General features: G+C 36.3%; 2 protein-coding genes across 5 annotated transcripts in view; one reads left to right on the forward strand and one right to left on the reverse strand.

Moving 5' to 3' along the window:
* Nucleotides 1–266: 266 nt before the first annotated feature.
* Nucleotides 267–111,022, reverse strand: CEP128 (centrosomal protein 128). Of its 2 annotated transcripts, XM_027672930.1 has the most exons (25): nucleotides 110,966–111,014; nucleotides 109,951–109,993; nucleotides 107,520–107,680; nucleotides 106,064–106,150; nucleotides 104,742–104,868; nucleotides 103,661–103,782; nucleotides 100,833–100,924; nucleotides 100,063–100,135; nucleotides 93,537–93,653; nucleotides 86,240–86,326; nucleotides 84,756–84,830; nucleotides 83,498–83,630; nucleotides 81,560–81,720; nucleotides 72,245–72,595; nucleotides 67,227–67,877; nucleotides 61,129–61,293; nucleotides 58,461–58,637; nucleotides 56,814–56,873; nucleotides 54,923–55,115; nucleotides 36,793–36,842; nucleotides 31,573–31,596; nucleotides 18,026–18,103; nucleotides 16,200–16,313; nucleotides 12,415–12,523; nucleotides 267–8,283 (listed from the first exon to the last, which is right to left on the reverse strand). In XM_027672930.1, the coding sequence occupies exons 3-25, from the start codon at nucleotides 107,664–107,666 to the stop codon at nucleotides 8,177–8,179; spliced, it is 3,300 nt and encodes a 1,099-aa protein (XP_027528731.1). In that variant the 5' UTR covers nucleotides 107,667–107,680; nucleotides 109,951–109,993; nucleotides 110,966–111,014; the 3' UTR covers nucleotides 267–8,176. The 2 variants fall into 2 exon arrangements, with proteins under 2 accessions (XP_027528731.1, XP_027528736.1); XM_027672935.1 differs by lacking the exons at nucleotides 267–8,283; nucleotides 12,415–12,523; nucleotides 16,200–16,313; ... (1 more) ...; nucleotides 31,573–31,596; nucleotides 36,793–36,842 and adding exons at nucleotides 50,803–50,842; nucleotides 109,433–109,587 and having other exon boundaries at nucleotides 110,966–111,022.
* A 10,607-nt stretch (nucleotides 111,023–121,629) lies between these two features.
* TSHR (thyroid stimulating hormone receptor) overlaps nucleotides 121,630–144,179 on the forward strand; it is a 64,455-nt gene continuing 41,905 nt past the window's right edge. Inside the window, exons 1-2 of one of the 3 annotated variants that reach the window (XM_027672981.1) lie at nucleotides 121,630–121,654; nucleotides 122,229–122,354. Coding sequence is in view for 1 of the 3 variants with exons in the window: in XM_027672974.1 (XP_027528775.1) it covers nucleotides 121,993–122,162 (170 nt within the window). In the remaining 2 variants the exon portion in view is untranslated. The other 2 variants (XM_027672974.1, XM_027672986.1) reach the window with 2 other exon arrangements.

Here is a 144,179-nt window from a genome sequence, read left to right on the forward strand (position 1 = left end):
TACAAATTGCAGACTTAGATTTACATGCATCCATGTGATTTATAGGAAGTAATAGTCAAGCAGTAGTTTGAGCAGTTGGACTTGATCTAAAGGGTCTTTTCCAACCTAAATAATTCTATGATTCTACATTTTTTTGATTCACTACATTATTCTCAAGGCAGTTAAGTTGGGTTTTTTTCTTTTTGAAGATGACAGATAATGGAAAAAATGGACTGCAAACACCTTGTGAACCTATCTTGGAACAAAAATATCTTAGGACAAAAAAGTCAAAAGTGGTTTTATTTTGTGAGTCTTTTGTTACAAAAAAGTCTATCAATAGCATTGGCATTTAGATGTAAGATATAATTAGCTTCTCCCTACACATATAAAAATTCCCATTTTGGGTACTCAATGAATTACTAGATCAGTTGAAAAACTGATACGAAACAAAACATTTATTCGTGAGTATGAAATACAATTGATACACCTTAACTCTCCTTGGAGATAGTTTCATTATTTTGAAAAAGTTGCAGTAGCCCACACTAGAGTGGAAAAAATAGCTGTAATATTTCAGAATTTTGCAAATTTCATAAGCTTGTATTGATGTAATTTAGAAGTACTTATAAAAGAATGTAAATAAACTCAAAATCCCATTTCTCAGACTTCTGAAAAAATCTAAAATAGAAAAATGAGATACTGCCAAATTATTTCAAATGTTTACAGTTTGCTACCAAATGATTTTTATAAGACAATGGATTTTTCAGCAAGTATTTGCTGCTCATGAGACCAATACATATTGTAGACTTGCAGACCTTAAAAATGCAATGAAAAGTAGTCTGAGAAAATATTTCTCTCCCTTTTTCTAAAACTCAGCATGAAATTGTAACTCCACTGATATTTGGCAGACCTTTTGCTAGCTTTACTGCAGTCAGGATTTCCAAGCATAAAAGGATTAATTTTCTTTTTGATCAGTAGAATTTTACAGTGTATGAACATGTTTATACATGTCTGTGTCTATAAGAAAGAGACATAATTATGCAAACAGGATTGTACATGATGCCTACATAGCTATTAAAAGTCTGAATACACCTTTACATTTCAGAAATCAAGTTTGAAGGAAAATGCAATAGTTTTGGTTACTACAGCAATGTCAGCCTCAACACTTATGAGGAGCTGAACTCTTTGCTTAACTTTCTAGGACTTTATGTCAAGAAATAATTCAATTTTGAGGAATTTTATTCCACTATGCCTATATCTATTACATTAACCAATACAATAAGGCTTAGAAGTATTAAACCAATTTTCTGACTTCACACCAGCACACAGACATTTTGCATCCATACAATTTGTTGAAATTCTGCAGATTCCTTATGGTCACTTTATACTGTATTGCAGTAGCAATAGTTGACTGGGAAATATAATGTTCAGTGTCACGTGTATGAGACACTCGGGCAATCTCAGTTTTAGAATTTTACAACCTAAATGCTAGTTCACAAGACTAATTTTGCTCCAGTTTCAGAATACTAAATGCAAAACCCACTGTATATTTCATTCAAATGAAGCGAAAACAAAAGATCCGGAGGAAAATGACTCATGGATCAACTAACTTAATCAGGAGTGACTGTAATGAAGTATCAGAATTAGTTGGTTTTTTTAGCTAACCCCAAATTAAATAGAAACTGGCAGCATAAAATGGTAAAACATGTTCCAGAACTCAAAAGTGAATAACATGTTTTCTTCACGCGCTCTCCAAGGTAAAAAAAAAAAAAATCAGCATTTGCTAATAAGCACAAATAGAAATTTCAGCCTTCAAAACCACAGTAATACACTCAATTGATACTCTTAACTACAGTCTAAATATTTTTCTATTTGTCACTTTCTTCTGGTAATGTAATATCACAGCTGAAATTTGAACATTTGGTCTATATGTCCCAGCCAGCACTCCTTCTGTAGCACATCAGTTGTCTCCGGTGGAATTATTTCAACTCTGTTATTCAGTGCACAGCACACTTAACAGAATTTCCCTAAGTATGGAACATAGTTAAGTCTAAATCAAAGCAAGCAAGTCTCACACATTAAGAGATGACATGAAGTGTGATTGATGTCTGTTGATTAAAATATTCAGGACCTTCATTTCAGTCTATAAAAGGCTGCTACTCTAGTAAAGTTTAAGAAATTACTCCCATTCTGGAAAAAACAGAATGGGAGTAATGTTTCTTGACTTTGATACTTCATTTTTCCATTTTCACGGAGATTTTTATGTCTATCAAATAAGAATAATTTGTCTCACTTTTAAAAAACTTTGTGGATTAGTTTTTTGTTAATTTATAGATCTCTAATCAATCAATGGATTCACCATTCTAATGGATTCACCTTCCATGGCTAGTGAGCCTCCCTGCTGATGTAGCCCACCCTGATGAAGGTTTCTGCATTTTATAGCTTTGTGACTGTGCTGGAGACTGCTCCAGTGAAGACAAAACAAACAACTCCAAGGTTTCTGATGGACTTGTTGACATTCTGTTAGTCAAAACATGTAACAAAAGTTCTGCCAGCTACATGATGTCTTCATGGTTGCAGCTGTTTGAATGAAACTGCTGTTAGTGCTGTACCCGGCAGTGAAAGCCTCAATAAAAATGGTGCACTCATTGAGCTCCATACAGAAAATAGCTTATGCCACAGATGCAAACTGTTCTTTAGGTTCTCTAGGCCAGCAGTAAAACACAGCTTATCTTCATCATTTTCCGCAAACTGTAAGTACAAAACTGTGTCACTGGTGGTTGCTGTGAAGAGCCTAATGCCAGAACATAGATCAGGCTGGCTTCCCAGTTCCATGCGTGTTTAACAATGTGAGTGACACAGAGATCCATGTTTGCAGAATGATACTTTGTGATCATTTTTAGCAAATTTCAGTATCAACTTTTCAGAAATAGTTTAGATGTCAGCAACTGTTTACAATTTAAGCCAATTTGATATTTACACACTGAAGAAATATACTTTGTAATACAAGCACTTGGGCAGATGTCCTAAATTAGTTGTAGTCTCATTTTTTGCCTGGAATCAATAATATTTCAGGGTTATTGCAGCAAAGTCTATCCTTCACCATTTCCTTCTACAAAATCATACTAGAATCAAATGGTACCATTTAGAAAATCTAGACAAATGTAGTAGCACACATTTACTTTGGCCTGTGGGATAATCTTTAACATTAGACAGCATGTGACCTGATGTTAGTCCATTTACTAAGTAGCTTTTATTTTAGTAAAAAAGTAAGAGTGAGAGAATTCATATGAAAAGAGATTATATTATAAGAAACAACTGCCTTCAAAACTGATGTAATTCCATGGGAATATCAACTACCAAAACTATTGACAATAATTCTGTAAGTCAATGTGGAATGTCTTCTGTCATAGTAGTGCACTGTAGATGGCAGATGAGAAAATCAGTCTAAGATCAAAACAGCTCTGGTCTGAAGACAGATGAAAATAACAGATAACCCTAGAACAACTGTTGTACTTCTTTAAACAAAACACCTATTAAGGAGCCATGTCCCTAAAAAAAGATAGCAAAACTAACCTAAAAGAGATATATTTATTCAGTTCTTGTAATACTTTAACAAAAATGTTAACAACCTTGTTCCAAAAATATTTAGATCCAAACAGCACCTATTAGATTCCTAAATAAAATGACTAGAAATTTAAAAATATCATCACTGCGTATTTTCACATTATAGATTTTGACATTATTAAGGCAAGAGAAAACAAAATCTCATTATTTCAGATTGAGAAATGACAGATTTGCAATTTCAGCTTTAGAAACATGAGAGCTATTGCTGTTAGCATAAATGATAAATGTTGGATGTTGCTGGATTTTAACCACAGCAATCTCTTTTGAGTTTGCTGTCAACATTCCCAGAGGCATTAGTTGAGAGATTTTTGAAAGACTTAGCTTATCCGATTCAGCTCTGCTGTACTCTTGTATACAGCACTAAAATTTTCTTCAGATTTAAATTCCAATTTAGGTCTTCACATAGAAAAGCAAATAAGTTCATACTCCCAACAGCCTAGACATGCTTACAGTAAAGAGTTGAGTTGTGCTAGAGTAGAAAGTATTTTAGCATGTAAAAAAAATATCCAAGATGGAACCTTATTTAGGGATCACTTTCATTCAGGTGTAAATACTAGCTCTAAAGCAGTTTTTAAATTAAGGCACATTAAGAATAAAAGTGTTCTGAAATTTTAATTTAATCACAAACTGCTTTCCACTCCTTCTCCTACTACTTTTCCTCTGCATCTGCTTCTAAATTCTACAATTAGATCAAAACCATAGGAATTTGTGTGATGTCCTCCTGCACATTCATTTTTGACAAGGCTGTATCCCCAGATATTGGCCTGCAGCTCACATTAACTTCAGTATCAATTGCTTCTGTGGGGTGAAGACAGGGCTTAGAGAGAGAAGAATATAGTACTAACATCCTACAAACATGATGGCTTTAACATAGTCATAGCAAAATTTGACTGTAACAAGCAGTCCCACATAAATTAATGAATAAATTTTTCTGAGTGTTGTTGATATGATAATGTATTCAGGTTGCATACTACTCATTTTTAGCAACAAAAATTATACCAGGGTAATACTGGCATTTTCATTCAAGAAAAAACATTCAGTGCTATGCAGTACAGAGACTATGCCCTGTAAGCCAGAGATTAACTGATATGCAGATCTCTTAGCACAAAAATTGATTTTAGAACAGCAGCTTCTTTGTTGCTTGGGATTTTCATGTATCTTCTTTATTGACCTTGTTGGAGAAGCTAGTAAAAACGTGGCTGAGCTTTGAATATCCAAGGAGTACCTTCACCACCACTGAAGACTGGCTTCCATCAAAAATTTGAGAAGTAAATGTAAGAAAACACTGCAAAAATTTATTTTTTATCCTGTACTAAGTTTTATTTTTATTTTGACATTTCTTCTTAGGATGACATAATTACATAATAAATAATAAATTATTTTGGCTATCGACTAAATATAATCTCAAAAGTAATGAAGTACTCTCAAGTCTGCTGTAAAACATTAAGGAACTGAATGGCATAAAATTTATAGCTTATTCAAATGACAATTATTTGATGCTGAAATAAAGGGCCAGTGCATTTCCACAAGCACAATAATGAACAACTGTATTTCAGGACAGCATTAAAAAAAAAAAGAATGCCTGATATTAGCTTGTCAGATTTGTATGTACTTAGTACATATATAAAAAGGTTCCTGATTTACCAAAGGCTAAACAGAATCAAGAAACAAACCACCATTTTTTTTGTATGATACCACATTTGTTGATTATTGAAAACCACTACTTTGGGCAAGAATTGAGGAACAGGTAATTAAAGGGTAAAGTGTAGAAAATATCTGGGTACCAGAAGGGACAGAAATTTTTATGATCTGAAATATACAAAAGGTTTTATTTAAAAATTATCTGTTTTTTTACTTTAAAAACTGAAACTGGGCAGTAGAGTACTATTTCGGGCCAATATGGAAAAAATATTATTTCTTAAACCACAAAGGGACAGTTTCACATAATGTCATGAACGGAACTTTAGCCTTCAGTAAAGAGGAAACAAAATTCACTTTGTAATACGAACCTCTATCAAAGGTGGAAGAGAGACAAATATTACATGCTATCTAGACTGCCATGCCAAGAGGGTAAATTTAAGAAAGAATTTCCTGGCTTTGGAGTCCATAAGTCTACTCAGTAAAAATTCTTTTTTTTTTTTTTTTTTTTAGTGTGGTTTGACTTCTGTTATTCCAGCTCTTTTAGAAAATTTTATAAAACTCCGCAGAAAACCCAGTCACATAGCCAATGGCAAATATACTAAGCACTGAGCATATTTAAAGTCATAATGCTAAAATTATTCACCTAGCAGTAATTTCTGTCCTGCATAGCACAAAAATCAATTCAACACTTGATGTAATAGTGAGGGAGATCAGATTACTTATCCTTAGTTTTCTAATACTCTAAAGCAGTAGTGATACTGTTTTAAGAAAACACACTTCAGATTTCTAAGTTACAGATGAGGAACAAATGTATAAAAATATAAAAGTGGAAGATTTTTACAAACTTCCTAGGAAAAAGAGAGGACAATATTTTTCTGTGTATTACTTCTCAGCTGAGAAGGTCCATTCTTAAAGGCCAATTCATTTACCAAAAGGCACTTATACCTCAAAAATCATTTGAACTTCAGTAAAATGGGTTGAGCATACATCTATCCATCAGCAATCCATGTACCAGACCCCACTACAACATAATGTGTTTTGAGAGCATGATTTACTGTTTCATAATATATTTTAAAGTGACCTTTGTATATTTTGGCCATAATTTGTAAGTACCATAAAGTCTGCAAGCTGGTGACATTTCATTTTGTAATTTTTTAATGTTTCAGCAGAAAAGCTAGATAAAATATTTTGAATACTGTATTTCCAGCTCTGCTCTGATCTAATTAAAAAAATAAATTACAAATGTTGGATCCACTAAAAGTAAGTTTAGTTTATGGTAACTGTGGCTTGAGCTAAACACTGCTTCATAACATCCACGGTCTTTGTAGAGAATAGAAGTTTATTTGTTTTTTTTTTCTTGTCCCTGTCATTGCTGTTGAGATCAGAAGAGATGGATGTGCCTGTTTTGCTTTCTTGACCTTCTGAATAAACAGATGTGCCAGAAGTCTGCAAAAAGCCAATGCCAGTGCTGCTGTGCACAGCATTATACACATACAAAAGGTAAGAAAAACTTTTTTAACCAAATCAGATTTCTTTTTTTTTTAATTTTAAGCAACTTAAATGCATAGAAAATGAAAAAACAATGAACTCAATTTTTTTCTCATTTCCATATCTGGTTTTGATGCTGTCAGCATGTTCTGTTTGAAACAGGACAAATACAAGGTGATTGTTAAGTAAGTGCACTGTCCAAAGAACCCACTGTGACTGCAAAACACTTCTTAGAAAATTTAAAAAAAAAAGAAAAAAAAAAAAAAGAAAAATAAGGCCCTGTTTTGAGGTGGCACATGGTGACCTGTGAATTATGCCTGAGACACCTACAGTGCTAATAAATGACTGTTTCAGAGAAGAAATAGGCTTCCTAAATAGAAAGAAGTCTACAAAACAAACTGGTTTCAATGGCGTTAATGTTGCTACAGTACTCTGACAGATTTGGCAAATCTTTTAAAGCACATTAGTAGTGATTGAGCCAGAAGCACTCGAGAGGAGAATAAAAAAAGGACCATCAGAAACACTTGCATTTCTTTTGACAGCAGAAAATTCTTCTGTGATATGCTATTTGAGACTCCTGTAATGCAAAATTGTATCCAATTTGTTTAGAATATAGATATCTGAACAAATAAAAATGTGCAATATCATGTTTCCATATAATTTTACAATCTATATGCCACATCTTCTCTAATAGAGAACCAAACAGAATAAATAAATGATCATTAAACTCTGATATTAAAATTTTCACAGCCACATAGCAGTGCCATTCCATACTCTTAATACAGAAGGGTGAGATTCACATGCTTTAAAGTGCCTTACCAGAGGCCATCTGATAAAACTGCTCTGTCCAGAAGAATAATTCTAGACAGCTTATAACAGATATATGCTGAACCTGAAACCAAGATATGAATTTTCAATAACTTTGAGAAAATTTTGCTTTATCACATCTTTCTTAAATGATTTTTGCAAACTGAAGAACCTACAATCACAAATGTGTCTCTACAACACTGAATAATGACTCTCATAATAACAGGTAATGTCTGGTTATTTTTTTCATTATTAATAATGTTATTAAATGTAATAAAAAAACAACTGTCAGAACAATTCCTGTATAGGGATAAATAAGCTCATAGCTAAGATTAATGTCACAGGTATTTCACTTCATAATATTTCAGGAATACAATGAATTTAGTATAAGAGTATTGGAAAAACAAATAGAAGAGAATAGCAAAATCCCAGAAAGCCTTTGGTGTACGAGTCACGTACATTTTCACAAGACTTCATCAGGATCACTCTTGGTGCTCTTTCATTTCAGTGTTTGGCAATTGATGAATCATTAAGAGTGCATCACTCCTATGGCAGATGGAACTACTACTTTTGAAAACCAAAAAAAGAGTGGAATGGAATTTACCACAGAGAAAACTGGTGTGGTTTCATAAATGTTCTACTGCTTTCCTCTTTCTGCTTGCAGCTTCATTTCACTGACAGCAACACTGGTAGAATCTTCCTTGGTGGCACTTGTATCAAAAGGAACCATTCTTTTCATAAGTGCTAGAAATAAGTCACACAAAAAGTAATTAAGCATCTTCAAAGAAACACATGCAGTCAATGACCTTAGAGGCCTTTTTGAATGTATGATTCTCCAATTTTGCTGACTGACCATTGATGTTTATTTAAAATATCAATTTCATTTTTCAATATTATAATTTGTGCAGCAAGTAAAATAGTATTAATAAATATTCTATATTCACAAGGCTCTGAATTGAGAAACTGACTTATTTTTCTAGAGAAACAGATTTTAATACTTTATAATACAGGCACAGTCAAGAGCTTTCTTATACAGAAGAAACGTAGACTACATTTTAAAATATTTTCTAATTTCACTAAGATATTTTCCATTTAGTTTTCCAGAATTTTTGTTTAAATAAGACAAAACAAACCACTCAAAAAATTTCTGAAGGACTATCTTTACCAAAAGCATGGACTAAAGTCAACAAGCGACACTGAATAGGTGTTTATATGCTGCCATACTGTGTATATACCTTCACAGCAGGTTGCATATATAATGCTTATTTCTAAATACATTATGTTGCATCAAAATCTAGACAATATAAATTGACAAAACATCTTATGCTAACAAAAAAAATGCAGATGTGGCAAAAGGCAGAAATTAAGCAAAGGAAAGCAGATATCAGTTTATACAACATACCGTAAAGTGGTACTCCTGATTGTTTGTAATAAGTTGTAGAGTGCAATTTTTAATGATCCAGTAAAATTGTAGCAGTATATAACCAAAAGTTATTTAAAAGGGAGCAAGACTTCACAGTTTGATTAGAAGGAGTGATAGGTTTTCACTTTCAGAAGGAGAATGAAATCACTCTGTTTGGGACATTTGTATAACAGTAAGTTATAAGTTTGCAGCATAAAGTTTTCAGTATTGGTCCAAAACTGTGCTACTGTATGCAATTTCAGTGGTACCTCCTGCAGACAGTATTCAAAGTAAGGTGAAAAACAATAAAGTTCATTGATAAACTAAATCAATTTGCGTTTTTCTAAGTGATGATGTCAGGTTTCCAATCATTCCAGATTCTTATGCTTAAGCAGCCTTAGAGGGTTTTGTTCTAGAATGGTGTGCCATGGTATAATGATGTTGCAGTGTCTTTTTAGTTTTAATTATGTTACTTATTTATAAATGCCAAAACAAATAGTCTTAAGAACTTATGAAAAAGTATAAAAAGAGGGATAAAGAGAAGCATCTGCAATATATTGCAGGAGTTAATTTTTATGACAATAAAATCTGCATTCAGGACAACTTGTTTTCATTCAGCCATGATATCATTCACACTATATAGCATGTTGACACAAGAGTGTTGTCTATCAGCAGAGCCTAAAGATCAGAGAAGACTGCGACCCCAGCTACAGAAGTTGGGAAAACTGCTGGCTATTTTCTTCTCTGTAAAGTCACAGCTTACGATGCCCTGGAACATAAATTCTCAACAACAACAGAAAGCTTGTAAGACATATACAGTTTCTGGGAAACCATCCAGGTTAAAAACTCGAAGTGATGAAACGTACAAAGAGAAAGGCAGGACTCAACTCACAAAGCTAATGCAAAGCATGTGTACCTATAGGGACTCCTGTAATAAAATTTTCAGGAAAATACAGTGGCCATTAAAAACAGTTTCTGAGGGTTCTTTAGATAACAACTAGTAGTGACTTTTTGGACCAACCGTTTTGGGCTGATAATAATACAGACTGCAAACCATGTCTAATGAATGCTTCCTTGAATAAATTATTTTCTCAGTTAAACTTCTTCCTGTCTAAGAAAATGGGTATAGAAATAAAAGCACATTCCCACAGCATCTTTTGAAATAGTTTGTAATGGAAAAGCTGTTATAGTTGCAGAAATTATACCAGAAACAAAACAGAATGTTAATGTTAATTACTTTTCCTTTTAACTGTTTGCTGCATTGGCAAGTTTTTAGGAAAGATATATATGGAAGGAGATTGTTGTTCCCTTATTTATTTTCTCATACTATTTGTCCTTTCTTCAATCACTTCTAAGCTTCAATCCCAGGATCCCCCTCACAGATAATTAAATTATATAAAACGTGTCTTCTCTCCTTCCTGGTGCTCTCTACAAAGAGACCCATATTGGGAAGGAAGTTTCTAGTACTATTTATTGACTCTATAGTTTGTAGGGTTTCATGAATTTAAAAAAGATGGAATGAGGAAACATAAATCACAAAGTCTTGCAAACAGCTCCAAAAGGTAAATGAAAAAACCCCCAGTCCATTCTCTCCTAAGAAGTTAGGAGATAATTAATCACAGAAAATAGATGATGACATCTATAGGTAGATTTATTAAAAGCTACAGGAGATTTGGGAGCAAACATCTCAAATTATACTTCACTGTCAAAGTCTAAAATTATAACTAATTAATATCATTACTGAAACTAAGTAATGGTTCATGGTTCACTATCATGACTGAAGTAGCTGACTTTATCATTTGCCACTCACTGGAAAATCCCCTTAGTGTTAATACCACTGCAGAATTTTCACTGTTCTCAGGAACTATAGCAACAACTTCAAAATACACATTTGACTGGTGAAGATCAGGTTCTGCATAAAGTGATAACCAGTCACTAACCAAAGTCTATGGAGTAATACACATACCTTACTGCCATAACCACTAAGCAGTGAATTGAATCACTACCGTCTTTCATTCATCACTTATTTTTCAGATCCAGAAAGCTTAGTGCTTAGTGCTGATAAAAACAGTTGAATAAGAGAATAAATACACAGAACTGTTTAATCAGATTGGTATTCAGATCACATGGATCCTATTTCTCTTACAACTGCCTAAAATTTATTAAAAAGTATTAAAGGAACAAAGTTCTAGCAAGTTCCATTGACGTTAAGCAATACAAAGACATTGTAATATTTTAGGAACATTTATTCTGTATTTTTAAATTTCAGTAAGTTTTTGCAGTGGAATCACTCTTGGAATTGTTGAGATTGGAAGGGACTGCTGGAGGTCATCTAGTCCATCATGCCTGCAAGGCATGGGTTACTTATTTTCTATACCAAAAACAGGCTGAACTGTACTTCAATTTGCAAGACTTTGATGTGGATGAGGTTTGGGAAAAAGGAAAAATCAACTCTGAGTCGGGGTAAAGTGTTCCTGAAATACAGATGGGATGGAGGCATTTGCTCTTATGCTTTATTCCCATTATTGTTATTCAGTATGCTCTGCAAAAAGATACTAACCACAACCCACAGATTGAGAAAGGAAAAGAAACTAATTACCTTTAACCTCATCAGATCAACTCAGGACTTACTAGTGAGCAGTAATGTACTGCAGCACTAATTCTAAGATGCAGCAGTTTCAAAATGCAATGAAGCCTGAAATACTTACTACATAGAATGCTACTTACTGAATAGGTTGCCAATACACAAACTGGCTATATTGAAAAGAAATGGAATGTGATACCCTTCCAAAGAAAAGTATTCTGATACTCATGTACTGATATGCTCGAAAAAAAAACAAACCTTAAAACCTTTTTTTTGTAAGTTATTTTTGACACTTATGCAAAGATGTGCCTGTACCAGATCAAGACCTATCATGTCCTATCTTTTATTGAGCAAGTTCCTGCTGTATCAGAGATCCCGTGACTTTACATGACTACAAGTTGTATATGCATGAGGGGATAGAAAGAACAGTTAACAAACATTACTGAAGTGGAAACAGTGAATTCAGCTTTTACTGTGAAAATGCTACACAAGCATGAGCCTAACTGGTACCTGTGAAAGATCTGGGAAAGAACATAGTTTAGGATGTCTCTGGTGTCTGAAAAGATAGACAGCTTACAGAGGTATGATTCATCACACAGAGATTCAGAATCCAAGTGCAGCCCTATTCTTTGGCACAGGTTTAGGTGATGAACAGAATATATTGCAGGTCCCAGGTAAAAAACCCCAAACAACTATCAGCGGGACGTAATGAAGTACTTCCTAGATGAAGGCATCTATCCAGTATCTAAAGCTAAAACACAGAAGGATGCTTAAGATGGTTCTAGCACTTCTTTTTTGAAAAGTAAAGTGCCTTACTCTTTCAAGTAAAAAAGGTGTTACAAGAGGAGAATACATTACTTGTAGAATTTTTCTGTGATATAATACTTACAACCTGAATCTGAGAGCAGTGAGCTGGACAAAAAGTTGTTTTGAGTTTGCCAACTAGAAGAGTGAGGAGCCACTTCTATATCAGAAATCTCAGCATCCATTTTCACATCCTATGGGAGCCAAATAAAAATAATTTTATCTGTCACTATCAAGTAGCTGTAAACTTTAACAAAGAACATACAGTAACACACATACAGGCATATGCTGTGATTTCACACATGCTGGAAAATACTGATTTGAATTCTCAGAATTCTCAGTATTGCAGTTAGGTTTAAACTAATTTGCATATGAATTTCATTCCCATTTCATCACTATAAAATGTCTGCAAAAAAACTACTTTGCCTTGAGAAAAGCGTTAGCCGCATTGCAAGTCTTTGCCACTCCGGTAAGTTTTAAAAATGCTCTCTTTTCGGTTCACATCACATCCAGAGTTCAGGGTAAATCATAGTGGCTGGGCAGACATCAGTGAATGATGAATACCTAATCAGTTCACTGAAGTTCCACAAGTAAGTAGTAATAAATATTAAATGCATTTTCCCTGCCACTGAAGAAACTCAAACTTCATTGATTTCTCATATAAAAATACCTGAGGACGCTTTTTAATTTTTTTGTTAAACCATTAAATAAAGTCTGAAGTACAATGCTACTGTTTATGACTAAACCTATACAGCATAGCAAAGGAAAAGGAAAGTCACTTGGTCTATAAGCTAAGAAGAAAAGATAATTTTAAAAAGGTCATTTAAACAAAATCCCTGAAAAATCTCTATTAGCTCAGCAGCAAGTAGTCTCCAGTTACAATATCATCCAAAATAAGATTAAAAGTTTGGCTTGGTATCCAAATTACTCAGTTTCTTGAAATGAGAAGAGGTAATAATGCACAAATGCATCAGTTCATAAAACACTCAATTTTGCTACTGAGTTATTATCATAAACAGGCTCAGTGAATTTTGTTAAAACATTTGCAATTTATCACTCATGCTGATACTAAGTTTTGTAAAATAAATAGAAAACAAAATAAAATTCAACATTAATTTAGAGATACAATGAACTTTTGTTCCATTACTGAAGAAGGATTTACTCCTATTAAGACTAATAGGAATTATACATATTAATCCCCTTATGTGCTGATGAGAGACTTAATACCAAAGGTGTTCATAGCACAATAACAACTTTTAAAGAATACAAAAAGTTTTTGTCGTTCCATTCTGCTTCCAGAAATGCTATCTTAGAACAGAGCTTTTAAACAAGCAAGGTGCTTCTACCAGTATCTGTGCACAAAATGGCTTTATCTTTATAGAAATTTTAACTTACAGAATGTGTCTTTTCTCATGTGCTTCTCTCATCTTCTTCATGGGCAATTACATCTGTATGCTGTGTTTGACTAGATGGTCAATTATCTGTAGCTGGGAAACTGTCCTAAAATATTTGTATCTCTCCATAATAACATTTATCTTTAGTTTTCCTCTAGCTTTCTGTTTTGATTTTGCTTCTATTGGTATTCATTTGTAGTTGTATTATTTTAATATGTTATTTTTACCTTGTTCTTTTTCCCAATTTCTTCTTTATCTGCTATCGCTTGGCCTTTTCTTAGTTGAAAAATCAAGATTGTTATACCTGATGGTATTCTACCAGCCTCTGGCCTCCTTTTATTACTGGAAATCTTACATTTTAACACATACGAATAGCAATTATGATTTTTCTGGGCTTCTAAGCAACAGGTATTTTATAGCCATCTGACAAGATTACAGAAGAGCAGAAAGACTGAGTGTGGACAAATGAAATAACAGAAAAGGAAAAAAAATAACTGCCTTTAGGGAAACATTCAACTGTGGTTTAATTTTTCCTCCTTAAAATGAAAAAAGGCTGGGACAGCGGATTAGATCGTGCCTGTCTAAGATTAATGTTGGCAAGCAAACTGAAAGAAGTGCATTATAAGAAAGGCTAGAAAGAAGACCATAACACAGGAAAAAGATTAATTCCACAAGTAATTTTATCTAAAACGGTCAGTGTAAAAATTTAACAAGAAACATGCACTATCTCATCACATACCAAATATCTGTCTACTTTGTTGCGCAGAGACACTATGTTGTGTACAGAGCATGAATCAAACATATCAGAAAGAATGAACTTTGATGCCTTCAAACCTACATTCTTCCAGCAATCAATTTTAGAAACTCCCAATTGACAAATAGTAAAATAAAAAAAATTAAACAACAATGCATTTGAGTTAGTTCCAAAGGAGGGTAAGAAAGGCAAGCATTAAAGAGCTTTTTAGTCTAAGCTAGCCCGATCACTGAAATCAGATTAGCACCCGTCTGTAACTTGGTTTTGAACATTCTGTTCTATTTGTAACTGCCGTGACAGCAAAGAGTACTCTATGTCATGCAAAAACCCAATTAGGCCTGACTAAATGGAAGCCATTAAATGCTTTTCGTTGTCTAAAGAAAGAGGAAATATTGTTTTGGAATCAGCTTTATACTGGATTCTGAATACACAGTTCAAATCACACAAGCTCAGTAAGTTCAGTCAGCTTAGTGCAACAGTATGTTCTACTATCAGCCGATGGCATTCCACTTCGCTTTTCAATGTTTTCTGAATTTCAATGGCTATTGATTTAGTAACTCTTTTGTGGAGGCAAGAGAAGTTCAAGAAAGTGAAGATTATCATCAGCAACAGACTGAAAGTGAATGTGCCCTGTTTCTTCAATTCTTTCTACAGAAGGGCAAGATGGCTTTTTCAAGTAACTTAATAGCTTTTTACAAAAGCAACTTACTAAGCTAAAACGTTCTGTATTTATCTTACCTTTTCCACTTTTACAAAGACATACTGGTAAGTATGTCCCCATTTTACAGAAGGAAGATGGCTACGGATGAGGTGGAGAACATAAACATATTAAAGTTTTGATAGAGTGCGTGTGATCCTAGATTTGAGCTCAACTGCTTAGAGACAGAGGTATGAATCATTGCCAAAGAATCCGATTTGATTGAGATAAGTAGCAGAAATACTAGCAAGATTCTCTAGTTCTGATTACTTATTTCAATCACATCCATAAGAAATTGTAGTTCTGCTGAAGCAACCTGCTGTCACAATGACATGCAGCAAAGAGTGATATGACAATGAACAAGCTAATAAGATGAGAAAGAAAGTGTGTTAAAAATTGGAAAGGTGAACTCATTACAGGCAATGTTTCTAAACAAGAGTACTGGATTTACATTGCAGGGAGGTAGTTATTCATGTTTAGCTCTGCTATCAGTCCACTAAGTGACCTTTAGCAAATCACTTCCCTACCGTTTGCCTGGATTTCATTTGTATATGAAGAGGTACCATATCTTTACATTGCAAAGATTGTAAAGATCAACTACTGAAAAATTACTATATGTGACCTACAAATTAATCATCCTTTTCATGGAGGAAACAGGTTTCTATATCTATCTTTTACTTGAAAGGATGAGAGAAAATTGAACAAAACAATTAAAAAAATTGCTGTAGACAGAAATTTGATGAAGCAGGTAAACACTTCAGAGTATTAAGACACAGTAAGACACTTTTCTGTGAAGTTTGAAAGATTTTTGCGAAGTATCCATGGCACTTTACAATGAAGGCAACACTTCTGTCATCATGTCGTGCCAATATAGCTGCCATTCCATCAGCCATGGCAGCTATATTAAATAAAACATTTACGTGTGATTTTACTCCGTGTTTGTACTAGGAGTTAATATACATCAAATAAGGTTATGTTGCTGGTTGAAAGTAATTGGGACACAAAAGTGGAGTACACACACATACCTTGACTTGCTGGTCTCTTTGCTTTGAATCTTCCAGCTGTTGCTGTAAAGAACTCACTATCTCTTTATATTTCATATACCTTTCCTCAATCATCTCCCTTCGGCAATGGGACTCCTAGAAATTATTGAAAAATCTAGATGATTTCACAATGTGAAAATTAGTAAATGTTGTCTGACTGTTGTAAACACAGGTATTGTCAAGGATTTTCAATACAGCAAGAATGAGTTACATATTAACTTTCAGAGGCTGAAATACAGAGGCCATATGAAAGCACAATGTTCTGTACAGAAAAATAACGGTAAAATATAAATAAGTTAAAATTGAAATGGTCTCATCCTTAACTGGTGAATGACTACTTGTAACTCTTTCCAAAACTCAGCAATATCATACCTTTTAACAAAGAAATTCTGTAATGGTGAAAAATTAATTACAGTACTGTAGAAACAAGCACTTGAAGAAAAAAGGGTTCTAAGGATATGGACTAAACAGTATTTTCAATAAGAAAACATAATGCTTCTCACTGAACAAGCTAATGATTCACTTGAATTAAGAGAACTCCAAGATAACCTGTGAGGTTTATCAAAGATTTACTTTCTCTTTCCTTCTCCCTTCCTATGAAAACATTAAGGGAAGAACTGGCTAGAAGTGACTGGCTTTGAAATACTTCATTCATGCATACCATTTGAGAGTGAAACATGCTATTGTACAAAAAAATCCAGTGTGTTATTTTTGAATAGAAACATTAATGAAACTCCAATCTGACATCCTTCTCACAGCAACATTAAGCAAGAAAGGGCAAGTGTGAAGGAATCTGTAGATACCCCACATTCGAGCCTTTGCTTTGCCTGTTGAGAGCAGAATTTTTCCTATAGCAGAAACAGAAGACAAACACCAACCTTTGTCAGAGCAAAAAAGCTCTTCTGGAGATATCCGCAACGTGAAATTAAAACTATACATCTCAATGATATTTTTTGTAAAAAAAACCCAAGTATTTTAACCAGCATTTCCATTCCCAACTCTGCTAATGATGACAGTAATAAAATTATTAGCAGATGACCTCAGGCAAGAACATTCAGAATAAACAGTGCTCCAAGTAATTATCTTTTGAAATTTTTATTACTACCTCAGGATGAAAAATTCGATATAGCAAATCAAATGCAAATCATTACGCATTTGTTGATCTGTGGTTTAACACTGATTTAAAATTTATATTTTCCAAGGAGGTTCCAAACCAACATCATATATGGAAAGTAATTATGGCATAGGGGTTTAGCCACTTAGCTACTGAAGATCTAATCTGAGGCTTATCGTTCTTGACAGTATGTCACAACTACTGTCAATATGTCTCACTGTGTCCAAACACACCTTGATTTGATAGTGGAACTGAGAAAACAAATGATAATTATTGTCATTATGTCAAAACAAACAAAAAGCTGTAAAGGTCATCTATCTTCACTCATTATGTTAAATATTGAAATAATTTATGTAATTACAAAAGTTTCATTTTTTAACATGTAATATCAGAATTTACCACTCAACATAAATATTCTGAACCAGTAACTAGCACATGACCCATTATGCCCTGTTATCAACGTTTGCCTACATTTTGGAGCACCTCACCAATGTTACTATTTAGAACTAAATTTATAGCCTCAAATAAATCTGTATAAACATGAAAATTAATTTCTGTATGTTTTTGTCTATATAATATGTACATATATGATTGTAAATACCTTATTAAACAATTTATCTGTACATTTAGAGAGAAAATTAATTAACTAAAATATTTTACAACTACTGAAAGAGTCAAATAAAGTCCTTCTCACGCCAGTATCTTTCAAATCTTGTAACAGGCTCAGTTTCTCAGGAACAGACTCCAGATGGTCTAAAGCTGCTCGAGTGCTCTAGAGAACAGAACACAAGTTAAAACACAAAAAAATAATAAATTCTTTCCTCCGTATCAAACATTAAAGCCCTATTGCATAGGTACGTATGTGTCTGTAAATTGAACAGGTCAACAGTAAACAGGTTGTTAAGGAAAATAGTCACATTAAAACACATAGCACAGCTTCCTTAACTTGAATCTCCATGATCAGTTATCAGTTTTTTGAGTAGAACAATACTTATTTACCATTTTGGAGTTTATGTAGCCTTCAGAATGAAATTTTCTTTTATTGCACTTCAGGGAGTAAAGTACATTTAAAATAGTAAAAACATCCTTCTATTTCTTTTCAAATAAAAATATATGCAATGAGCACTTAGCTAGATAGAACAATCAAATTTCCTATTTTTGGTTTAGACATGGTAGGTACTGCTGAAAAATGAATTATCACTCTAGGGAGAGTTAGGGTTGGACTCAAGATTTCACATCCACACCCAAAACACAAAAAATCTAGTCTATTGCAAGCTGCAAAGAACTGAAAAAAGTAAGTATCATGGTTTTGGTTTTGGACACAGACGAAGTTGGTTGGTCATGCATAAAGAGTAGTGTCCCATAGGCCAGATGGCTCTGCAGCTTCTCAAAGGTTGTCCTTCCATTATTTGCTGAAGAACCAGTAAAACCAGTACTGCTTGCACTTTCTGAACAACTGGTATTTCCTCCAGAATTCTATAGATCACATCTCTTTGGATAAGGCTCTGTTAACCTGGTATTCAATCTACCAATATTGGGCTTCATTAACCATATTACTGCCTTGATACTTTAAAGGAAAAATCCATAAAACAAATAAAATTCATCAATCCTGAATGGTGTAAAGTCTATGCAAACTGAGTTAATTTGCCCTTAATTACAAAAGCTCTGTTACTAGTCTTGGAAAGTCTCAATCTGACCAACATGAAAAACATTCCATTTAGATCCCAGATTTAAGATCTGAAGAGACTAAATATTTCAGTCACAACAGGATAAGAAAAATCAATGGGAACCTCTCAGCACAAGTGCAATCTACTCAAAAAGATGGGAGATGACAAGTGGAGAACTAGAATGGAACAGAGTAACCTCAATGCAGACACACCATCAACTTAGAAGCAATGATGTCTGCTTTGTTGTCAGTTCCAAACATTCAGTTTTTAAGATTGTAAAAAATATTTTTCCCATAACAAACAAAGGTCAAGTTTCATAAGCAATGGGGTTCATTTTTTATGTAGAGAGTAATCAAACACTGGAATGGGTTGCCCAGGGAGGTGGCGGACTCACTGTCCCTGGAGGTTTTTAAAATGAGACTTGGATGTGGCACTTAGTGCCATGGTCTAGTAACCACGGCGGTGTTGGATCAAGGGTTGGACTCGATTATCTCAGAGGTCTTTTCAAACCCCGTTGACTCGATGATTCTATGATTTGCAGCTCACAGGAATGAAATTGTAGCCAATATTCAGTCCCAATAAACTCAACATTTGAAGTTCACGTCCACAAAGTTTTTTTACTTTGAACACCTGCAACTCCCTTACCCTGTCAGAAATACAATGCTTTCTCACAGGAAATAACCCCGAAATTGTAACACCCTGCAATCTCTCTTCTTGGTCCAGCACCAAATTAAACTATAAATATTTTAAACTTATGGTATGTATTACCTAACACATTTTGCTAAAGTCTTTTACTTACGAACTGCAGAAAAATATAAATTTGAGATGTCACATAGTTGAAATAAAGTTTTCTGGGACACAGGACAGACTTAATGGAGTGGGTCCTCATCATGATATACTGTATATTCAATTTATAGCACTCTTTTTTCAACTACAAAGATTTTTCCTTTTCCCCCCACCATGCCTCATTTTAATAAAGATGACCTGTGATCTATTCTGAGCAAAAAAGGAACTTAGGCCCTAGGTATAAGCCCATGCCTTAAGCCATCCCATTTTTCAATTCTTTCTCTAAATTCCAATGCCAAGACCTCATGTCTGCAAATAAATTTAAGGAAGATGTTAATCATCTCTTCTTCCAAAGTCTCTCTTAAATATATTCCCTTTATTTCATGCACTTGTTGTAGAAGAAAAAATAAATTAGCTAAATTTCCACTAGTCCTCATTAGTTACATTATTAAATGTAATCTTGGAAGCAGAATATCAGCCTTTGCGTTATATGCATACTCGGCCCTTAGTTTTTCGGTTTTGTTGAGAATCATGTGGATAAAGGATGACATAGGCTACTTGGATTTCTGAAAGGTGTTTTAGATTCCTAAAATTTAAACCTAACTTCACACTCAAAATGATGGGCTCTAAGCTAACCGTTACTACTCAGGAAGTAAACCATGGCGAAATGATACATATTACCAAGAACCTGCTAACTCAGTGCTCAGTATCAATCAGAAAAGCAAAATCAACACTCAATTTAATCAGGAAAGGAAAAAAAAGCCAGAGAAACTAACTATTACTGAGTATGAATCCACTTGCATCTTGACTACTGAGTGCAGAGATGGACTTCTATCTCAGAAGAGAAACAGGGAAAGGTCAGAGAAGTACAAGAAGAATGATCAAAGTACTGTTTCCAAGTGAGGAATTATTAAATACACTTACTCTAAAGAACAGGACTCTTCAGCCAGGAAGCAAGATGCATGAGGGGAATAATGACCAATTTGCACAAAACCAAAAGTCACATAAAGATAAAAAATTTTATATGGCTTTAAGCAGAAAACTGTGCAAGTTAATGAATGAGGAAGACCATGGAGCAGTTCCAAATTCATAGAAACTTCATTTCAGTCTGTATGTGAGCTTTGAACAGCTGGAGCCAGAATGAATGAGTGGGAAACAAAATATATGTCAGTCTTGATCATACAGTCTTCCCTAAGCATTTTATTTTGACTATTGTTGCAATGTCTATAGCTGGGTTAGAATGACCTTTGCTCTTAACCAGAATGGTTCCTTTTATATTCTAAAATTCTCACAGTCTTCTGAGCAGTTTGTGGAGTGACTTGAATAACTCATATGCGAACATTTTCAGGGAGAGAAATGTGTGCCTTTTCCATAAAACTGATGAAAAGAAAGGTAGTGATGTGCAAATAAAAACAGAAAATGAAAAAAGCCAAGTTTGTTAGGGGGAATGCAATAAAGAAGGTGAGAATAAAACACACTGTTGAAAGGGAGGGAAAAGCAATGAAAGAGCTTCTCGCTGGCCTACAGAATTAAGGGTAATTCTGGTAATTAATGAAATGCACAGCAACCTCCTCAACATGGTTCAAATGCCATACTTGTATCATTAATGACTGCACTCTATTCTATTAAAAGAGATGGATTTAGCCACAAAGATAAAATGTGAAAAAGGATGTTAGAAGCACCTGACATAGGGGGCAATTGAGTACTGTTAAGTTTTTTCCCAGAAATTGGAAAGCCCTATGTCATAATGCATACAAATAATCCTAAAGACAGCAATCACATCTGTCTGCTTATGTTTAACAGGGAACAGCAGGTACTGACTGACCCAGTGCACTGATGGTACTGATAAGAGGAAAAAGCACCGGTTGTACTGACTGAGGAAGTATAAAAGGTATTTTACTTAACAGCAGTCTCTTCCATAGACTGAGTGCTATTAATCTTTCTGTTTTTAAAATAAAGACTATTTACTTTAAAAAGGGGCGTTCTATGTTTTCACAGAGAATGATAAAACAAATTACTTATTTTCCATGACTTCATACAAACACTTTGATGTTTAAACTGCATGTGAACAGTTAATCCTCCTATATTGATGTGTTCTTGGTGATAGACGGTTTCACACTGTCTCAAGGGACAGATCCAAATCAAAATCAGACACATTTTATTTTTAGTCTCAAAGCTGCAATGCTAAATGCAAATAAATCAAAGCAGGTTTGTATATAGTACTCTTGAAGTTTGCCTTTATAGTAGATATATTGAAAACACATAAATATAAACCAAACTTCATTTACTTTCAAGTACAGTGCTCCTTTCTTTTCTGAGGTGGGTAAAAACAAATGGCTATCTGTATTGCACAGATATTTTTTTTAAATTAGAGTTGACTAAAGTACCAGTTACCTAATCCCCAAAGATTAGCCATACAAAGACTAAATGCGATGTAATTTTAACTGACTGCAATGCATGTCAGCAGGCACTTACTCACAAATCAGATGAAAGATATAATGTTAGAGGTGACCTACAATGACTTATTTTTAAATGACCTTAGCATGTTGGATACTTAAATAGCAAGAACAGGATGCACCCAGCATGTATAAAGGTATCCTTTGCTTTCCCTGTTAAGATCTGTAAAACTGTCGACTTTGCTCTCCAGCTCTAGACTGAGACATCATTTGCTCTTCTTCTACACAGTGTAGGTCTGCTTAGGAAGCCTGAGGTGCTCTGCTGACTTTCATATGCCAGGCAAACTCCATGATAGCTGGGACATTCTGTGCATAGTACATCATATATTGAGAGGGAACATAGAAAACAAAAAAAATGTATTTTGTATCTTTATATTCCAGGTATACCATTACTCCAATTGTACCACTGTTTTGATGATTTCAGCACATCAAGAATCAATTTATCTATACAAAGGCAACACATATAACTTTATCAAGTTACAAAACAGGCATGTTCAATTAGCTTTTTTTCGATACTATACATTGTTTCATGAAAGTTTTAACAAGTAAAATTTTTTTAAGCAAAAACCACACTTAAACTAATGAAAAACAAATGACCTTTGCTAACAAAAGCATTGCAAAAGTCAAACTAATTGAACATTTAATTTAGACTCCAGATGTTTTTGAATGAGTTGGACCACATTTTAATTAAAGGAGCTTCATAGATGCTTCCTTTCCTGTTTGCAAAGGCATGGACTGTCTCTTTTCTCATTCATGAGCACGTGACTTCCCTGTGCTAACTAGGGGAACTGTTTACATGAGGAAATATTAGGAAAGGGGTTTATGAATTTTCAGTTGTTTGATGCATACTAGCAGCTGAAAACAGGGAGGAAACAGTGTGGTCTTTTGGCAAGACAGGTTTTTGTGAATCATCAGCTAGTGCTCCAAGTACTACTGGGCATCTGTAAGACTAGTTTTTGAGAATCTATTCTTTATCGTTTACTAAGATTTTGATCAGAGACATCCAGATATAATTCCTGGAAATTAAAAGAAATATAACACAAGAGAAGAGTGTGTAAAGTAAAGCAATATTAGGGGGAACACATTCTTAAAAGGCATGACTTCCCTGTTGCTTATTCTTGAATGCCATCTTCAACATCATGGAGCATTGCAGGATAAAAATCTTTACATGTAATTTATGTTAAAAGTTTTGTCTGCTAACAGTATTTCATCAAGCCTTCCAGAAAGCACTACAAAAATTCAATTAACACAGCCCTCAGGGGAAAGAAGAAATACTGTTCAATTTTTCAAGTCAGAAAAACTGAAATACAAGGAGAATTCTGACGGTGGTGTTCCTAAGGTTATAATTAGATCAAATATAAAACATTTAAATCTAAAATTAAGGACATCGCAGCACATTAGAAACATTTAGTCAGTAGTCTGCTGTCAAACAAAATTAAACTTATTTTGTGATATATAAACTAAACCAATAAAAATAAAGCAAGCACGCTATACCACATATATCTATGCCTTCGCGAGTTATAAACCTCCTATTCTGTGGAAGAACTCATGACACATATTCCCCAGATGAAAGGGCAACATAATTCATATGAGGAGCAGCTGAAGGAGTTGGGGTTGTTTAGTCTGAAGAAAAAGAGGCTCAGGGGAGATGTTATTGCCCACTACAGCTACCTGAAAGAAGCTTGTAGTGAGGTTGGGATCTGCCTCTTCCCCAGGCAACTAGAGACAGGACAAGGGGAAATGGCCTCACTCTGCTCCAGTGAAGGTTCAGTTGGTCATTAAGAACTTCTTCACTGAAAGGGTTATCAGGCATTGGAACGGACTGCCCAGGGAGATTGGTAGATTCACCATCCCTGGAAGTGTTCAAGAAACTATGGGATGTGCCATTTAGTGCTGTGGTTTAGTTGACATGGTGGTGTTTGGTCAAAGGTTGGACTCGATGATCTTGGAGGCCTTTTCCAACCTTAATGATTCTATGATTTCTAAAGTGAATCCTGTGGATGGAACCCATAGGATCACTCTTTAAAATTACATTTACAAACATATATCCATTCTGTTAAAAAAAATAAAAGTGAAGAACACTGTATACTACTACACCTAGTTCAACTAACATAAGTAACTTTAGATAAGTCTTAATGTAAGTCTTTTGTAATGAAGATTTGTCTTGAGATTTTGACTTTCTCTAATTAAAAACTGAAGGACTTTGGTTCACTAAACCGTGGAAAAAATGTTCAGTATTTGCAACATGTGGAACACATTTTCACAATTTTGAAAGGAGCATAGTTAGAGAATGCAGGGGTTGCACTAGTAGAAGTGTTGCCAGCAGGTCAAAGGAAGTGATCCTTTTCTAGTCAGCCCTGGTGAGACACATTTGGAGTGCTGGGTCCAGTTCTGAGTTCTCCAGTACAAGAGAGACATACTGGAGACAGTCCAGCAAAGGGCAACTAATTTTTTGAGGGACTGGGCATCTCTCCTGTGAGGAAAGGCTGAGAGAGCTGGGATTGTTTAGTGTGGAGAGGAGAAGGCTCTGGGAGATCTCATCAATGAGTACAAGTACCTGAAGGGAGGGTATAAAGAAGAGGGAGCCAGGCTCTTTTCAGTGTTGCCCAGTGACAGGCAGTGGGCACAAACTGAAACACATGAGGTTCTTTATGAACACAGGAAACGGTTTTTCACTGTGAGGGCAACACAGCACTGGCACAGGTTGTCCAGGGAGGTTGTGGAATCTCCATCCTTATATGGAGATACTCAAAAGTCAGCTGGACGCAGTCCTGGGCAACTGGTTCAGGGTGACCCTGCTTGAGCAGGGGGACTGGACTAGATGACTGGTAGAAGTCTCTTTCAACCTCAATCAGTTTGTGATTCTGTAATATATTATATTTCTGATATCACTGTTAGAGAAACTATGAAGTTATTCGACCAAGTTGTTAGACATGCATGGTGATTTTCTGTCAATAAACAAATACAAAACTGTCATCCTGACCATCAAAGAGTAGCTTAATAAAATTTACAGTTACCTACATTTTGTAACCTGCCTCTTACAAGCAATTTAGCACTTGATTCCTAGCTCAAAATTTTAAATATTCTTTAACAAATAGACAGACAGATATTCTTGATTATGCTTATCTGTAAATTGGTATCATATTGATGGAAGCCTATTCAACCTAAGGCGACTGAAGGTCCATACTAAGACCTTAAACCATCTTGTCTGGCAGCTGCTTTATGCTGATGACGCTGCCCTTGTCGCCCACACAGAAGCAGCTCTGCAGCATTTAACATCCTGCTTTGCAGACGCTGCTGAGCTCTTTGGGGTGGAAGTCAGCTTAAAGAAGACTGAAGTTCTCTATCAACCTGCACCTCAGGAAGTCTTCCATCATCCCCATATCACCATTGGCGAATCAGAGCTCAAATCAGTCCAGCAGTTTAATTACCTAGGTAGCCTCATCTCCTAGATTGACGTAAGATTGACGGAGAGATAGACAACAGGTTAGCAAAGGCATATAGAGCTTTTGGAAAGCTTCATAAGAGAGTCTGGCGAAATAAACATTTGAAGAAAAGTACAAAGATCAGTGTTTACAGAGCCATAGTGCTGTCTACTCTCTTATATGGGTCGGAATCACGGGTCATCTACCACCACCACCTGTGACTCCTAGAACGCTTCCATCAACGCTGCCTCTGTACAATCCTAAACATCCACTGGTCAGATTATGTGACTAAAACCATCTGTTCTAGAACAAGCAGCACTCACACATATTGAGGCCATGTTGCTGAGAACACAGCTGCGTTGGGCAAGGCACATCTCAAGGATGAAGGACCACCGCCTCCCTAAGATCTTGCTTTATGGTGAACTTGCCACTGGTTGCCGCAAGAGAGGAGCCCCGAAGAAAAGATACCAAGGACTCCCTGAAACAACATCTCAGTCTTGGCCATATTGGTCAACATAACTGGTCTACTCTGGCCTCCAATCGTGAGGTCTGGAGACACACCATCTATAACGCTGCTGATGCTTTGGAGAAAGCATGCAGGATCACTCTTGAGGAGAAGACACAATGCAGAAAGAATCGTGTCTTGCAGAATATACCACCTGAGGAGTCTTTCTGCTGTGCCTTTTGCAACTGCATGTGCCTATCTCGTATTGGCCTTTTTAGCCACCAGCGCGCTTGTAACAAACGTGGGTAAAGCCCTTCCCAAATCCTCGCTCTCGAAGCCTAGCCATGATGAACTTTAGTAGTCAAAGTCTCAATGCAATTATATAAATATTTTCAAAAATACATAATTTTATTTCTTGCATTATTTAGTAATTATTTTTCACAAAATAGTGAAGAACATTTCTAATAGAGCATAATTTAAAAATCATGTTATATATCAGTTTTTTGAGGAAAGGAGGATTAGAAAGGCAATATTAGAAATATACATATATGTTTAGCTTGTGGACTTTGTGCAAGTACACAGCCTTAAATGAAATCCATAAATCAGAAAATCTTATAAATCTATTTATTCCGCATTTTTGGTTTCCAATCTGAATCCCTGAATTAAGCAGAAAGTGAGAAGTAAGTATGAATGGGAGAGAAAAGCAATTGTTGAAAAGCACATACCCTTAGCAACAAAAGAAATTCTTTTACAGTAAAGAAAGTCAAAACGTTGGCAGAACAGAACTAGAGGTACTGTATTAGCAAAAAACTGAAAGAACAAGCAAAGCACCAAGTGGCAGAGGGCAGAGGATGGACAAGTATTTGGGTATTAAATAAGAGCAATAGATTTGTAGGGTAAGAAGACAACATCTAGGAAGAAGGAAAGAGAAAGGTGAGCATCATGAGAAAAGAAACAGCTGGCTGCAAGCACCATCAGGAGGCAGAAGTTACTTGGTGGGAGTGAGCAGAGGAAGGACTCTGTGAAGCCCCGCAAAGGGAAGTGGCACACTGGCTCGCGGATGAAAGAAAAGGAAAAGGCGAGGCAGGCAGGACAGAGGATCTCAAACTGCTGCTCCTCTCCTGGTCATTTTTATAAGATCAAAGAATGAGTGCATTCTGGGAGGACCTGAAGGCCTTTGATGTAATGGTAGTTTTGGCAAGACACTACAGAAGCAAAACAAGGGGAAAAGAAAGTATTAACCCTCAGATTCAAGATTTCCTAAACATTCATACATACAAAGTATGAAAATAATGAATTAATCTCAAGAGCTAACAGCAAGATTTACTTATTGATGGAAGGCACATTGAGAGAGAGAGTGAGCACGTTAAAATGGATGATGTCAGGCACTTGCATAATCTCTCTGTGAAATGCATTGGGTATTGTCATCCTTCCAATTCTTCTTTTAAATTGGATGATAAACCAGAAAACTGATGCAAATTTGAGCCTGCTACTACAGAGAATAATCTAATAGCTGAGTGCATGCAGACAGAAATTTGTTTTACTGGTATTCATAACCTTACTTTCTTTAACATAAAAATGAGTTACAACAAGACACAGAAATCTTCATTCTGAAAAGGAAACTCATATTTAATAACAATTTTGCCAGATACTTACAGCATTACTGGAGCTAACCTAGATTTATGGACATTGTAACAAAAATTTGAATTGTGTCCAGAAAAGTCAGATCCAAATATTCTAAGAAAGTTGTAACCTCACTTCTGGGTTCTCTACAGAAAGCAGTAAGCTGTTTTATTGATCAAAGGATATAGAACGCATATGTTCACTGGAATAACTTCAGGATGTGGCTGATTTCAAATTAAATTTTGCAGTCCTTTATGTCAGACTAGTACTACTAAGGCAGAGGAATACGACTTGCAGAGTATGCTCACAAAGAACAGTATGTAGTTTATAGAAACCCACTGAAGTCACAAGCACAGCATAGTAGCAGTGTACATCTACAAAATGCATCCTGACCTCTTTATGAGAAATACATACACTTCCCATTGTAGCCACATCTCAGAATACAAAACAGATTTTCCCCAAAAAAAGTCATCCATCTTTTTCTGTAAATAACATAGATCCAAATCCTGTATGTCAGAACTAAACTACACTCAAGAATAAAGTAAATCACCTTATTTAAAGATAAAATCATACTCATTCTCATAAAATGTCAGACTACATAACTGATTACTAAAGTAATAAAGCAAATTACTTGTTAATAATTATGAAATAATTAAATTCACTTTATTAAACAGCATTAAACTAAAAAAAGAGCCAAACACATAACCTCTAGGTACTCAAAACCTCAGTTTTGCCTGTACTTGTTACCCTGGCACTTCTCAAGAGTTGAAGGATTATTCCAGAAAAGACCTTGATTCTTCAGCTCCTTTTAGATTCACTAGTGAGTCTGTCTAATTAACCCTGTTCTTCCTTCTTACCTTCCAGCTTCTGTTCCTGTCCTGCACTACCTGCTGAAGCAAGAAGCTGTGTACCTACCTATTGAATCATATTGCAAAATTGATTTGATCGAAGAAAAAGAGACAAAAAATCCAAAAGCTTCTTTGATGAATCCAAAAGTTTATTTGTTCTCAGGTTCCTTAAGGGAGTGATCAGATCATGTGTCATATCTTGAAAGAGGGTGGTAATACAGTACTTTTTTTGGGAACCAGGAGTTGGCTAAGGAAATAGAAGACCCAAGAAACTGTCTGGCACAGTAAACAGGAGATGGAGCTTCCAGCTCAAACAGACTGCTGAGAGGAGAAGGAGCTGACAGGGCTCAGAGATGAGGCAATGGACCTCATAGTTTGCAGCAACTCACAAAATCACTGAGTTAGATTAAGCTAGGCCTGGAAGGCTTATTCACCCAGAGCTCTAAAATGAATCTGAAAGGTTCAGGTTACATTTCCTTCCCAAGTTTTTTTATTAGCTAAGTTGGCAAGTTCATCACATGGCCGCTACAACAATTTTACTGGCAAGTGCAGGAGTTAGAAGTGAGCAGATGGTAGAGAAAGGGAGGAGAGTAGGAGAATAGTTCTGGAGAGTTGATGTTTTCCTATGCATTTTGTATAGTGTATTCCCACATGTGTGCGCATGTCTCTTCCCTTCTTTTTCACCTTTTCGTATCTTGCATCTTGTGAATCTCATGAACCATCACTGTCAAAATTCTAAGAAAATGCTTTTTGTACACAATTTAAACATTTTTTTCACTAAGGATTCTGTTTGAATTTAATACCTTACGTCTCTATTCTATTTCCATTTTCTATAACCTGAATCATCACAAAATACTTAACTGGTACTTTTTTAATGTCATGCTCTGAGCATTCAAACAACAGTTGATTTGAAAATTATACAAATATATAAGTACCATAACTATTATGTACTCATAAATGCTACACAGATATACAGCTATGCAGACATACACACTAGAAATCTAAAGATTCTTAAGGATCCCTTAAACAGCAAGCCTTATTCATTCTTTTACTCAAGGGCTTTTCTATCATAGCTCATCCTGGCACATTCAGACTGTGTAAGCATTACTCCTCTTTTCTAGATCAGTGAAGGGGGGAGAGGAAAGAGAGAATGCTGCCATCCTCAGAACTAAAACAGAGATATAAAGGTTAAACCCACTTATTATTTCAAAGCATTCACATCAGCAATCTAACATCTGACTTTTGAATATACTTAGCAACTATGGATAGCCAAAGCTCCCACCGAATTTAGCTATTAGTAAATTGCAGTTCTGTAAATCAGGCCTCAAAAATCACAAAATCAGACACCCAGAAAATGTGAAAAACAAAGTAATTAAACATATTTGAAAAATTCAGTTTAAGTTATTTGCCTGACATCACAGAGGAAGTTTATGGCAAAAGTAAAATGAGTGCCTTGAGAGTATTCAACAACCTCAGTGATGACCATACTTGTCATGTTAGCAATCTCAGGGCTTAACATTACATATCTTCTTAAGTCAGCAATAACAAAAGCTCTAGGATTTAGCATCACAAATTTGTATTCATGTGTTACCTACCAACTTGCATTAAGAAAGAAAATTATGTTTTACTGATAATAATCCTTTTCTTCTATCTGAGCAGCAACTTACAAATCTTCCTTTTAAAAGTAGGAGAGATTGGAAGCACAAAAATGAAAAAGGCTCCATAAAAAATAGAAACAAACATTGTCACAAAATATGGACTGAATTTGCATGACATTTTGCTATTTGCAAGCAACTGTCCTCTGCCTGTGTCAAAATGGCTGTGGGAGCAGCAAGGACAAGGAATTTGCAGGCAGTGTAACTCATGGTTTGTGAGAAATGGTTGACAGTGGATACATGCCTGACTGGTTGTCATGTAAGCAAACCATGAATAAGAGATGACCCTGAACAGAATTAATGTCCTGTTGACACTCTTGACACTCACAAGCACTATGTGAAGTGCCAGGACATTGAATGCAAGCATCGGCTTCCTACTTCCATAAGACAGGATGTCCAGCACGGCACTTTGAATTCCAAAGGGCCTTTTATGAGTGAATGCATGCATTTTAAGATATTGAATATATTTTAAATATATTTTTGAAATCAAAAGCTGTTTTCAGAGATGTACAAACCATTAGAGAGAATAAAATTATAATTTGCACTGGTAAATTTTAAAAGTTTATATTTGCAGCATTGATATTGTCTCAGTAGTGGTTTCTTTAGATGAAATTTTCTGGATTGCTCATGAAAAGAAACTATGAGCCTGATACAATTCGTGATGTATTACTGGGCATTCTTACATAAGAGGAAAGCCTTGTTCAGAAATTATAGGACAAGCTGAGCGCCATTCCAGCTATTCCACCTGATGGACTTACTAGCTTGGGACATCTGGATAATCCAGCTCCATTCATGGCATGTAAAGGCATGAAGTTTTGTCCTTCAAACTTAGGATCTTATTAAATTATATTAATTAATTATTAAAATTATATTCCTTTATGGTTCTAGTTGCAATATGGGCAGATGAACTGCTTCTGTTTGCACCTCCCAGTCCAAAGAAGTAAGTACATTTAACGGTCACTGAAATAATTAGATCTATCTAATATATATGGACCTCAACCATTAGAAGTGTTAGAAAAATAACATCTTTTGTATGGATCAAATCTACAACATTTCGCTCCCCAGGGATGGGATGAGGACTGAACTGCACAGAAAAATGACAACACTGAAATACACTGTATCTCATATAATGAATGCAAAAATACTGTAGTAAAAACCTACACAGAAAGATGAAGTGTAAAATTATCGCATCTTCTCTTAAAAGTAAAATGACAGTTGAAAACCCAGAACTGCAACCTTTTTTTTAAAAATTATATAAATCAATATTTTTCATAATTTAGACAAATTATCAGCAATGTCATTGTGATAGGTTTGGAAATTAATTTAAGAAACTTACCATTTCTAAGGCCATAATACGTTCCTAAAAATAAAGTAGAAGATGTCATTAGAAACCAAAGAATATAAACACAATGTAAGTCAAACAATGATGAATAGGATTAATTTTGGTTTTTTGGTGGTCATATGTATAGGTTTTTTGTAATAATCTCAATGAATAGGAACTGTTGTACTTAACTGGATGTCTAATCTATTTATCATACTTACTTAGAAATTTGTTCCAAAAAAAAGAAACTCCCTAGAAACAAGGAAAGGATTTGAAAAAAATTACTCCAAAATATATTTTTTTCAACTAGTACATTAGATTTTCAATATTGCTGATTTTACTCTCATGCATACAAAAGAATTATTTCTTTTTTTGATCATCTCTGATTTTAAATCTAGCATGTTTTGGAGTTCATGTCATGTTAGCATCTGGTTTAGTTTTCTTTTAGGCATTTCCTTAGAAAACTAAAAAGTAAATTCCATATCGTTATTCTTTTATCCAGAAATAGCCCTGAATAATGTTTTATTAATAACAGGATGACGTTAGTCATAGTCTCATGTCAGACAAAAATAAACTACAAATAAAATAAACTCGTGTCAGTTTTAATCCAGCACAGGATACAGAGAAACCAGAATTTGCAAATTTACTGTATATATTTTAATATTCTTTTTCCATTTAAAAGTTGTCCTGGTTAGAACGGCTGGGACCAATTCATCCCTGGATGGGTGTAACCCAAAACTGTGTATTCTATAGCCTCCATGCCATTTCCCAAAAACTGCTGTCAGTAGAGGCCTGCAAGGTGGGAAGATGTTCCTGTACCCTTTTATGGAATTCCCTGCTCTGATATCCTTATATGGAAGAGGGACTGAGCATCCGCATGCCCTTTTATGGAATTCCCTACTCTGAGGGAGGGACTGAGCACTCCCGCCTGAACTGGAGAGTATATAACTGGGAGTTTCAGAGCCTTGAGGCTCTCTCGTGGGATCCAGAGGAAGACTCCAGACCACTGCCTTCAACTAGACTGAGACCACCACCCTCGACTGGACTGCAATCACCACTTCTGACCAGACTGCAGCAGCTCTCCCACCAGCAGGTTTATTCCCTCTCCCTTTGCTTTGGACTCGGGGGTGGGCCAAGGTACACTACTCTTGTTCATACCCTAGGGTGCTGGTTTATACATTTGGGTTTTGTGGGTTAAAACCAATTGTCTGTCTGTATAATTGTACTTATTGCATTATTTTAATAAATTGTTATTCTGACTTATAAATCTCTCTTTTGAATTGAGTTCATTTTCCCTTGCTGGTTAACTTTTAAACCAGCACAAAAGTATCTTTAAGAAAAATATTAAGCTAGCAAAATCAAGTGTACTCTGGCACTGTATACTAACTAGGTATGGTATTTTAAGCAACCCAACAAAACACACATTCAAGTGTTTAGGTGATCTCACATTTAGAGTGCATAACCATTACAGGAACTCTTACCTTGCTCAAATATTACTCAAATTTTTCTCATGAAATGTAGTGTATGAAATGCTAGAGTCTTTATTCTTTCACAGAAGCAGATCTGAGAAACAGACTGAGTATTTCTGTACATCAGAACAAACTTCTGACAAAAAATGTTATGTAAAAAACTCAAAAATATTTGAGATGTTCATTCTTCCACAAAATTGCATTGGCTGTTACAGACACTCGTATTTATTTAAAGATTCTGAAACAAAACCCAAACTCATTACTATAAAAAGATGTTATTCACAGATCTCATAAATTTGTGGTGATAATGAACAGCAAGTCAGATATAACTTTCTTCAGCTAAAGAGGACTACTTTGAAAATAAAGTCTTAGAGTGAGTGTATCAGTAGGATGATTTCAGTGGTAGAATAAATAGTGTTTTCAAAATGACTCATGCATTAAATAAAGTGCCTGATCTAGTTGCCAAATTCTAAAAATATAATAAATTCTTACAACCTCAGTAGACAATTCTATGAAGACCAATCTAATCTAATGTATTAGGAAATTTACCATGGATCATTTATACACTATCAATATATTTTCCAATTAAGACTCTATTTTTCAAATTCCTATTACCATGTCACTAATTCGAAAGCAAAAGAAAACAGCTTGCAAATGATTTGCAGAGAGTATAATTCAGCTGAATATTGCAATTACCATGTCATGCATAGCATATTATTTTCATGAATCCAACCTTTTGTACCACGGAACAGCTTTGACAAAAAGAAAGGTGAAAACCTTAAGTGTTTTTTCTTCCACCAAAGCAAGAAAATAAGAGAGGTTATATTCTTGGAGTGGTGAAACTCTAGTCAAAAGTATGTAATAAGTTCAAAATGAAAATCCAAGAATACAGTAAAGTCACACAAAGAGTCAGCCTCCTACCTCCCAAATATCCTGTACCAAAGAACAGCAGTGTCCACCCTGACACATAAGGCAAGTCAGGTTCTTTTAGAAATATGTAGTTATAAAAATTCTCACTGTCTACTTAATGAGGTATTATTTTGTCTTGTCATGCTAGTTGCAGTCCAATATATTCCCTGACTAGAGGAACACAAGAAAAAAGTACTAGCCCAATATTTCCAGGAACAAGCCTCATAGAACTGCTTTTTTCTTTCAGTCCTTTGCAGATTTCAGCTGATGGCATTATAGCACTAATTGTACTTAATTCCAACTATTTTTAACAAAAGGTGCTTTTTGTCCCCCCTCAAAAAATAAGCAAACTGAAAGACATAAATAAAACATACAACCTTAGTTCTAGGGAATATGATGCTGAGACATGGCAGAGAACATCATGGTATCCCCAGTCATAATTTGCCCACAGCAATACATTGATTTCTGACTGATTTCCTCATGTCTCTAGGTTTTCTAAGACTATGGTCAATGTTCATGGCTCAAGTAACAAGAAAAAACTTCCTAAGCCGCGATAGCCTGCTTTGAATTGTCTGTCCATAATGTCTAAAATGTACAATCTTTCTATCTGCCAGTTTCCCAAACATGCTTTACACATATGGTCTATTTGGACTGCAAACAGAACAGAGCAAGGATTGACTTTCTTCATATACTTCTCTGTATTTATAAGGTAATTATCAAACCAGAATTCCTGGAATTGTACATGAAAAAAACCCAACAACAATCAATATGACCAATTGTCTACTGAACCAAGAACTCTAACTGAGTAGGACCTCATATTAAGGGAATTCTATCAATGGACTGGAGGTTTTGGGGGAAGGAGTAATATTTTATTTGCTAGTAGCCCTTAATTTGACAAACAAGTACCTTCTAGCAACCTACTTCAATGAAAGCATTCATACATCAACCAACTATACACATGCTTTGCTTAAGTGGGGCTCAGAGAATAAAATTATTCCACGTCATCTGGATTAACAAAAGGATAAGAAGTTTCAGCTCCCAGAAATGTCATATTTTAAAAAAACTCTCACTTTCCTCTTCGTTCCTATCCTTTATATATGAAGATGCAACAGTTTGGGGAGATTCAGTCTTGATGACACAAGTTGGTTTTTACAACCATTTGCTAGCAAAGTTGTATATCACTGCAAGTTTAGAATACAACATTACAAGAACAGAGGGGAATATTTTGACACACATTGACTAAGCTGGATGCAATACCATCTAGAAAAATAATAAATGTTTTTGCCGAGTACTTTGTGAATGCATGGATAACTGAAGGAAGAAAACACTGCTATCAAGCATTTGAATACAAAAGTAGCAGCCAGAGCACTACAGTTCACACACTTAACCAGAACTGCCAGTTAGGGAAGGGCATAATTCAGTTTTACATACCATCAGAAATACAGGCAGGCACATATATCCATACAAGACACTATTATGATGCAACTTCCTGCAGTATAAAATTACTCCTCATTCAATCAGAACTCATATCATTAGAACAATTTGTCAACCATAAAGGTTCACATGAAAGCAGATGCAAATTGCTTCACATGAAAGGAGATCTTTTTACATTGATGTAAGTAGATATGCACCTGTGTAAACTGCTTGCGCAGACAAGCTCTCAGCCTTGTTGAACTTGAGCTGCCAGAAAGCCAGGCCAAGATTTTTGTTTGAACAGGAAACAGCTGGATTGGTGTGTTGTGTAACTTTTGGGCCTTGCAACTTGTCTCTTCTTACCGGATCAAACTATTTGTTCACTCTTTGATACCTCTAGCCCTCAAAATGCCCTCTATTTATTATATGAGAAGGGTTATCTTCAAACAAATTCCTATGATCAAAACTCAGGCAATACATAACTTCATTTTCCTTATGAGCCTTATCTTCATCAATTCCCTCACAAATGTCCTGCTTTCAGTACACTTGCAGAATGCTGCCTCATGGATACACTCTTCATATTGTATATAAACTTTTTTTTATATCCGTGTTGGGTATTGTTTGTAATTTGTTGTTAAAAATTTCTTTTTTTCCTTCTGTATTCTGAAGAATACATACACTACCCTCCCTAATGGTCTCCTGAGCCTCGCAACTCAGACATTCCAGCCCAGTTTTGCTTTCTTAGCCACTTCAATTTGAAAGGAGTATGTTTTCTTTGACTGTAATGCTTAAATACTATTCCAAAGCTGAGCTTAGGGTAAATCTGACTTTCTAAGCGTAAATTTAAAGTGCTTAGCACAAACAGCTTTACTGCTAGATGACATACAATGAGAATTTATTATACTGTATCAAGTCCTAGCATAAATTGACTGGTCTCTTCTTCCTCAGGAAGGTGATTATGGACATACAGTGTTTTAGAGACTTTAAATACTTACTTAAAGCATTTTACTTTCAGTTTTATTCAGAGATACAAAAGAAAGTAACATGGCTCAGAGAATTTAACTCAAGCAGTGAAGTAGACTATGCAATGCAGATTAGCACTGCCTGCCCCCATTCAGATACAGTTTCAATGAAGCCAGCAGTATAACATAACAATTTCAGTATATAGTGTGATTTAAAAGCAGCATTACATTCACTGAAAGACTAGATTGACAGACTCATAAGAGAATGCTAACTACTTCAATCTTCACTAACGTGCAACTTAATTGGCGGGCAGAAACTCAGCAGTGAGTATAACTAGCTGTTGTGTCTCTATTTGTCCGCGTATATTTCCAAATCTGAATTTAAGCTACAAGGGAGTTCAGAAAATCGTAATGCTGTAATATAATTTGGTAATTTTAAGGGTGAACAAAGAGGTAGCTAGTTAATTGAGCAGAAAATATACCTGGAGAGCTCCCATTTCTTCCTCTCTTCTGTGTGTCTTCTCTAGTAACTCTGCAAAATGAAAAAAAGTTGTAAATTCAACTTCCTGTCTCATGGCCTGATAGAAAAAGTACTGCACAAAATAGTCATTGAGGTTTTTATTTTACACCCTTCACAACACTCCTTTTCAGTGGAATAAACTATTAGATTAAATGTATCAGTGATACGACTGTTTCCAGGCATGGGTTGTTGAGGTGGCTGAAAATAGCCACAAGGACACAAAGAAGACAGCCTAACTGGGGGGACAAACGCCATTTAAATTCACAAAGAAACTTTTCTATGCTTAAATCAATCTTCTGGTGTATTTTTAGAATTGAATGAAAAAAATCAGATTCACTCTGAAAATTGATTAAAGCAGATCATCAAAGCTATGCAATTATATATGAAAAGTTACTGTATGTTACTGCAGACAATTTTGACTGTTATGACAATAATTACCTTTTCTCACTAAAATGGAATAGTTTTGATAAGGGAAACAGTTCACTATGACAAAATAGTAGAAAAGCTTTTTATAGTTTTTACACTATAAAATCCTAACACCTTGTATTGCCACTAGTGTGACAATTACAGACATTGGCACATACATGCACACATGTAACATTTCACATTATAAATTAATTTTGTTTGAGTTCTGCAGGATATGTCACGAGTTGCTTTTCTACTTATTTTATGCACATATTTTTATGATTAAAATCATGTTTTTGATAAATTGCAACATGTTTAGAATTCTGGGAAACCTTGAAGTTATAACTTTCTGAAGAGCAGAAAAAACAAAAAAACATGTTGCAGGCTTATTAATGTTTCAACTATCAGAAGTTTGCTCATGAGCTTTGCACGTAAAGAGCATTGCTTTATCTAACCCAGAGACTGACTCTGAATTCAGATAAGTTCCAGATTGTTAGCAATTAGGAGAGTTATGAGATTATGAAACTGCCTGGACAACCTCACAGGACTGAATTCTGACTGTCAAGTCCCTCAGCATCCAAGTACCTGTGTTTACTTCCTTAAGAAATAAAGATTACCAATACTTGCATAGTTCAGTCATAAAGAAGCTTCAATGACTTACAATACAAATGACAAAATATTCCACTGACATTAGAGATATAAAGGAAAGGAGACAAATTAATCTACTTTTCTTTCTCTCATTCTGAAGCCTCACTGTGAGCACCCCAACCTGTTAGCTCTTTTCTCATAGTTCATTATTCATTTCTGACTGCATGCAGATTATTTGATACTTGTTTCCAGACACCAGTCCTTTAAAAGCAATGTAGATAACATGTAAAAAAATTTAGGTAATTCTTTCACAAGCAGAGATTGACTTGCTGTTCTTTTTTCCTAGATTCCACGCATTTTTTTTCAAATCCTTTCTTAAAATTAATAAAATTGTTGATTTTCACTTTGTTTTGGTAAACTTATGTTTTTCTGGACTATTCTTTGGTATGCTTTTCAGTCCAGTCATTCAACTGCCATATAAATTACCACAGCCAAATGTGCCATCATCAACATTAGTTAGTGTGAGAATTTTGGGTTGAAAAGTCTCTAGATCTGAAAGTTTTGCGTCTGACATTAGGGTTATCTAGAATCCGTTTACTCAATTATACAACTGCCTAAATTGGTTGTCCCGCAGGATGCTTCAAAAAACTCTGTCCCCAGAACGGTAGGTAGCTATTGAAGTAGTGTTATTTAACTGACAAAACATACACCTACTGTACAGTCACCATTTATGAACATATATTTAATAATCAAGTTCCGCATTTAAACTGATGCTTCCATTTAGTACTCCATCTAAAATAATAGCATGATTTCTCCAAACCTAAAGCAAAAAAATAAATATTAAAGCAATATATATTAAACAGCTATACAAAAAATCCCGTAAAAATACAGTATATTACATCATTCTTTTGGACACTGTTATTTAATGACAGAACAACTTTGCTTACTTGATCTGAAAAGCTCTGTTGATTTGTTTTAAAATTACAAAAACACTTCCCATATTTAATTTCTTGTGCAAGCATGTTTTATGTCATCAGTGCCAGAAAATAATGTTGCAATAAATTTGAGACAGAGAATGCATTGTGTCTGCAATAGAGCAAAGATGGTCACTAGCTCTAGTGGAGGCTATGAACAGCCTCTAAGTTTCTCTAATTATAACTTTTTTCCTAAAGGAGGTTACACAGTGGCATGGCTCGCTAAAACAATCCTGCTATCGTCATCTTTCAAGGCCTAATGTAGCCACAGGATTCTTGTTGGTTTTTTTCTAAGCAATATATCCTTATTCTCATGGGGGGCAGAACACATCAATTTATAAATTGTTTAGAAAAATGAGCATTAATGAAAAAGCATTATAGAGGCATTGATGGCTCTTCCCAAAAGATGAATAATACATGGAAAAAGATAACAAGAGAAATGAGATGTAGAAATAAAGATACTCCCTTTTTTTATTTCTAACTAAATATGAAGCTTGCAACCCTATAATGAACTATAAGCTAAAACTATTAAAAAATCAAATGTTTTACATGTTTAATACCACTCAAAATCACCAGCAAGTTCAGGATATTGCCTGCCAAATTAGGGATCATACTTTTGTGCAGTTTTACAAAAACAACTTATTTACAGTGGTTAAATTCCAGATCCAGATGTAAAGATTATATCTCATTAAGCTATGTGTCAGTGAACACCAACTAAGTGTCTTTTAAGCTAAACTACAGTGGCTTAGATTTAACGGATCAAACTTCCAGGAAAAATACAGATTAAAAACATTCTGAAAGAATCATTATCTTTTGCAGTTTGCCTCACACTGGACCAACACAGTATGTGGCAAAATACCGCAAATATTAACCTGGAGACGAAGATTTTATATTCCATCATAACATTCAGATAAGTGAGGAAAAAAGGTTATGCAGTTATTCAGACAGACTTTTTTCCACACACGCATACTGCAGTTGTAATTTTTACTGCTGGTGAAAAGTATCAAAAAATAGATTTAGGAGCAGATATTTGTTGATTGGAATGAATAAAATACAATAGTAGTATCTTATTTATTTTAGTTGATCCATTAATGTGCCAATGACTAACTAGAATGGTTAAACTCCTTCATGAACTGGAACGTTCGACTTCTTTACCTCTGTGCTGGGTGTAACAAGAGTGGGAAACAGGACATGGGCTTTAATCTACCTGGAGCAGCAACTTCTTGATTTCATACACTGCATGACCTCCCATTTTAAGCAACTGAAGATAATGATAGACAACATTCTGCTTCACATTCTCAGAGAACACTGATGTGACAGAGAAAAGTCTACAAATTGGATCAATACCACGTTTTTATATTCACATTGTTCTTGCAAAGGGGAATGCACAAATACAGAAATGTACACAGAATCAGTTCTTATAGTCACAAATATCTACTCATATAGTGAAAAATGCTACAACATGATTCAGAGTATTCTGAAGTTGACATTCGCACTTCAATTCAGTTTTGCTTACATAGATAAATTGCCGTAAACTACCCCGATATCTGCAGGCTGCATGTAGATCTGATTCAAGACTCTCACCTCCTGAAGCAGTTGCAGATCATGCAGGAAAATATAAAACAATTCCTATACCACAGAAAATACTGCTACTATGTGGCATTAAAGCAAGAAATCCAGGTTATTATCAGGAAAAAAATGGTAGTTTGCAGAAAATTGTCAACACACTTTTTGCATAATCAAGCTAAGAACAGCTCTTCTCCAAAACACAAGTCAGGGCTTTCAGTTATACATTAAAACTATTTTGGATTTCCAAAACTTTGTAACCCTAGATATTGAGGTTTTAAGTTATATAAGTGTATAGCAAATCCCTGAGAAATAATTTTGTTAGACACTCTGATCATATTATCTTTAAATTTGCTTTGATTCAAAATCATAATTTTTTTTATTTCAAGTATTTCCTATCAATATCACTTCCAATACACATCCCATGGGTTTCAGTCATCATTTGGATGTTTCCCACAAAGCTACTGAACAGATATTGCAGCATTCCTGGAGATGCACAAGGCAGCCAGGCAGTTTCTCTCAGCTAGAAATTACTTATCTTGCACACATGTACACAGCCAAGTTTAATCACATATTATACCACTTACAAGTTTGTCCCTTCACACAATGAATCTCACATGAAGGCCCTGTTTTGGGGGGTGAATCAAGATGTTTCTAACTCAACCAGTTTAAACAAAGTGTTTCAGAATGGATATATTCATGGCTAGTAGAGGCAGAACAACTGCAATTTTGCCCAGTACCTGTGTTAGGTTGTGATGAATGGGAACTGTCACAGTTCAAAAACATTCAATACTAAAAGATGTTTCATTGCGGCTGGACCCTCATACTGTCAGGCCAGACACCAGAAATCACCCTGGGACTAAAATAACGGAGATGTAAAACAGTCCTGGCACATGCTTCAAACTATTTTAATTGAAACAGTACTTGCCATGCAGGCAAACCATTAAGGGAATTTCTACATAACCATATTATTATTTTAAAGAGCTCTAGAGAAATAGGTATTTCTTGGAACCTTAATTCTTGTTAGTGTAAAACAAGGTCAATAAATTATGAGCATTTCAGAATGCATTTATGTAATCCCAAGCAAGATTTAAAAAAAAGAACCCAAACCTATACGTCTCAAGGGATTTTAATACTGATTAGAGCTTTCTAGTCCATTAGCAAATTATTACATTTATATTCACATTGAGCATATTCCACTGTCTTTAAAGATTTTAATTCAGTTTCCATCACTGCAGTCAATGCAGTACTCATGACCACCAAGATGAAACAGCTGCTTATATGTATCTAAATTAATAGTTTTCTCTTCCACGTGTACAAAAAAAAAAAAAAAAAACAACAAAAAAGAGCTCCAAACTCAAAAGAATACCATTTTTAAATGGTCTTGGGAATCTGAAGAGGTCCCAGTTGAGTGAAAGCTGGCTAACATTGTCCCAGATTTCAAGAAGGGCAAGGATGACCATGGCACAATGGAAAGGGACATGGGGGTCCTTGTCTATGGCAAGTTGAATATGAGTCAGCAGTGCCCTGGCAGCCAGGAGGGCCAACCGTGTCCTGGGGGGCATCAGGCAAAGCATCACCAGCTGGGTGAGGGAGGGGATTGTCCTTGCTCTGTACTAGTGCAGCCTCACCTTGAATATTGAGTGCAGCTTTGGCCACCACAATATAAAAAAGATATAAAGCTATTAGAGAGTGTCTGAAGGAGGGCTACAAAGGTGGTGAAGGGCCTTGAGGGGAAGCCATACAAGGAGCAGCTAAGATCACTTCATCTGTTTAGACTGAGGGGAGACCTCATTGCACTCTACAACTTCCTCACAAAGGGAAGTGGAGGGGCAGGCACTGATTTCTTCTCTGTGGTGACCAGTGACAGAACACAAGGGAATGGCCTGAAGCTGTGTCAGGGAAGGTTTAGGTTGGATGTTAGGAAAAGGTTCTTCCCCCAGAGGGTGGTTGGGCATTGGAACAGGCTCCCCAGGGAAGTGGTCACAGCACCAAGCCTGACAGAGTTCAAGAAAGATTTGGAGAATACTCTCAGGTACATGGTGCGATTCTCAGGGCTGTCCTGCACATGACAAGGACTTTGATGATCCTTGTGGGTCCCTTACAACTCAGGATATTCTACAATTCATTTAACCTCTTTGTTGTTTTGGATGCTAGAAATTTTGGGACAATGTGGGAAAAAAAAAGTTTCCTTTTGTTTCTGACATGATGTCTGGACTGTCAAAAACTTCTTTACACGTATAAATCTTGCTTCTAATTTACTTTCTTTGATAATTCTTCATTATGTTTCATCCTGCTATTTCTCTTTATTATTTTCTTTTCACTTTGATTTGTATTTGATATAAATATTGATAAGTGAGCTATCTCTGACACTTCATTTAGAAAATGACTCCCAACATTTCTCTTGTCCCAAGAAACTGTCCTAAATTCTCCTCATCAGTTCTATAACCCAGTTCTATAACTCTCTATCAGTTCTATGTCCTAAATTCTCCTCATCGGTTCTATATAAATATCAGTGTCTGCCTTATAGTGAATTCAAAAGTTCAAGCATTGATATATTCACATATGCAGTTTAAGTACACAAGATACTAGGCTGAGTTGTTGTAACCTCTTCTACAGTCCAAATATGACTGCACTGGAACAGTTTGTCTGAATATGAGATTAAATTTATTAAAAAACTATACTACAACGTTACCAAACAAAAAATTATAGGTTCTAATGTGCTGCTTATATATTTTTAAGAGGCCTTTGTCAAAAGAATGAGCATTTTTTTTCTCCTGATTCTTACATGAAACTTTTGAGTTCTATTTCTAGCTCCCCACTCTTCCTGGGGAATTTTCTGTGCTTCATTTAAACATGGCTTAAGAAAATATTTCCCTATCTTCACAGAGCTGACGTCAAGCTTAAGTGAAGTGCACTGAAATCCATGCAAAATATTCCTATTAACATTCTTATGAATACAAAAGGTAATGACAGCACAAAATTTCATTATGTCCTAGCAACCGCCTAACTTATTACCTGGGAGAGAGACACTAAACTATGTCTACCGTATCTATTTTGGACCATATTGATTCTCAATTGAAAGCTACTGTAGGAGGAGTAAGAGGGAGGGTTGTGAATATATACGTATTTAACATATCTTGAAGAACATCTATAAGCATTCTGTTGTTTTCCTTTGAATGACTTTTACATACCAGCAGACATGCTGTAGAGGATTCCAAAAACTCCTGAGGGACTTTAAGGTGTCTAGTAAAAAAAAAAAAATCACCGAAGAACAGCTTCCCAAGCAAGCATCACTTCCTAGATGCTTTAGTACGTTTCATCAAGAAACAGTTAGTGACATGGACAAATCAGAAGACTAACCTTGAAGTGATAAAACAAAAACACCTCATTCTGAATCAAAGACGGTTCCACTATGAAAACGTGATCAAGGCACAGAATAATGGTTTTCTAGCTCAGTAGGTTGCACTTACAAAGGTGGGTATATTTATGTATTATGTATTTTATATTTGTGTGTATATATTTTCAATAACTAAATATACATATATTAAGGAGGTGTGCTCAAAAATTTTTTACTGATGGGGCATGCAATCAATAAAGTCTGTAGACTAGTGCTCAATATTTAGAGCCTTGAAACAATCTCACTTCTAACATTCTTTGTGTTCCGTGTAAAGTTGTATCAACAATCATCACAGCCATCTTAATAAAGACGCCAGTGGTCAAACAAACTAGAAGGTTCAAGTGTCAATATCACTTTTTTTTTTTTTTCATTTAACATGCTCAAGTTAGGGATAAAAACCCTGATAGAATATAGCAGGAAAATCCACCATTTTTACTGTCTATGCCCTCCTCTTACATGAGTTAGGGAACAATGCCCTGTAAATAAACGTTAACATGTTCAACACAAAATCCAAACCTCAAACAATCAAAACAGTGAAATCCTTCCAGTCATTGTAGCTTCTGGGTTATGCCTTCTACTTGCAGGTAAAAAAACAGAAATTTTTTAAAGTGCAATACGAACTTTCCTCATTTTTAGTACCACTAAATGTAGCAATAAAATATTATTTTAATTTCAGTACCAGGGAAAGCAGTTTCAAAGTTCATCTTGCTTATTATCAAAGATACATATGGCAAAGAGAATTCATTAACATACATACACATGGTATTTGAACAGAAACACTTGATTTGGAGTACGCTGTAATGCTTTTCTTTTGGCTCCTATTTACTGAAATATCTATAAAAAGACTCCAACTCTTCTTTCAGACTATCATGAGCCTGGCACGACTTGACTACAATCACAGAAGTCTCTTTTCAGTTATAACTATGCAGTTTCTTACAAGGAAAAAAATAGGATTTAAAACCCTAAAAATAAAGATAATTGAGGAAATAATTGAGATTTACTGAATTTAGAAACTATTTTGATACTCTAGAAACTCAAACAAAACACAAGTCACAGTGACATGCTGAATTTCTGTCACTAAGCATTCTGTGATGATTATTAATGCTTAGAAGGCCTTAAATGACAATGTTTCAAAAATTACTTGATTCTACTTCAAGATGAAACAGTAATCCAATGTATAGGTGTTGATTACTCATGCAGCAGTAACATTACCAATCAGTGCTGGAAAGGAGGCAAAAATGTTTCTATTAGGAATAAATCTTGAGAACAGACTTTTTTTAGAAAATCTAACGAATGACGCTAGTGAATAAACACTTCAAATTTTACTTTACAAATTTGCTGAGGAGCCAGCAAACTTTAAGCCTAACAGTCTAAAAGTTCTTTACTTAAAGGAGATAGCTTCAAATAAGCTAATTTGGGTACTAATGACTACGTAACTACTCCTACTTCATGTCCCACAGAAGCCAGTGCAACCCCAACTGACATGGTGCCAGCACTATATGTTCCAGTTCCTCTAGATGTGGTCAGATCACATCAGAGATGGCATTTGCAGATTGCATTTTCCAAAAAGCACAGAGGTCTCTTTGCTCCCTGACTCTAGTTGTGCATTGCTCTTGCTTACTCTGTCCTGGTTTGACAAAATGGACAAACGTGGACCACCACGAGGGTCTTAGTTCATTACAACAAGATCAGAGCATAATGGCAGAAACCAGACAGTCTTATGTGGCTAATATTGAGTCAAATATGATTATAAAGGGGTCCAAAGAGGGGGAGACATGGAACAAGGGAAGGAGAAAGTACAACAGAAGGTAGTGAGAGAAACAGAAGTATGAAATCAGCCTTTTGTCTGCAGTGATATTTAATGCCTCTGTGAATGGGAAACTGCAATTTGACCCACTAACTCACGATTATTTTGGATTTGTATGTGTGAGCTCTCATCACACCTCTGTCTGTAGCAGACCTATGCAAGATAACTGAACAATGGTTTTTTTGTCCCACAGTTTTGATTAGAAACCCTACTGAATAACCTGGAAAGATAAACAACAAAAACAAATCATCACTATATAAAGGAAAATATAGTGAGAAATGTTCTCAAAGTGAGGCCTTAAAATAGTTGACATTTTAAAGAGAAAATACAGTTGAACATTCTGTTTTGTCACTGCATATAATACATAATTGTTACAATTCTCTCCCGAATGGAGAAACATTTCCTTTCTGATAATGAATAAAATTTTCCAGGAGTACACAGAAAGAAATTGAAACTTAATTTGTTTTCATTTACCAAGTGCAAGCTTGAAAAGATAATTTGTCATTTCTTGTTTTAGAAAATTATGTCGATACGTTTATGGGCATAGCAGCTACATAAAAATTATGTTATGGTATTTATAAATGACAAAACAGGAAATTGAATGCCACTTTCTTCAGCAAGTTCTCTCTCTTAATATCCTAGGCTTTTCTTTTTTTGATGTTTATCATCCCAACCATATTTATGCATAGCAGCAAATTTCCTTTTGGCTACATCTGAAAGGCAGCTGCATATCTTAATGGAAATATACAGAGAACTGATCTTGGACCTATTAGCTAAGGAACAGTCTAAGGGTATCAAGGTTTTTGCAGCAGCTAGTACAACTCATTTGAATTGAAGTAACTGGGCAAACCGAAGGAGGCAAAACAGAAAGCTTTTCTAGCCAAGGTCACTTGTTACTTGAGATGAGTAATTCTTTGGAACCTATAAGTGCATTTCTTAATTGGGCTGTTTGAAGATCAGAGCTAAACAATCCATTTTCAATGTTTGCAGAATAGGAGAGCAGATAACATAGGAAGCTGAAAGATACTGGTCTTGAAATTAAGTTTCCCTTCCAATCTCAGGAAAAAAGGGGATCTTTTAGCAGCTTGGACATTTTAATAAATCAGAGGAGTAAAGCACACAAAAGAGTTATAGCTCCACAGATTCTCTCCTTGATAAATGCTGTAAGAAAGCTTAATTCTACTACATGGCCCTATGTATCACTAAGACCCAAACAGCTTCTAAGAAAACATTTACTTCAACAAAGTACATACACACACAGGTCAGTATGGTTCATTGAAATCAAACATAATGCAACTAGCAGTTACAAAACACCCCATCTACCACATCTGTTTTAGAGGAAGATGTAAGAAACTAAGCTGGCAATTATGAAGAAAGTTATAATAGCAATGCTTATTTCTAATTTTCTCAGCTGTAGTTAGGTTTTGAGTTATTCCTTGGTGGGACAATCTTGTTGTTGTACTTGCAAGAAATGGTGTCCTGTCTGGTCATTTGACTTTGTAAATGGAAGCATTTTTCCATACAGATAACATTCAAACATTCTTTGCAGAAAATGCTGCTCCTAGAGCTTCAAACTAATCAAGAAAGTAATGTTTTATGGTCAAGTCATCAACTGTAATTAAAATCAGGAAGACAAAATGTCTGTCCTGACAGTTGAAGTATGTACAACATTTATTGATGTAGTATGTACATATGCATGAAGTACATACATATTTCAATGAATGTTTTCTTGGTTTTGCAATTTGTTTCTTTCTCTAGTGGTAGGTATCTCAATTTACCAGATATACTAAAACAAACAAAAAATCCACAACAAAATCTTACTTAAAATGTTGGAATTTTGAAACAAGAATTAAGGTGACAAATTTTACATTTAAATATTTTCGATTGAACAGAGATTTACATACTGGCAGTATATAATGTTGCACAAAGGTGCTGATCAAATACTGGAAAATAAATACTGCAATATGAACATTTGTATTTTTAAAAATAATTTTCAGAGTAGAAAGGTGGTGTAGAATTAAGAAATTAGACTGAAGAATAGGGGACCAAGCTTCATTCTTAGTTCTTTTTATATTTTTTTACATAACCAGGAGCTAGCATGTTATCTCTATGACTCAGATACTGTATCTGTTTCAGCAAGAAAATGATTCTTTACAGCAACAGTGTTTAGTTACAGTGCTTAATAATCTGAAAACCCGCAACTGGAGTCCTTCAAAGTAGGCAGAAGAATGCAAATCTTGCATGACCTTATCCTAAAGACATAATAGAGGCAAACAAGAAAAATTACTCTCTCTGACCACAATAAAGAAGATTCAAATATGTGCCCATTATTACAAGTGGATTTTTAATAAATTACAGAGAAGAATTTGTTAATTCATAAAAACACTTTGTAGCTTATTGCTCTAATCACTGGTACTGTATGAACTATACAGTTAATTTGATTCTCTTGTGTGACTTTAAAACATTTTTAGGGATTTTGCCTTTTAATTACAAAATACATAAAGCATTTGAAAGTACCAATCACAGTTCCCATTTTGTTAAACCAAAACCAAGAAGGAAACAAAAGATAATTTCAGTTACAGACAGTTGGTACCTTGAACATGCTGATCAGAGTAAATATTCAACCTAAAAATTTGTCATATTTAAACCACTAGAAGGAAAAATATGCTAGGAGATTAAATATCACTTATTTAACTTAATCTTTATATAGTAAAACCAAAACCAGCCAGTTTTCATTTTTTCAAGGATTCACTTATAAAGTATATTCTGTAATTAAAATTATTTTCTTGTGTACAGCCAACATTAAGAATTGGTATTAGTGAGCACTGAAGCTCTTCTTAAAATGAGAATTTTTTTAGTAGTGATATAGGACTTAAACTTCTATTCTCCAAATGGGCAATATCATTAGCACTCACTTTAGGAAAAAAAGGGTTTTAAACAGCATGTCAGCTAAATATAAAGGATATTAAAACTGTTAACACAGCAATAAACTACACTGAAAAACATATTCTAATAGAGCCTGACAAAACCATTACACAAACTCTAATTTTGAAAGATATTGAATCTATAATATAGCAATATATAAGATTTCAAATACTTTTTTAATTTCAAGAGCTTTAGTACATTAAAATCTTGGGCAGCAATTTTTTTTTTATTTCTGTTCAAATTTCCAACTTGATTCATCTGTATTTTTTACTAAAATGACTTTGACTATGGCAGTAGATGAGAGGACCACAGAGCCCTTGGTTCAGAATCATTTAATATAAAACATCAACTTATTTAATTAAACAGGCATCTTATCAGATACTAAAGAGTTCCTTGGGGATGTTATTTCTACCTAAAGAAGACTGAGTGACAAAGAGTATGTTTCTGTTATATACTTCTCAGGAAAGTATTAAATTCAAGACAAGTGAAGGTACCTGTGCTAGGATGGTTTTTTTTTGGTTGGGTTTTTTTCTTTAGTACCTGTAAATCAGTGATATCAATTTGGTATAGAAACACTACATAACCTGAAATTATGACAACACTTTTCATACTAATTTCAAGCAGTCCTGATAAAGTTTTACAGTTGATTACAAGATTCTCTTTATTATGTAGTGTTAAACCATGGTTAAGTTATAACTGTGATTATAAACAGTCCTATGCCATCATTTCAACACCTGTAAAAAAACCAAAACCCCAGTAGTTCATAGAACACCAGCTCTTTTAGCTTGGTTTAAAGAAGAAAGTCATTAATTCACAAAAGGAAGAAAAGATTAAATAATAAATTCTAACTATTTAATATACACTAAATCCCCATCTCCCAGGTTACTTTTGTTACTATTGATTTAGTTTCCAGTATGTACAGGTAAACCAAGAGGTGAAACTAATAAACTTAGTCTCTTACTGCTAGTGAGCACCACAAAACTCAGCAACTTAATGTTTAAAGGACACATCATGCTTTCCAAACTATAAATCATACATAAGTTTCAGATAAACACCTAGAGCATGTGATTCAGAAAGAAAAAAGAAACCAAAGGAAGTCTTAAAAACATCTTAGCTACAGTTTGATCCCATCTCTTACCTTCTCTTTTTCACAATGGCAGCCATATTTTTATGAGTGTATAAAAAGATAATGGCAAAAGAAAACAGTTGCAGAAAAATACTAGATAATTACAGCAATCCATGTCCAGACTGATCTTTCCAGTTTTCCAGTACAAAAAAAACCCCTACAGGGCAAGATTTCCAAATTATTTGGGCTTATTTCCATTCTTCTAAGACTCTGAACGCAGGTTCATTTTGGCAAAGTTTAAAATAACTTAGAAGTCCTCCCTCCTCCTTCCCCCATCACATTAAAAAAACCAAACATTACTTAAAGGGCAAGAGCACTATTAAGAAGAAATCAATTATTTTAATAGTAATAATATTTCAACTTTATGCATTTTGAAGTTCACCATGAAAACCAAGTATTATGGAGAGTTTCTCTGAAATCCTTCAGATTCCTTCCTGTATGTATGCATGCTTAAAAATTTTCTCTACTTGATGTTCCCATTCACTGTTCAATAAGAGATCACCTGAAAATATCTTGTGATGTTTCTTGTTGCCACAGAAAGGACTGTGTTGTCATACAGGGGCAAAATGATGCAATATACGGGAAAAAGAAAACGAATGGGAAAGAAACAAACAAAGCTGAAAGGGCAGAAGCAGTCTTAAAGGTATCTTTAGAACAGCATATGTACTTTACTACTAAATTAAACATAATATGTCATAATAGAAAGATTTTATAATGTTTTGATTGTCACTGGTTTCCAATTTCATACTTTGCCTCAGTGTAAGCAACAGAAACTGCTCATTGTCAGTGTATTTGCACTTAATATACTACACTGTTTCTGTATTTTAAATTTTTACACTTTCTGCTTTAGTGTTCCTGGCTCAAACAAAAACTGGATTTACTGACTATAAAATAGAAAAAAAGGAATATAATTTGATAGATTAGGTTTTGTCAAAGTAATGTTTTACCTACATTTTGAATCAACTTTAATATAACAGGTTCTTTAGAGTCTACATTTTCCACAGCAGTTATATAACAAATAATCCTTATGGAGCCTAGCAGAAAAAGAAAATTAAAATAAATTGATGTCTTGCTTCAGAGATCCCTTATCAAAACCTTTGTACTTATTTTCATCAAAAGTGATGAAAATAGCAGGTATCTGTATGATTCACAGAGATGACACCATCAGTAAAACCAGTTAAAATGTAAGTCTTCCAATATTTGATTTTTATATCCTCAAATCTAAGACAATACACAATGATAAATGCATGAATGATAAACTTAACGCATAAACAAAACACAACTGACTTGCCCTGTATAGATTTGCGCTTGTAACAAAACCATCTAACATTAGTCTGTCATACCCCAGGACTAGTATTGTTACCTTCTTAAGCCTTACTTAGCAGTATAATCCACATCAGAGAAATTCTAAATATGTAACAATTTGTGTGATTATAGAGTATTACCTCAGTAGACACTGAGAATTGGTACAGAATATGTCTTGCATCACCTGGGACTTTATGTAAAACAGTATTTGCAGAATATTATATCTTCAAATTACATTAAATCAGTGTAATGTCTGCATACGAGAGAAATGCACCTGCTCTTCTTACATCACTACAGCCTTACTAACATTGCTTTATAAAAAAAAAGAACAGATACGGCCTTGCCAAATACATCAGGTCTTATTTTGCAAAACATTTCTTTGTTGACTATCCATGATAGTACTGCTATTCTGAAGTAGCAGTATATTATCCTGAAACAAAACAACTGTGCAGACTCCATGTCTCACCACTATATACCACATTCTGTCTACCTTCTATATATGTCAATATATAACAAGAAGATTTCCTTGGAAAGGCAACTAAAGTAAATCTAAATCTCTAAGACCAATGGGTGCTCCTAGGATCAAATACAGACTTTCACTGATTTGAATGATAAGCTTTTCAGACTACCCAGAGTGGCTAGACCATATAAAAGGCAATAAATGAAAGAAATTTGGGCCAGGTCTTGGGTGCAATTTGTGAGTATGGTATTAAAAAGATAAGAAAAATAAAATCCTTGTTACCTAAATTAATTTTTATACAGATCTGTAAGAACACTGGCATGCTCAATGATCCCAGAATGCAAATGAAACTTAGTTAAAAACTGGAATTTATACTTTTTATTTCAGACTTCTGTTCATTTTGTTAAAATATTGAATATCTAATGCAATGAATGCTATTGAAATAAATTTGATTGTAAGAACAAAATCACTTTAGAAGGAAAAATATAATAAATTTTTATTTTTATCCAAGTTGTTACTTAATGAAGTATACCATTGTGTAGCATGCTAGACAAGTACCTTATTAAATAGTGAACTGTATCCAAAGTAAAAATCTGCAAACCAGAAATCAGAACTCACATCCTCTTCAGTTCTTCTCAATTTATAAATATTGCTAGACTTCTGAATTTCTATACTCTCCAGCATGGTACACTTACCAAGAAGGGAAGAAAACTGTAGCTGACCTTGTAGCATCACCAGATAACTACGAAACTTCTGCTACTCTGTAAACAATCCTGAAATTCTATGCTACAGGACTTTATTTTTCTTCATTCTCTATTCCCTCACTCATGAATCTTTATTCTATCTTACTTGTATTTGTCAGGATTATACCACATGGACAGCCAGTTTATACCATCATAGGTAGGACTGTGATAATGTTAACACTTCTACAGAAACTCATAAGGAGGATGCAAAAGCCTACAGTATCCTAGATGTTTACAAACGCTTTGGTGAAGGGGAAAGACAAAAACCTACATAGTTAAAAGTTTTAGTAGATCTATTTGAGCTTATAAAAATTCCTTAAATGTATTCATCAATAAAGCAATTTAAATATTCATCCTACTTACTTTGGGTATGTCCACCAAAAATCTCTATTTTTATTCTTTCTCCCTAAAAAGCATGAATAAACTATAATATCAGAACTCTAATTGAAAGGAAATTAACAAATTAATTTCTTAAGAATACAATTTCTCTGTCTCATTTTCATAAGTTTTGATTTATGTAAACTTTAATTAATTGAGTATTTTCAGACTATTTTCCTATAAAAGAGTAAATTGCATTACCATTATTTAAATTAGAAATAAAATTCAAAACAAAAATTAATCTTTTATGAATATTTTTAAGTGAAGACAGTAAGGAGGATATTTTGGGAAAATCCACCAGCAGCAGTCAAAGTTACCTATCTTCTTCCTCTGTTGCTATCTTCGTACCCATGTGGCTCTGGATCCTTAGCATGTGCGTGTACCCTCACCCTAGGCTTTAAACCTAACACTGGCCTGTATTGTTGGCAACCTGTCCTCCTTTTTAAAGTCCTATTTCTCATCCTGTATTGGGTTGAATTTTAAAGAATGTTTACTGGTTTCGGTTACATAGAAAACTTTACCAACTATGTAACTTATTTCCTTTTTATTATCTACTTTTAACCAGCATCCACCTCTAGAAGTAGACAGAGCAGAACTTAAAATTGCAAAAGTTGTAGTATGTGAAGTAAGAAATGGAACTGAGCATACTTGTAGGGGAAAAAGGCATGGCCCTTATAAATAGAAGGTATGAGACTACATACTATTTATTGTGCTCAGTGAATAGTATTATTTCTTACCACTCTTTTCAGTTTAATAATTTCCCATGATAATTTCACCTATAGGTTGAAATTTAAATGCAGGCTGTGAATTGTTCCACAAAGCCTAAACCAAATAAGGTTCAATAGAATTGAGAACTAAATAACGTTTGCTTTATTTATTAAAAAAGGCAAATAAGGCCTCAGGGATATCATCTTAGCAGATAATTATTCCAATATAAGAACACTAAAGCACTATTACTGTCATATAAGGGTTTGGGTGTCATCTTTTTAAACAAATGAAGGATAATAATAGAAACATTCAAACTTGAAAGATCAAAACGTTCTCTTTCTAACTTTTTTGTAATTGGAGGAAGAAAATCTTGACAGAATTTTCTTATTCTTTTAAAACAAATAACCTGCATTGTTCTATAAAATATTTACAAGAATGTTTTTATTTGTTACTACTGTTGTAGTGGTGGTTTAACCCCAGATGGCAACTAAGTACCATGCAGCCAACTGCTCACACACATATACACTTGGTGGGATAGGGAAGAGGATAAGAAAGAAGCTAAAACCCCCGGGATGAGATAAGAACAGTTTAAGAATTGAAATAAAATAAATAATAAATAAAACCCTAATAAAAATAAAATAATAAAACAAAATAAAATAAAAATAATACAATTGTAATGAAAAGGGAGACAACAAAAAAGCTAGAAATAAAAACAGAAACACCCCAAGTGATGCACTATACCACTGCTCACCGCTGAGTGATGCTCAGCCCATTCGTCAGTAGTGATTGGCTCCTCCTGGACAACTCTCCTGAGTTTATATACTGGGAATGATGTTCTGTGGTATGGAATATCCCTTTGGCCAGTTTGGGTCAGCTGTCCTGGCCATGCTCCCTCCCAGGTGCTTGTGAACCTGCTCACTGGCAGAGCTTGGGAAACTGAAAAGTCCTTGACTTAGGGTGCAACAACTAAACCATCAGTGTGCTAACAACATTATTCTAAATCCAAAACACTGCATGTTCCAGTTACTAGGAAGAGAATCAACTCTGTTCCAGTCCAAACCAGGTAGCTGTTTTATTTTCGTTACATTTCATAAAACATTTTGAATAATAAGTCAGCTACTAGAAGCTGTAACTACCCTTACTAAAAGTTTACTCTCATCTGAGAGTCAACATAAAATGGCAACTACCAAAATTATTAAAGAGAGTACTTATTCTGTCCCATCATATCAGTATGGAGCCCTGAATAAAGGCCAGAACAAGCCTTTTAAAGAAAACACAAGAAGAAAACCTGAGAGGTAACACCTTCCTTTGGAAACTGAGGTAATAGAATACAATCAAAGATTGTACCATGACACAGGGAGCTATGTAAACAGCAGTCTAATTCACACTGCCTCAGACTCTTGTGTAATTCCTCTTTGCCCAGGTCATGGAATGTCTCAGATGGTACCGTTGAAAAATAATTTTTATATCCACTGCGCATGATGCGAACTCTTGTGTTATTCAGCCATTGTACTGGTTTGCATTTTTTTGTCAGCAAGGGAAAACAAAAACCCCTCACTTTTTTCTTGGTTACCACTAGCAGATTATAAAATTACAGTTTGCAATAACTAATTGATTAAATATATCTGAATGTCCCATAGGAATTACAATTTTTAAATTCTTTCTCCCTTTTTTTAACAAAAATGAAAAATGGAACTAGCAACATACCTCTTTTTTCTCTGTGAACTTCTTCCAAAAGTTTTTCTTGGTTTTTTATCTGCTTAAAGAGAGACTGATGTTCAGTCTCCTTCATCTGTGTAAAGTGCTGGAGCTGTTCCCGGCTTTGCAGTAAGTAGCATCGCAGCTTTTTTTCCTTACTTTCTCTCTCCTTTGCCTCCTCACACAGCCATTGAAGCTTAGTCTACATTAAAAAAGAGACAATAAAAAGTAAAGAATTCTAATGAAAATAAGAGGACACAACTGTTCACTGATCAAATTATCTTTGGAGTCAAAGATTAGTAATTTGTACCTATTACTGAATAATAATAACAATAGAAGGGGACATTCAGAGATATTAAGAGAACATATGTTGACCTTCAATAGTCTCAAATGACATATTTTGGTTGATAATTGTATATGAAAAAACCAATACACTGATTTTCTTTTATATGATTTTATTTCTTTTTAAATCAGAAGCATGAATTTCCTAGTGTAGGTATGGAAATTCCAGTTGAACTAGTGCACACACAGACACCAAGAGATACTGCTTCCTTTCAGAATACCTTTCTCTCTCCATTTCATGTTGGCAGAATTTAAAGCATTTATCCATTCTAAAAAAGTGACATCAATCCTTTCTGGTCAGCAGAAGTTAATATTTAAGGTTCACACAGAGGAGAAAAATAAGAGCTCATCGATAAAGTCATGATCAATATAGTAAATCTAGAAGTGATCAAATGGAATACTTTTACACTGCCTATTTAAAACCAAAAGAAAATAAAAGTGGAATTTTAAGTAGTCATTCATTCTAGACTTCCCTCTGGCAGCTAAAGGAACTTAGGTGAGAAACATACGCAAATGATTCTAGGTGCTCTTTGAAAGTTCTTTTTAATAATATGTCTGTCACTTTTTCAAATGAAGAAAATACTTCTTGCATAACCTTTCACCTTCAAATCTAATTTTATCTATTCTATCTAGTGGTAGTCTTCCTTGGTCTACAAGTCTGACACAATAACCTTAAATTCTCTTACATGCAAACATTTACAATTTTTTTTCCTTAGGTCAATTCTCCTGTGGCTTTGACCTTTTCATATGAAGGAAAAAAAAAAGTTGAAGCTGTCTTCCACAGTTTCTTGTGATCTCCCTTGATCATGAGAAACTTATTTCTTTTAAAAGATATTGGATAAGAAATGTGTTTATATGTGTGAGTTGGGGGAGCTAAAGGAAAGCTGCAAACTGAAAGGCAAGATTTATGAGTTACCAGTCATCACCTTGAAGATGTTTTCAAGCATGTTTGCACAGACATTATAGGATTCAAAAGATTCAAACAAAGAGGAAAGGAAAATAGTTCATTTCCCAAGAATCCAATCTAATATCTTTTAGATTTAATTAATAACAGCCTTATTTTAAATAATTTCTCGCCTTGTGATAATGTTGCAAGAGAAACTTAACCTGACAACTACATTCTCATGTTTTCATTGTCTGAAAATAATTGAAACAGATCTAAAGGCTATCACTGCAGCTACTTCAATGCATTTTTTTCTGAAAACAACATTGTTATTTATTTTGCTATAGAGACAGCTATTTCTTGTTGATAGAAAAATTTGGAAAATTATTCCATCAGTTGAAATAACAGTCTGGGAATATCAGAATTATTGCCAAAAGAATGTTTTTGTATTTTTCCTTTTACCCTTTAAGTGCCTTTTCAAACACACTTTCAACTGATTCAGACCCATCCATTCACAGACTCATCCACTCACTCAATTGTTAGGGTTGAAAAGAACCTTAACGATCATCTAGTTCAAACTCCTTGACATGTGCAGGGATGCCTCCCACTACTTCAGGCTGCACAACTGTTGGATATTAGCTTATTCAGTAAAATTTCAGGAGGTTTGACTATTACCTTTGTTTCTGCTAACCAGCGATGAGGATCATTCAGAACTGTTGGTGTAAGTGATATTGCCTATGGAAAAGAATGAGAGAAAGAAATAGTCATAAAAGTGGGAATGAGACACAGAAAGGAGAAAGTGTTTTCTGCTTACTGGATATTAATCAAACAAATCATTTTTTGTCAGGGAAGATTAAGCCTAGTATTTAACTTCTCTTAATACAAGTATTTATCCATCAAATTCCTCATTGCTCACCTCAGTTGCAGTGGCAACTTCTTGAAGCAAAGAACTTGTATGAAACCTTTTAGAAACCTTGCCAATATCTAAAGTATTGGGCAGAGGAAAATACAGTAAAGGAAGCTTCTTACCTTCTTTAAAAAAAAAAAATCATACCAGGCACCACAAAACTGTTTAACATTTGTTTTCACATTAGCTGTCTAGTCAAAAATTCAGATTCAAAACCGGTTTAAGTTTGCCAGTGGTCAAAACTTAAAGGGGATAAATAAGAAGAATTGTATCAACAGAGATCTGCAAAACTTTATCCAGAAGCCAAAGACTCAGCAGGAGGTGGGAAGCAAGTCCAAAAAGGCATGGTTCAATGATCAAGCATCTGGCAACTACAGCAGATAACAAAGATTTAATTAAAAAAAAAAAACTTTTATGTAAGGATACAGAGCAGAAAGCTTGTTTATCAAATACATTTTCTTAGAATTCTCATCTGTTTTTGTGGTGCAACATCCCAGCTCCATAGGTAAGTGGAGAAATGGTGTCAATGGTGAAAAATTCCTATTTGAAAAGCAGCCCAGCCCAGTCAAGTGACCAGCAACTACAAAGTATCCTCTGTTTAAACAGCAAAATAGAAAAAGATGTAATCTGAGTGTACTCTGGAAAAAGCCACCAGGTCAAGCATTTGTGAATGTCCAAAATGCTACTTAGTATGGCAACAAGCTGAGTCAGACTCTGCTTTCTTTATTCTCAGCAATGTACACTGTTGATTTAAGAGGATTAGTCTTGTAGAATTATGTGCAGGGAGGAAGAGTGGTTTCTGTACCTGGGGAGCAAACCAGAATGGTCAGGAGAAAAGTTAGAGGAAGACAGGGGTTGCAGAAGAAGTAATAAAATAGTGAAGAAAAAATTACAGCAAGCTACCAGTTTCCTGAAAATTTGAGTCAGAGTTTTCTGGATCCAAGGACCTGCTCCCCAGAAGAGGAGATTATAAATTCTTTTCATTTCCAGCATTTACTTCTCTACTTAAAAAACAAAGCATCTAAATGAATTTTAACAACACTTTTCTTTCATTTTCCCCCAACTTTAAATGCATTTTAGGTCTTCCTTGGGGACTTCCCAACTCTAGGAACATGGCCTAGGAAAACCTGCCTCAAAACTCTGTCTGATGTAAGGTCCTTTCACAAAAGCAAAAGCAGAACTATTAAAAAAGAAATTGCAAAAGAAAGCAGTACTGGTAATATATGAACAGATCTTCCTAGAATCCCATTCTAATACCTAGCAATGTCACTCCAAACCACCTAAATATCTGTAATTCCATTGTCCATAATTATCTATACAGTTAAATGACAGGTGACAACAATGAATACAAGTTCTACTACAAATTTCATTAAGAAAATAACAAAGCCTGCAGCCTACTTAAAACTTAGAATTACTTTGAATTTTTCCACAGAGTCCCGAGAAAAAATTTCACAAGCAGAATCAATTTCACTTCCTATCATGGAGAGAATGGATTGCTGTTCCATTTCTAAGTGACGCAGCTGATCCTTAAACTGCAGTCTGGCCTCACTCATCTTTCTCAAATGATCTTCCTCATTGCTGATCTGTTTTTCCTGGAGTGAAAGAGGAAAAACAAAACAAAGAGAAATTACTGCATTAGTAATATAACATACATCATTAGCAATATATCTTTCAATCTTATAATCACAATATACTCATTCATGCAAAATTCAATTCCTTGCCACAGAAAAACAATACCTTCTAGTAGCACTCATAAGTTCTTCTCTTGATTCTCCCTATTCTCTTGTAAATCAGTTATGAAGAAACTGCTACCAAATCCAAACTCAACAATCAAAAAACTTATTTTCAAAGTCAAAAATAGACATTCTATTACAAATCTCCTTCTCACAGTAGAAAGAGAGCCCATAACAAATACTTATTATCTTTTGCCATGAACCAGTTACAAGCATCTAATCTCTATCATCAGAAAAAAGATCCCTAAAGGTAAATTTTATTGCCAGTCAGTGTGCTCTCAAAGGAAAACTACTCAAAGAATATCTTATAGGACAGTGAGTAGCACTAAGGAAAGCATTTTAAGTTATCTAATGTCAGAACGTTCATTAAATATGTTACATATGTTTCTAAAATTCAGATTCACTTCTTTTATATCTGTGATAGAGCCACCATGTAAAACTGAACAAAGCTTCTGCCAGATTATACAAAACATTGAATAATGCATTGTAATTAATATTAAAAAAACCCTCATCTTGGGAGAAAAAGTGATATTGAAACACACCTGTCTGCTGCAGAGATCAGGAGGATGCAGTGAAGGGCAAACACTTTAACAGGAATATTTTAGTGTATGCAAGTGCACTGAGAATGGTGAGAAGAGCAAGAATAATAATTATGAAACTTTATTAATTGTGGACCTTCACAATGACAAGGTACAACTGTTTAAAGTGTATTTGTTGGAAATCTTCACACACTGCTCTTAGGAGACACCAACATGGAGCTAGGTATGTCTAACATACAGGTTCTGTGAATGGGATACATATGGGATCATGGAATCATTTAGGTTGGAAAAGAACTCTAAGATCATTAGATTCACTGCAAATCCTGCACTGCCAAGTCAACCACATCTGAGTACCACATCTACATCTTTTGAATACCTCCGGGGATGGTGACTCAACCACTTCCCTGGGAATCCTCTTCCAATGTGTGAATAAATTTTTCCTAATATCCAATCTAAACTTCCCCTGGCACATCTTGAGGCTATTTCCTCTTGTCCTATCACTTGCTGCTAGGGAGAAGAGATCAACACCTTCCTTGCTACCTCCTTTCATGAGGTTGTATACATATTTATGCATAGGTGTTACTTCTACTAGGAAAATAGGTGTTTTTAATACAGGTGACCTACAAATGTGAAAACACATACCTGATAAACAGTCTGATTTTTTCATTTAATTAACACAAAAATACTTGAATTAGTAGTTTTTTCAAACTGAAGATTTTTAAGATGCACAGATTTCAGTATTTCTGTACTATGAAAATGACAGCTGAAATAGCAGTTCTGACCTACATCAGTACTCTGAAAGTTAGAGGATCATATTATATATGTTTCCAGTGTCAGTATTCTATGTTATCTCATTATTCACTGAACAGAGTCCATCACATGTCAATGCCACTATGCTAGTTTGAGATTTCTCAAGAGGTGATATTATTTACCCCATCCTAACACTCCTTCTGACAATCCACAACAAAACCACAACAGTAAATATTTTCTTAAGTTAACCAATTAATGTAATCAAGTAGAACTCTCCTTTTGCGTTTACCTTCAAAGGTTGAGATAAGAGGATTGTGTTCTCAAAAGCTTCTCCATTCTTTTTCAGTTCAGAGATAAAAACTTGGTCTACAAACTGTATCTTCCCAACATTAGGTAAGGTTGGAGCTAGTTCACAACCGACTAAAGAAGCCTATGCACACTTCTACAAACATATTTCCTGAATAATAGATATTCTAGCACTAAAATGCCAACCTAGAAAATACATATTTTGAATTTTCATTTGAGGTACCTTTTCTTAGTCTGACAAGTTGAGCTTTTAAACCACTTCCTATTAGTTTAACAAGCTAAAGAAATGCCAGGTTTAAGATTTTTCTATCTCCATACTTCAAAAAACAAAAATCCTCCACCCCAACATTAGTTAGAATTTCTTTTACTGCACTTACATTGCTTACCTACTTCAAATTAGCTCTAAATTATTCATAAGTGCACTGCATCTTTAAGAAAAATGTGAAGAAAACAAGAAGTGGTTGGTTAAACAGTTGTTAGTAACCTATATTAGATATCAGGCAGGAACAGGATTTATATTTTAAGTACTAAATAACATTAGTGAATCTTTCGAGGATACAGCTCATAACTCAGCCATAGCAGTTTTGTCTTCTTTCACTTATACTGAAATTGTGTACTACAGTATGATTGGGTATATTCTTTAATACATACATGTATTTTTTTAAATTTAAATTTACCATCTATTTATATAATCCATCACTTATTTTAGGTATTTATTAGCAGAGAGACCAAAGGTTAAAACCAGTTAACTTTACCTTTTTCTCCAGTTCTTGTTTTACAAACTCACATTTCCGTTTTAGTTTTATATTTTCTTCTTCATTTTGGGTTAATTCTTCTGTCAATTTATCACACTCAACTTTAATCTTCTCCAGTTGTCGACACTGAGTCTTAACTATGTTTTTCTCTTCTAAAAGTTCCATCTGATAGTAAAGGGAAAACAGATTACAAAGTCACTCTATGGGTTATTTTAAAACATACCCAGACTCTAAAGTTTTAAATCAGTGGAAGACGATTACTGAATGATAACTCAATTTAATTTTTTACATTTAAGTTATATTAAGTGCAATCACTTATCTGAACATGGAAAATATGTATCATAGAGTTGTAGAACCATATAGTGTCTTAAAAGCAGTAAACAGAAGTCTCAGATTCTGCATTTCAACTCTGCTACACTCATCAGCTTACATCACTTTGAGAAGCCTAGTATTTATGCAACTTTTCCATTACTGAAGTAATTTGGAATCAGAAAGTCTAAAACTATCATTTTATTTCAGGAACTAATATTGAATTTGTATCTGCAAGAAAACAACTGCAAAGATTTAGTATTTTTAATTTCTAAAATTGTGTCAGTTTAATGCTATTATTGTGCAGGTTTAATGACGTTCATGAAAACACTGCAGAGAAAAATGAAGAAAACATTTAAGGGCCTTGAAAGCCCTAAGGGTGAGTGAATAAAGTATATTTGTTTCTAGTGCAAAAGATAACTGACTGAAAATTACAGGCTTGAAAAATTCTCTAGAATATCTAGAAAATAAATTAAAAAAAAAAAAAAAACACCAAACAAACAAAAAACCCCAACCACAAAACAAAGAAGCAAATTAACATACATATTACTCAAAACCAGTTTCATATTAGATAAGTTGTGGGATGCAGTTACACACAAATAAACCTGCGAAGTAAATTCCCTTCTGAGGAAAAACAAAAATTCTATTTCCCAATTACACTATAAATATAACTCCTCTGAGGAAGAAGGGTAAGGAGAGAGGTTTTATGAGTTAATTTAGATGCTGAAGCTAACAGAGTACAAAAACTGTTTCGAAGGAAAATTCGAGAAAGAACTTTGGCATCCAAGGTCTACAAAGACTTATGACCACAAAGACAAGCCTGCAGTGCCCAAAACATTTTCTGTGAATATGCTTACAAAATCAACTTTTCAATTCCTACCAAAGGTAATTGCATTATAATGTCTATGCAGACGGAGACAATCCAAGAACAAAATTCCTCACTTGTATTACCTTTGAGACACAATGGACAAAGTTAAATTTTATTAATTTTCAGCATGGACAAGGCAGATGTGACATAATTTAATTAATCTTTATTGAATCCAACTTCCACATCTGACAATCTTCAGGAAAATAAGAACTAGACACTTAGAAAATGTATAGAAAACAATTGAAAAAGAAATATATGTACAGAATTTTATGTGTATAGATACACATCTCTATATAACCTTAAAGATTAATACTTCAGATACTTCAACACTGTCAGGCATAAGGACATTTTGCATGTCATCATTCTAAGAAAACAAGGGTATTTTTAAAGCATATGTTGTAAAATTAGGGGATAGATTCAGAGCTTCTGAGCACATAGCCAAATGGGGATCACTAAGCAAACAACTTTCCTATGCCTAGTGTACCTATCATTTTAAATAATAAATAAGACATCACAGGGGTATTGGTTGAGAATCATTTGGGATGTTCTAACAGAAGCTGAATTAAAAGCTAAAGTCCCAGAACCTCAGTAATGAAACACTAAGATCCTTCTTAACACTGACATCTCATACAAAATTTTATTTTCTTCTCCAGTTCTATTGCATCATATATTATTCTTATGGTACCTTCCCTACTACCCCAAAAATACTTAACTACGTAATATTTTTTCAATCCAGTGCAGCACTACAGAGAACCAAGTAAAAGGAGGCAGAAACTACCATACAGAGGAGGCAAGAACTGCAAGGATCAAAAGTCACCTCTTTTTACAACCTATGCAGCAGTTAGTCCTCTAAACACAGGGCTCTATACTTTGATTTCCTGAAGGTAATTCATAAATGCATCTTTTTTTAAGTTTAAGGCTTTGGGTCCTACAAATATTTTCAATTTCCATTTATTCCTCAAGTGTCTCCCAAATGACCTTTTTTTTTAAAGCTATAACTATCTTTGGATAGGATAATGTATGTTCCTTTCCAAAAACAGTAACAAAGGTTGCGTGAGGCTGAGGCATAAGGGCAAGATTATTACTGTAAAACACAATTGGTTGCTGGGTAAAAAAATTTACACCAGCCCCAAAAAAACCCCAGGATAATAGGTTAAAAAAAATCCAACCTTTTCTGCTGGATTTCCCTAAATTCTACCCTAACCACACAATATTTAAATACGAAGAAAAAAAGAGATAAAATGCATTTAAGTTTACCTTAATTTGGAAGAAAAGTATGTCCATAAAATTGGAATCCAATTGCCATGTAATGATGAGTTCAGACAAAAAGTAACAAAATCACCTGCAGGATGATATGTTCTCATCAGATCATATCATCAGATCTTCCTACAGATGGATATAATGTTCTTTTTTGTTTTACTTACAATCTTGATTCTCTCAATCAAGAGAATCTTGTGCATTATCATTTTGTATACTTCAAAAAAAGTTGCCTACTCTAATATCTTAGAAAATTCATCTCCCTCAAACCCTCTGCTCTTAAAAAAATGTATGTAGATTTAGGATTCTGGGAAAGTCATGGCACTGTAAATGAAATAAGGAAGTTAATTTTTTTCATATTCTGTTTAGGTTCGACAATCAGTAAAATATCAAGGTCCTTACTGTAAGACTTGCCATTTCATAAAAGAATACAGTCACAATCAACCAATTTTTTTTCTACCACCCAAAATACACTTTCCTTCTCTCCCCTGTCAAATGTACGCTCTTAATTTCAGAGTCATTGTCAAAGACAAAACACATATTTCGACAGACCATTTAAATAACGCTATACACATGAAAAATTAAGTTCCTCTGTGTTAAACACTGTTGTCAAAATATTTGGTTTTAATGACCCTTCCACTAACAATCATCTAGTTTTCTTTTTATTGCTATCTTCATTAAATGGTTTCTGTGTTACCAGCTGCTTAAGAATTACTGTCAATTCTTACATCCATATACAGTATATTATATCTTATATCTTTAATGGTATATTAAATAACTAAATATCCTAAGTTATGTTAATTCATAGCTGCAAAATATGTAGGAAAGATGCATTTTTAACAAGTATATTTGTGGGAATATAAAGGAAAAATATGCTTGCACTACTTATGATGAAGTAGATCATGAATTACTTAAGCTTTGATTAAGGATTTTATAGCTTTTTTATGATTAAATTGATAGAATTTTGACATGAGCAAATTTGTAATTTAATGGGACTAAGGTGAAAACTATATATATATACAGTGCTTCAGAAGTGCACTCATAACATGTTGGTAATTTACAATTTATGTGGAAAACTAACACCTCCATTAAAATAACTATAAAATTTAATATTATTATTATAAACATCTACATATATATTTAACCATGTAATCAAAATTGCTTCAATAGAAGTGCAATGTAAACTTACACAGCTGTTGACAGTTAACTGTGCAGTTTAGATCACTTCAACTTAACTTTTCAATTTTATTCAGAGCACTTAAAGCCACTAAAATGCTTGTTTTCTTTCCAAAGCAATAGCTTTATATCAGAAGTAAATGATACAAACTAAAGACATTAATTTGCTTTCTCATTAATAAAATGCTATATTTCATCATTTACTATATAAACACTTCTCTGAGAAATTGTACAGATATGGGTAATTCTAAAACTTTTTGAAATAAAAACAACTCTCAAAATTAAACTTAACCAGAGTTACACATCATTTCTATTCACATTCTGAAAGTATTTCCAGATACAATGACAGTACTTCTGCATTATGCAATTTAAACATCACAGACTCATAGAATGGTTTGGGTTGGAAGGGACATTAACAATCATTTCCTTCCAACTCCCCTGCCATGGGCAGGGACATTTTCCACCAGACCATGTTGCTCAGAGCCCCATCAAACCTGGACTTGAACAATTCCAGAGATAGGGCATCCACAACTTCTCTGGGCTACCTGTTCCAATGCCTCACCACACTCACAGTAAAGCATTTTTTCCTAATATCTAATCTAAACCTACTCTCTTTCAGTTTGAAGCCATTTCCCCTTGTCCTTTTACTACATGCCCTTGTAAAAAGTCTCTCTCCATCTTTCTTGTAGGCTCCTTTCAGATACCGGAAGGAGGGCACCCCAAAGCCTTCTCTTTCCTAGGCCCAATTCTCTGAGCCTTCATTACAAGAGAGGTGTTCCATCCCTCTAATCTACTTGGTGACCCTCCTCTGGACTTGTGCCAACAGGTCCTTGTCCTTCCTGTGCTGGGGACCCACAGCTGTATGCAGCACTCCAAGGTGGGTCTCATAAGATCAGAGTAGAGGGGCAGAATCACTTTCCTCGACCTGCTGGCCACATTTCTTTTGATGCAGCACAGGATACAATCGGCTTTCTGGGCTGCAAGTGCATATTGCTGGGTCATGTCCAGCTTCTCATCCACCAGCACCCCCAAGTCCTTCTCACCAGGGCCACTCTCGATCTGTTCCTCCCCCAGCCTGCATTGATACCAGGGGCTGCCCTGACCCAGGTGCAGCACCTTGCACTTGGTCTAGTTAAACCTCATGAGGTTCCCATGGGCCCACATCTTGAGCTTGTCCCTAGGTCCCTCTAGATGGCATCCCATCCTTCAGGTGTGTCAACTGCACCACTCAGCTTGGTGACATCCGCAAATTTGTTGAGGATCCATTTGGTCCCTTCGCGTATGTCATTAACGAAGATATTTAACAGCACTGGTCCAAATACAGAAAAGACACCACTTGTCACTGATGTCCATTGGGACTCTGAGCCTGCTCTGAGCTGCTCTCTGGACTCAACCAATTCCTTACCCACCTAACAGTCCACCCACCAAATCCATCTCTCCCCAATTTAAAGAGAAGGATGTGGCTATAGGAGCAGAAGACCTTCGGGAGAAATATCAAGGAGGGAGAGCTTAGCACCCATTCAAGGAAATCTTTGCTCCCAGGGAAAAGCTTTTACGTGGGAAGAAATTAATTCTCATGCAGGGTGCTATGATGTTCTCATTATCTGTCTGCTGAGAGGTAACTCCCTTGCTACAAGTGATAAAATTCTCACAGACATGCCTGGAGGCCCCTGCAGGGTTGCCAGGCAGGCCATAAAGCCCAGGGGAAGAATTCAGCCTGGGCTTTTATTGCGCATGCAAAAGGTGTTGTTATAAAAGCACCGAAATGGGTTTCCACCTTTGCCTTCTAGGCCAGCTGTATTGCAGTGTTCTCGACGGTAAAAATAAATTTTCTTTAAAACAGGTGCCTGGGGTTACCTGTGTGCATATCAAGCCTTACAGCGGGGGACCATATCAAAGGCTTTACTGAAGTCCAGATAAATGGCATCTGCAGCCCTTCCGTTGTGCACTGATGAAGTCACTCCATCACAGAAGGCCACTGAGTTGGTCCGGCAGGACTTGCCCCTGATGAAACCATGCTGGCTGTCCCAAATCATCACCCTATCTTCCATGTGTCTTAGCATAGGTTCTAGAAGGACCTGTTCCATGATTTTACCAGACACAGAGGTGAGAGTGACAGGTCAGTAGTTCCCAGGGTCCCCCTTTCTACCCTTTCTAAAAATGGGTACAATGTTTCCTTTTTTTTTCAGTCACCTGAGACTTCACTCAATTACCGTATTAAAACATTACAGCCTCATATATTTCCTTCCATTGTGATCACAGACATACCTATTTCACTACTGTTGAACTAAGATTTTGACCTAAAACTGATACTGTTACATTTTTTATCCTGAACTTTAAGCTTTTATGATAGCCTGGAATAAAATGTGTGTTAAGTGTATTAAAGCCCATACTTTATTATCTTCATCATTCACTGGTAGGGGGCATGTGGGGGGTGTGTACGAAGGTGGGGGGGAAGTCTGACATTGGAATTCTTCACAATAAGTACCTTTAGGATTCCAATTTGAGCCTCTGAATTCTCCTTTTCCTGTTTAAGGAGTTTCATGAGTTCTTGAACCTTTTGTTCATGTTTGATTTTGACATTTTGTAACTCTGATCTAAGATCTGCCAACTCCCGTAGGTGAACTTCTCTTTCCATCTTCAGCTGCCTGTTAGCTGAAGTCATCTCTTCATGCTTAGATTCCTGCTGTTTCTGGAGATCTGAGAGGCTCTTAAGTAATTCCTTTTTGACTTTCTCCTCTTCTGCTATTTTGTTTGTTAGTTCCACACGTACAGAGCTTAAATTTTTTACATCTGCTTGCATTTCTAAGAGTCGTTCTTGGTCTTTTTTATGGATCAAGTTAATAGTTGCAAGTTCTGTCTTCAAGTGTTCCTTCTCAGTTTGCATTTGATTTTGTAGAAAGACTTGCTTTTTCAACTCATTCTCCAATTTTTTTACAGTACCTTGAACTTCTTTGATCTCTTCTTCAAGAGATACCTCGTGTGACTTCATTTCATTCAGTTTTACCTCTTTACAGTGGAGGAGTTCTTCCTGCTGGGCTCTCTTTGTAAGCACATCATTCAGCTCTTTCCGGAGGTTTTCTATTTGGTGTATAGCTGAGAGAAGCTGACTTCTGAGATCATCCTTTTCTTTGAGGGCCTAAGAAATAAGAAAAAGAAATCCATTGTGACCTTAAGTCCTTAAAGATAATTGTTCAACAGATGTCCTTAGACATTAGGAATGTCTAAGGAACAATTAACATACTTTGTTCTGTGAAAATACAAAAATTGTCTTGTCATGAACTCAGTTCAAATTTATTCAGTGTTTCTTTAAATTTAGACACAGAACATGTGTGATCTCAAATTTGTAGTTGGCCAGTCTTCGCGAACGAAGATTTTTGGGAAAGGTCTTTTTACCTTTCCAGCCTGCGCAATGGATTTTTTAGGTGAGACACAGCCTGCGCTGAACTGAGCCCACCCTTTAATCCTAAGGTTCATCTGCCGGGGCCAAGCAAGCTTGGACAATGGCAGTGAGGTCCTCAGGACGTAGGTTTGTTTAGAGTGACCTTCTCATAGATGGATGGCCTCACAGGGCTAACGGGCTCCATCTACCCGGGGGACTGGGAATCGAACCTGGGTCGCTGCGGTGAGAGTGCCGCATGCTAACCACTAGGCCACCAGGGGTCCCCAACTCAAATTTGTACTTGTCCTTAAATTATCTAGCCTCACAAACAGGGATAGTTTTCATTAATTCCCTGCTTCTCACACACTCTCTTTGCAGACTGAGAAGAGTTTTGTTTTTTTTTTTACCGGTTCCTCTAATTAGCAAGACGGAGGAAATGAGGTATTACAGCAGAATACAGGGAGGACTATTGGTCACACACATCTTACCTATAGGTCCATTCCATATACTGATTTATTTTGTTTACTTTCTAAAATATCATACATGAAGTATATCCACTTTAACTTTTTTTGAAACTACAGTTGATGAATTAATCAGTAGATGAATTCATAGCAGTTAAAAGCTTGGTTCGCTCATGCATCAAAGCCAAGAAATGAAGATGTCATCTTCAAAATAAAAATCAGACAAATGTAATACAAATCCTACTGTTTTCCTAAGGAGCTTAAAGGTTTGGGTATTCTTTCCAATATTGATATATTTTATATTACAAATGCCACAAAATCACAGAATGGGTAAGGTTGGAAAGGACCACAGTGGGTCATTAGGTCCAACCTGCTCAAGCAGGGTCATCCTAGAGCACATTGTACAGGATTGAGTCCAGACAGTTCTTGAATATCTCCCGTGAGGGAAACTCTGCAACCTGTTTGGGCAATCTGTTCTGATGTATCACAAACTACTGGATTCTTCAAACTGGTTTAATAAATTTTATACTGACTTATTACTAAGTATTTCCGCTACATCTACAAACAGTGCCCATTTCTTATGGATATAGCAAAATTACTTGAAATAATCCAGAATAAAAAGGCAATTCGGGTTAAAAAGTATGCAGGTTAAAAATAATAAGACGATTTGCAATTACACGAAAAATAAGAAATGCAAAGCAAAATGCAAAAATAATAAATTGAGGACATGGGGTCATGACCATCATGCCTTTTTTCGGGAAAAAAACCCAACCAAACAAAAAGACTTTCCTAAAACTGTAATTCTAATTGAAAGATTTGGCTAAAAAAAAACACAACAAAACCAAACAAAAACAAAACCAAACAAAAACAAAACCCAGTAACATTTCAAAATAAAACCTGTAAGTGACTTGCTTTGAGTGTAAGTCTGTTTTCTACATCCCATACTTAAAAGAAAAGTTCATTCCAAAAGACACAAGATGTTGTGTCAACCAACATCAAGGACAACCACATGGGCAAAACTTTATCCAAATTATCCCAGTATCTCCAAAAGAATGAAACCTAACCCATCTTTCTATAGCCCACCCATTGTCTGCAAATATTTGGAATATCTCATAAAATTGCAAGCTATGATTGCAACCCAATTTTGAAAATTTGCCATCAACCCTTTGGTGTCCTCTTACAGAAATCAAAGACAACAGACTGCCATTTCTTCTTTTTCTTTATGACTTATTTTTACAGAATTTTGTCTCAGCTGCTAGTTGTCTGTATATTTCAAAGCTCCCTAAATTATGTTCATCTAGTTCCCCAAATCTTATAATAAATGCTGCATCTAGATTGATTATATCCTCATACGGAAACTGTTTACAACTTCGTATTGAGAACATGAAATATTGTTTGTAACCTCCACAATGGCACACAGTTCATTTGATATTACATATCCTCAAATAAAGAAACTTTCTTAACCACTGACACCTCAAATTTGTTGGCAAGATGGTGACGACTTTAAAAATAAGAACTAATACAGACAGCATTTCTTCAAAGGGGTTTAAAACAAAGTGACTGCATTTAGCATTTGAATGTATTTGTTTTATAAGAAAGAAGTGGTAAAATCCACAGCAAGGAGTCATGTAACAAAGAAAATTTCAATGTGGACAGCACTATCAAGTGCCACTACAAAGACCTGTCCATGCATTTACATGAACAGTGATTTCAGAACCTTTTGGAGATCTACTGCTACTGATTAATAACTTGCCTCTACTTTTTGCTTCTTATTTGTCCATTTGATAGACACATATGATTTCTAAATGATTCAGGTTTTCCTCCTTTCCTTAAAAACTCCATTTTCCTAGGCAACAGATGACCATCTTCTTAAATGCTTGCAAACCTTATTTCCCCAGACAAGCGCTCAGGCTAACCAATACAACAAGATTACTATGGAATGAATTGTTGGAGCATGGATAGAGTAAATAATAATAAAAAGTAAGGAATATGATAGGCAATTCAGGAGAGAAACAGCAACCCCAGGAATCACAGTTAAGTTCTGCTAGAGTTTATTAATTTCAACTCAGTAGTAGCCCCATCGTGGCTTCTCCTGTGCGTTGACCATGCTCATACATTCATGTACAAGCCTCCAAACAGGTTACTGGATCAGAAACAACAGAGGATTAATACAGAAATCCAATACTGCACTCCACGTACTCCTTGAAAACATCAATCTTGGAGCAGGACAAAGCAGAGGATGAAGACATCTCAAGCCCATCAGATTTAGTAACCTAAATTGTATGAATGCTATGAGAAAATACACGAAAAGAGGTGAGGGAAGTGTTATAAAAACAAAAGCCATACAATATGATAGACTGCACCAGCAGAGCATGTGAGTTAAGATTAAAGCTCACATCATGGAGCTTAGCACTGTACTAGCCACTATAGCAGCAAGCAACTTTTGACCCAGCCACTGAAAAATACAGACCCACAGACTCACTGCCAACAGAATGATGGTTTCTACTACTATTCCAAGACAGAATGATCAGCATTAGCATTGATGTGAGTGTTTGTCTTTAAAGCAGTGTCAGAAGCTGAAGAAATCAGGAAATTCTTCTAAGTCAAAACCCAAAAAGCCCCTTATTTTTTGCCTGAGAAACTTCATAGGAGGAAAAAGAGATGAATAAGTGGTTTACCATACTGAACAAAGGTAAATTAAAGGCCCAGAAATGTGACATGATCAATTTTAACAAACTGACTTTTCAAATATCAAGTTCTGAAAAATACAGAGGCTGAAACCAAATACACATGAAGAGCAATTTAAAAAAAAAGAAAAGAGAAGTTACAAAAATATAAGGAACATAGACTCTCTAACTAGATCAATGGAAAAACCTTGGAACTGCATGGTAGGTGTTAGCAGCATGCTAATCCCAAATGCAGGTTAGGTGCCTTTTTTGGCTAAAATCTCCATTTTGCTAAAAAATCTCTGCACATTCTCAAACAAAAAAATATCTATTTTTCTGCCTCCAAATATCAAATTCAAACTGAGTTGCAGTCCTTATAATATTTCAGAACCTGTAGTCTTTACTGGCAACAAAAGATGTCATTACTAAGCCTAGAGTCTGAGAGGAGCTTAAATACAGAACAGAACTAAAAGTACTCTAGTTGTGCAAAAGGTCACATAGCAGCATTAAGGTCTGTTAGCAATCTGACACACATGGTGAAAGTAAACACCTTCTTTCAAAGATCTTACCACTGTCCATTACATGAGATAAAGCATAGGCTGAATGAGGGTTATTATGCAGTGGGATTCCAAGCTTTAAAAAAAAAAATCACATTATATCCTCAAAAATTAACTAAAAAATAAGCTAAACTATGTTAATCAATACCTGAAAAGTAAGAGCAGCATTCATAGAGAAATTTTCTTCTTTACAAGAAGAAAGCTTTGATTAAGTGAAGAAACTGGAATAAATACCAGAAAAAGAAGAGAATGTGGAACTCCATAATAGCTAAAAAATATTGCCACCTATTAGTTGTCTTCCAGTTTACCAGAAAATTTGGTCCAGAACTTAAGGCAGAAAGCAATTTAAGTCACAGTTTGCATAAATAAACTCCTTATCTTCATTTCTAAAGCAAATGGAAAGAGTACCAAAAAAAAAAAAAAAAATCAACCAACCTTACCTGACTATTCTTTTCCATCAGGTCATTGATAGTTTCATTTTGTTTTTCCATCTCACGACTCAGTTTCTTACATTTCAACTTCCACTGGCGGATGGCTTCCTGTGCTCTCACCTTCAAATCTTCTCTTTTTTTCTCAGTCTCCAGCCTGAGTGCCTCTGAGTGCTTGAATTCAGAGAGATACCGTTCTGCTTCTTTGGTACTTTCTTCAACCTGTTGAGTTAACTCAGAAGACTGGAGTTCAGTTTGTCTACATCTATTCTCACAAGCCTTGTAGCAATTCTGTATCTCCTTTAGCTGGTCCAGCATTTTTTCCTGCTGCTTCTCCTTGTTTTCCAGGTCAGACGTTAACACCTGGAATCATCATAAAAAAATACAAACATTCTGACTCCAAAGATAAGCAGTATGAAACCTTATCAAACAACATACAGCAATGTTAAATCACATTTCTATCTAAAATATGAATAGCATAAAAGATCTGCTTGACTATGGAGGAAAGCCCTGTTAGCCCAGAGAATCTCCCCCTTTGCAATGGTGAAGAATTAATTTCAAGATGAGGTAAAATACATAGTTACTCTATCCTTCCTGCATTTGTTTTTCTTCTGGTTGTTCTTGTTATTTTTCTGTATTACAGGTTTTAGATGGAGTCATTGACCATATGTTACACACTACACAAATAAGATAAACCAAAGATTAAAATGTAAGGAGACGAATGTAAGCAGACAAGAAGAAAAAAGAAAATTGGCAAGGAAACAATAGTATTCATCACACCTAAAGTAATCTACAGTATATGAGCTAGTTGTTACCCAGTTTTATGCTGGTTGCTTTCATGAAAGCAACATGTTGAATAAGGGTATATTTGAAAGCACTGAATACAAAGAGAATCCAGCTGCTGGTGGATGTTTCTAGAACAAAGTGCAAAGATGTTTGAACCATTAATTTAAAAAATAACAAGTGCTGCCTTTCTCAAATTACATTTTTCAGGACTCATAATCAACTCAGGAAAAATATTCTTCATAAATCTTCTGCAAGGACATTTTCAGAAATCAGCTATTGAAGCTACACTAGCAAAACTGTATTTTACTAAGATCATCATGTAGAAATTCATATTAGTATTCTGTATTTTGGGTCTATTTAGACTGTTTTCATACCATTCAGTATTTTCACTAATGACATAGATGAATTTGATGGACCTGATCTATAGTGGAAAATATTATCAAGCTTCAAGGGACTGAATACTTGAGAAGACGATTAGATTTCAGAATGACTGAATAAAATTGCACATATGGACTAAAATAAACAGGTTGTAATTCAGAAGAGACAAGGGAAAAGTACTTTGCCTAGAAAAGAATAAGCAACTTTAGAGATGCATAGAGAATAACTATTTAGACAAAGATCCTTCCACAAGGTTGGGGGAGGGAGGACTTGGGTTTGTTGGTTGGGGCTCCATCTTAGTTGGTTTGTTGGATTTGTTTTATTTATTTCCAAACCAGGCCATCACCTCCTGGGAAGCAGTAAATTGTACCAATCTTTTCAGGACAGTATTCGCTGTACTGAAAAGACAACTGCATGTGCACTCTTGCATGTGACAGGTCGTGGTCAGAAAATACAGACAGGAAGGGACTGATGCTATAACCAAGAACAATTCATCCATCTTCCTACTTGTACCCATGATGCAAAGCAGGAGTAGGATTATCCACTGGAGAATCACTTGCTTATCTGTAGGATGAACATTCCTGCTCTAAGACACAAATTAGATACAGATAACAAAACAACAGATAAACAGTTTATGGAATAGTTGGGAGGAAATGTTACACAGGTGGCAAAATAAAAAAAGAGTCTTTTTAGATTTACAGTTCTATACATTAGAAAAAAACCCACATGTATTCTTCTTCACTGTTATTTTAAACTCCATTTTTGAGCTCATCAGGCAAAATTACCTGGTCTAACCTTGTAAAAAGTCTTGATTCATAAGACAAAAAAACCAACCAAAAAAAAAAGCTCACAAGCTACAATTTTAATCAAAACAAGCTTAATTTCCAATGAAAATAGAGATTATAACACTTCTTTAAAGATAAAGATATAAACCGAGTATAGCAGAAGTTAGAAACAGCCTGATAAAATACAGTCAGACATTACATTTACCCTGCAACAGATTTTCTAAAATGGGGCATCATTTCTTCAGTCATGATTATAAATAACATTATCAATTCCCATTTCATGTGTTTCTGGAGGCACCATAGAGGATATCAGCCTAAATTGATGTACTGCTCAGCTCTGCATCATTAAAAAATAGTTATTTATATATAATTTCCCCAGAGAATACAGTTCATTAGTAGAAGTACAGCCCCCAGAGACTTTTTACTGAAATGAGTCTAAGCTTAAACACAGAAAACAATGTTCAATTAACTATAAACATTCATGTCATTGTGTAGAAGCAAATCAATCTCCAATTTATTGATTTACAGCATAATAAAAAAGAGGAACATTTGTTTTAGTTATTTACTTTGAAGCACAACTAATTTATCAATATGAGCTACTTGCATGAGGAGGAAAAATTAATTTTGACACAGATGTACCAATATAAATGTGAATTTTAATATTTTATTTTTACAATGCATGTAAATATGATAGATCTTAGTGAATAGTTCGCACTTTCCTTAGAAAAGTTAAGCCAGTACAGACCCAATAGCTGAAATCAGCACCAAAGCAAGTCAAAATTTCCTGCAGCCTTCTCTGCAAAGCAAGAGGATAGAGAAACAGAGGGCCTCCACATTCTTATCCTTAAGAGCATACTTCAAACCTCACTGGCTATGTACAGAGTTTAGGTGTCTACAAAACCTGAAGATTATGGTCATGCCTTTTGGTTCCTGAAAAAATCTCAACACACAATCCCAATTTCTAGGCATTTTGTGGAAAAAAAAAAAAAGGCAGGATGACTGTTTACAATTTTCAAAGTAACATTTCTAACAGAACATTTATAGACAAGTGATCGCCTCACTATTTGTCATTACCTGCCTACACATATCAACCTTGTGGTTGATTTGAAGCAACCCTTTACAACAATGAAAGTCATTAGAACCATTTTAAAGCATGTTGTTTTCATTTAATGATTGGGTCAGTAGAGCATACCTTGCTAAATATGATATCCCTTTCAGGCAAACACTACTCAGAAAATGATTGATCACTGGTTTTTGTGGAATTGTACTATCAGCAAACAGTAAGTAGTTAATACAACACATAAAACTCCATTAAGCATACTACATATTTTTAGTCCCTAATTTTGACCTTATGAGAATTAAGATTGATTTGTTAGCAAGAAATAGTTAAGCAAATTGCTGTTGTCATTGGGACAACATCATACTTGGCAGTGGTGTGCTGTGAAAGTATGACTTTGCAGCTTCATTTCATAATGATGATCTTACAAACTTCAGCTTTTAATTTCTTTCTAAACAATCTTTACAACTAAAAAAACCTGTTAATTAAGCTAACGCATAGCATCACATTTTTCAATTTTAGCGTCTTTTCAAAAAACATTAGATTTAATATATAAAATTTTAATGAAGTACATGTTATGTGCCTACTTTCAAGTTTGTCAAGACCTTCAGTCTTGAAAGGTACCCCTTTTCTCTTAAAATAACAAAGTATCTTGCACAAAATGTTTATATCTGCATCCTACTATGGATGCACATATGGTCATTCTTGAATATTGGAATAACACCTGGAGTAAGGAGGTAACTGTTTCCCCATCACGTATTATATCATTTGTATACAGACATCTGCCAGAGTTCCAATTCTCAGTTTCCCTTCAACCTTTTTGTCCTCATTTTCCTTTCAGGAACTCAGACTCTCAGTTGTAAAGTGAATTAAAAATGCATGCACACAATACATCATAAAATTTTATCATTAATGTAAGACACATAGTTTGACTGCTTCCTTTGCCAAGCTGTTTGTATGCACATTGCAGCCGTGGCCAGAGCAGTACTGAATACAAGTTCAGCACAGGCTGAAACTCAGATAGACACTGGGTCAGGGACTGTGAGGAACCCACTCTGGTATTATAGTAAAATGTTGCACCACAGGGTTCTCATTATTTTTTTGCTGGTTTGTTTGGGAGGTTGCATCTGTGTCATCTGTCAGAAAGGAGTTGCCCTTCATTAGGATGACATAGCAGAGAGAAGAGAAAGTACATAGCACTAAATGACAAATAAATTAAACACCTAACTCAACAAACATAAGTTTGCTCTGAGCCTCCAGAGTTGTGGGATTTGAGGGAACTGGTCAAAGAGAAACATCAGTCCTTATCACAGACTACACCTTAACTCAGATCCCAGGTCTCTTCAGATTTACAGTGCCTAGAGCTGTGTTAGTGCTAAAGAAATTAGAATTATTAAAGATCTCAGTCTCCATCTTTGTTTTGAGAACATTTTTAAACTTTGTGCTGGAAGTTGTAAGCAGGCCTATGTCCAGTGGAATGAGTCTGAAGATATCCTGTTCAGTTCTGTATTACTAAAGTTTGGACAATCAGCTCAGTGTCACAACCGTGTCTGTGCACATATTGACGGTGGTTCCCCTCAATACAGCTGCGCCCTGAGCCTTGCAGGCTGCCCTTTTACTATGGCAAGAGAATTTGGCAGAGTGATGCTTACTTTAGACCCTGCAGAATATACCCTAATTTTCACACTTTTATCTTGGAATCAGAATGTAAATATTTTAAGGATTTCTCCATGACAAGAATACAGAGATGTAGGGTGTTTCGGAGTTGTTTGCTGGAGGTTTTTTTTGTTTGTTTTAATATTAATCCAATTTTCTCTTTCTCAATTGTTACTGTAGTTAACAAGACTGAGATAATCTAAGAGAAAGGACAAGCAATTTCAGGTGATTGCACTCATTAGAAAAAAAGAGAAAAAACTACATTCCTTGGACACTTGAGTTTCCCTTCCAAGTGGCAAATTACTAAGCACCTGTGATTCAAAAAAAATTCTATACAGATGACAAATGCTGCCCTTATAGATTAAACACTTCAGATTCCAAGGAGTATCCAGTGTCTTCTGTGGCTCAAGGTCAGTCACACAGAGAACTCAGTGAGCTTCTCTAGATGCAATAGAAGTATGACAATATTACGTAACATACATTATAACAGTATGGATGGAGGTTCTCCTGACAGAAGCAACCAAGGATATTCAGGACATTTTGTTGGTAAAATATATTGCGTATATATACAGCAACTTTGCATTACGATTACTACAGAAAAAAAACTGATTGTGGTATATTATCTCTTCTCAATCTTTACACAAGATGATTCTGGGCCTCAGTTTTTCTAACCTGATTATTTTCATAGTTCCACTGCTAACAGAACCAAGGGAAGGTATTAGAATATTCATGTCAACTAATTCACCCCCAATATAACATCAAATACTCTCCTCCTGGCTTTAATATCTGGAGATCTTTATAAGAGATAATTATTTTTGTGGAAGTTAAAAAATGTCATTAAGATTAGCTACTAAATCCTGGGGGTACAGCATATTAACACTCCAGAGATCTAAATGCAAGTACCGACTACAAAGTTTGTAAGAGCCCTCAGACTACAACACTGCCACAGACGTTTCAATTGAGAGGCTCTGGCTAGGGTTGACACAGAACAGAAGTGATTAACAAACTCAGAAATAGATGCAACATTTGCCCCAAGTAAAACAGTTGTGCATCTAGTTTTCTACAGATCCAATATCCCAGCATGTAATCTAGCTTTCAACTTCATAAGAAACTGGAGGCAAAGAAAGAGGACAACATTTTCCACTTATAGACTAGTTATTTACCTGAAGTGTAAACTAATCACTACAGGCACAAAACATGTGATTACTACCATTCCAGAAACTCCTGCAGTTTGGACTTCTAGTCCCTAGTTTGACTACTCATATCATACTCTAGCCCTGTTTTTGACACCCAATTTAAAAATAAAATCACCACGAACTACAAAACAAAATTCATCCTAGGTATAGAAAACACTACATATAGAGTATTCAGTATAAAATTCCTTAAAACTCATGTGAACATTTAAAATGCAAGTGAGGACTACTCATTTGCTACAGTTTACAGAACAAGTGCCTTATATCACAGCTATGTGCAAACATTCTACACCAGTAGGAATACAGAAAGTCACATTTCACCCCACCATACTAATTGCATCAGTCACCTAAAGTGGATCTAAATGTCTTTTTCTCCCTCATTTCTTTTTGGTGCCCTGTACCTCAGCAGTACAGCCACCAGATTCTAATGCTATGCAATCATACTATTGTCATCAGGAATGCTTTCAACAATTAATTATTGAACCTAATTATTCTCTAACTAATTTTTCCCAAATACAGACCCCAGATACTAATTTATTATCACAATCTGATCTGCATCTCTTGCCAAACAATGTATCTAACCACTATGAACCACTAATCCAGAAGATTTAGATTTTTCGCGCAAGCATAACTTCTGTGAATTCAATAATCAAAGGCAGATACATTCAATCAGTCAAAAAGTACATTCATTCAGTAAAAAGTATGTTGCACAAAATCATTTTCTTTAAGTGATGGCTTCTCTATATTTTTCCAAAGCTTGAACTGCTAATCTTTCTGAAAGATAACATCATATGTAAATACAAGATACACCAAAACCATCCGCCCCCCCAGGTTGATATGTGATTTTAGAGAGAAAGTTTATCAAAGCAAATAGCATCTGTTCATTTTAGATCTATCTGGAGCACTACTGCAGTATTTGAACATTGACATGGCAATACAGGCTGGTGTGCAGAAGTACTGATTTCTTCTATTTTGTAAGATATCTTTAAATTTAGAAAATAGTTACTTATTGATTTTCAGAAACCTTAATTGGCTCCTATAATGACAATAATTGGCTAACAGTTCCATTTGTAGAAGAAAAAAGTCATAAAATGAATTTTAATGAGAATACAAATCAATATTCATAAGACTGAAAGACTTATATTACTGAAGAATTCTAATATTATATAAACGCATCAATAATTTTCCCTCAGAAAATCTGAAATATTTTAACAAACTGACTGTATGATGTTATGCTGTACTGGACAATACTATAAGACTACTAAGACCTTATTAGAATGAAGAGATAGTAAATCAAACAATTTCACAGGCATAAGAGTCTAAAACCACTTATGGATAAAGTAGGGTATTGCATCTTTATAATTTGTGCACTTCATTTATTTCTTAGTCATAATAATTAGATCATAATAGTCAACCATAACAGCCAATATCTATACAGTTTCATGCAGAAAAGTGTATTTAAGATAGTTGTATACGTTGCAAGATCTCACAGTAGCATGTTCACATAAACAACAATAACTGAAATAAAATGTTTCTCTATTAAATTTAAAAATTAATTTAAGATTAAACTCACTTCTAAACAAGAGTTTAAGAATACGTTTTAACCTTTTCATCCTCTCTATTTTACATCACACTGTGATTTTATGGCAACTGTTGGGGACTAAGTGAACAACACATAACTCAAATTGTTGAAAACAATGACATTTAAATAAATCAAAAGAAATTTCTAGTATCACATCTACATCAGAGGCAAGTGCAGTTAGATCCTCCCCATTAAACAAAGATAAATTACACCCAAGTCAAACATGACTGGTCACTTCCAACTGGGAATCAGACTATCTGAGAGGAGCAGCTGTCAGAAAAGCTTGACAAAATGCTTTGTTAGAACACAAGTTTAGAAATTCACATCCTTGCACTCCTTGATGTCTCATTAAAAGAAAAACACACTAACTATTTTCCTGTTGCTGCCTCTGTAGGAGAAAGGCAGTGGGAAGCAGATAAGAAGAACAAAGTATTTTCTGTTGAGAAAATGAGGGAAGTCAAAGATTTCTAACTCAGAGCAATGACAATGACCCCGACTGAGCACTCTCACATGAGTATTTTCAGAGCAGGAAATTAGTATTGGAAAATCATTCTGACTCTTAAGAAAGCATGTTCTACAAGTATAATTTTAAAGTAATTGGTTTTCTGTGGGTTTTTATCCCACAATTCCTGCCTCCAAAGTAATTGGAACTTCTCAGGCCCCACAAAACAAAAAACCAGAATGTTTTGGGTTAGTCTGGAGTTTATAGGCCAGCTATAATACCAATGCTGATGAGCATCAGGAAATGAGTTCTGCTTGTTTTACCCTCTATAGAAGCACTTGAGGTCTTTTTAAACCTATTCAGTGACCAAATTTCATAGAGCATGTAGGAACTTAATTTTGAGATTGCAACTTTTTCCAAAGGTAATTTGATGTATTAGTTTCATTCAAATCAGCACAGGAGTTGACAAGTTAAAAGAGCAGTAGAACTAAACTGTTTTTTGAACAGTATAGTCCTATAAATCTATGAAAACACCAAAAAATAAAATCCTACATTTGAAATTGCAAAGTGATATGACATCATTTCAAAGTATCCTTACTAGAAAGATAAATACTAATTACAAACCCCCTTGCTTACAGAATGCCCCAATACAAGCACAATAAAATGTTAAGTCCTTGAATACTGAAATAATACACACACTTTTGAAAACAACCTTATTTCTCTGACAGTCATGAGAGAGAAGAAAATAGTTACTGTTCAGGTATCTTACTACCAATGACAAATCTAGACAAGATCAAAAAACACAGAAATCTCCCATCTTAAAAAGAAGGCTACTGCCTACTTAGATCTAAATTTGTGGTAAAAGTCTTCTAACTAAAATTCCAGTACCAAAGACTGCTTTTATTCTTTTCACAGAGAATCATGTTAAATAGTATTGCTTATCATAAATAAGAACACTAATACTTATAATAATAATTACATTACTATATTGCATTTAATTGATTAAAAAAGAGAAATTGTAATCTGCTTTTGTTACTCTACTGCACTATTTTGTAGAACAAGGTATCTGAGTTTTTGAAGTTAAACTTGAGTTCTGAAGCATGATGGTATGGGGAGTAAGGAAATAAGTACTGCCTTATAAAAGTAATTCCAAACCCCATTATTAACGATAACTGCTGATAAAAATCAGATCACCTTTTCTTTGCACATGGGAAAGAAGTAATCCAAACCATGAAATCATGGGCAAAAGCTTTTTTGGTATTAAGATGGAAGAGAATAAAACTCTGCCAACTCAAATAACTTTTCAAAGTTATTTACACAATAAAGAAGACCATGACAGTAACTCCTAGTTTGAAAGATTAATCCCTAATCTATCATCTAATGTTAAACAGATGAAAAATTATTTCAGAAAAAAAAACCCACCACCAAACAAAAAGCAACAAACTTACCTGTATGTGCATTACAAGCTGCGCTTTCTCCTTGTCTTTACGCTCTATGCATCTCTTCAGTTCTTCTACCTCTGACATTACAGCATTACAACTCAGCTTTGCTTTAAGTTCCAAAATATGTTTCTCCAGATCTTGCTTCTCTCTCTCATATCTTTCAGCTACTGTAAAACAGCAAGAACAGAGCAACAGACTCAGTAGAAACACTGACTTGTGGTAAATTAATTTTATCTCATTTCTCTTTTGGTAATTTTCTTCTCTACTTGAGACTATTCTATAACTATTGATTTTGACCAAAATATCTGAAAAATGGCTATACCTGTATCATAACCTCATAACCTTTTACTGGATGAGACTATTTTTCAGTCATTTTATAGGAGTATTCCACTCTTACACACACCCCCCCCCACACACACACACACACCTTACCCCCCCTGCAAAAAACAAAACCACCCAAAACCCCAACAAAACTGAATAGAATAAAATAAAATAGCACAGAAAAAACAATGGAGAAGTTCTGATGTAAATGAAATTTGGCCATAAGCTTCAAGGTCAAGATGTTATCCCACCAGAGTAATACCTCCTGATTTGGAAGTCACATTATCTGTGAATTTTATGTCTGAATCCTACAAGTAAAACCAAAGTTTTTGATAAGACTAAGCTATAAATTCCTTCAACCAGAAATTCAAAGGTCTTTATTCATAGACAACTACTAGAGGCATAAAAGAAATAAGTGTCCATTTGTCTTCATCCCATGTATCTTTGAAAAAACAAAAATAACACAGCAAGGTAACACATAATTGCAAAAATTATATAAATATATGCAGACATCTTAATAGCTCCAGTACATTTTTATTTTCTTCATATTTTTACAACCACCTTGATTTATTATTATATAATTAATGGGAAAATTAAAACATGCTCTCATTAACCTGAAAGGCATATTCATATTCATATATATGAAACATAAACATATGTTTCAAGTAAATTGACTTTTCAGTAGAACATTAACTTGATTGGAGAAAAACGATTGAAATTATTATTTTGTGTTACATTTCTGAAACTCAGCCACGTACATGATCTAGCCAATTTCCAGTGGTCTGTATAAGAGTTGTGAAACAGGGAGTCAGAGTGCTATTTTAAAAACCAAGATGATTCAGTAGCTGAAGCATTAAAATACAAAAATAAGTCATTAGCCAAACCAATTAAACATTCACATAAACATTGGACTTGGACACTATTCCTGTATTATCTTGAGTAATACATTTCCATGCTAATAAGGAGAAAGATAAAGACTTTCTCTAATGCCTTTTTGATTATGTTTGAAAAGTTTAAATACAGATAGATAACTAACAATTAAGTTAAGACCTTGCTAAAGTGGTAATTTAAGATGCAATTATATCTTGAAATTGTTTAAAGTATTTTTCTTCTAAATAAAATTATTCCAACTCTAAAACTCCAACATACTAGAAACAGAAGCCCTGACTGCACCATACAGGAAAATTTTCTTAACCACTCAGGAACATATTGTTCCTTGGAAATTCTACCAGAAAGTCCTCGGCCTTATTAACTACCTAGAAAATGACTCGTGCTATGATTTTCAAGATGGCAGAATTCAAACTACAAAAGGACTGAAATGCAAGGTTTCTGAAAAATTATTAGTTAAAAATAATACAAACGTTTTTCTTCTGTAAAAACACTATCCAGTTTGCTGAAATTGTCTCATCTGTTTTAACCATGCAAATCAAGATATTTTATCCTAAATTAACCATCATTGCTATTTGTCTGTTAATATTCAAGTGCCAATACTTATTAATTTAAATCTGAGGAATTAAGTGGCTGCTTTTGCTGAAACAACAGAAGAATTAGACTGCATTTCTAAGACAGTTAATGCCCGGTCTTACTAATTTATAGACTTCAAGTGCAAAATATGAGTTGTACCTGCTCTAACTCTCCTGTCATCATCTTGTGCATCCTGGTAGCTTTGGCGATGCATAGCAGCTTGTGAAACTTGATGTTGCAATTCTACACGGTCTTCTTCTGCTCTCAGAAGTTGGGAACGAAGATCCTCAATCTAAAATGTATGTACAAGTATCAAACGTTTAATAAAAAACAGAATGAAGGAGCAAACAGCATACTTTTATCAAGCACTAAATGAAATAATACTACACACAAATAATATTTATAAGTGAATCTTGAGAGTACTGCAGATCGTAAACAAAAAGACAAATTACTTCCTAATTACAGGCCACAAAGTGATTTTTCAAAATGAAAGGAAACATTTTAATTTGTTATGTTTACCACAGTTGCACATTAATTTCTCTAAACCAAACAAAATGTTATCATAGTATATGTTACAACTGTCTTTTTATATAGCTAGTGAATATATCTATACACATTTAATAAACAACGTATTTTATTTAAATTGTGCTCCTTAAAAATACAATGTATTTATTAAGATGCACTGAGCCTTTTAACATTTTTCTTTCTACCATATACAGGATAGCACTTACAAAGATGATGTCATGATACAGGAAAATAAAGAAAATAAGACATGCTAAAATTGAATTGGAGAAAAATACCTCTAATTCTTATTACCCTATATTCCATGCACAGTGAGTTAAATTCAAAGCAGTAATACAGCCAACTCAAACTTCTGTTACATACACAAGTCAAACAACTAATGCTAAAAGATAAGCATACCAATTGCCCTCTTCCTATTCTAAGTTTAATCATATGAGCATCAATAGCCACTGTTTAGAGGACACTTTAGTTTTTCAGATATTTGCTTATAAAGTTTTATCACAACATATAATACAGCAATACAGTAAATACTTCTAGGTCATTGATTTATCTGAATTCACCAATTATAGCATGCACTTTGCATAACAATAATTACTAATATAGAAGTTTTTCTAAAACACACTATGAAAATAAGTTACAAATAATGTGTTTCTGTACTGAAACATACCATTGCTACCACTACTATAATTACTATATATGAACATATATACATAAAAGTTTGGAAAGCAGAAAAAGTATAACAAGAGCTCAGTCCACACATTTTAGACACTTAAACCTGTATCTTCTTTTTTCCCCTCACAAAACAATGTTAGCAGAAATAGGAAGATTAAGCAAAAAAACTCAGACACAACCTAATATGAAAACTTTAAGATTTTTACCACACCAAAGCAGTTACCTGATGCAAAAGAATTTCTCTACTGCCTTCAGATTCATTCAACTTTTTCCGATACTGCTCCAATTCCTGCTCAAGCTTTCATTTCAGAGGGTGATGAAGATAGAAAAGCAATGTATGCATCATAGCATAAAAAGGTATTTTAAATATTTAATTCTGACACAAATTAATCTATATAAGCATCTATTTAAAATGAGGCATAATATACACAATATTTTTATTTGTCCAAAATCTTAAAGCAAACTTTCATTTCTACAAAATCCCTGCTACATTTATTTAAATTACATGAAGAGAATTTAACGTGTAGTCTATAATTTTTGCACAATATTCTGTATCACATGAAGATACAAAGTCATTTGTATTATCCAGAACAAAAAAAGCACAAAAGCAAATTTTTACTGGGTTAAAAGTAAAATTAGGGAAGATCAATTTTAACAAAGTTTCAAAAACATTGTCTCTGGACTTGAAACATACTTTCAAACTCAAAATGAACATTTAGTATTTGAAGACACCTTTGTTACATAGTTTATTCATAGAAGTGTTAAAGATGGCATGCATTGGTAGAACAGGTAATTAGTAAAATCTGTGTTTTTTCTCTGTTGTACAAGATGATATATTTGAATTATTCTGGAAACAAGATGACTGAAAAATTGAAGTGCCCTGAATTTCATAAAATTAGTAGTTTTCCTAAAAACATAATATTAAAACTGTGATAATCAGATATAGTCAAACTTAGGATCATTTGGAAAAAAAAACAGACGGCAAAATCTACAAAATATTTTCTGACTTCTACTATAAATAGTTCAAAGATCCACATGGAAATAAATATAGATTTTGACAGCAGAAATTGTTATTGTTGAGATAGGAATCTCAAAGAGGATGTTGAGAGGCTGGCAAATCGGCAAAGTAAACAAGACCAGCATTAAGGGCATGAAGAGAGCAACATAACATAAAATATTCCATAAAGGTTTAGCATAAAAGGGTATAACGACAGCCCTAGTATCCTGCTAGAAATATAAGAAATCTTGTTTTCTATGAACAGGAAGAGAGCAATATGGCAACATATTCAGTAAGAGCAATTAATAATAACTATGGTGCAAAATAACCAGAATAAGTTAGTTGCAGAGACGAAGAAAAGATGCACCTTTGAGCTGCTGCAAATAAGCAACAGCAGACTATGTATAAATTTAGAGGCAAATCAGAGAAAGAAATCAAGGATAATCCCCAAGTTATAAATCTGCCGGGCAGGATGGAAGAGTCATTAGAAGTAACACACTATAACTAAAGAGCTTTGAAAGAGAGACAGAAGTTCAGCGTAGCTATATTCACAGTGCCTCTGATGCAGAGAAAAAACCCAAACCTTATATTCTTAAAGAGTAAAGTAAGTTTTGTCCTGCTGGTTTTTCTGAAAAAGGAAGCATATACTGTAACAGATGACACCACACACTCATTTAAAACCAAACAAAAAGGAAAAAATTAAGTCTTACTTGTTTTTTTTCACTTTCATATTTCACAAGTTTGTTTTTCATGAGTTCTTCTGTTTCAGCTGCTTTAGCATCTTGCTTCCTTAAAGCCTTTAGAGGAGAAACATACATTGTAAACTTCATTACAAAGGTTACAGAAGCTGCCTTTCTAAGGCTGTTAAAATTAAAGAATCTGCTGACACATTTAAGAAAGAAGATCTAGACAAATGCTTTCTGTCTGCTTCTAGTATTTCCATGTAGAGCCAATGTATATTGTTATGAAAAAATAAATATAAGTCCATGCATACATAAACACACCCATGCAGAGAACAGGGACAAAGAAAAAGTCTAAACTAGCACTAACATCCTTCCGATGTATAGAGCTCCAGATGCTTAAGGTTGACCCCAAACACCTTGAGATGGTCTAAAAGGCAGATCCTCCACAGATTAGTTGTGCACATATCAGAGAAGATGGATATATTTTCTAATATAAGGTATGCATGTTATGAAATACAATGATACAGCGCACTGTAGTAAAGAAAACACTACCACAAGTTGTGTTGGAACTCAAAAAAAAAAAAGAAAAGGTTATTTTTATCTGAATCTGGACAGATGCTTAAAATCGCAGTATTACAACTGAATCAACTGAAATGTTCCTGATCAAAAGTTATTGACATTGATGTGCTCTACTTTGACAACAACAACAAAAAGCAAACAAAACAAATCCATGGGGACTTTTCCTGTTCCCTCTCAGACTGAGGTATCTAAAACCACATATGTACATTTTGTAAAGTATCTTACAAAAATAATATTGCCTTGAATATCAATTTCAAAATCTTTTCCCTCTGCAAACCAACATTATTTGCAGAACACAGACAACCACTAGCAAAGGAAGCATTAGACATGACAGACATTAATGACATGTACAATTTGCAACATACATGACACAAGTTCGGATATCTTAAGCCATAACAATGTCATTGGCTCATTTTAAATATCAGTTGAGAGAGATCAGTAGCCATATACTGATACTTTACCATGAATTTGATCAACTGTTAATAAATCATGTTCTTTATCTGCGCAACATGACCACCTGTCTTTCACACTAGTCATGAAACAATTAATTAGAGACCTTAGCACAAATCTTTTACTTTCATCTCGTATCCTGACGCATAAGTACACCTATTCCTTTCACAATTCCTTGCTAAAACTACAACAGAATAACAAAAAACATAGCCTGTAGAGAAAGAAATGTCTTTTTCCCAGTCTGCTCTTCCCAAGCAGCATTTTCATTTTACATTTTAAAGGAATATCTCTTTTAACAAATATCCCTGAAATTTGCCTCTATTAATAGTGCAATATCATTCAATTTTTGAACATTTTCTCTCCACTGTATACTGGAGAACAATCTCACACTATGAAAACAGAGTGCAAGATATTAATCAACTTCAGCGAAGTCAGGCTTTCAGCTTTAGAAGTTTTGCTTTTATAAGTAGCTTTTTAGAGAAAATAAATGTATTTATATATTTATCTCACTCTTACATCCTCACCTCAGGAAACATAAGGGTTTCAGTATAGTTTGGGTTACTCTCCTGCTTGAACAGCTTACATTAAAAACTGAGACTGTGGAAGATATTAATCATAACTATGTCACTGAAAATATTATGCTACATAAAGTTACACTTTTAGTCATACTGATCCCTAATCAGATACTAGAAGACTGTAACATATTTAAGATATTTCCCTAAGTATTCAGTAGAGATTTAAATCAATCATTCCAGTCAACTATAAAACTCAACACTGCACATATTTTACTCAAAAAGACTCTTGGCAGAAGTCCCAAAAAGCTACATGAACGAAAGTCAAAGAGCACCACTTCAACTAATGCCATCATTGCACAAGTTGGTTGGGTTTTGGGTTGGGGTTTTTCTTTAGGTTTCTTTTTGTTTCTTTGAGTGGTTTGTTTTGTTTTGTTTATTTTAATGACCAGAAGTACCAGTTCAGAACAGTCTACTTTGAATATATGATGTGTACTACCTCAATGGAGCTCCATTCTTACTATCAAAATTGGAAGTTCTGTTATATACACTCAATTTTATGCCAACCACATTTTGGCACTAAATTAAGAATTAACATAGTATCAAAAATGCATGTTTTCATGTGCAGATTTGCCTAGAGATGTGAGCATCATAAGAAAAATATTAAAGCTGGGCTGAAATTAGAAATACTAGTAAAATTTTCAAAGATTTTCCTGATGAAGGCAAAAAGTATGTCTCTGCATCTGTAGTACATCCCAATTCCAAGAAGAAAGCACAGAAATAAATATGCCATTTCAAGTTATCAGGATCACTGACTGATATTTAGGCTATTAAATAGCAATAATTTCAAATAAAAAGGCAGTATTTCCTGTAACTGATACTACAAATATAACATTCAGTTTTGTTTTCTGCATGTTGTAAAAATAGCCCATAGATACTTCATTTTAAGGAAAAAACCAGCTCATATATATATACCAGAGTTAAAATACTACAAAAAGAATGTGATGTTATAAGTTAAACATACTACATATGCACTGATTTAACTGAGAAACATGCATCATTCCAGTAGGTGTTAGGTAGGCAATCAATTAATCAGTCAAAATGTCATTGAGAAATGGAAACATCTAGTCATCACAGCCCGACAAACATCAGCTGTTACTGACAATTCAGAAATTGCATAGGTAATAGTTAATTCCATGTTCTGCCTCCTTCCTGTACTCCTTTTTAAATAATTCTCTTTCTGGTTTGTGCCATTCTTGTTTTTATCCACTAAAGATATCTCTATGTAAGCTTTCTCTTGGTAAAAAAGAAAGAAACAAACAAAACATGTAAAGACCCCATTGGTTCTTTGATTTCATTTGTTGTCTCCAAAGAAGGGTTTGGGGGAGTCAAATGCCAAATATGGGAACTAGGAAGGGGATGCTAAGGACAACAGTCCCAGCACACACTCCTCCTTGATGGCTCCCAAGCAGCAGGCAGATATTGCACAGAAGAGCTGAAGCACCAAGGAATGGTAACAGGCCTACAGTGAACAGGATTTACCCACCAAGATCCTTCTTTTGAAAGCATTAGTAGCCAGGTTGGTCAGGAGGAGGCTGACAAGGAGGTCGATGAGGCCTTGGAGGGGGCAGGTATAGAGGAGAAAACAAGAAAACTGAGAACTTCCATGTAAAAAGTTCTTCATAGTATGGTTTTGGGATGAACCAGCTAGATATTCCACTGCCTGCCTAGGTGGTCAGGCTAGATGAACTTTTGATTTGACCAAAGAGAAAACTTCTTACAGGTCTTTATAAAGAGCTCACTAGCATAATACAGTATTAGAATACAAACCTAACTGGTATACCTCAACTCAGTATACCTCATCCATATGAATACAGAATATATCAAACCCCAAAACTTCAAAAAGATAAATTAATTTACTCTCTGCTAGACAGATGAATTTTTCCTACACTTGAGGAAAACTATGTGGAGGATTCTGTAACAAAAATTCTCTATCTTTCCAACTTATGAAAATCTTTCAAGAGCAAATCATAACTTTCACTGCAATTGAAGTCTGCTGACTTTTCTAAGGGTTTGGGGTTTGGTCTTAGTTTGGTTTTGCTGTGTTGCTATTTTTTTTTAAATAAAACCAGATTATTTGGAAGCAATGCACAGACCACAAACTGCAATTTGCTCTTTCAAAGCGCAACAGATCAGTGAGTTATTCACACTATCAGAAATACACAAGCAGACCAGCCTCACACTATATTTTAAAATAAGGCAAAAATGTACCACATCCTAATTTGAATGAAAATCCTTTCCCTAACCTGCTACATTAGTGACTAGCATGGGTCTAACTGTGCTACCTAGAAGTATCAGCCAGGCATCTAAAGACAGACTACCTAGCTATTTCAGTGACAGATAGGTATGAGACTTGCTCACGTTCCAAGAAAGAGTCAGATTCAAACTACAATCAAAACAGAAACCATTATCCACAGGTGGCATAGCACAGAGCCAAAGAGCAAGTATCAATGATGCACTAAAATATCCAGATGGCTCAGAGCACAGATCAAGTTTATGTTTGTCTAAAAAGACCAGAGATAAAGATATGCAAAAAAGAATTTTCAATATCACTTTTGACCATCAGTTTACCCCACTCTGTCTACCAGCTTCTTGCACTTCACAGTATTTGCAGTGGGGGGAAACCAGAACCTAAGCATATAGATGCATAAAGCAAAAAATGCTTCCTGGCCTATCCAGTTGCTACCTTAAGACTAACTATAGTCATTGCCTTACCACAGTCAGTGGGTTCAAACTATTCTATAAAGATGATTCTGTTTGCCTGAAGCTTGCAAAGCATGAACACATGGACACATTTCACCAAAATCCAGGAAGCCAAGCACAGGATTTTGTAAAGCTATCCAGGATACCCAATGTATATAAAAGCTCTTTAAAGCCTGTTTTTCAGAATGATGCTTGATCTTTTTTTAGAACATAGATGCATAAATGCAAACAAACAGGAAGAGGTGATGGTATCTTTACGTTAAAAAAAAAAAAGCACTGAGGAATCTCAAAATAGTTTTAATTTACACAACTAATAAGGTTGTTAAAGCAATCCATGTATACATGTTATAGCACTGGCAAGATGTGCATGCTTGTTCTCCTTTCTAATCAGAAATATGTTTGTATCATGAATTTAGAAATAATTGAATATATAAGATTTGCATGGATTTTTTTGCTAATTGCTATTTTCTAATTTGTAGTAATTGCTGTTTAAATGCATCAATACACATTAAGTTAAAAGATACATGAAAATGTAGAGAAAATTTTTATCCACCTACACACAGCATAGACAGACAACAAATTCAAAATAAAAATGCATATTTAGAAATGAAACATGTAAAATGTTATATGTAAAGCTGTCCTTATGGTCAGTATAGAGATATCATCAGTATAGATGATATCACTAGATATCATCTTGGTTAATAATCAGTCTATAATTATAATAATACTACAATACAAATAAGAAGTTTGCACATTATACAAAAGACTGACAGAAAGAAAAGACAGACAAGGGAAAGACCAAAACAAATATATCGTTATATTCAGTTAGACCCTGAAAATATATAATTTAATAACTGCAATTTAGGAAGATGATTCTCTTAAGATGGTAAAACACTGACAAGTAGTGGTCAGTTACGGGCACTGCACTTTCTTTAAAAATAATAACACTTAAACCTCACATAAACTTCACAAGATTTCTTAATTAAAGCAACTACTGGTCACATCCAAAAGTTATATTTGATTTTGTTTGGTTTGAAATGTGTAACAGGCAAACTAACAAAAAAATTGTATTATTAAATAGCCACAAATGCTTTAAATAGCATTTATCTGTAAATCATCTGGGCTATGTTAAATGACAGGATTTCAAAACTCAGTCCAAACACTACCCTCCTTTCCACTAATATTACTTGGGAAGCATCTTGAAGAAATAAAACAGAAATAGACTTCAATAGAACATCACACCTACGCAATGATCACCACAAGACTGAGGCCACTGACAGAGCTGAGTCCATCTAACTCACAATTCAAACTACAAAGGACAAGAAACAGAATAACAAAGCAATAAACTCTTAAAATTATGCAGAAACACATTTCATTCAAAAAACAATTGTAGCAAAACATTTACTTTATTGTAACTAGGCTATGCAAAAGTACACAAAGCAATTCAAGTACATTCTTTCTAAAATACAGTAACTTAAGCTGTATTTTAGAATGGGGTTCCTCAGGAAAAATAACTCACAAAAAAATGTACAGAATAAAATAGAATTTGCAGGAGAAAGGATTAAACCATCTTAATTCTCAGCTGGACAGTTTAGGGGAATGGAAGGTCTGGGATGTACTTAGTATTTCATATTCATTTTGCATAAAATTCAAAAGATGAGCAACTAAAAAAAAGGTACCTAGCCTGAAGGCTTATGATCACATAGACCATGATCATTCATATGATCTATGAAAGACCATATGAAAATTCTTTGAACTACATTTGAACTCATTCACTTGAAGTCAAATTTTCCTTCTAAGAAAACCACGGCAGTGTCAATGTATCTTTAGAGATACAAGTCATCATCCCTTTAAAAGGATAAAAAAAGGTTGTTCCAATCTGTAGATAACACTATCAAATCACACCAATTCATTTCACTAAGCATTCCTTTACCAGACTGAAGGCACAACCGAAGAATCTAGAAATGGATGTGGGCATATTAAAGAGCAATGAAAACTGAAATTAAGCACTCTAGTTCTTTTCACCCAGTAGGACACCAATTGGGGGAAAAATGAAACAGTAAGTCTTTCTGAAATACTAGCAAAAGGACTATAAGCCTTTTGATAACTTTTTGATTACTTTTTATCTACATCAACAAAGCATCTTACCTTCTAAAATATGAACTCTTCGAACAGTGTCTAGTTTTACATGAAATACATAGCATCATTCTAAATTAAAGTTCCTCACTATCACTGTACAGTATAATGCCTTCCAAAAAGCACATATACTGTTGCTAATACTAAAAGTGAAAAACAAGAAATTGCATGTTTATTCTCAACTATAATATTCTATTGCATAGTTAGAGATAACATCACAAATAATATCTTAAGCAAAGTGAAATAAAAAGTTACACCATACTTAGACATAGATTTTTCAAAATAGGAGTAAAATCAGAAAAAGTATTTTTCATACATTTCCTAAAACAAGCAGAAAAAAAAAGCTAGCAGCTGTCTCAAATTTTAATTTATTTTATAAACATTTCTATTTGTCTCTTAAACGATATTTTATATTTCATCAAATACTGTTGAATGAAACTGAAAAGCAATGAAAAGCTGTCTGGCCATTACAGTGCACTTGATTAATTGTTGAAATCATTTTAAGATAAACTATTCACTGCAAGCAATGATTGATTCACTGCAAGCAATTGATTCACTGCAAGCAAACATTTTAGAAAACAAAATGTTTTAAATGAGAAAACCCAGCTTTTGTTTGCTTGGGGTTTCAGGAAGGGCATGGGGATAGGTTCTTAGAACATTTGTGGAAGTTACCAAAAAGGTCTAAACATAGTCAGGACAGTATAATGAAGAACTGAAACTGTACTTGGTATCATCTAGTCATAAAAACAAGCTGAGTTGGACTGATACAGTTAAAAAATGTGCCATAGATACAAGCACTTTTGCCAGTTTGACAGGTACAGGCTCACAAATGCAACACATCCCTAATTAAATCCTAAATATAGGGGAAGTTTTTATTTGCATACCTCTTGTACTTGAAGAGACATATGTCCCAATTGGTCCTGGCGCCTTTCTACAAGCTGTCTTTCAGCACGCATCTCTTGTTCTATCTCCTGAAGTCTTCTCTCTACACGTTCTGATACCTTCAAGAGGAAAAAACCCATGCTGTAGGAAATTTGTGTGCCTTTTACTATATCTGAAAGTAACAACGGCAAAAAGGTAAATAGAGTATGGGGCACAAGGAAAAAAGAACAGAATTTGTATTTTATTAAAAAAAGATTTAGAATGATAGAGAAAATAACTAGTTACAGCAGTGAGTACTCCAGAAGCAGGGAACCAAATAATTATCTTGCCAGCAATATCCTCCTTTAGGTATATGCATATTTTCCTCTACAGTGGCGGTTCTATTCCAGTGTTAAATATCTCAGTATCAAGTTTAGTACAGCCTAACATGAAGCAGCAACATAAAAATCTTAACTTCTCTGTCACAAGCCTGATTAACCTCTCAAGGGATATTTCTTTCACACATCCAGTCTGCAAAACAGACCAATGTTCGCCTCTTTCATGCTCTGAAATCTGTGAGTGAAAAGTAGTAAAGAGCCAAGTATAAGAGAATGACTGTAACAATACAAAATAATTACATCACTTTAAGCCTTTTTCCCAATATTTTGTGAATCCATGTACAAACCAATACAAATAATAGTAGTTATTTATTAAAGCAATTGGGATTATGAACACAATAGCTCAATCTTAAACTACAATACCAGAATTACTTCACTTTTGCAATTCAAGCTGCTAGCAGACAGCACCCTCTTGAGGCAGCAAATTAAATTTATTTTGTTAAAGATTAGCAAGAAAAATATTTAAGTATCATTTCCCCCCTACCTTAAAACTAACTTTTAAACAACCGCTAGAAAGCAATGTATCTATTACCAAATGGTATTTAGATAAAAAGAGAAAGACATAAAACACCATTCAACTACTAGTTTCTGATGCACATGGCGGGGAACAAGTTCTCATCCTGCTCTATTAAGGACACTTCTACTAGCTCTAGGCATATGCACACATAGAAAACTTTAACATGAGCAACACACGTGCAGCAGAAACATATTAAAGGTTACACATATTTTGGGCTTCACAAGGTTTAAAGAATGAAACAGTCTTTTTCTTTACAACAGAATACATCCTTTGGAAAACATTTCTTGTTTGCACAGTCAGATAAATAGTAAGCTTACAGTTTGGAATGTGGTATTTTTCCTAAAACCATCAGGAGATGCACTAGAAATGTACTGTGTCAAACCACGCTCCTTCATGTACGTTATGAAAGCTCTACAGTCATAATCCAGAATAAAAACTAAGGTATAAAAAATAAAGACCACATGATGTTTGTTTTGACAAGTACTACTTAGGGTTACTTTTAATAAGTCACAAAATACTCCAGCTGACAGAAAAAATGATACTATGTATCAGGAACAGAAAACAACACTGTCCGTAAACTTGTATCCTTACTGAAAACCAGGAAATAAGCTGTCATCCTTTTCCCCATGTACACCTAAAATAAAAAAATGAAACTGTAATGTTTCTACAATTTTTGTAAATTTTGGCTACGTGTTTTGGAAGGCAGGAGCTTTCTCAGCTCTCTCATGCATCTTTTTCAAGTGAAGTTAAACAAGTAAACACTAAAGATATCAAGAAAGAAAACGTATAATTTTGACTTGACAAAAAATTCAAAAGTAACATCACCCCCAAAGATGACACTTAAAAGGAGAGTTCAGTACCTTCCTCACTGTCATGGGTCTAGCTCACAGCATGCACAGATAACATGACGCAAGGCAGCACTAGACAAGCTTTAGATTCCTGCAAACTTCAGATTTCATTGCAAATTCTCACTAATTCAGAGCAAGTAAGAAAGCAACTTTGTCAAGTCATTTGTCTTGCCTTTGACTTCCTTCAATTTATTCCAGAATAAAATTGTTGTATTATTTCTAACAAGATACTGAAAAAGATGCATTATATATTATATTTGTCAGGTGCATGGAAATTTCAGCATTACAGCTATAATGCTCTCTAACAAAAAAAAACCAAAAACAAACCCCACAACCAAAACAAACCACCAAACATCCTGATGCCACTTATCGGAAAAAAAACCCTTCTATCAAGAAACTATAGTTAGTATACCTAGCATATTGTTAGCTCATATTCTCTGTGCAGAGAGCCCAGAAAGAAGAGGCTGGGAGGGACTTCAAAGGCTAGCAAACTTGCTGCCTGATTAAACACATGACTTTTTATATCTATATCATTTTTCTATAAGTCTATTTACCTGCTTAAAAACATTCACAGAAAACTTAACAACTTTGATTCCCTTGCCTCTAAAATTACCTGTTTTTCTTAAAGCACAATTTTAGTCTTCCTTGTTGAATTTTACAGCTATTAAGCTTTATCCTGTAAGCCACATCCAAGACTGGATTCTGGATTTAAGTTCTGTTTCCCAACACACCTGAAGTTCATCTGCAAATATAACAAAAATCTTACACCCCCATTGCTGGTCATTAACTTGCAGTTTAACTTGCTGGCAAATATCATTGTAAAAAAAGGTGTTAAACAAGAACCTACTTTCTCGGCACACTGTGTCAGTAGTTTTTCCCTCTTCTGCAGGGATCAGACCAATTGCTTTGGTCTTCCTAAGAAATATCATGGGAGACAGTGTCAAAAGCCTTGCTGAAGTCCAGGGTAGACAATATCCACTGCTCTCCCCTCATCCACTGCAGATTGTCCCATTGGGTTGTCCCACTGTAGAAGGCAAACATGTTTGCTAAGCATGATTTCCTTTTGGTGAATCCATGTTGACTACACTGAACCCCTTCCCGTCTTCCACATGCTTAGAGTTGGCCTCCAGGATGAGCTGTTCCATGACCTTTCCAGAGACTGAGGTGAAGCTGTAGTTCCCTGGGTCCTCCTTTTTGCCCTTTGTGAAGACTGAAGTGTGACTTTTACCCAGTCCTCAGGCACCAACTCCTGATTGCCATGATCTTCCAAAGACGACTGAGAGTGGCCCAGTAATGATGTCAGCCAGTTCCCTCTGCACTCACAGCAGTGCAGAGTGTACATGGGAGCGCATGGACATGTATCCCATGAGGGTCCACAGATTTGCAGAGGTCAAGTTTGACTGATTCTCATTGACCAAGGGAAGTCTTCCTTTCTCTGGACGTTCTCCCTCATCTCCTGGGTCAAGGATTCCCAAGGGCTAGCCTTGGCAGTGAGGACTGAACTTCACAATCTCATAGTAGCCAAGGCTGCCCCCAACCTTCACATCTCCAACCAGACCTTCTTTGTTAGTTAGCATAATGTCCAACAGCACACCTTTCCACGCTGGTTCTTCCATCACCTGCATCAGAAAGTTATCATCAATGTCTTCCAAGAACATCCTGGATTGTTTGTGCCTTGCTGTGCTGTTCCTCTAGCACATGTCAGTATGGTTGAAGTTTCCTATAAGAACCAGGACCTGTGATTCTGAGGTTACTTCCAGCTGATTCTGAGGCCCAATCTACCATCTCCTCCTGATCAGGCAGTCTGTAACAAACACCCACAACAGTATCATTCCTTGCTAGTCTGCCCTTTTGTAATAACCCATACACCCTCAACTCACTCATCATCCTCCCTGAGGCAGAGCTCCACAAATTCCATCTGTTCTCTTGCATAATGGGCTACTCCACCACCCTGCCTTTCTGGTCCATCTTTCCTAGAAAGCACTTAGCTATTCATGACAACGGTCCAATCATGTAGCTCTGTAACTTCGAAAACATTCAAGACTTGCAACTGCACATAAATTTCTATATCTTCCTAATTGTTTCCCACACCATACACGGGTACACTGGCACTTTAGCAAGGTGTTATCTCCCACAAGAATTATGTTCCCTGTTTTTGTAGCCTCTCTGACCTTCCTCAGTTTGTCACAGAGCCTGTAACATACAACAACAGGGATTAAAAAGAGAAAAATTAGAAACAGTTAAGTGTTAACTCATTAATTACTACATGCAGAACAAACTCTAAAACTCACTTGTCTTTCTTTGTCCCAAATGACCTTGACTTAGGACAAGATTTGTACTATGAAAGTATGTATCTTGACCTCTGAATCTAATAAAAAATCTTAGTGTAGACAAGTGATTCGCTGAAGAATAGTACAAAGAATATGAAGGCTCTACACAATGACATGAAATACTAGCACTAAATTACTGCATTCAGAACATATTAGAATGTGATTTCAAGTATGCATTTTTAGCAATACAGACCATCTGAATGATGATGATGACACTAGAGCTATGTCACCACATAAAGCTTTCAGGTAGCAGCAAAATCTATGAAAATGGATTAGGCTATCAAAAATTTCCCCCCCTCCTCTGCAATTAAACACAAAGAATAGAGTGTCCTTTTTTTAAAACAAGGGTGACGTTTAAGTCATGCAGCTAAATATAATCTTGTGGAAGATGCTGGATGCTTACTATTCAACAAGGAGCATCCTACTTCTTGAATTTCTCTCCTGTTTTTCAGCTTTGCACTGTTATTTCTAGTGCACAAGTCCTGCTAATTGAAATCTATTTCAAGAGATATTTGCTGCCTTTCTCGTATGACCCAGTTTATCACCAATGCATACTTAAAATAGGAGTATTAAAATCACAAAAACAGCAAATTTTTTTCATTGATGTCACTTTAAATATTGTTAAACTTTTCCCTCATGGTAAATGCTAATCTGTGTTACACCTTTTACAAGTCACCTGTGCAGTACCAAAAATCCTTATATCAGATCTTCTGAAGGGCAGTTCCTTATCTGACAATAAGCCTTGCTCTTGAGATATCGTAAACATAGTAACTCCATGTAAGTCCCATTTCACTTGACGTTGCCGTCTTTTTCCAGAGACACAGCCTACAACCACTTACTAATGGCACCACCTCAAGTAAGCATCTACTTAATTTTATGTATAAAGATCAGCATCTTGTGTTATTTGGGATGTACTTCTATCCAAGAGTTTGCAACAAAATATCCAAGAGGGCTATCTTATATAACCATAAATTAAGTATTTGTCTCATTGCTTATGGACGTTCCTCAAGCAAACTTCCAAACACTTTTAAGAAAGAGATTTAAATATAGAGAGAGCTATAGGACCTGTAAGTCTTTATACCAAAACTACACATAGATTCCCAAGTACAAGGCCATGGAGAGTGCTTGACATGAAACTATGCCTGTGTCATCACCCTAGATGCCGTCTGGTTTTTATATTGGGTGGAAAAGCTCTCTTTACAGGTAAAATTAATGTGCATTCATTGTGTTGCGTGGGTCTTAAAGTATTCAAATTCAGCATCAAAAAGGCTCTAAGAATCATAAACTCTAATAAATTCTGAACTAGTGACTCAGAAGAACTGTAGTGACTAGACCTTTATCATCACACATCTAACTACACACAGGCAATTTTCAAACAGCACCGAATATACCAACCAGTAAAGCTGTAAGAATTTAGATATATGTCTCTACAAAAGTAAAGATTTAAGGACACTAAACTGAATGTTTCTACCATGAGCTCATCCTATGAAATTATCAAGATTTCAAGTTGACAATTTATTGCCAAGAATCATACAGTAGAATATAAATACAAGAATAGCAATGCTGGAGGTGATAAACACTCCAAAGCGCAGTTATAAAGGCACTAAAGACAAAAGTTCCTGAACAACTTTGCATAAGGAAATTTTGAGGAAAAAAGTGTTTACTCTTACCCAACCCACTTTCACCAAGGACATATCAATTCGGAATTAAACAATCTCATTAGAAGAATTCTTAAACACAAACACATACTAAAGGATCTAAAACACCTACAATAACAGCCCATGGTTTCTACATGCACTCTAATCTCATGCTTTGCTATGCACACCATTAGAGTTATTTTTATTCCTAATGTCCATACTAAATTCCCCTCTTTTGCATTTACTTCATCTCGCTCATTCTGCCAGCCTCATTGGGTAATAGATCCATAGGCTTTGAACAAGGGCAAAGGATTTGCACCTTGTATCGGAGAGCACTGGTAAAGCAGCAGAACAGAAAGAGTGCAGCCCAAACAGACTCCTCCCATTTTGCTACACAGATGGTAAGGATTGAAAAGGATGGGGAGGGAGGCGGGGAGGCAGAAGAAACAATAGTATTTATCAACATAACATGGGAAAACTTGTATCTTTCCAAAGGTAGTTTCAACAAGTATAACAGCATTCAAAGGGATGTTCAAAGTTAAAAAGCAGCTCTCTCCAAGGCTGTGAATTTTGAAACAGAAAAATCTACAACATACACCCACTTTTACTTGAAACAAGTACCTGAAATATAAAACTTGTCTTGCTGATTTCACTATGGAAAGGTAATATCACAACAACCTATAGTAGCCTTAATAAGATCATGTTCAGACATACATACCAATATGTGGTACCGATTACCAACACACACATTAAACTAGAAGTCCACATCCTGCTTAGAATACTAAATAGAAATAATCTTTTCATGTTAGTCACACTCACCGTTTCTTGCCTTTGGGACTCAGTGAGTTTTTCAGACAATTCTTCTAGAGTCTTTCTTAATTCAGCATCAGTCCTTCATAGAAAAATATAAGTAAAACAATATTCTACAGGGCAAAAACTAAATAACCATAATAATTTTAAGTGGCAACAGCCTCCTGGAATTTTATGCTACTTCAGTTTTTTCTACAGCCTCTAAATTCCTAGCAAAATTAGAGAAAAGCCTCAAGTGGAAAATTCATAATAAAAAGCATTTCCATTCCTCAAGTAAAGCAACAGAGCATCTAGGTATCAGCTAGGTATCAGGTCAACAAGTACAAAATTATGGACACATCTACACAGTCCTTCTGAACAGTAGTTTCCTACTAGGAATTAACAGTCTAATTCCTGTTATACCTATTCAATAAAGCACCATATGTTGAGAAAGTATGCACTTTATGGGCTGCATGAGAGCTTGCCCTCAAGGGACTCCAGTACCAAGAACAAATAAGGAGTAAAGTTGTAATAAAAGAAATTCCCAAGTCCTAGTTGATTTCTCCATATATTAAAAAAGGTGAGGAAAGCAACATATACTATGCAAACTGGAATTGACGGGTGATATTTACACTTATAAATACTGCAAAAAATGACATAAATTAAGCAGTTGATAATACTGCTTTCATCTACACATTGTGCAATCCCTCACTCTCCCCAAAGTTATTTTTTGAAATAAAGAAGAGTTTAAGAATTGTTTTCCACACTATCCTTCACACGGAGTTATATTCTGTTTATACCGATTTCTCCTTGAAAGCTCCCGACTGATGTCATCTCCTAGGCGAACTTGTTCACTGCTGAGATCTCGAAGAGACTGATGGAAAGAATGCAGCTGTAAATTAAAATACACAAGTTAATCCAAGGCTTAGAAACCCTTTTTTGCTGTGATATTCCAAAATATCTACATATATGTACATTCATAATATAAATATACAGACTTTCTAAAATAAAGCAGATAAAAATAAACTACAAAATAATAAAATTCCATTAATTGTAGCTGAGCCTGGATGAGGTTTGCACACATCTATTTCAGCCCTTCACAACACATTCTCATCGAAGTTTAACTTTCAGTAACTTATTTGCTAAACCAAGTTTCCCAACTATGTTTTTTTTCTGTGGTTCAAAGCTTGGACACTGCACCTACTTTTAAACCTAATGCAAAGCAAGTAGAAAGATCTGAACAGGTGAAGTCAGGAGAGACACCTTTCATGCTAACAAATGCTAGTATAGGTGAAACAAAGATCTGCCCAGCTATATATGTTACTACAAATAGATTACATAACTTGAAAGTGAACAAGCAGAACACTGTGATGTTTCAGGAACTATCGAAACACCAAGAATAGGTATTTTACCTTGCCCAAGACTTTACATACCCTTTTTTTCAGAGCTTGAAAAAAAACAAAAACAAAAACACACGCCTATTTTCCTCTGTAAAACCTCCCATTTCCCTCATTCAGCAGGCTCCCAATTTATAGTCAAAGTTTTAAGGGAACAAATAAAAAAAGTAACAGGTCATCCATTCTTCATAGGATAAAAAGTGACAATTAATCCATCATAAACCAACCTATTGCTGTCAACAGTTCCATGGCCAGGACCATTGTTATGCGAAACCGTGATTTATAATATCCATTTGTACTATGCCTAAGATTTAAACCTGGATCTTCCACAACCCAGCTGCCTACCCTGAACATTTAGACATAGGCTCTACCACGTCCCCTGTGTGATTAATCAGAAATTTCAACCTGACCTAGGAGACTTTGAAAAAACACAGCACATTTTCAAAATTACCTTAGCTAGAAGGAGTCAGAATGGGAATAAAAGGGGACCATAGTTACAGAAAAAAGAAAAAGCCACAACTTTAGTTAAGCAGTAATACTTCATCTGTGCCCTAATTTCTACCTATGATCATGATCAATGACTACCTCTAGTTCATAATTCCTCACAACACTATACACTTCTTACAAAACAGTTAATGATGGGATAAAGCCATATTCACTCACTGAAAAGAATAAGGAATAAACCAGCAGTTATCATCAAAATGGGGATAAAAAACTATTTGCCTACATAGTGACTTCATATAAATGAGGAATTTTGCATGCATTGCAGGAATTCACTTGAATAAAATTTCTAAGATATTTATAGAATATATAGAAATAATCTAAAAGAGTACTAAGGTTTTTAGAAGATTAAGAGGAAAAATTTCCATATAACTTTATTTCCTTCCAAGGATTAGGTTACACACTAACCTCGGAGGAAGAAGGAATAGGGGGAAAACTAGACTGAAAGGACAACGAAACAGTGTGAAATAAAGGTCTAGGAATTACTGTAGCTTCCCAAAAAAATTAATTGAGAAAACGTATTGTAGTCAAGTCAAAATTATTTGGAAGTTGATACTGATTTAATAAAGTCAATCCGAACACCTTACAATCAGCTTCTTTAGTATTAGTCATAATCGATTTCTCCTGGACAAATTAGTCTACACAGCGGGAATTCACTCAAGAAAGCCTAGCCACCCTGTCTGAAAGAGTAAAAACAGGTAGTGAAATCTCCTCTCTACCTGTAGGATATAGAAAGACCATAATCTTAGCCATTAAAGTAATTGATTTATTTTTTCTGAAGTCTGCAAGCAGTCACAAGTTGAAGTATGTATGAAGTATGAAAATTACCAGTGGGCGTACACATCCTCTCCTCCATCATCTGCCTGAAGTACAGGGTCAAATTATCCCACTCACAGGTCAGACCTAGAACTAAGATGAAGAACTACCTGGCTCAAAATCAATCCAAGCTACACTGAAGTAAACAGCAAAAGCACTAAGACCCTGTGCCATTAACTAAAGCAGAACGATCCCCTTTGCAGCCACACCAAACTCCAGCATGTAGGTGAACGTCAATCACAGAATTGTTACCATTGGAAGGGACCTTTGGAGATCATCCTGTCCAACACTCCTGCCAAGGCAGGGTCACCTGGAGCAGGTGACACAGGAATGCATCCAGGTGGGTTTTGAATGTCTCTTAGAGAGGAAATTTTCATGATCTCCCTGGGCAGCCTGTTCCAGTGCTCTGCAACCCTCAATGTAAAGAAGTTCTTCCTCATTTTTGGGTGAAACTTCTTGTGTTTTAGTTTATGGCCATTGCTCCCTGTGCTGTCACTGAACACCACTGAAAATAGACTGGCACCACCCTCTTGGCACCGGACTTCAAGATATTTGCATGCATTAATGAGATCTCTTCTCAGTCTTCTCTTCTCCAGACTAAACAGGCTACTCAGAGATGATTTTTCTTTCTCACAGATGGCCTAAAAAGTACAGACATTATTGTCACATTCTACTTTTGATATTACTACCATCTACATGTTTTTCTCTATAATAATTTCCATGAAACTTCATGACACTGACAGATACAAGAGGTGACTGCCTAATGAAAAGTGGCATGTAACACTGAAAGCACTCTTCATAGCTGAAACATTCTTAGTTGCATCATCAGAATCATGTCATTTGATGTAAAACCAGAGAACCTGGTGACCACAGATTGCCTATTTGGGGAAACAATTCCCATTAGTGCTCTGTACCTGGTCCCAGTTATCTGCCTCATTGACAAATCGCACACTTGCAGATCTAGACCTTCGATGTTTATTGCCCTGTGAGCCTCCGTAATCCCTGAGAGGAGAAGTAGGCAGGAAGTGGCGGTTCCCTTTATGAGATAAGAGATTAAAAAAAATAAGTAGGAAAACAAAACTTTGTACTGGAAATTTTTCATTTTGCTTCAAGAAAAATGCATGTTTCCTCTTGCCAATATCTTTATAGGTCACATTACAGAAAAAAAACTATTAAATTAAATAATATGCACAAGTATATGACTCTTAGCTCTTCTCAGGATTCTTCTTCAATTTAAACATTTCTTACCTATGACATACATGTATTCCAGAAAGAGGTTTTCTTTGTTTCTCCAAGGAGTAAGTAGTTTTTTCCCCAAATTTTATTTGCGCTAGCAACAACTTTTCCTCCACGTGAATCTATTAGAGCTTCAAACTACTGTACTTCACAGCTTTTACATAGCAATGAAAGTTATAGAGCTTTCTACTAAAATACATTAAACACTAGTTCTGGGAGGAATACTCCTCCCAAACACACCTTTTCTTAAAATATAATGAATTTTCAGAGGCAAACAAGAAAAAACCCTACTTTTCTGTAGGTGATAAATTGGTTCTGTTTTTTCCTTTTTCACTGAGCCTTACATAATTTCATCTACACATCCATAATCTCATGTATTTAAAATTTAAATTCCCATTTTTGCTGTGAAGCAAGCTTCAGAAGCTGCCATATCTTTTGGATTTAGGTTTAATTTGTATGTACCTAAAACTCATGCAGTGGACAATGAATTTTCTCAGCTGAAAGAATCAATGTTTCATTTAGATATCTCGGGATGTCAGCACAAAATACTGTGTAACAGAAAGCTGAAAGAATTTACCAAATAAACAACTGTGTAACTTAATGCAGGTCTCCCAAATTTCTAAACTGAATTTCTTTAAAGCAGTCAATGATGACTTTTCATGCCCCTATCTCTTACACATTTTTCTTCTTAATTTCTTCTTTCTATACCACAGCTATATTACATAATTTAAGTATATTCAAGCAGTTTAAGTATTTTACCTGATGGTCCTTCTCCATCCAGATCACTAGGATATAAGCTTGAGAGAGATGCACTTCTCATTCCAGAGTTTCGTGTTAGTCGCTGGCTCCTTAATTGACCTATAGATTGTTCCAGTGTTTCTTTTAACTGCAGAAAAGTTATAATTTATTGAAATATGAACACAGAGTCATTTCTTACAAAAACTGGAAAATAGCATTTATTTTAAAAGTCATTCAGATAATCAAAATTATTTTTAAGCCAAGTACAGCTATGAATTAATAATAACTTTTTTTCAACATCTCATATATCATATTCCTGTATCATAATTACAGCAAAACGTGCTTCCAACATTGGTAGCTTCAAATATCAAGTTTCTTAAACCTGATGGTGCACATGGTGCACCATAATGAAAACTCAAAAGAAAAGTTTGTCTCCTGCAACCAAAATAAGACCTATTTGCCAGCAATGCTCAATAAGAGCCCTGCAAAAGCCAGAAAATAACCTCAAAGAAATTATTTTTTACTGGAATTGTTCTACCAGCCCTACACTTGGAATCAATTTTACATATGGCTATCAAATTTCCCTAAGCAGCTTTACAGCAATCCCTACTTTTAGTAGTTTTACTTCCAGGAAAAGGCAGCCATTGCCAACTTAAGAATACAGAAGTAACTATAGTTGTAAATAAGTTCTTCATTTTTCAAACTTGCATCTCATTTTCTACAATTGTATTTCTGACTTTAGTTCTTAGCCACGTGCTTTGTCGCACCTTTATTTGACAATCCCTAAAACATCAATTTCTGAAGGTTCTCTTTCTAAGAGAAGCTTATACGCAATGGTTAAATTGATGCTTTACTCTTGTAGAATTATACACACCACGTTGGATCTCTTTCTCTGAGGAAATCAAGCCTTCTTTTCTACACATTTGCTTCTTCACTCTTTCTCTCTACCTCCATATGTAAAATATTCCTACATTTCATATGTGTCTGTTTCAAGGAAGCACCAGCTACAGTTTGTTTGCAATCAAGTTTTAAACCTCTCTTGCTCCACCAATACTCTATTTTAGCTATCCATCTTGTGCTTAGCATAGTACCATAACATAACAAAACAATCTATTGGGTGCTCATAAACCAGAAAAATACTGAAGCTACAAAACCTGTTAACAAGTTTCATTATATAATACATCACTATATTTTTTATTTAGATTGCTCAAATAAATATGAAAAGGTTCTGTTTACAGCTGCTTAACTCCTTATATATTCTGTCCATTACTACTGCGTTTTCAGCTATGAGTTTTATTAATGGAAAAGACTGAAGAAGTTGAGATAAATTAAAAGTTGCTCACCGTTGTTATTGCTTCAGTTTGTTCCTTGTTGTATTCTCTGTACTGTCCTAGCAAATGGTCAACATGTCTCAGATTTCTGTTGGTATCCTTAAATAAAAAAGTTTTAGAAAAAAGTCAAACCAGAAACCTCCTTTAATCAAACATTACTGTTGCCTTTATTATTCTTGGTTTCTAAGATTAAATTGATAAGACAAGTGCTTTTTAAATAGTCTATGCATTCAAAATCCTATTCAAGTAACCACAATCTGAAGCGGTACAGCATGGCTAAAGGGAAGAAGAAAAAAAAAAACCACCCACAGTATAATTTCAGTACAACAGTAAGGCCTCAGCTTCAAACTAAAACTTTTTCAAGTTTCAGCAACTCTGTAGAAAAACCTTTTTAATCCAAAGATCTTAATTTTACTTGCCTACAGAATAAAATTAGTTAACTAAGAAATAACAAGTTTTTTAAGATGAACACACTAGGTAAGGTGTCTGCATGAGCACTTTCTGATCAGATGAACAGCTGGATCAGATGGCAGATCTGCTGAAAAGCAGTCAACAAAAAGCAATTAGCTTAAAATCAGAATTTCAGAAGAGCATCTAGAAAGAGGTTAGACAGAATCAGGAGAATACCAAAGAATGCCTTTTAAAAATAGTCAGATTACATTCATATTAACTCATTTCTTTTTCTAGATTGATGTTTATTTTCCATCTAAGTTTTGAGGTTTATTGATTTTTCTCTTCCCGCATATTAAAGGGAAAAAATATTCCTGGCCAAGCAATAAGTGATAAAACATATGCCCACCCACTTTGGGTATTCAGAACTGTCAGCAAGAGAAGAATGGGAATGACTTCTCCAGCAATAATGCTGTCAGGATAGCTAAGTGTCTCCTCCCACTTGCAAAACAGATTCAGATATTCCCTCCACTGTGTCCACTGAAGCAGCAGGAATTAGATGAACACTCTTTCTTGCTCAGGTATGTATCTCTTACAAGTTTAGAAATAATGCTTCTCACTGTTCCACATCTAGAAAATATTTGAAATGTAAGCTTTATGATGAAGGAATTGACTGCCTACATATTTACTTTATCGGGAATTTGGAAATTTTACACAGTACAAGGCAACCAAGACAGGGCTGGAAATTTCTGCTAAAAATTTATTGCCTTTTGTGAGAATCTGAAAAGGCTTATTCGGCCTTATTCACTTTGCTAACGTTATAAAGGTATTACCCAAAATGTAATTGTTTCTAACAACATTCTATTACTGTCTGAAATAACAGCTGTATACAAGTGTAACAAGCTACACACTTTCAGCTCAAAAGTACAATCAGTGTTCCAAAACCTTTTTGGTTTGCATGGAAAGCAGTGTTTCTCATCTCTACAGCATGCTCCACCACTTTAGAAATGAAAATTTGACCCTATGATACAGAAATGCCGACTCTATAAATACTTTAAAACTGTGTTTTGTAAACAACCTGTAAAGTGCTTGCTAAAGTATGGATCTTCTCTGTAACTGCTTCAGCACCATAGTTCTGAGCTCTGTTGTAGGATGCTCTCAAAGGCAGCCGTCTTCCTGTTCGACCCGTAAGAAAGTTGTCTGAATCACTGGATGAATTTGCCATTAGTATCTTGCAATCTAGGTAGGAAGACCAGAAAAAGTAACGTATGTTAAATCCTGATTGTAACTGAACAGTCTTGCACAATAATTCCAAAGCAACTTCATAGACTCAGACTACATTTCCATTAGCCTTTCTAATTTGGGTCAGTAGGATGCGTTTTTGAAGCAGATCTTCCAACTGCTCCTTAATTATTATCTTTGTTCACATCACAAAACAAAACACAGAGCCTCTTAGGAGCAAATTAAATCAAAAGATGCACTCTCAATACTTCCAAGTGTTCAGTACCCATGGCAAGATCATGGCCCCAAGCAAATTCTCCCCCCAGAACATACAGTGGAGATATCAATGTTTTATCAATTGTTCGAGTCTGCAGAACCATTCCCCTTTACCTCATACTATTACTAAGCTCTATTCAGGTTGCCCAGGGCCAGCTAAGACAAATAACCCCAAGTAACTGTCTTAAGCAAGTCTAGGAATCAGTATCTTAATGACTCAATGAGAATCGGAGATAAGGGAGAAGGGAGTGTTTTAAATAGAAGGGAAAAGAAAGAAAGCTGTGGCCAGGAAGTTATAGATTAATCAATTTAAATATGTGGAAAAAATTAAAATGGGCTATTTTACACTTCCAACAAAAGATCTGTCCTCAAAAAACCCACAATAACAGTGTATGTATTCATATCAAATAGATCAATCTGGTAATGCGTAAATTTGTTAAACAGCAGAAGAGGTCTTTTTTTTTTTCTTTAAGTCTTGAACATACATGACAATCACAAAAGTAAGCTAAAGTAAAACGAACCAAAGCAAGCTTTCCTAAAACTGGATAAGTATCAGAACTCATAGAGCAGTTAAGAGAAATTAAGTGTCAAATCGCAGAGGTATCAAGCAAGAACCTAGAGTGAATCCACTGTATCTTTTCATTAAGTGACCTGATAAAGTAATTTGTCTAGTACAGCTGCACTGGACAAATACAGCTAGAAAAACTGAAGTTGGTAGAAGAAAGAGGTATGGAGGGGAAAGCTTCTAGTTGAATACGCATCAACAGTGTCATCTTCTAGAAAGAAAAAGCTAACATGACACAAGTTGTAAAAATAAGGGTAATGTTGTGAATTGTGAAATATTATTTCTGTTCTCCGATGTTAATTTGACATAACCCAGATTACTATATTGATGCTGAGGCACTTCACTTGACTTCAAAACTTACTTGAGGCAGTAGAAATACAGCTTGTAAGGAAAGAATGGGGATTGATAAGTCTCAAGTATGGCAAGATAGAGGAGGGAAATGCAGTTACGCCTAGCATAGTAAAGTCACATAGTAACTGATTAAACTAATAACCCTCAAAAGGTAGGTTAGATAGAAATATTTTCTTAGACTACTACACACTGCAGCAGCTTGCCTAAAGGTCATGGAATCACATTCACAAAATCCGTGTTAATATCCTGTGTTGGGAGACAGTCTGAGGCTACTTAAGGGAAGAGGAAACAGATTGTCATACCCTTGAAACCCCTTTAGTCCTGTAGTCAACAACACCACCAAAAAGAATGTAGTCATTCTTCTAGCCATTAGAGTTGAAATTTCCAAAAGAAACCATGGATGGATTCAAAGTTTATATTGTATTTTATATGGAGGCAACTTTTTCCAGATCCTGATATTTAGTTTTTAAAAGGTTGTATATTTCTGTCCCCCCAGACTTGGATAGAAACCTTTCAAACATAAAGGAAGAGTAAATCAACGTGCTCAGTCTATGCTCAAGTACACCAGTATTCCTTACATTTTCTGAAGTGGTGCATTTATCTCATCTTCCATCTTCTTATGTCACTAAAGCACATTTTTCTGACAGTATCAGAACTCACTATTCCAGTGCCTCTCACTCTAGTCAACTGCAATAAAGCCTTAATGATGCTGAGTAAGCATAAATACTAAACACTGGGAAACGGGAAATATGGGATATTTTCAAAGACAAAAAAAAATAAATAAAACACTGGTAGAAATAACAACATGGAATAATACTGATTTTTAACATAATTTGGTTTAAAAAAAATTTCAAAAACCGACAAACAAGTTGACTCAACCATAAGAGCCCCAACTACTGAAAAGAAAAGACACTAGAGAAAAAAAAAAGGAAATGAAGATTTACAACAGGAAAGATTAACTGGTTGATTTTCATCTGACCAAAAATAGGTTCATTAAGATACTTACTAGGTAAAGCACTGAAGAAAGGCCAGTAAGCAAGGTAAACATAAAAGAAAGCACTGAACAAGGAGGACACTTTGTCTCAAGAAAACTTACTATTTGTGATTAAGTAGCATTCCTTTTTATTCTCATGAGCAACCTAAAAGGAACCACAAGTACTTTTAAGTTGATGAAATTCTGTTTCATATAAAGCAACATCCTCATTTTTAAAGGAAATACAGAAGTTTCATTTTAGATTTAAAAAAAAAAAACATAAAGGAATAGAAATTTGTACAAATGTTCCATATGCACATTTGCCTATTAGTTTAAACAAAAAAAAAAGCTTATCACTTTTTCCAAAAACCTTGACTAATTTTAGCACATAATCATACAACTTACTGGGTTTTAGTTCTACCCAAACAGATCATAACTTTTCTTGAACCGATGAAAAGCATCAATACTTGATACTTTTCTTTCCTGTAGAAAATTGGGCATTTCATTTTCACTGAAGACTCTCTTGTTAAGAGATCTACAGGGTAAAACAAACACGAAGCAGACCTGACGGTTCAACAGCAAGTTCTCCAGCTCAGGTAAAACCACAGATAAAGTCACCTGATTACTCCTCAAGTGTTTTTATTTGTTCAGCTCTACACCGACTAACATATCACTAGGTAACTAACTTACTGTTAAAGGTATGTTTGAAGCCTTATAGCTAAGACTTATAGCTAACACCTGAAAGGCCCTTTCCTTCAATTTGAGCCAGGAGGAGTTTTCAAAAAGCCAGGAAGATGATCCCACATGGTGACAGTTCGCCATCGTACTTTCAGGCATCTGTACCACATTTTATTATCAGTTTGTGACACCGCGCTCCACTCCTCAGCACCACGGCCTTGGGGCCGTGGGGCACCCCAGCACCGCTCCGGGCACGCCGGCGGCCGGGGCCCCACCAGGCCCGCGGGCTGTCCCGGGCTGTCCTGAGGAGCCCCCGCGGCCCCGCTCCCCGCCGCTCCCGCCCGGCGCCGCTCCAACCTGCGCCTGCCCTCCCGCGGCGCTCCGCACCCGCACAGCCTCGTCCCGCACAGCCGCCTGGCCGCAGCCCCGACTCTGCCCGTCCCGCGCCCCCCGCCCTCACCGCATAGCGCCCCGAGGCGAGACCACCCCACTTCCCAGGCACCTCCCGCCCGTCTCACCTCGCCGCTATGGCAACTTGAACTAGCCGCCCTGCAGCCCGCTGCCGCAGCCGCCGTGCGGGCGCCGGGTTCCTCGCAAGGCTCCGTGGGACAGGGAGTCCACAAGGCGCAGCCCCACCGTGGGACAGGCGGGGTGCGGGACTCCAGCGCCCGAGAGGCTTTGCGGCGGCAGCGCCGACAGCGCGGAGAGGGAAGGGTGGATCCCGCCCTGCGGGGAGACCGGAGGGCCTGCGCGAGGGATGAGTGGCCGTGGTAGGGGGCCTCCAGTGGCGTTTATTAAAGTTGTTAAACTCTAAACCTTTACCAAACACGCGCTGGTGTTTACAAACACGTCAGATAAACGATGGCGGAGAGCAGAAACAAAAGTTGCCCTGGCAAAGCAGGCGAGGCTGTTCCACTTCCGAGGAGACGGCACCTGGCTGATCAGCTGGGAAAAGGCGTGTGAGCTACGGAGAGCAGATGGTTCTTAGTTGGGAGGCGTCTCCGTTCCTGCCACTTGACTTTTTCTTGTTTCTTTAGGCCACGCATCTCCCTATTCCCAAATGTTGTATCCATTTCCCTTCTGTGCAATAAAAACGGCCAAATATTGGAGTGCTGGCCTTGAAGAGAGAAAAGGGGTAAAGAGTTCTGTGAGTGATCACAGGTAATGTCACCCAGGCCTCTGAAACCTGGGCAGAACTTGCAGTTGTCCCAGAATCACTGGGATGTTTGACTGCAATTCACCTGTAGGTGAGCACTGAAGCCCAAGGTAAACGCAGTGAGTTGGGTTTTTTAATACATGTGTGTGTGTATTGCCTCTGGGATCCATTCCAGGCAGTGACCATTGGCCTTTGAGCACAGTAATAAGGCATGGATGACAATCCATACTATCCACCTTCATTCTTGTCTTGCAGGACTGTTTCATTTGCTCACAATTAATCAGGCATGCTTGAATGGCATATGATTACAACACACTTCAGGCGTAAGCCAGGCCCTCCACACTGGCACCATCCACCAGCAGCCCAGGCAATGGCTGCTGGCCTTTGTGTCTTTCTGGTCATGCTTAAGAGGCATTATCCTCAACTGAAGAGAGATGAGATACAGAACAGGAATTTGATGATATACTTTACTTCACTGTGAACTGAAGCATTAGTGAATAATTAGCAAAGAATTAAGTCTTCTCTGGCTTCCAGTGCCTGGCCATTGTCCTGGCCTTTCCTCTGCAAACTGCAGCATGATCAGTTTGTGTTGACAGGTCTAACTGCAGGGTGAGAATCAGAGCTTCTATTCAGTCTTATGCTTAAGTCTCCTGCTTATGGTGGTCTCTGGGAGACAGGCCCTGAATTTTCCTGAGCTCTCTGAGGGATTTTTTCTCTCAAGTTTTGCACCTGGCAGTGGGCTTGGTGCTCCACAGGCTCAATAGAATTCATCCATGAGCAAATTTCTTTTCCTGCCCTAGTAGCCTCCCTAAGGTCATCACAGAGCAGATGAGGGGGTAAGGAGTAGGTCCTGGATGTGACTGGTACATATATGAGAAGTGTATTTGCATCTATGCTGAGTGTGAGCACATCTGGGTTGCTACAAACAAGTGGAAACTGATGCCAACACCGGAGATGGACATACTGCGCACATCCACTGGTTCTAAAGACCATGCTAACCACACATATACCAACTGAGAAAGTAGCTAGGCAGCAAACAGCACATGCTATCTATGTCTATATAGTTTTAATGTTGTTACAGAAGGAACCAGATGCTTCCAGTGCTTCAGACAGCTGTATGCACACAGCTCTATTGTCAGCTGTAGCATTACACAAATATTGTAACTCTTTCACATAAGCATATGAAAAAGGCTTATGCCGATGATTAATACGCAGCTTTCTCATCCTCATCAAGCTGAGACTTGCTTGGTACAAAAAGTGAGATACTAAAGACTGTTACAGAAAACATGTAAGCAGGCATGTATGCCAAGATTCCTGTGCTGTGTAAGTCTTTGCTGAAAAAGATCCAAACCATCAAAATCCCACCACTCCCAACAGAGAAGGTTACTAATTTACTGGTGCAATGAACTGTCAGCTCAGTAAAGTCTGTTCCCTGTGCTTTTTGATTTCCAGGCTAGATGGGTGCATTAGGGTTTTTTTTTGCTACAACTTGCTTTAGAGTAGGGACAACCCTAAGATTTGTGTGCACATATTTGTCGTGATGTCCAAATAGGAACATAAAAAAACCACCCTGATGGTCCATTTGGCCCAGCATACTGTGTTCATCAGTGAGAACAGAAGATGATATTTAGAGAGAGCACATGAACCTCACTACCTTCCGTGGTCTAACCCTCTCTGTAGTTTCCTCTGGTACTTTTGTCATGTCAGAGGACGTCTGTAAGAGGACTGTTTCCTTTGATATATGTTTACAGGCATTTAGCCTCTAAATTTGTATAATCCTGTGTGCCTCCCCAACCTCCTGGCAATGATTTTTGGAAGTTTCCTTCTAGATATGTGAAAACCTGCTTTCTTTCTACTCTATGGTTTTGCATAACAAGGTTGTGCTAAAGGCTGGTTTGAAAATCCAAGTAAACTATATCTAAAATTCTGTTGACAGCTTCAGAAGACTTCAAAAACATATGAGGAATATCTGTCTTTCAAAAAAGCAGTTTTGATTCTTCCTCCAAAGAGAATACATTCATTAATTTTATTCTTTATAGTAGTTTCTATTAATGTACCTGCTACAGTTATCAGAGCCGAAACTGCAGTCTTTTATTTTGGATTCTGTAATCTGTAATATCTGAAATTCCTTATTTTTTTCCCTAGAATCTCTGTTAAATATTAGCATAATATTAATTACTCTGATACAAAAGGGTGTTAATTGAGAAGTACACAACAGTCACCAGTTCTGCTATAGCAATCAATAAGTGAGTAAGATTTTGACTGGTTATTTTTCTCAAGTTGAATTTATGTGTCCATGAAGAATATAAACCTGAGAACCTCTCCAAGCTCGTCTACAATAGAGCATAGAAACAGAACATCATTCAGTCTGGGGTTATGGCTTTATCTCCTCTACATGCTCCTTGTATATGCTGATTTATCTACTAGTCTTATAGACTCTGGCAGCATTCCTTGTTTTGTTGCATTTGGAATGGGATTGTTAGTTTCTGTTTTTCGCAAGTTGTTCCTCTGCTGCTTTTGAGCTTGTTTTACAGTATTTTACATTTAGCCTACTAGCATTTGAAAGAAAACTTTGTGTTCTCGTCTAAAACATGGCATTAACTTTTTGAAATATGATTCTTTGATTTTGCTAACTGACCTTATCCCAGTGTTAACAACACTGGCTTTCTTATGTCCTTCCTGAAGCATTATTTATTAGATATGCACTTGCAGTTTGGTGACCTTAAAGATTCACCATGGGACATATAAGGTAGATCCCTTGTCTGCCCCCTTTAGCATTTTAACAAGTATCTTCATATTTCTCTAATTCTCTTTTTTGAAGCTGAACAGTACCACAATTATTTTTTGTTTGTTTACTTTTGTCATAAGGATGTTAAATATAAGTGCATAAAATTACTACAGAACTTCTTTTCAGTTTGGAATGAGTATGCCTGAGAAATTATTTAACTGTGCATGACAAACTACTATACTAGACAGGCTTATAAAGAAGTTTTTTAATTTTACAAGAACAGAAAACTCTCTTTTTATTATATGAATTCAAAAACATAGAAATGCCAGCATTCTGTTATCTGAAGTGCTGTGTTGAGACAGTAACTTGACAGTGCTTGCATTTAGAGAGACTAGCATGGTTTTACTACTTAAGGTTAGTACTGCTTGATTAACGCTGTTGTGCCCCCTTGATTAATACAAGTCTAGATCTTGACTAAGACCTTTTTTTTTAAAAAAAAAGGCAAGATCATTATGAGCCATTACGTTACTGCATATATTTAAATAAATGTGTAGTGAGTCTGAGAACACAGGCCTTAAGGGTGGAAAACCCAAAAGTACTATAACTTTTTCTAAAACAATTTCATTGTTCTAGGCTTAAATTTAAATGTTTTAGTTCTTCTATTTGTTACTAGTGGTATCTTTTCATGCTACGCTACTTGTTATCCATGACAAGTCATTATTCATGTAGCTTTCAGGAGATTGTTTAGCTATTTCTTTCACAAGACTTACAGATTCATCATTTAGTGGGCTCAGAAAATGAGTTCTTTTATGAACAGGTAGCATAGGTGCACAAAAGGAGAAGCACTCTGTGATAGATGAATTGTCTGCTAAGTCAGTGAGCTTAAAATCCAGTTTTGATTCATGATTGTTGTAATAAACAGTCAAACTCTTCTATTAAACGTGCTGTTCTCCATATCAAAGCAGGTATGTGCCTAGACCCAAGTCAAAAAAAGTGCAAGATCAGTCTGAAGTCTGAATTATAAGGGCAAATAAATTTTTGATGGAAGTAATTTCTGAGCATGGATGCCAATGCAAGAGATGCAGGCAGAGCAGAATGAAGTCAAAGATGACTAGAAACCAGACTTTAGATGAAGAAGCACAGGCAATGTAAGCCTGAAGGAAAAAAAAAAAGAGATGTAAGTCCGTAGGCTCTGGTGCGTTCGCACCCACAGATGCTGAGGTAGCTACGAATATGCTGAGGGCCACTAAGATAATTAAGAGCTTTATCTCCCATGAGAAAAAGCTGAGACAGCTGGGGCCATCTAGCCTGGAGAAGAGAAGGCTTGAAGGATCTCATCAATGTGTATAAATACCTGAAGGGAGGGTTTAAATAAAATGATGCCCAGTGACAAAGCAAGCGGCAGCGAGCACAAATTGTACAGGAATTTCCATCTGAATATCAAGAAACACTTTTCAATTGTGAGGGTGACCAAACAATGGCACAGGTTGCACAAAGAGGTTGTGAAATCTACATCTTTGGAAATAGCGAAAAGTTGTCTGGACACAGTTCTGGGCCACCAGCTCTAGATGACCCTGCTAGAGCAGGGGCTTGGGCCAGCTGACCTTCAAGGGCCCTTCCAAACTCAGTGATTCTGTGACTCTGTGACTTTGTGATTCTGTAGACAAATATACCTTCCTGAAAACAGCTGTCATAGTTCTTACCTTACCTAGTTGCTTAAGAGAGTTTCATCTTGCTCTTCTCTCTGGACACTCTTACAATTGGCAACCTCAGGCTTTATAAGGCTTTACACAGCAGTACCTCCTATTTAGCCTTCAGCCAACTGAGTATCCCAATTTTTGCAGTTTTTCATGGCTTTTTCATGAAATAAAGCAAAAGGAAAAGCACAAGAATTCCTCAATATCCCACAACCATAAAACTCCATACCTTCCTGTTTTTCACATTGAAGACAATTTTTATATTCTTGAAGACATGAATCATCAAGAACCTAGAATAAAATTCTTTCCTATAGCTATTCAAACACTTGATCTGATGAATGATGCTATGTCAAAGCAGTGTGTCTAATGTATTTTTTTCTGACAGGCCAGAAATTATTTGAGATTCTGAAATAGAAAGAGGTAGGCGCGGGCATATCTTGCAAGTGTCTAGAATGGCAAAACATGTTGATTAATCAGGAAAAGAAACCCACCAAGTCTTTTATTCTACTCTTTACTGATTTATTTTCCCACTTTGAACATTTTTTCATGCAGATATTACAAGATGTAGCTGTTGATATCTGGTAATCTGTGTGGAACACCAATTAGAGCTAATTGCTTCTTTGTTAGAACCTGTTGTGTTTTATCTGATTTGTGTATAAACCATATAAACAGTGCAAAGATAACCGAGATACCTTATCAAATCTGGCAGATGATAATAAAGTTACTTTTTCAGAAAGCACCACAAAAACAATGGAATTCTGAGCCTCACAGTGCTTGAGATGATAGGTGTTAATTGAGCAACCATGGCTGTCACTAGAGGGAGTGTCTGTAACAGTGGAAAAAGATGCTTGTCAATTTTTGCCGTGTTTAAATTACTAGGAACCTACAGGGGTCTTTGAAAAAGCACACGGAAAAATAAATCTGCAATGTACTGCATATGTAAGAGTCATTTTTCTTTCCTATTTGTTTATTAGAATCAGAGCATAAGGCATTTTAATGGCTTAAAACCACTTAATTTCTCTAGCCTCAGGGCATACAGGATTTTGAATGTCTGTTCTTAGGTTTATGTTTATAATTGTGGATGTACACGTCGGTGATACTTTTAATACATTAACTGGTTTTAGTATGTGAAAAAGCAACATTCATTAATTATCTCCAGGGGGTGAAAATTTGCCAGTTGCTCTAAGCTGCTAGATGCCATCACTTTTCAATACTGATGTGGTCAGAACTATTGATTGTTGTTCTTTTTTACATCTTAAACCACTTGTGGTTTTAACTAAGATAAGCAACTGTGTTCCATCATTCTTTCAATACAGGTCATGTTTCTAAACCTTGCGTTTTCCTTACTATCCTGTGAATAATTGTGTTTGTCTATTTCTTTCTTGACAGATAGAATATTCCAGGCAACTCTATAAATGCAAAGTAAAGTGGAATAATTGCACAATATCCCCATTTTTCTGCCATATAGGGTGTGTCTTATTTCTGTAGCTACCTGTGTTTTTCTCTTCTGAATTTAAATTCTGATCTAGAGTTCACAGACCTCCCTAGCCTGGGGCTATCTGTAGATTTATAAATATACTCTTAGCTCCCCCATCTGCAGGCCTGTTCTTGAAAAAGGTGAACAGAAGGGCCAGAAGCTGTCTAGGAGAAGCCAGAGCATGGCACTGCAAGGCTGATGGTCCCTCAGGCACCAGGAACCACAGGGAATCCCCCTGGAGCAGCAGGCAGGGCCTGGCAGCCCATTCCATTCCATCCCACCAGCCCAGCCATGGGCCAGGCAGCTGATGGCTTCTGGAGTAGCCACAACCCCAGGCACTGGTCACCTCCTTGGGCATGGGGACAGGCCAAGGCAGGGCCAGAGTGTCAGCCTGGGTGTCAGGACTGGCATAGCAGGGCCCATGGCCAGGTAGGACAGCTGGAGACCAGCCCCAGTGTGGTGGCACTGGGGCAGGGACTGATGGCCCTGGAGGCTGATGTGGCAAACCCCTGTGGGCTTTGGGCAAGGTGAGGGAAGGTCCTAGAGGAAGCCAGGCAGGGGCAATCAGATCCATCAATGTCCTCATCCCTGACAGGCTGCTCTAGGAGGGGACTGCAGGCTGGGAGCCAAGCATGACCACAACACAGAGAGTGACCTTGCCAACAGGACACAGTCCTGCAGCATCTTAGCAGGACTGGGCCAGTGATATTGACAGTCACAGCAAGGCAAGGAATGAAAACAGGTCCAGGGTCTAGACAGGAAGAGCAAGAAATACCTGGAGACAAGACTCCAATGCAGGTCTAAGGTCTATCAATAAGACAGGACTGGAGAGAAGACCAGAGACAATGCTACCTTCCACACAGATCCACATTATACACAGGAAAAACGGGCAGCAAGACAGGGCTGCAGGAAAGAGGCTGGGAATGGGTTCAGCTTTTAAATAGCTCGGGTCAGGTTTGGGTGCCCAGGCCTGAGCTGACCCAAAGCCCCAGAGCTATCACAGAGGGTGCATACTGCTGGGGTGGGCAGGTTGGCCAGGGAAGAGCCCTGATAGAGGGAAACAACTCAAGTGTGATTGCAGACTTCTAGCCAGCAAACTGGTTAAACATGCTAGAATCTACAATGTAAACATCATCTTGCTTATAACTTTTCAGAGTAAAGCCAGTGCCCATGGAAACACCATGTGGTTAGCAACAGTCCTTTTTTCTCCTCAAGCTCTGTTCATGTTCCTGGCTCAGAATGTGCAAGCCAAGTCATGGAGCCCAGGAGGAGGTGCATCCAGACCTGGAGCTCTTCCCAGGCTGAAGTTCTGTCCTGTTTCCTTCAAGGCTATTGAGCCTTGAATGAGAGGAGTCCCTTACTTCTCTCATTTATGATCCAAGCCCAGAAACTATATATTAAGCAGTCCTTATTTATTTTAGAATCTGCTCAGAACACCTTCCATCAGCTTTGCCGCTTCTTTGGTATGCAATCCTTTATAGTTTCCATTTTTGATCCCTTAGAAATAGCTGCACTTCCGTTAACACTTTCTGGACTATCACCACTGCCACAGAGCAGTTGCCATGCCAAAGCTTCTAATGCTAATATCTATGTGCATGCTCTTTTTCCTAATAAATAAAAGGTAATTCAAAATACTTTCTCCCAGTGAAAGAGCAATGAAACAAATTACCCTTCTTCTAGTTTAAGAGTCTGAAACACAGTTATGATCGAGTAGCTAATGCAGGATAACCCGTTAGTAAGGGTAAGTAGCACAAGGATGAATTATTATGAATTATTAAGATTTGGTTTGTGAAAACCTACTGAAATTACTCAAATCTTGGGATTACTTATCTACCCACCAAGAAAACTATTTTTTGTTTCCTTAGTCCATATGCAGTGATACATAAAAAAGTTACACTGAAGCTGAAATAAAAGTGGGGGAGAGAGGGGTTTTAAGAGAGTGCACACAAGACATCACAACAAATCACTCCAGAGGTACTGTCATTAGAGAGGGGATACACATCCCTACTCTCTTCCTGCAAGCTAGGTCATGTCATGAGAAGTAAGGACTCCTCTGTTGTGCTCCTAGTCATACTAGGTCATCAAGATTGATTGTGAGAAGAGAGAGATTAAACTGGAAGAGAATTTTAATGCTGCTGCTTTGAATTTTTAAAAAGTATGGCCTTGTGACTACAGCAGTATAAATCATGGAAACCTCAACACCATAAGGGAAAAAAAAGAAGGCAAGTTCTGCAGATCCTGGCAAAAGCCTCCCTGCAGCATGGGTGGGCATTGAGGTGTTGTTTCCAGATCTGGGAAGGATCAGTGGGATTGAATGGAGCACACAGTAAGGAACCCTGAGTTTGCACCACAACCCTGTTCTTGTGACTTGCCCTCAGAGATCAGTAAGAATGTGTATCTTGTGTATGGTCCCCAAAACAAGAAGACATGCCATACCTCATAAATGCCAGGTAATATTACCCTGGGTGTGTTGGACAACAATGAGGGGGTAGACTAATGAGTAGCTTGCTTTGTGGCTTGTAGCAACTGTGGTAATGTTGCACTTGCTGTCTCCAAATTACTGTGCCAAATGGAATATGGTGTATCTCGTTTCCACAGAGGACAGGATGGGATGGGACAGGACAGGATGGAATTGCAGCCCAGAAGTAGGTGTACTTCCACACTCAGAACCTGTACTGCTTTGTGGCTTTCTTCTTCATGAAATTTGCCATTAGCCCTTGGCTGGGAAAGAATATGATCCCACTGCTGAAACATGGCAACACTGAACACGTTGCAGCTTCCAGCAACTTGGTCTGTCTTACACTGTACCAGAGTCTCCCTTAGCACTGACCAAAGTAGGGAACAGTTACAGAGCTCCATGTCTGACTTGGCAAGACAGAGTCACATCTTTTCTCTCCTCTATGCCTCAGTGGAGTGTGTAGCTCTCTTGTTCATTTGCCTTGAAATTCAGTGATCTGCCTATGGCTTTACTGTTATTTAGTCAAGTTAGTAGGGACACCAAAAAATGGTGGTGGCTGGTGGCTCTTAGGGCTGCAGGTGAGTTACAGATATGAGCAGTGTGCCAGAAGGACATGACTGAGCAGGGCATGAGACAGCCAGCATTCCCAAAGGAATTCCATGCAATGCAGATTGAAGTTGTCTGCACTCTATTGTGGGTGCTTCAGCTTGTCCCCTCGCTGGATACCCGATCCGAAACAGGATAAATATATCTGATGGGATTCCTCACTTACACAAGATCTAAATGCTAATATATGCCCATATGATCAGAATTTATACTGTATTTCTTTGTGGGCATAATATAATTTTCTCACCCTAAAAAGGTGTGTTGAGGGGATTAATTACATATCTGATCTGTTGAACTCAAAACGTTTGAGTAACTCTAATCTAGCTGGAGGAGAAGTATTTATCCAAGAAGATTGTGGTCTAATTTTTTACTATGCATAGGTTACATTTTCAAGTTTCCTTCTCCCAAGGCTACAAACATATATGCTGACATTTTTCTTGTTGTGCACCTACTTCAGGTGACGATAATTCCACCTTACGTCTCTCAGGGTTAGATTTATTTGTTTTTCTTTTTTTTCCTTTGGTGAATGGATTTTATCTTTTCTGATCATGTGGAAAATGCTAGTCTCTCCTTTTCATTTTGATCTGTCGTGTGAATTTGGAATCACTCTTCCAAATTTTCAGTGGTTTTTTTACTGCTTTACATTTAGTGCGTGTCTAAGTTGCAGACAGTGAATTTTTGCTCTTTTTAAAGATCTGTTTTAACTTCACTGCTTTCACAGGTGACTTAGCATGGCTCTTACTCAGTCCCCTCCCTCCTCCCTTCTGCAAAGATGCTGGGAGAGACGTTCGGGGACAGGCGTCGCTCCGCTACCTTTGAGAACGGCTCTGCGGGCTTGTCCCTTTGCCGGCGCGGAACCGGGGCCCGTGTCGCCTCGGCAGGGCTGTGCTGGGCAGGGCAGGGCGCCCGCTCGCCCCCCGCAGTCCCGGCCGCCCGCAGCAGGTGGCCCCGGCGCTCCGGGGCTGCGCTGGACTCGCCGGCGGCGGGCGGAGCGCGGGGAGCGGCGGGTCCGGGCGGCGCGGCCCCGGTGAGAGCCGGGGCGCTGCCGGGGCACGGGCCCTGCGGGAGGGGTGCAGAGGAGCGGGGAGGTCAGGCCGGTGTGGGGCAGCAGCGGCAGGGACGGATGGCCGGCGGAGTGGGCGCGGGGCCGGGGCGAGGAAAGGGAGCCTGCCCGATGGCGAGGGCGCGAAGGGTTCGCTGAAACCTCTCCTGACCCGCTCAGGGAGGAGGCGGCGTTGTCCTGCAAAGGTGCCGCCTTTCACCAGCAGCTTTTCGCGGCGGGGCAGCGTTGTCTGCCCCTGCAGCTCTGGGGTGTCCTCGTCCCCCCGGAGAAGCGAGGGGCAGAGCGGGAGCGGGCAGCAGAAGATGCTGTGCCTCCCGATAGCCTTCCAGTTGCTGCTGGTGCTGGTGCTGTGCAGCCAGGGCACAGAGAGGTGCCCTTCAGCCTTCTGCGAGTGCTCCGACTGGGAGGACTACAAAATCACTTGCAGGGACATCCACTTTATTCCCAGCCTTCCGGAGGACACCCAGACCCTGTGAGTACCTTGGGATGGTTTAGGGGAGGCACTACCCACTTTTGAGCATTCTTACTTTGCAGGCAGGAGAAGCTCTGAGCTAATGCCCTGTGAGAGATGAGGAAGTTGTGAGCGGGGGAGTGCCGCAATTTACTTGAGCACTACAGCATAGCGGCAGCGGCAGTGAGCGGACTCTGTGTGTGACAGGAGGAGGTAGGAAACTCAACCTTATAGAGCTGTGAAGAGATGACTGTCCACTGGGTCTTAAGAGTTCTGTGTAAAATGCGGGAAAATTAGTAACTGGGCTTTTTATGGGCAAACTGAGTGGAAGGCTGGATTCTGTGTGGGAAGTGCCTAGAGGGTGAGGTAAAGGAGGGGTAGATCAAGCACAATTTTGTAATTAAAAAAATAATAGCAATTGGATATGCCACCTCACAAAGAGTTCCACAAATTCTTCTATGCATTTTCAGCTTCTTTGTCAAAGCTGGAAAAAAAAAAAGAATCCATGGGATTTGAGAATCCTAATACACTGTCTGGGAGATGAAGTACTTCAGATAAACAAAAGTGTGGAGTGTGGGATAAAGCAGCAAATTTGGAGCTTGCCAAAGTCATAAAATAATTCAGGTACCTAAGCCTAAGTGGTACCATTGCAGGCACAGTAAAACATTTTGTCTGGGTTCCTGCTGCCAGTCCAGATGGGCAGCTTGTGTCGAATCTGTCAGATAAATACTGTAGGGAAACTGAAATGGCACCAATCATCTAAAACTAAGATGAATCACTCCTGGATTTTACTTTGCCTCATGAAGTACAAACTGTTTCTAGTCTCCAAGGGAAGGTTCAATTGTGTATATAGATTACTTTCTGATAAAGTAAACAAGCTCAAACTCAGTTGATTTAGTTGCAAGATAAAACAATAACAGGTTGATTGGTTTATGTCCTGATAATGATTCTCAGGACTTTATTTGAAAATGTGAACCATTAAGTAATTTGAACTTCTCAAGATTCTTTAACACTTGAAAGTAAAGGTTTAGCAAATTGATCACTAACCTGAAAAGACAGAAAAAATTATTTATGTTATTTCCGTTATTTTTATATGCCTTTAATTTTTTGGATGATTAGACTGCAGTATTTCAGTTAATAAGGTTTTAAACTACAGAGTTTTTCATTTGGTTATTAAACTTTTATATACGCAGTTTATTTAAGTTGAAATTGCTGTAACATTACCGTATGTACCAAGTAGCGTGTTCTTTGAAATCTACCATGAGAAATTAGAAAATAAAGCAGTTTCAGTTTATAGGAGAAATATGCCTTTGTACGGGCATTTAAAATAGTTAATAGAAACAATGAGATGACATAATGAAATTGGATACTTTCCTTGAAAAAATGCTGATGGCTGAGAAGTACCTCTCTACGTACAGCTTCACAAATAAGCACTTCGGCCACTGAAGTTCTAGTGTTTTAAACACCTGTAGTAATGAGGACTTTAAGATCATAAACCACTGTTTTTAAAGGATAAAAACAATCAATGACGATCTTATTTCCATGGGAAAATAATTAAGAAAAACAACTGAGAAATATTTTTCTGTTTATATTGGGTGGAATTTAATCATCTGTACCAACTACAGTGACCATTACAAACTTCTCAACACAGGTACTCCCTCCCATAGACAAGAAAATATTCCAGGTAATGACAATTGTGATTTTATAGCGTATGGTTGAAAAGGTAGAACATGCACTGTATAGTCTTTTATTTGAAAATAAATGGGAAAGTTATTTGAGGAAATAAGGAAACTGAATACTTCAGTTTGCAGTTTTCTCCCTTGGTAAAGTGTGTATTTTCCTTCTGTATTATTACTTGAATTGCTGAAGTCTGGGGGACTATATCTGATTCTGTAGTCCCTCAGCAATTGACCTAATCTTTCTTTCACTCCATATGTTAGATGGGAGTCATAACAGTTACTTATATGCATCTGTTATTGAGGGTGCTTTCAGGTGCTTCAAACGGGATTACTTGCACGTAGCAGATAACACACAGAGTTTTCCTAATAGATTGTAAACATGTGCCCCTGATTCTGTCATGCTTTTCATCCTTCTGCCTTACAAGTGGCAACAGTTCTGAATTAAAGACAAAAGATTCAGAAATAAGTTTCTGCTGACCTTAGAACAAATGAACGCTTCTTTGAGGTGAAGTTTGTAGCTGTACATGTCTGCACATTGTATGTTGAAACTCTACAATTTTCCCCAAATCCAGCAACTTTGTTACATTAGGCAAAGTAATTCTGCTTGGTGGTGGTAATGTGTGAACCTCAAGATTGCCAATTTTAAAACTTTCTTATGTGGCTATTCAGTTTTGTAGGATTGTACAACTAAGAGGCTGGTGAGACTAAGAACACTTTGCCAGCTTTTGGAGATGATGAGCTCTTTTCAGTCCACGGGATCTTGAAACTCCAATTAAAATTTCATTCTGATGAACAGTCAGGACTGTTCTTATTTCTTTACCCTACTTTAAGAGAATGGGCTAAGCCTTTATTTTAACAAGCCATGCTTATAAGAAGTTCCAATAAATGTTTATTTCCAACTCTTTTAGTGGAAAAGTGACATGAACTTAAGCCAGGAGAGTGTGCTTGTTTTAAACTGTTTTTGATGTATTATCCAAATATAGTTAATGCACGTGATTATCCAGAATGCCTGAATGCACAGATATTGATCTTGGAGATGTTTTTTTTTCAATACAAGTTTGTTGGGTTTTTTTTAGTTCCTTTCCTGGGGAATAAACAAAATAAGTAGAAAGAAAAAGGTTTTGTGTATTATAGGTAATTCTTGTCTTGTTGCCTGAAGTTAAGGGTTATATAATCTCTATATAACATACTGATACCATACTATGGCAGGAAAGCAGTTCTAAGTGGTATTGAAAAAAATATGAAATTATATATCAATAATTTTGTTGCATCTACAGTATATTTTATACCTCTCTCTGCACAGCTGACACCTTGACTTCATCTGTTGCTATTTTACACCTGCAAGGTCCTCCTTTGCTTCTGCCTTTGCCTATCCTTGACTCCAGCACTCCTTCATGCTGTGGCAGGGGCACTACATGCAATGGTACTGCGATCTCTGTCCCAACCCCTTGGCTGGCAGCACTTTTCTCTTTCACCAGCAAAGTGCTGGAGCAGGGCAGCAATTGGTGCTCTAACCTCCTCTGTGTTTGATGGAATATGCCAGGGGAGTTTTTGGTCTTTCAGTTCAAGCAGATCCACTAGGAAGGGAGGGTTAATGACTGCGAAAAATTACTTACACTTAGATCACCAAAACCTCACTGAACATCTGTCCAAAGATACAATCATCATAATGCTTGAGTTGTTGTAATACCCTTTTTGGCATCATTATGATGACATATTCAGATGGTATCATTATCCCAAATTCATCTCAATGCAGTTCCCAATGCTTTTCATTTTATGAGGCTATTATTAGTAATTTTTAATTATTTTTCTTTTGGCAATAAAACTAACGAAGTTTTGCTTCTTGTTCATTTGTGCAGTACATCTCCTGCATTCACTTACTAAAATAACTTCTGCTCTTTTCCCTTCCCTTTCCCTCTCCCTTTCCTTTTCAGAAGTGATGCTAGTAAGCTTTCTATCCTGTACCCAGGTGCTCTTTTCACATCAACTTAATTGAATTTGCTTGAAATTGAAAAAGAGAGAATTTGGAGGGGACAGTGGAACTGGCATATAAATAGATACAAAACCAGTGCAGTCTTTAAGAATATGCTCTTTACATTAGGTATTAAGCTACAGTTCTCCATCTACTCCAGGATATTGGCCATAGGTAGGATACTGCTTTTCGAGCTCAGCCTTCAGGCTGACATGTGTCATGTTTACTATGCTGGTAGGGGTCAGCACGTGGATACCAGCATAACAAGATGTAGTGAAACAGCTGTCCTGTTTAGTTCCCCCTATTGTCAGCTTCTGATAAAGGACATATGGAAACTTTGTAATATCTTTTACATATTTACAGTGGGATATTTAGAAGTAGCAATTATATGTCAAATATTCATAAATACTTACTGATAAAAATGTTTTTTTTTTAACTGGAGAGCAAAATACTTAGGGACTTAACTGTTTTATCTGTAATAACTGCATCCCTGGCATCCACATTTTTTGTATGTGTGATGAGGAATTTAAAGCATTTTTATTCACAGAAGCTGTAAGTAGAACTGAAGGAGATAGTGTCTCTAATTTATATTCAAAATAATTGTGCTGATTTAAAATATTTCCCCCCAAACCTAGGTCCTAGGAATCTTCTGAAATTCAGAGATATTCTGACTTCAGGTAATTCTAATGATTATCTCTTTTTAGACTTCATTACTTCAGAATTAAGTATAGATCCTCATAAATACATCTTCATAAACAACCTTGCAACATAAGCACATAATTATTATCCCTATTTTAATGACGAAGTACTGAGAGTCTAAAAGAACAGGAAAAACACTGACATGGTTAGAAAACTGAAGGAAGCTAATAGAGCATCCTTCAGAAAATGCAAGTCATGCCCAGAAATGGAAATTTTTGGAAACTTGAAGTAATACAGTAAAAAAATGTTTTGAAGAGAATCTTGTAATATCATGAAACTTGTAATATCATTACATCAAATGGTAAACCCGAAAAACTTTGACCAAATTAAAGTGTCAGTATGAAGTTTGTTTGAAACAAACTGAAAAATTGAATAGGTTTAAATAGCCTGAGCCAGATAATACTTGTGTAAGAGTTCCAAAGGCAAAAAATTGCTGCATTGCCTACTGTAGTATGTAATTTACCATTTAAATCAACCATGGTGACAAAAGAATGGAAGGTCACAGGTATAGCATACTTCTTTTTTAAAAGTGCTTTAGAAAATACCTTGGGAACTAAATGCTTGTAGGTCTCTCTTCTTTGGAAGACTGAAAAATAGGAAGGAATCCATGTGATTGGATGAGGTGTACTGTTTGCTGGGTCAGTGATGGTCAAACGATTGGGTGGCTGGGCCCAGAGAGTGATGGTGAATGGAGTTACATCCAGTAATGTTCCCGAGGACTCAGTGTTGGGGTCCATCCTGTTTGATGTCTTTATTGATGATCTGGATGAGGGGATTGAGTGCACTCTCAGCAAGTTCACAGATGACAGCAAGCTGGATGAGAGTGTTGATCTGCTAAAGGGTATGTAGGCTCTGCAGAAGGATCTCAACACAGCTGATGACAAGTCCATGCAGAGCTACAGGCCGGGGGAAGAGTGGCTGGAAAGCTGCCTGAATGAAAAGGACTATATATTCTGCATATTCTGGAAGTAATATAAAATGGCTACATTTTAAGAAATAATGTTTTAGTTGCAATTAGTACATTTTCCAAACAATATTGAGTTGTTTTCATTTATAGAAGTAAATAACTGTTTCTAAAGACAAAATCAGGTTTGAGCTTTCTTAAAATTATTAATTTTTTTTTGTTTTCCAAACACCATTATATTTACCAAATCCATGAAATCATTTTATCAATTGTTTTTCAGGTAGTGATTTAAATAATTCTATGTATATGCTGCAACATAAAATGTTTCCTAAATACTGCATTTTACAAAAACCTATGCTTTCTTGCCAAATCCAACACGTGTTATTATAATTACCTACACATTTCAGTTGGAAAGACATAATATTACTTCTATAATCCTGCTGTTGACATACAAAAATCCTGCATGTTGACATACAGTAGGTCCAATACACTAAGTCTAAAAAATTAGTATATATTATCCTCAGTTAAAGTGAAATGTTAAAGTGAAAGAATTTGTTCATAATCACAATGGTAAGTTGAAAAAAACTGTTCTAAGGGTTCTTGAAGTTACTTACAAGCTGTGCACTGCTTTACGGTACATACACCCCAACTCAAAGTGAGCAGATGAAGAACAGGAATGAGGGGTAGTAGGGGACCAGGGAAACTACTGAAAATCAAAATAATATTTTTTGAAAGTTGAATAGAGTATTTTTTTCATTCCTTATCAGTCATTGTATCAGTAACATTGTATCAGTAGCATTTGGAACATTGAAATTTCCTGTGTCATGAGGCAGAAACCCATCAAATGCTGGTAACTGTACAAGCACAAACGAAAAAGCCATTCCCATTCCTAGTAGAATGAGCATTTCTTCAGCATTTCTTTCTTTAACTACACATATAGCTTGCTCAACAGAAAAGCAGAAGTACTGCAAATAGATGCTATGTAGAGGTTAATCTCAATAAGAATATCCACATTTTTACAAGAGGCACTGGTGATATGGCAGTAGAAAGTCATTTTCATTTTTTCCTTGTCTGTGAAGATGATGAATTTTGATCATCTTAATAGCAAAAAAATGTTTTACACAGGAGTTAAACTCTATTTTTGGAGATGATTTCAACAGTAGTTTAACAGACTGGTTCTGTAAGTGTTACACTCCACTGAGTCTTGAATTGCTACAGCGGTCAGTTTTCATTACATTGTTTTCTTTAGACACTGAATTTCCAACCTGTTATGCTTCAGAAGCACACAACAGCCTTCTCTTGAAATGAGAAACAGAGCATATTGATATACTTGTAAAACAAAAGAAAAAGCTTAAATTTTACAAAAAACCCTCTAACTACTAAACGATGGTTTACAGAGTATATTGCAAAAAGCTAATAATATTAAGTTTTCTGTTAGTATCAGTTAAGAGGGCAACCTTACACGAATATGACTCATACGGACTGTTTATATATTTGCAAAATCAATTGATATTTTCCATAACTTGAGTTTACAGAACCTAAAAAAAGTCTAAGAAATGGTGATTATATTTTGAACACTGGACCATCTCAGGAAGTGTTTTTAAAAAGTCTAAGTGATCTGCCTTCATCACAAACTGTGATTGAACCTTCCCACATGCAGTTCAGATGCTGATCTGCTAAAATAGGAATGAGAAAAATGAGGTACAGTCTCAGTTTTTCAAAAACTCAATTTCAAACGTGCTTTTGTGTTCTGCTGGACTCAGCCCTTACATATCCTTATGTTCACAGGATACACATTAAAGAGTCTCAAAAAACCTAACAATTTATGTTGTGAAGCTGCTAATAGCCTAGCAGCTTGTTAACCACCCTTAGGTGTCTTCTAAGTGGTAGCCAAAATTTAGAGAGTAGAAAATGTAGCTTGCTTTACTCACTTCACTGAGAAGTGACCCATCTGCAAAAAGGCCATTTTATGTCAACAGCTTCTATTCTGTTCAAAATTGTTCAATCCAGCCAGTGCCTGATGCCTTACCCAAGTCAATGTGAAACAACGATACTCGGGATTTTGCAAAATACGATGCTGTGGACTCAAGTAGAAGCAATCATAGCACCTATAGTAGATTTGTTGCAATTTAAACTTCGACATAGACAATGAGCTACTGACACTTGCTAAAGTAAGACTAGTTCTCTTTTGATCTCAAGTCTGTGAGTGTGATCTGCCTGGATGTAAAGAAACTGGCATTTTAAATAGCTGTCTTTATGAAGACAGATTGAGTCACATAACACAAAAAGTTTGACCTATTTTTTTCTCACAAATGAGGAGATATTTAAATATAGAGGTTGAAGAGCCAGTAAAGGTAATTGAAATGAAACCTAATACTATAACTTAGCATAGAATCATAGAATAGTTTGGGTTGGAAGGAACCATTAAAGGTCATCTAGTCCAACCACCTCTGCAATGAGCAGGGACATCTTTAACTAGATCAGGTTGGTCAGCATAGCATGCAGCCTGACCTTGAATGTTTCCAGGAATGGGATACTTACTACCTCTATGGACAACCTGTGCCCATGTTTCACCATGCTCATTGTAAAAATGTCTTCCTTATATCAAGTGTGAATCTACCATGTTTTAGTTTAAAATCCTAGCTCCTCGCCCTATTGCAACAGGCCCTGCTAAAAAGTTTGTCCCTATCTTTTTCATAAATCTCTTAAGGTACTGAAAGGCTGCAATAAGGTCTACCTGAAGCCTTCTCTTCTGCAGGCTGAACAAGTCCAGCTTTCTCAACCTTTTCCCACAGAGAAGTGCTCCAGCCCTCTGATCATCTTTGCGTCCCTGCTTCATGGTCCAGCTTTTCATCCATGAGCACTTCTCAGCTGGGCTGCTCCTGATCTGTTCCTCCCACAGCCTGGATTGATACTGGGAGTTGCCCTGACTCAGGTGCAGCACCTTGCACTTGGTCTTGTCAAACCTCATGAGATTCCCATGGGCCCACTTTTTTGAGCTTGTCCAAGTCTCTCTGTATGGCATCCTGTCCTTCAGGTGTGTCAAGCTTGGTGTCATCTGCAAACTTCCTGAAGGTGCACTTGATCCAAATGTTCATCTCATCGATGAAGATACTAATCAGTACCGGACATAATACGGACCCCTGAGGGACACCACTTGTCGCTGATGTCCATTGGGACTCTGAGCCATTGACCACTAGTCTCTGGATGCAACCATCCAACCAAATCCTTATCCACCCATGGAATCGATCTCTGTCCAATTTAGAGAGAAGGATGTTGTGAGGGACCGTGTCCAAGGCTTTACAGAAGCCCAGATAAACGGCATCTCTAACCCTTCCCTTGTGCACTGACGTAGTCACTCCACCACTGGATTGGTCAGGCAAGACCTTGATGAGGCCATGCTGGCTGTCTCAGATCGCCTCCCTGTCCTCCATGTACCCTAACAGAGCTTCTGAGAGGATCTCCCCAGGCACAGAGGTGAGGCTGACAGGTCAGTAATTCCCAGGGTCCTCCTTTATACCCTTTTAAACAATGCATACAATATTTTCCTTTTTCCAGTTGCCTAGGACTTCACTTAATTGCCATATTCAAACATTACAGCCTCATATATTTCCTTCTATTGTGATCACAGACATACCTATTTCATGACTTTTGAACTAAGATTTTGACCTAAAACTGATACCGTTATCTTTTTTATCCTGAACTTTAAACTTTTATGATGGCCTACAATAAAATACAATAGAGAAGAGCTGTGTTTCTGAAATATTGAGCTAAGAGTCTATAAATGGCTGCAAAGAGAGTTCAAAGGGGACCATGAAATTTTAGAAAAGAGCAGTCTGAAGAGGTTCACTTCCTACAGGGAAAGAGAGCAAGAACAGGCTGTAATTGCTTGCTACTATTGTGTCTAATCAGAGAACCACTAAGTGCCTGTAATTGCTGCCAGCTGCTCAGCAGAGGTCGAAAAGTCAAACCGAATGTTAGTAACTCTTAAGATAGAAATATAGATGAAAATAAAGAAATTTGTCTTTCCACTGATTGTGTACGTAGCACCTGCAAAAGGACATTCAAAGGTACACAATTAATTACATACAAAACCCAACTATATAGTGGCCACTAGCATGTGTTTCCTCACATTCTCCATTTTACCTCACTGGAAGAAATGCATGATGCTTGTGTTCTTCAGACATAATCTCCCTTGAACATGATGGTCCTTCAAAGATGATAGAGTGGCCTCAAAATGGCATCAAACCAGTTCCTCATTGCCCTTAGGTGCAGCCCATCAGGTCCCATAGATTGCTGTGTGCCTAGTACACTTCACTGCTTCTTTAGTCTGTCTTCAGGTAATGCTCTGTGTCCTCAGGCTGTGCTACCAGTGAGAGACTTGGGAGGCCTGGGAGCAGATGAAAAACAAAGGTGGAAAAGTGTGCTGGTTTTGACTGAGATAATTGTCTTCATAGTACCTAGTATGGTGCCATGTTTTGGATTTGTGCTGGAAACAGTTGGTAATTCAGGGGGGGATGTATTAGTTATTGCTGGGCAATGCTTAGAGAGCATTTTCTGCTTCTCACACCACCCCACCAGGCTGAGAGTGCGTGGGGAGCTGGGAAGGGACACAGCCAGCGCAGCTGACCCCAACTGTCCAGAGGGATATCCCATACCATATGATGTCATGCTCAGCATATTAAGCTGGGGGAAGAAGGAGGAAGGGGGGTACTTTCAAAATGAAGGCATTTGTCTTCCCAAGTCACAGTTGATGGAGCCCTACTTTCCTGGGTATGGCTGAACACCTGCCTGCTAATGGAAAGCATTGAATTAATTCCTGGTTTTACTTTGCTAATGTGCGGCTTTTACTTTATCTATTAAACCATCTTTATTTCAACCCACAAGTTTTTTCACTTTTACTCTTCTGATTGTCTCCCCCATACCACTGCAGAGGGAGTGAGTGAGCAGCTGTGTGAGTCTTAGTTGCCAGCTGGGGTTCAACTACACCAAGAAGGCATTGAGGCCTTTTCCATGTCCTTTGTCAGTAAGTCCCTTGTGCCCTTGAGCAGCGGGCCCACAATTTCCCTGTTTTCCTTTTGCTGACCATGCACTTACAGAAGTCCCTACTGTTACCCTACACATACATTGCTAGTTTCAGCTCCAGCAGAGCTTTGACTCTCCTAATGTGATCCGTTCATATAAGATTATTTATACCTGTGCCCTGGGTAACTTCTTTTGGACAATGTTCAGGACATGATCTTGGGTGATTTAGAGCTTGCTTTCTGAGCCAGTAAGATAGTTTTTGAGTTTCTGTGCTCCAGGACACTCCCAAAATTTAGTACACACACTTGTCTCCCAGTAACTAACAAAGTAAGGTGCTTTGAACTCAGATGAATTAGTCAGAAAGGAAATGCCCACCAAAACAGTTTAAAAGACTCCATGGTAAAACAATGCAGTTTTCTCCTTACCCATTAAATTAGAGAGTTTCCACAAATGGTAGTATAAACTACCAATTTATGAAATATAATTTTCCTTCAAAATCTCTCTGAGAGGTAAAATTCCTCTCCCTGTAAGGGAGACTCCACAAGGACTGATGCAAGTTGGGAAAAGGGGAAATCTCTGTCACAAGAGAGTGAGCAAAGGTTAAAAGCCTATATATTAACATAGCCATGAGAAAAATAATTCTGTTCCTTTTGGTGGGTATATTCGGTTAAAAAGGAAAAAATTAGCTGACTTCTTCAGAAGCTATCTCCACTACAATGTTCTGTCATGCCTGACCATGACCTACATGCATTCAGCTGAGCCTGAGACAGTCCTGCTGTCAGTTTTGAAATTTGTGTAGCCCAGAATAAAAGGTTTCCTTATGATATAATTCTGAAAATGTGTATCTATCTTGATTGTAAAATCCCAAATCTGAGCAACAGTATTATCTTTTTTTCTGGCTGTCAGGAAGAAAAATTGTTACCATAGATCCACAAGAGAAGAATCTTCACCCTTTCCACCAAATGATATCTTCTTTTTCTACTTAACCTTTCTTTCTTGTCATTTGCATATTATTACTTTTTTTTCCAGTTTTTTTGTTAATTTTCTTGATTTTTGAATGAGTCAGGCATATGGATTAAACAGCTGTTGCAGTACAGAAGCCACTCTCCCAGACTGTGGAAATGTTTCAGTAGGTCCAATTTACACTACAGACCACTTTGAACCATATCCCTTTAAAAAAAAATTTTATGTTTAATTGAGAATAAGGAGGGAATTTGATTGGAACCTGACTAGCTGAGTAGGGATTAGAGAACGGTATGCTTTAGTTAACAATTTTCTTTACATTTCAAATGTAAATTAAGAAATTTCCTGCTATTCCTCTTGAACAAAAAAAGCAACAACTGGTTTTGTGAGACAAAGAAAATCTGAGATCATATGTGACAAAGAAATAGGCTTTAAAAACCTCAGATGCCTTTATGAACAGTTAGAGATACTACAAAATGCAGAAAGACCTCTAAGACCTAATTTTTTGCACATTAAAAGTACATAAAGAAGGAACACAGGAGGTTACTTCAAACTTGCTTGAATTTCTACTGAAAACACACAGAAACAGTAAGTCTGGTTTCACATTCACTTTGCTTAAATAACTTTCATTTATGAATTACAGCAGTGGCAGAGCTCTGCCTTAGGGAAAAGAAAACAACCCTATTCCAGAAATGTGTGTATATTATATATGTAAATATACAGCTTTCTACTGCCTTACAGATGCTCATGTTTGTCTATATATGCAGTCCTACATTACTTTTGGAGGCAAGAACTATCTATGTCCTGTCTTCACAAAGTGCCTATAGTTACAGGGTTTTGGTCCACGAATGATAGAAATAGAGACAATGAATGAAATAATTAATGTAATTGGCTTGATTTTTTCCTATTTGAGGAATGTAAGGAGCGATCTAGAATTGATGTGTGGTTATGACAAAGCAAGTTAAATATAGGTAAGTATGAGAAGTGCATTTGATATGCAAATGGACATTCAACATGTAACTTCTTTTAAAAGGTTCCAGACCAATGCCAAAAATCCAGTGGTAGCCTAAGGTAACCAAGTTCACTCATTCTAAGAAGTTATTAAGGCAGTAGTGCTAAGAGCTGACTGTGAAGAATTTCAAAGGGCTCTTACAGGACTGAGTGGGTGGCAAATAAAATAGTAAATGAAATTTGGTGTTAATAGAGGAAATGATACCCAGTGGGAAAACCATACATGGATACATATATTAAAAATTACAAGTTCTGAGCTCATAATTTCATCAGGAGGAGATCTTGGCATTATGTTAGATCTTGGCATTAGTTCTGTAAAACATGGATTCAGTGCTCAGGAAGAGTAAAAAAGAACCTACAAAAAAAGCCCAAACCAAACCATACCAAGACCAAACCAAAAAAAAAAAGCTAACTAACTAACCAAAAACCAAAAAAAAACCCAAGTCAACCACATACCCAACCAAACAAAAAAACCCAAACCCAAACAACAACATCAAAAAAACCCTCAAAACAACTTAATCAAATATTAGAAAATACTGGTAAAGGAACAGATAACATACTTTTGCCATTGTACAAATAAGGGTTTGCCTGTACCTTGAATACCTGGTAGAGCACTGATATTATCACAGGATATTTATTTAGAAATTGAAGAAATACAAAGAAAGCAGGAAGGATGACGAAAGGTATGGAATAGTTTCCACAGAAGATACTGGGCAGCTTGTGACCCCCCCTCTGGCTGAAGAATTGCTGAACGGAGGCATAATAGAGGTCTACACATCAGGAAGGGTGGGGAGAAAATGGGATTGACTTTTTACTCCTGCTTCAAGAACAAAATGTCATATATATGAAGCTAGAGGTAGACAAGTTTGGAAAGTTAACAAAAAAACCAAAAAAACCCCATCAAACCAAACCAACCAACCAACCAACCCAAAAACCAAACATAAAACCCCAAAAAACTCACCAAAACCAAAAGGGAAGTGTTTCTTCATGTAACAGGAAGCAGGTCTTTGGAATTCCTTGTAAAAAGACATACAAGAAGCTGATAAAAGCTCAAGGAAATATTGGGTATGCAACTGAGAGATCCACTGAGAATTAGAAATATGCAAAAAATACATTAATGAACAGACTCAGAAAATTCCTTCAACAGAAAAAGGTGTGAAGCTGGGAAAGTATTAAGGGAGTATTACATGTGCCTGGCCTATATTTACCCTTTCAGTCTATCTGTAGTCAGATATAGAGGACTTGACAAAATGGGTCCTTCATGTCAATCAATACAGCTATTTGCATGTTTTTAATGTCACTGCTGTACCCTAATGTAATAATTGTTTCTTATTTAGATGAAAAGTCACTTCACTTCTATACCTCAATTAAATCTGTTGAACTGAGTGGTGGAAGTTATGCTAATTCCATTCTACAACAGCTAGAAATGGTTTGGGTTTTTTTAGGAAAAAAAAAATCTCTTCCTGACCTCCCCACGTATGTCATTTTATATCTAGGAACACCAAATCTACTTGTAGTACCTAATCAGCACTGATACTGGTGCGTTTTGAAACAACGCTTCTCAGGAAAATTGTGGATTAATTGGAAACAATCCAAAGAAAAGCATCAGGAAGAGAGTGAAGTAGAAAAGACTACTTGGGAAGACACCATTGCTGAAAGCTTTCATAAACAAAACAGTTCTAAGAAACAACATGAAAATAGTTGTTTCTGCATAGGGACAAGAACATCTAGCACCTTAACACTCTTACTGTGAAAGGTTAGGAGAATATTAGTGGGAATTATAATATTCACTTCTCCTTTTCTTGTACGCTTCTCTCAGCATCTACCAATGGACTCTACCAGAAACAAGATAGTGGACTAGGTGCACCTTTGGTCTCACCAAGTACAGCCATTCCTCTGCTTTTAAAAGGATTTCCTTTTGAGGTATTTTTTGATAATATTTGTCCCTGGCTTCAAAATGTCATAGGCTACTTCTAAAATAATTCCATTACAAGAAGAAGGTAGACCAAGAAATGAGAAAATCTGTGGAGAAAAAAAAAGGAAAACTGCTGTACTGTGATCAGCTCTTACATGTAAATGCCTTTCATTGACAACGTCATTATACCAATCTTCTGTTTTTGTAATGAAGGCAATAGCTACCTTTGAGAGATGAAAAAAGTACTCCAAAGATAAGAAGATTTGAAAGTTTCAGCAAACTTTGTCCTTTATTGATTATTAGAGCTTTTTGCTAAAAGGTTCTGCTTTAAAAGAAACATTCAGATTTAGACTCTGATGTTAAGTCCAGAGTTGGTTCTTAAAAATTAACATCATCTTATTTTTATCAAGTTGATAAGAAAAATCTTTCAGCTGAGGAGTTATTTGCACTTCAACAGTCTGAGAGAGAAGGAAGGTGAGGGGTACAAATTGCTTCTGATCCCTACATGAACAAGAAATATTGCAAGATTCAACAAAAGAAGGAAAGCAGACTTTCTGATGAGGAGACTGACAAGGGTGCTGAATTACACCTCAGAGAATAAATTCTGTGAAAATTGTAAATAATGAAGAGGACAAGTCACTGATAAACAGAGCCAGAACATTTAGTAAACCAAGTAAAGCACACAATGTGCATTGAAATAAATAGGCAGGGAAAAAAGCATTTGTAAGAACAGCAAACTACAATTTTTTTCCTACAGGTTAGGCAGACACTATTCTCAAAACCAAAGACTTTGAAAATGACGTATTGGTTATGTTCTGTGGATAATTGCCTGGAGCTCTATGCCAAAAAATTTTTAATAAAGAATATGGGTGGTTTAGTTCTACTGCTCACAGTTTAAGAAGGATGTAGAAAAGCTGGAGTTAGTTCAGAGAGGAATCACAGATTTAAATAAAGTATTGAAAAAATATACCTTACAGGATGCAGTTCTGTGCAATGTGCTCTTGGACAACCCTGCTTGAGCAGGAGGATTGAACCAGATGACCCACTATGGTCCTTTCCAACCCTACCCATTCTGTGATTCTGTGATCACAGCTGTTCAACTTATCAAAACAAAAAAGGAGCAATTTGATCATGTTAACTGTAAGAATGTGAGGCTCTTTCATTTAACAGGTAAAGACTGCACAAAATCTAGTGGCATAAAGCTACAGTTGAACAGACTTCATCTTGGGAGAGAAAGGATTTATCCCAGCCATTTACTTAAGGATAATTCTGGCACTTTTCTTTAATGCAGTTCAGAGGATCAAAATCTGAAGCCTGAATTTCTTGGAGTCAATGTAGAGAATGACAATTCACTCCAGAGTGCCAATTCAAAGTGCATAAAATCAGTGCCTAAATACACTTCCCAACTTTGTACTGCACACCAGTAGCAACAAACACAGACAAAAAGCAAGGATGATTGAGCACTTGAACAAATGGTTAATTGTGGTATGGGATTCTTTTTAATATTACTTTTAAACCAACAATATATGACTTTCCTACCCCCCAAAAAAATCAAAAAGGAGAAGCAGTACTGTACCTATTGGGAAATGTTATGCTTTTTATTATCCAGAATGTCAGACTACATGTTCCCATGAGCACTCTTAGCCTTAAAATCTATGCCTCTACAACTTATTAAGAAGGCAAAACAAATGAAATTCCTAAATGAGCACCTAGCATTTTTTATAACATATTTATCATGTGACTGTTTACAGACAGTTTTACTTAAACAGTTGTCAGAAAGCAAGCATGCTCTTTTTGCTACAATTAAATGGCAGTAGATCAGAAGACATTCTCCACCCAAATATTTTTTTATAATGTAATTAAGTTTGCATCTTACTGAAATCTTATGATGCCAATTTCTAAAAGATGTGGGCAAAATGTTGCATTATCATTCTTTATGAAACTAAACCAGTAAACAATAGGTTTTAGTCTCCCTACAGTGAATCTGTGTAGTTCCTGCTCTCCCTAAGGGCAATTAGGCTCACTCAAAGGGAACAGAAATATTTTTGTCTTTTCAGCTAACTAGATAATAGCTGGTGAGAGGCTATTGAGGAAAAATAGCAGGATATAAAAATGGCATGTATTGATGGCAGCTGACTCATCAAGATCACAACATATCTATGTGCAGTTTACTACAACACCCATACTAAAAGAAAATAGGAAGAGCCTGAACAAGGAGCCAACACTGTTCAGTGTCATAGTTCTAAGTAAATATCCATTAATTAATTCCCTATATGCTGAAAATTTAGAGTTCACTACCTCCTTTTTTTTTGTCCTTGCTTAAACCTGCTGTCAATCCATAAACCAGCTACTTTTACTATGTCTAACAGCCAATTTGTCTCAAATCTTTCCTAAGGTCCTTTCTGATTTGTTTTGAAAATATGAGTTCAAAAATCAATTATCACTTGTTTCTGATTCCTTCAAAGAACCTGCGTATATGTGAGGCTAGCTGTGCCTTATTGAGAACCATAGCATTATGGAATCATAGAATCATTTAGATTGGAAAAGACCTTTAAGTTTGATTACAACCCTAAACCTAGTACTGCCAAGTCTACTAAACTATGTCCCTTAATCACCATGTCCACATGTCTTTTACTTATGTCCAAGGTATTATGTTCAATGAGTAGACCTTTTAAGACAAAATGCCTACAGTGGAGACAAACTATCAGTTTCAGGCACCGTAAATGTTAAAATCATAGAATCACAGTATCATTTAGGATGGCAAATATCTTTACGATTATCAAGTCCAACTGTAAACCTAACACTGCCAAGTCTATCACTAAGCCATGTCCTTAAGTGCTACATCTACATGTCTGTTAAATCCCTCCAGAGCTGATGACTCAACCGCTTCCCTGAGCAGTCTCTTCCAAAGCCTGACCACTTATCTTTCCCTGAAGACATTTTTCCTAATATCCAGTCTAAATCTATCCTGGTGCAACTTGTACCTATCATTAGGCTACTTACTTGTCCTATCGCTTGTTGCCTGGGAAAACCTTTCTACAAGCTCCTTTCAGATAGTTGTAGAGAGCAATAAGGTCTCCCCTGAGCCTCCTTTTCTCAAGGATAACAACCCCAGCTCCCTCGGCTGCTCCTCATAAGACTTGTGCTCTAGACCCTTCACCAGGTTTGTTGGCCTACTCTGGACATGCTCCAGCACCTCAAATGTGTTTCTTGTAGTGAGGGGCCCAGAGCTTGACACAGGATTTGAGGTGCAGCCTCACCAGTGCCGAGTACAGAGGGATGATCCCTTCCCTAGTCCTGCTGACCACACTATTTCTGGTACAAGCCAGGCTGTCATTGGCCACCTTGGCCTCCTGGGCACGCTGCTGGCTCATGTTCAGCTGCTGTTGACCAGCAGCCCCAGGTCCTTTTCCACTGGGCCACTTTCCAGACACTCTGCCCCAAGCCTGTAGCACTGCCTGGGGTTGTAGTGTCCCAAGTGCAGGACTCAGCACTTCATCTTGTTGAACCTTGGACAACTGGCCTTGGTCTATCAATCCAGCCTGTCCAGATCCCTCTACAGAGCCTTCTGACCCTCCAGCAGATCAACACTCCCACTGAACTTAGTGTCATCTGCAAGCTGATTGAGGGTGTATGCCATCGCCTGGTCTACATCATCAGTAAAGATCCTAAAGAGGACAGGCCCCAATATTGACCATTGGGAAACCCCACTAGTGACCAGCTACCAAGTGGATGTAACTCCATTCACCACCACTCCCTGGGCCCAGCCATCCAGTCAGGTTTTAACCCAGAGAAGAACGTACCTTTCAAAGCCATGGGCTACCAGCTTTTCCAGGATAATGCTGTAAGAGTTAGTGTGGAAGGCTTTACTGAAGTCCAGATAGACTATATCCACAGCCTTTCCCTCATCCACTAGGCAGGCCACAACATTAGCAGCCTACTGTTTTGCTGGTAAACGGAAAGTAACATTCAGTATGGTCATTGCTTCTTGTAAAGTCTTTTTTTTTTTTAAACTCAAATCCAGTCCGAAGCAGTGAGTGATCACAAGCTGAGCAAGGATAAGCTCCAACATTCTTGTTTGGTATTTTCTGTTTGCTATAAATTAGCAAACTTCTGTTTTGCTATAAATTAGCCCTGACAGTCTGACAGTGTCCATATGTACCTCAGTTTGTAGGAAGAGAATACATTAGCACTAAGAACTTACTTTCAGTACAGAATTGTACCAAACACTGACCTGCACAGTTTCATTTTGTAAGGATCTAGCATTTCTTTAATTTCTTAAAGCTGGGCCAGTTTTGATGTATATTTTTTGTTATTCTGTTGGACTGCTAGTTAATTGTAGGAAAGAAGCCATTTAGTATTCTAGCATATTCAAAAGTGATTCCTTACTTTCAGAGTTACTTTGCTGTGTCTTTCATTTCCACCACATTGGTAATACTAGCATTGGACACTAGGTGGTAATCATCTTCTGGTAAGCTCAGGATGCATTTCACTGTGTAAAATGCCTTTTTATAGCTATTTTTGCATCATTGAAAGATGGCAATGCATTTGAATGTAAAAACCTAGGAACTAATGTGTCAATATCTGTTTGCCTAGCCATTAGCTTAGATGTCATGGTTATTTCTCCTCTATAAAATCTGGAAGGTCATTGTTTGCTGTAATTTTCCCAGAAAAAATGAAATTAGCATGTAGAATTTCTTTTATGGTCTGCGTAGTCACTGACACTTTGAACTCAGCAATCTGTTAAGACAGTACATAGTGGAGGAATGACAGCTCTAATAAACACCAATATGTCAATATGTGCTACATGCTACTGTTTAGTGGTTGTTTATGTAGTAGGTGTGTTACATGAACTTGGAGCCTTTTAGGTGTGCTGACAATGTCTAATACTGCTTCCCCCCACAACTAAGTTTTTGTCATATAGCAGGCTATTTCTTCTCTTCTCCTGCCTCTACTTTATTGTCTCTCTTTGTTCTTTTTAAGTGTGTTCATAAACACATCCTGTAACCCATATTTTTTTGTCATATTTGCAGAATGCAGAAAATATCTTTAAACCATAGCAGATAGATAGGAAGAAATATGATACTCCCACTTTCAGCTCATATGTTAAATTTACCAGCCATTCAATCAAAATATAACCTTGAAGGGTATGTTTCTTTATTATTTCATAATACAAATAATTTGATATAATTGATTAACAAATATTATCCAGGATTTCCAGGCTTTCCTGATAGGAAGTATGAGTTTCAAGTATGTTTATAAAAGGTTAATGTTAGCTCATTTAATGTAGTTCATGAATGATGGGCCTGACTCTATTCATTCATGGAGTGGTATGAATGTCTGACATAAGAGCAGGAGGTCAAGAAGAGACTTAGGAGGGTGTTTAAATTCTTCCTTTTCTAGAAAACTAAATGATTTGTAAGTGATAGGTTAAGTACTAGTGTCTGTAACAGTTGCGAATGGGGATTAATTATGTGTGAGTCAGCATTTTGTAGGTGAACAGAGGACCAGAAAGGATAAGAGAGGTTAAAAGTGAGCTTGGATAGTCAGAAGTGACTTAAACTATATTTTTCTTGGGTTTTTAGTTCTAACAGTCTCATGTGGAAGCCTTAGAACTGCCTTCTCCTCCTAATGCACCCAGGATACCATTAGACTTATTTGCAGCAAGGGCACGTTGCTGGCTTATGTTTAATTTGGTGTCCACCAGGACCCCAAGTTCTTTTCATCAAAGCTGCTTTCCAGACGGTTGGCCTCCAGAATGTGCTGGGCCCTGGGGTTGATCCTCCCCAGGTGGAGGACTTTACACTTTCTACTTGCTGAACTGTGTAAGGTTCCGATTGGCCCATTTCTCAAACCTTTTAAGGTCTTCATTGTCAATGTTCTACTTTAAGACTTGTTAAAATATGTCTAAAACCAGAACTTCCACAGTCATCACTGTCAGCTTCCTCAAAGGCCTGGAAATATAGACAGATGTTGAAACAGAACAGTAAGATCAGCAGGCTGGACTAAGAAACTGTTTTCTACAATTTTTTTGTCTAGGATTGTGATAATAGAAGGAAGCAATAGTATGAAATGGAGGACGGAGAAGGATGGGAGAGCACTGGTGTGGGTGTCACAGTGCTATGAGTGCAGGGGAATAAGCAACTGGCAATTGACATTCCCCTGATCAGGGGCTTGGTTTGAGCCAGGTGTATTGAGGTCAGGAGAAACATCAACCTACTGTTAGAAAAGTAGAAGTCTTTACATTCTCCTTACTCATTCTTGCAACAAGTATATGGAGTAGGGGAGATATACTTGGGAAGTAGAGACTTCCCTTGGGATTATAGGCAGGTACATGCTCTTAATTTATATTTTTATTCAAGATGAATATTTTGAGAATTTCTACAGATAATTTTATTTCTTGTATGCAAATTGTAGAAGCTTGATAAGTCTTAAGATGATAATATTTTTGTCTCTTTAAATCAAATATAATTATAATAATCAGATACTTCACATTATGAAACAGGAAACAGAATTAGGGAATAATTCTGACTTGTTTATTTCCTTTCTCTTGACCTGTTGTTAAACAGCCACTATGTGTAGTGGTTTGAGCCAGGTTTTCCCCCTGAAGCTGAAAGTGGTAACCCCCAGGGGGTGGTGACCCTTGGGGTTTGACCCAATCCGTGCTCCTGCAAAATATAAACATATCTCTGGAGACCGGAAAAGAAGCAGTGGTTCTTGTGAGAAGAAGAGGTGGCCATGTTGTGGTGAGCCACGAGGAGAAGGGGCTCCGGACTGCGAGCGGGTGACGGAGCACCAGGAACAGCAGCGTCCGAAGAGCAGTGGCAAAGAGCCAACTGATAAGGACCAAAAGGAGCAACACAAGCCGGTATGCAGCTAAGGCAGACACAGAGGTGTCTGAGGAGAAGGAAAAGCAGCAACAGGACAAGAGAATCAAGCCAGCAGCAGGAACAGAGTTTCGCGGGGTAAGAACTGGATAAACCAAAACCCCCAAACTCGCTAGAGACCCCTCCGAGAAAGAGGAGGGGGTGGTGGACTGAGAGGAGTCCTAAAGTGCAGTATGCACTGCTGAGAGGAGCTAGGAAGCTCATGGCCTCCTGAGAGATAAGCCAGGATGGCCGAAGGAATGTGTGTGTGGGGGGGGGTGACCTTGGCCCCCCCTGCTCCAGCTTCAGAGAAGCTGGCAGCCATCTTTGAGGCAGAGCATGGGAGCTCTGCACAGGGGCTTGATTTTCCCCTGAAGATACCAGACCGTCACGAAGACCCCGGTGCTTCGTGATATGACCATGGTGTAGCGGCCGTGTCTGGGGTTACGCAGCCCATGGAAAGACCCCCTGTTTGAAGACGGGGGCCGAGAGAGGCTTGGAAGACCTCCCTCGTGTGTGCTGGCAGAGAGCCAGCAACTACTACTGCTGCCTAGAAGAGAAGACACAGAAAGCCTACTGCCTAGAGAGAGAGAGAGACCTGCTGCTGACAGACTGGAAGGGGTCTTTTCTTCTTCTTCTCTCCTGGACTTTTATTTGGAGAGAGAAGAGATTTGGCCCATTGTAAATATTATTGTCATGGTAGAGATAGATATAGAGTTAAGATTGTATACAGTGTATTATAGTATTTATTTATGTGTATAGTCTTTGTAATATATTCCTTCCCCCATATTGAGTCTCGTGTTTTTGTCTGGAAAACCCATCTCACATGGGGTTGAGATGTGGGTGGGGGGCTAAGAATCAGAATTGGATTTTGGGCCTTGCTGAAACCATGACACTATGGGAAAAGTTTATAATTTGTTCTTGATTGTTCTTCAGACTATTCATTGACTAGAAATTATGTAAGTGTATTCCCAAACTGTACTGGAAAACCAAAGATTACCTAA

The sequence above is a fragment of the Neopelma chrysocephalum genome, unplaced genomic scaffold (genome assembly GCF_003984885.1).
Source record: "Neopelma chrysocephalum unplaced genomic scaffold, ASM398488v2 Primary Assembly neopelma1_24, whole genome shotgun sequence".
Classification (NCBI taxonomy): domain Eukaryota; kingdom Metazoa; phylum Chordata; class Aves; order Passeriformes; family Pipridae; genus Neopelma; species Neopelma chrysocephalum.

Coding starts and splice junctions, on each gene's coding strand:
- CEP128 (XM_027672930.1), bottom strand. CDS start 107,666: ATGGCAAATTCATCCAGTGATTCAGACAACTTTCTTACGGGTCGAACA. Junction 18,104..31,572: donor GTATTATGGCCTTAGAAATG/GTAAGTTTCTTA, acceptor TCTGTTCTCTAG/AGCACTCGAGCAGCTTTAGA. Junction 8,284..12,414: donor ACTGCTCTCAGATTCAGGTT/GTAAGTATTATA, acceptor ACTTATTTCTAG/CACTTATGAAAAGAATGGTT.